Below are 144179 nucleotides of genomic sequence, written 5' to 3'. Positions count from 1 at the left end.
TCTTTGCAGCACCTCTCAAGCCCCATCAGTTTGGATGGGGAGAGTCTGTGCACAGCCATTTTCAGATCCCTCAAGAGATGTTCAGTGAGATTCAGGTCTGGGCTGTGTCTGGGCCACTCAAGGACATTCACAGAGTTGTCCTGAAAACACTCCTTTGATATCTTGGCTGTGTGCTTAGGGTCATTGTCCTGATGAAAGATGAACTGTTGCACCACTCTGCAGTTTGAACATAATGGTTTTGAGTTTGTAGCGTCAACAGCAGATGCTACTATTACTGTGAACACCCCCTTTTCTACTTTTTTTTTTTTTTTACTAATAGCCCAATTTCATAGCCTTTTGTTTCCCTTGGAACAATAAGAAATATACTCAAAACCTGGATTAATCTTTTTAGTCACATAGCACTACTATTATTCTGAACACTACTGTGTATATATATATATATATATATATATATATATATATATATATATATATATATATATATAGGGCCAAAAAAATAATTTGACTCTAATCCTGCAGCGGCTAATCTGAATTCTGTTTTTTTTTTTCTTTTTTCAGACGTCAAGATATATGTGAGGAATTTCTTCTGATGTAGTTTGAGACTGATCCAATGAGAATGCCGCTTACAATGGAGCAAAAATGGAAACTGGTGGAATTCGACTGAGACCAAATTGATCATTCAAATCCAACGACAATATCAGTGTCATTTTGCAGTTAGAAAAGCTTCAGACAGAAAGACAATATGGAGGATTGTAAAGAAGTTTCAAACTGATAGAACTCTTCACAAAATTAACAAAGGGAGATCTGACTGAACCAGAGGAGAGGAGCACATAATGAGCACATCTAGCGAATGCCAGAACTCTTACAAACTGAGGTGAAATTAATCAAAATGGGGAAGAAAGGGGATTTAAATGACTTTGAACATGGCATGTTTGTTGGTGCCAGACAGGCTGGACTGGGTATTTCAGAAACTGATGATCTACTGGGATTTTTATGTACAACCTTTGCTAGGGTTTACAGAGAATGGTTTGAAAAAGAGAAGATATCCAGTGAGCGGCAGTTGTATAGACAAAAATGCCTGATTAATGTCAGAGGATAATGGGCAGACTGGTTGAATGGGTGATGCCATCATGTCAATATGGACCAACATCTCTGAGGAATGTTTCCAACACCTTGTTAAATCTATGTATGCCATGAAGAAATGAGGCAGGTCTGAAGGCAAAGGGGGTCCAACCAACACGAGCAAGGTGTACCTAATAAAGTGGCCAGTGAGTGAGTATGTGTGTGTCTACAAAAAACCCTACAAGAATTTTGTACTTCCTGATGGCTTGAACCAGTTCTTTGCAAATCAAGTCCATCATTCTCACTGATCTAGAGCTACTAGTCATCTTAACAAGGTGCTTGCTATTGTTTAAATGCTGTATCCATCCATCCATACATTTTCTTCCACTTTATCCGGAGTCGGGTCGCGGGGGCAGCAGCTCAAGCAAAGCCGCCCAGACCTCCCGATCCACACACACCTCCCCCAGCTCCTCCGGGGGAACCCCGAGCCATTCCCAATCCAGCCGAGAAACGTAGTCCCTCCAGCGTGTCCTGGGTCTTCCCCGGGGCCTCCTCCCAATGGAACGTGCCCGGAACACCTCTCCAGCGAGGCATCCAGGGAGCATCTGGAAAAGATGCCCAAGCCACTTCAGCTGGCTCCTTTCGACTTGGAGGAGCAGCGGCTCGACTCCGAGCTCCTCCCGAGTGACAGAGTTCCTCACCCTATCTCTAAGGGAGCGCCCAGCCACCCTGCGGAGGAAACTCATCTCGGCCGCTTGTACTCGTGATCTCGTTCTTTCGGTCATGAGCCAAATCTCATGACCATAGGTAAGGGTTGTAACATAGATTGATCAGTAAATCGAGAGCTTTGCCCCCTGCTAGGCTCTCTCTTCACCACGACGGTCCGATACAGCGACCGCATCACTGCAGATGCTGCACCGATCCGTCTGTCAATCTCATGCTCCATCCGTCCCTCACTCGTGAACAAGACCCCGAGATACTTAAACTTCTCCATTTGAGGCAAGGACGCTCCACCGACCTGAAGAGGGCAAAGCACCTTTTTCTGGTCGAGAACTATGGCCTCGGATTTGGAGGTGCTGATTTTCATCCCGGACGCTTCACACTTGGCTGCAAACCACCCCAGTGCACGCTGAAGGTCCTGATTTGACGAAGCCAACAGAACCACATCATCCGCAAACAGCAGAGACGAGATTCTGTGGTTCCCAAACCGGACCCCTCTACACCCTGGCTGAGCCTAGAAATTCTGTCCATAAAGATAATGAACAGAACCAGTGACAAATGGCAGCCCTGGCGGAGGCCAGTGTGCACAGGAAACAGGTTTGACTTACTACCGGCAATGCGAACCAAGCTCCTGCTGTGGTCGGTAAATGCTGTATATAAATATATATCTCTACTGGTTATATTACTCTACATACTCCACATCAAATGTTCCTGCATCATAAAACCAGTTTGTCCCTTCCTGAATCCCACAACTATGTTTGCACACATGCATGCACATTAATTCACTAATCTGTACAAGTTTGTTGTCACAGTCACAAACTTTTCCTGATGCATGACAATGCTTGAAAGTTTGTAGATGAAATTCATTCTGTTGGACTGATTTTCCACTGACTTATGGCCACGAAAGAAAGTGATGTTTCTCCAAATGAAGATATTGTGTTTTGGAACATCAAGTGGCTTGTGTTTTTTATTATTATTATTATTATTATTATTATTACTACTACTACTACTATCATTACTGGAGGCAAATGATACAAATCTTCTCAAGGGAGGACATACACAATCACAAAGTATTTTAACAAGTAAACTGCCAGTTGAGTGCATTATCAAATTTTCAAAACTTAAACCATTATATTTGGTGATTATATGATGGTGATAGATTGAGAATTATTATTATTTTTTTTTTTTTGTCATGGAACTTCAGGGCACTTTTTACTAAGACCCCAGATAATGAGGGTTAAATTGGGAGCAAATTTTGATTTACTGAGACTGACTGCACAGTTGATAGCAGGCAAGGAAGTGATGCAAACAGCAGTATGTAAATGAGGGTTTTGCACTGAGTGGTCATAATTAAAAGGAGCCATTTGCAGGTATGTGCATTGTTCATCATTACACACAAACATGTTCAAGCCCTGGTAATAATAATAATAATAAAAAAATCTCCTGTTTCAGACATTTAATTAATCCATTCATCCAGTGGTGTTTAAGCAAACTGGGGAGTAATTATGCTGCATTCTGCTGGCACTCAGACAGATGTGCACAAAAAAAGAGTAAAAAAAAAAAAATCACCAAAAATCTCCCGTTTATCCAGCAAAGCTGACACATTTTCAACAACTCATCTGAGTCACCATAAAACTGACTAATTGGCACCAACAGCCAATTCTGCCAATATTTGTCAAAACATGAAAAATCAGATTAAATTTCAAAAATTCGCCAAAAATCTCCCATTCATTCTGCTGAACTGAATTATTTTATGTAGATTCACTTAATTGTGCCAAATTGTTCCTCGAACACAGCCTTTGTGGTCTATTCTGAAGTCCATCAATCTGCTTTTTTTCCCCCCACGTTTAAAAAATAATTTCTCTCCAAATCTGTAACCAAATGCCACCCAAATTCACAGAAACATTTTTGTTGAAGGTTTTATATGTTAATTTTTTCAACCTAATCTTTTAAAATTTGACATTTTCTTGATATGCTTATAGGACGTGAGATCAACAGAGAAACTGGAAATTTGGACCATTTAAGGAAACATCCTGTGGATGAAAACCTGGGCACATCCTCCAATGACTCATCTGTCATTGATCACTGACTCACCACTTGCTGTCCATTTACTCAGACTCTGCTATTCACCCTTTTGGATATGCTTTGAGCCTTCAGCCGTTGTGACTTATACCCTAATACAGTGGTTTGCAAAAGTATTCAGCCCCTTGGTATTTCATGCATTTTAATTTGTTTATGGCATTTCCAATACAAAGAGTAAATTAGGCTTCTCAATATAAAAAATTCTAAAATTATCTTCCTTAAGCTGTGTTTACACATAACGACGGCAAGTCACGAATGCCACGAAGTACACATTCTTGGCCGCTGATCATGAATGTGATGATTTGGGGCAGAGGCGTCAAGTGTCCTCAGGAACTGGTGCAAACCTGTTACCACGTGTTACGATTAATGGGACGTGCTGCTGGAGAATTATCAGGAACCATTACGCACGGTCAAGAATAATGACAATATAACAATATAAGGTGTGAAATGATAGCAAGTTGGGGCATCTTGTGCTATCCTGACCCACTTCATTGAGTTAAAATCTTAGCATTATTATCATTAAGCATTATTTTGTTCATGAAGGTTGAATGGTGGATACACGCTGTTTCCAGTTATATACAGTGTAGTATTATGGAGAAATAAGTTGATCTTTTGTTATGAGAGCTCTTGCAACACAGCACATTTATGTTTTTTCAGAAATAATGTGGAATCTCAAACGTATTTCAGTTTAGCAACTTTTTACTGACCATATATGGACCAAATCATGCAGGTTTGAATGTATTTAAAAACACTTCATTTTTTGCTTGTAAAAACGTATAACAGCGCCTTTTGAAACTAAGTAAATTCTCATTTAATAAGTATAATTTCTATCATTTTGTATTCAAAACACATTCTCGGGCACAGTGTGTATCATTCTGCATTAGAAGGGCTCCAGCCAGATGCCAGGAATGCCCCAAAGTAACACAGAGTGTTGTGATCCAAAACCGGGCAAAGTGATCCATTTCCGGCAAATATTTGCACCACACATAGTGTGGCTTCACACTTTAAGTAGAAGCGCTACCCCATCCAGACTTTTTCAGCGAGATAACATCCAAATGCCCAATACAACAATACACAATTAAAGGACATTCAGTTGCATTATGCTCCGTATAGCTGGATTAAAAAAAAAAATGATCCAGAACTGGGCAAATGACTGTACAAATTAACTGCCATTAATGTAGAAACTTATTTCTACTCAGATCATGTTGCTTCAGTATATTTTCCCTCACAAACAGTAAATCCAAATGAAACAGCTGTGTATTTTTTATTAAAAAATATCCATATTTGCACACCTTATCCTGCTCGGTTGTCTTAACGGCTAACAGTTATGAGTAATTTGTCGTGTATTTATTATTTCATTAAAATCATCTCAGTTTACCTTCATTTATAATCCCACAAAAAGAAGCTTAAGAACTTTTTGCTGGTGACTAGTGTCAACAGTCACATTCATTCCCTTATGGAGTCAAGGTGTCACTGCACAGATGCTGAGATATTTGCAAGTGAACATCTGCGTCTTTGGACTCCTGCTACACAGTAAATTTTGCAGAGTAAAATATACTCTGTCAGGATAACATTTGGTCCCAGTCTAAATATACTCTATTACAGAGTGAAATCAGCTCTACCGTCTTGTCAAATGAAGTTTTTCTACTCAAATGAGATTATTCACAGCCTGATGGAGGTGATTTGACACTGTGATAGAGTATATTTAACTTTATTTGGACTGGGATCAAATGTTGATTTTTAAATATTTTACTCTGCAAAAATTTACTGTGTACTGACTGTGTGACTGTGTAATCTGGATGTGAACCCAATGGAACATGATTTTGAGGTAGATGCAGACTCTGGTGTCTGGGCAGACTTTGGAGGATGGTAGCATTCTTCTTTGTGTTTTTGCTGGTCTGTATTTTCTGTCAAGTACAGTCATATTCATGCTCAATTCATGAGATGCTGACAAACAGCTCTTCCATCTCCACTTGGTTCCATCTCTTCCAGATCAGGATCCGACCTGAGCAATGATGGATATGACAGCGGTAAGTATTGCATCCAAGCAATGTCAAGCATTCTACAGTTTAAAACAAAAATATAAAGAATGTTTTCACAGAATACAGGGATGAACTGGGGGTGTGAGAATCACTAGGTGTTCACAGGAAACCGTTATTGATGATTTATTTCTATATTTATTCTATGGATTTATTTATGTTCATTGTTAGTTTGGTCTATCTTTTCTGTTGTGTTTTGTTTTGTCGGGTTCTTTTTGCCTTTTTCTAAAATTGTGTTGTATCATTGTATCGTTATTATTGTTACTATTATTATTATTATTATCATGATTGTTAACAGTAGTATTTTTAAGGAAACAGGGATGTGGACCTCTGCTGTGGAACAGCAGAGGTCAGAGGTCACGGCTCTGCAGAGTCAGCTGAAGCAGGAGAGAGTGTCCTGCAGGCTGCTGCAGAAACAGCCTGCTGACACCCAGAGGTTTCTGGAAGCTGAACGGCAACATTCAGCCCGACAAAAGGCTCTGATGTTTCAAAAGACGTGTCGTCTGGAGCGTCTCGTCACTGAAGCTGAATGTCACATTGATGGAATTCAGTCCAAGTTTTGTGATGCTCAGAGAAGACTGGGTGAAGACAGAGACCGTTTCTTCAGGCAACTGGATGAACTCAGATGCAGGTATGAAGCTGATGCTGCCAGGGACAGAAAGTTCATCTCTGACCTGAGGGCCCTGTTGGATCAGGAGCGAAGGCAGCGGGAGGAGCTGATATGCAGAGGAGAAGGGAAGAAAAGAGAATGAGGAGAGGAGAAGAACAGGGCGCAGGAGATGGTGTCCCAGCAGAAAGGGGTTGTCAGCTGTGCTCTGGAGTAGGAGAGATGACACTCCAAGCACCGATACGGAGCACTGTTATGGCTGATGGAGACAGTCGAGCTGCTGGAGGACAAAGGAGCTCCAGGAGCATCTCGATAGGAACTAAGTGGATCTGCATATTAAAAGTCACCTGGTAAGCTGTCCACATTTTCAGCAGGATTTTTAGGAACAAAACAATGACCAGTTCTGCTTTTGGTTTGTAGAAGCAGCATTTGTCTCAGTGCTACCTCCGCGAGGAGACCCGCAGGAAAGCTCTGATGAAGTAGAAGAGCTTCCTTCAAAAAACACCAGGCGTGTGACCATCTCCTGCCTGAAATGGGGTCACGACCTTCACCCCGCTGTTCCTCCAGGCTCAGCCCCCTCAGTCGATTTTGGGCTGCTGTGGTTGCTGTCGCTGCAGTGTCACGGTCACTAAAACCAACACATTTCAATTCAACCTTGTTGATGAATAAAACTGAAGTCAAATTTCATTTTTTCTCCCCCCAGAATGAAACTCATGAACAGAAAATGACACACAGCATTCAACAGCTTTTTCTAGCTTGGGACAAGCTGCAGGTCAGTTTATGTAACATTTTTAATTCTTGAATAACTTTTTGATGAAGGACTTCGCCAAGAACGTGAGTGATTTTTTTCTTCCAGTGTCTGATTGGAGTATTATTAATATCTCCATTCATGTAGACACGATTAATTGGAAAAGCTGTAGCACTGACTGTTAAATGACATTTTGATGAAATGTACATCTGAAATGTTATGTGATATAAAAAAAAATAAAAAAAACCTGCACCAGACTTCACTTTCTGTGATTCTAAACTTCTTGTTTGTGTTTTTTCCCATCAGATTCATCTGACTAAAATACATTCAGCCTCTGGACAAATGGCAAACATATTATTTTTGTGAAGCCAAAACAAATAAATAGTTGCACAAATGTCTTTTTTTATTTGTAGAAATAAAATAAATGAACCTTGACTCTGAACTTGATGTCATGATCTCTCTATTATTTTGTTTTCTAAACCAGATTAGGTTAAAGGGCAAGTTGACCATCTGAGACCAGTAACTGTATTGAATGTGGATCCAGTGTAAAACTTGTGCCAAATCTCAATGTGGCCCTTCACTGTGGTGACACTGAACAAAACAGCAGCATAAAGACAAACAGCATGACCAACTGGTTGAAAAAACACTGAGGGAAAATAATTAGTGAACCTTTTCAGGAGTTCCACACCCAGCAGGGCTTTTTTCAGCCTGCAGAGAGTAGCAACATGACGAGCCGAAAAACAACAACAACAACAACAACAACAAAAAACTGACTCATGGTGCCATCTCTGGGCCAAAATAGCATTCACTGTTAATCTATGTGGAACAAAAGTGAAAAAAAGAACAATATTATTCATAGATATACAAGTACAAAGATCACGTCTTATTCTGTGTTTCTTGTCCTGTCTCTTCATTAAGTGATTGTCCATTTTCCACCCGCACCTGAAGTAAACACTCCAGCAATTAACGTACTGACCTCAGGTGTATTGCTAAAAAAAGTAAGGCCCTTCAGCTGCTTCCTGGTTTTTCACTTGGGGTCACCACAGTAAATCCGAGGTGGATCTGCATGTTGAATTGGCACAGGTTTTATGCCGGATGCCCTTCTTCATGCAACTCCACATTACATGCAGAAATGTTGCAGGGGTTGGGTTTGAACCGGTGCCACAGACCGAATGGTCCCCCCCCTAAAAATGGGTCTGCCATGCCTCCACTGTGCATGCAGTATTTGGGACCACAGCAGCTTGTCTAAGACAGATTCTCTTCACCCAAAGTGATCAAAGGAAAAAATGGGATTATTAACTATCAGATGACACGGTAAAACCTCTTCAATCATTCTAAAGTCAGTTTTAAGCAGAAAACTAGGCCGTTTTAAGCAGAAACAAGGCTGTTTTAAGCAGAAACGAGGCGATAATCGGTGATGCTTTAAAATGACGGAGGTGCAGTGAACGCAGCAGGAGCAGCTCGTCATGGCTGCTGCGCTCTGATCGCTTCCCCCGTCTTTTATGATGAAATAATGCTGAATTTATATGGAAATGATTGCTTTACAAAAGCTTCAGCTATCTGTCGCTGAGATAGATGATGACTGGAGTGAAGTTTTAAGCAGAAACAAGACGATAATTGGTGAAATAATGCAGACGCTCAGAAATGATGCATGCAGTGAAGGCAGAGCGGAGCGATTTTTAGGGGAGATCGTTTGGTCTGCGGAAACTTTCCGCACTGAAACCAAGTGGCCACCACCCCTACCTCAGGTTTATTCCGACATTCAAAGATGTATTTAGTCACTTTTGCTATTTGGTCTACTACATAATGATATGGTATAATTAATTTTATTCATAAGGCAACAATGCAGAGGCTCACGTTCGTTATTAATTTGAATGCTTCATTTCCAGTGGATTTGTCTTGCACTGATCCATGCATATGTAAGCCGATAACTAATCTTTAGTCTGTGCTTCCCTCCATTTACCAAGACAATACTGCCCTCTTGTGGCAATTCAGTGCAATTATGCCTGTCTTTAAACAGGTAATGAATTATTATATCATTATTATATTATATATATTATTATATGCAAACATTTTGCAAATATCTTGTATTTGATTTGACTTCATTTATTCTACAAGAAATGTAAAATACACAATGCCAGTAAAATAACATATTATAAAACATGATACACAGAAAGTGCAAGCACGTGTCCATTGTTGTCCTTAATAATTAGAACCAAGCACAGAGAACTGAATAGTGAGCAGTAAGAATAAAACAACAATATAATAATAACACAGAAAGAAAATTTGGTAAGCACAAAATTATGCTGACTAGTAAAGTTATACTGTGCACAATTTCTCCATTCACAGCCAAAGAAGCCTATCACTTCTTCAGTGTTGTCTTGGTGGCTTTCCTCACAAGTCTCTTCTTGCATGGTCACTCAGCTTTTGAGAACTGCCTCCTCCAGACAGATTTATCATACAGTACCATACTGTTTGTATTTCTTAAAGATGGACTTAATCGAAGTCCATGACATACGAGGTCTGTCCATAAAGTATAGGTCCTTTTTATTTTTTTCAAAAACTATATGGATTTCATTCATATGTTTTTACGTCAGACATGCTTGAACCCTCGTGCGCATGCGTGAGTTTTTCCACGCCTGTCGGTGACGTCATTCGCCTGTGAGCACTCCTTGTGGGAGGAGTCGTCCAGCCCCTCGTCGGAATTCCTTTGTCTGAGAAGTTGCTGAGAGACTGGCGCTTTGTTTGATCAAAATTTTTTCTAAACCTGTGAGACACATCGAAGTGGAGACGGTTAGAAAAATTAAGCTGGTTTTCAGTGAAAATTTTAACGGCTGATGAGAGATTTTGAGGTGATACTGTCGCTTTAAGGACTTCCCACGGTGCGAGACGTCGCGCAGCGCTCTCAGGCGCCGTCATCAGCCTGTTCAAGCTGAAAACCTCCACATTTCAGGCTCTATTGATCCAGGACGTCGTGAGAGAACAGAGAAGTTTCAGAAGAAGTCGGTTCAGCATTTTATCCGGATATTCCACTGTTTAAAGGAGATTTTTTTAATGAAAGACGTGCGGATGGATTGCAGCGTCGGCTCGCAGCCGCTGCGACGCTCCGCCACAGGAAAAACACCTCTGTTGGAAGCCTTAAGGACAAGTTGGAACATGTCCAGCTGTTAAACAATTTCTCATATACTCACTCCACTGAAAGCCATCAAAAGCCGCCTGGATTTTACAAATGGTTATCAACACGGAGGTGTTTTCCTGTGCCACCGCGCCGGCTGCGTCCCGAGGCGCGGACCCGTCCGCACGTCTTTCATTAAAAAAATCTCCTTTAACAGTGAATATCCAGATAAAATGCTGAAACCGACTTCTTCTGAAACTTCTCTGTTCTCTCACGACGTCCTGGATCAATAGAGCCTGAAATGTGGAGGTTTTCAGCTTGAAACAGGCTGACGACGGCGCCTGAGAGCGCTGCGCGACGTCTCGCACCGTGAAAAGTCCTTAAAGCGACAGTATCACCTCAAAATCTCTCATCAGCCGTTAAAATTTTCACTGAAAACCAGCTTAATTTTTCGAACTGTGTCCACTTCGATGTGCCTCACAGGTTTAGAAAAAATTTTGATCAAACAAAGCGCCAGTCTCTCAGCAACTTCTCAGACAAAGGAATTCCGACGAGGGGCTGGACGACTCCTCCCACAAGGAGTGCTCACAGGCGAATGACGTCACTGACAGGCGTGGAAAAACTCATGCATGCGCACGAGGGTTCAAGCATGTCTGACGTAAAAACATGAATGAAATCCATATAGTTTTGAAAAAAATAAAAAGGACCTATACTTTATTGACAGCCCTCGTATTTAGTGTAACATAGCGCGTCTCACAATTGTCTTGTAGACTTTCCCCTTCACTCTTCCAGATATTCTTCGGTCACAAATCACTCCTGCCACCTTTCTCCACCCACTCGACCCTGCCTGCACTCTCTTCTTCACCTCGCTACCACACTTTCCGTTACTTTGGACAGTTGAACCCAGTTATTTAAACTCATCTCTCTATTGTACTCCTTGTAACTGCACTATTCCACTGGGCTCCCTCCCATTCACACATGTACTCAGTCTTCCTCCTACTGACCTTCATTCCCCTGCTCTCCAGAGCATATCTCCATATTTCCAGACTAGACTCAACCTGCTCTCTGCTCTCACTACAGATCACAATGTCATCTGCAGAGATCATAGTCCTTGGAGACTCCTGTTTGATCTCATCTGTCAACCTGCCCATCACCAGTGCAAACAAGAAAGGATTTACAGCTGATCCTTGGTGTAATCCCACCTCCACCTTGAATGAGTCTGTCTTCCTACTGCACATCTCACCTCTGTCACACTGTCCTTGTACATGCCCTGCACTACCCTCACATACTCCTCTGCTAGTCCAGATGTCCTTATACAATACCACAACTCTTCTCTTGGCACCCTATCTTAAGCTTTCTCTAAATCCACAAAGACATAATGCAACTCCTTCTGGCCTTCTCTATACTTCTCCATCAGAACTCTCAGAGCAAACAGTGCATCGTAGTGCCCTTTCTTGGCATGAAAACATTTTTCTACTCACAGACCTTCACCAATTTTCTAAGCCTAGCTTCCACTACTCTTTCCCATAACTTCATGCTGCGTTTGACCAGCTTAATGCCTTTGTAGTTACTGCAGCTCTGCGCATCACCCTTGTTGTTAAACATAGGAACAGCACACTTTATTGGAGCTCCTCAGGCATCCTATTACTTTCCAATATTTTATTAATCTATCCGGTTAGAAACTCCACTGCCGTCTCTCCAAGACATTTCCTTGCCTCCACTGGAATGTCATCTGGACCAGCTGCCTTTCCACTCTGTCCTCTTCATAGCTGCCCTCACTTGATCTTTACTAATCTTTTGCACTTCCTCATTTACTCTCTTCACATCATCCAGCCTTTTCTCTCTCTCATTTTCTTCTTTCATCAGCTCCTTAAAATATTCCCTCCATTTTCTCAACACACTGTTCTCACTTGTCAGCACATTACCATCTGCATCTTTTACTGCCTAACCTACTGCACATCCTTTCCAGCTCTGTCCCTTTGTCTGGCCAATCGGTACAAGTCCTTTTCTCCTTCTTTCCTGTTCATGTACAGCTCGCTATATGCCTTTTCCTTACTTTTTGCCACTTATCTTTTCACCTTACACTGCATCTCCTTGTACTCCTGTCTACTTTCTTCATCTCTCCAACTATCCCAGTTCTTTTTTGCCACCATCTTTCCTGGACATCTTTATTCCACCACCAAGTCTCTTTGACTTCCTTCCACTGTCCAGATGTCACACCTAGTATTGTCCTAGCTGTCTCCCTCAGCACATCTGCAGTACTTTTCCAGTTGTCCAAAATTGCTTCCCCTCCATCTTGTGCCTCTCTCACTTGCTCACTGAATTTCACACAACAGTCTTCCTCCTTCAGTTTCCACCATCTGATCCTTTGTTGAGAGAACATTTGTCCTTGATTGAGACCCTGATTCATGCATTTACTTGTGTGACGCGCCTTGAGGCAACTTTGTTGTGATTTGGCACTACAGTTGTGCTCAAAAGTTTACATACCCTGGCAGAATTTTTACTTTTTTGGCAATTTTTAAGAGAATATAAATAACAACACAAAAACTTTTTTTTCATTCATGGTTAGTGGCTGGGTGAAGCCATTTATTGTCAAACAACTGTGTTTCCTCTTTTTAAATCAAAATGACAAGAGAACTACCCAAATGACCCTGATCAAAAGTTTACATATCCCTGTTCTTAATACTGTGTATTGCCCCTTTTGTATTACAAAATGCAAAGCTTGCACTGTGCATAATTTCTCCAATCACAGCCACGTAAGCCTATAACTTCTCCTGGGTTGTCTGGGTGTCTTGGTGGCTTTCCTCACTCTTCTACATCTTGCCCAGTCACTCAGTTTTTGAGAACTGTCTACTCCATGCCGATTTACCATAAAGTGCCATATTGTTTGTATTTCTTTGTAATTAATGTAAATAAAGTCCGAAACATATTCAGTGGCAGCTTTACCATCAGAGAGCCTCGTCCACAAACTACCACAAAAGACTCCAAGCTGTCATTGATGTTAAAAGGGGAAATACACAGTATTAAGAACAGGAGTATGTAAACATTTTAGCACAACTGTATATAAATGAAATAAATCAAATTGAATTGTGATGCTGAATCACAACATGCTGTGAGATGTGGTAGGACAAGACTAATAGTTTTGGAGAAGCTACGAATATTAGCTAACATAGCTAATTACATTTTGGATTCACACTCCTTTCCAGCAGGGGGCAGTAAATGATCTTTATATTCAAAGCGTGAGTGTAAGTGCATATAATTGTAAATACATTACAAATACATGGATGACACACGAAACTGAAAACACTTATTTCCATTGTGGTCCATTTAAAAATTAAATGACAAAATAGAAGTAATGAAATAATAATAATAATAGTAATAATAATAATAGTGTGTATATGATAACAGCAACCTAAGCAATTTATAAATACATTAAGACAGTAAATTAACATTAAAAATTACATAATTAACAGGAAATAAAAAACGGTTGAGTTCCTCTTCTAAAAATTGTTGAGGTCTAAGGTTCTAAAAACATTCTGGACTCTCACGCCATTCCAATTCATTGCTTAATTTATTACAACCCTTAATTTTGTACCACCCTTGAAAAATGTCAGCTACCTATTTTACAAACAATACCCAATCTGTCTTCCAGTTAGGGCAGGTGGCAACCGATGATGTTCTGGGCTGCTTTAATCACTTGCTGCAGTGCTCTCCTGTCCCCAGAGGTGCAACTTGCAAACCACACTGCGATGCAACATGACAAGATGGTTTCCACTGTGGTTTGGTAGAAGGTCCTCAGCAGGCCGGCCTGCAGGCGACACTTCCTCAGCAGTCTTAAAAAGTGCAGCTACTGCTGGGCTTTTTTGACCACTGCCGATGTGTTGGTGGACCATGTCAGAAAGGTGCATCCTCAGGAACCTGAAGAAGGAGACCCTCTCCACGCAGGAGTCACTGATCTGATGTTGGGCGTGGTTTCCTCCCTCCCTCCTGAAGTCTATGACCATATCCTTGGTTTTGATTGTGTTCAGCATGAGATTATTTGTGGAAGACCATGCCTCGAGCCTCCGGACTGCCCGCATGTATGCCGTTTCATCTCCTCCTGTGATCAGGCCCACCACTGTTGTGTTGTCAGCAAATTTGATGATGTTTGAGTGGTGGGAGGGGACGTAGTCATATATAGGGCATACAGGAAGGGGCTCAGCAGACAGCCCTGGAAGGAACCTGTGCTGAGTGTCAGTGTGGAGGAACTGAGGGGTCCCACCTTTACTGTTTGTGGACACTCGGTCAGGAAGTCCTTTGTCCAGTCACCAGTAAAGGGTGGAAAGTCCAGGTCAGTCACCATTTTGACTAACAAATCCAGCAGGATGGTATTAAAAGCTGAGCTGTAATCCACAAAAAGCATCCTGACATAGGTTCCAGGTTTCACTAGGTGGCTCAGGGTGGTGTGCAGAGCATTGTCTCATTTCTCTCATCTCCAGACAGATCGAACTCAGCCTTTTTGCAGATGATAATGTCGTCTATTTCACTGACATCCTGATCTGACACACCTCCCTGTGCCATCTGCTCATTGTTTTCATTTCTCTTTTTGGTCAAGTCTGCACAGGCCTCAGTTATGTCACAGTTCTCCACTGTCTCCGTGCTGATGTTATGTTTTGTCAGCAGAAAGTTCTCTGACTCCAGCACAGCAAAGTTTTCATCTACACTGTTTATATTGTGCTCAATCAGCATCACTGAGCTGCTCTCTGTTTCAGTGCATTCTTCTTGCTCTTTGACATGCTCCCATGTCTGAAAAATTCTACCCTTCATCCAGGGAATGTCTGTGCTTTCCTGAGCTGGAGTCAGATCCATTATGGTGGACTTTTTTTGCAAGTCTGATTTGTTCTGGTTGCCATTAGTGTTCACCTCCTTCAATGTATGCTTTCTTAACGTGGTCATTGGTTCCTCTTGGATGGGCATCTCTTTCAGCTCTCCTAGTTTTGCTTTGTTGTCTACTGTGGTTCTGTCTTTCTTTCTTTCCAAATTTGGTGTCAGCTCAGATTTTGTAAAGGGTGCCACATCAAACCAGGTTCTAAAGTTTGACTTTTCTGCTGGCACCAATGTAGTCATGGCTTTATTCTTCCCTTTCACCCCAGGTGATATTTCTGCTTCTGTCTGTAATTGAACTCCCACTTGGCTCAGTCTTTCACGATCTTCCCAAAAATCCAGAATCATCTCTGAGCTTGTTTGCGTATTTGCTTCGGCACTCATTACGCTCTCCTCAGCCTCATCTTCCAGGAATTCTGTTTGTGTCTCTACTTCTGCCTGGGGCTCTGTCTGTACCCCCATCCCAATCTGGGTCTCATCTTCTGTCTGTGTCTCAGCCTCAAAATATCTTCCTCTGTCACTCCTCTCTCGTCCTATTCTCAGGCTATCACCACGTGCCTGCTCCTCCTCCTCCTCTGAGACCAGGAGACACACCATTGGATCCACCAGAGTCACGTCTCCTGCAAAGTGGCTGCTCAGGATGATATCAGGAAACAGTAGGTGTTCTTGTTCCATGGCAGTGTTTGTCACTCCTGCAGAGATGTTGAACAGTTCATCGTCCAGGTTGTCTAACAGAGTCAGTGAGTCATATTCACTCCCTTCACTGGACAGAAGAGGAGAGCTCTCTTCTCCACCCTGGGCGGGTGTTTCAATGCATTTTAAGTAATTTGACAGGGAGTAGCAGCACTGGACTACATTTCCCATAGTGCCTTTGTGCAGATGACCTGAGTGGGGAGAAATCACAAGAATTATACAGGTCCAGTGGGGGAAAAAGATATTAAATCTAGATCACATGATTAGACTGAGCTGCACTAAAGATCAAATCAGATCAAATCAAATCAGTTTTATTTATATAGCGCCAAATCACAACAAACAGTTGCCCCAAGGCGCTTTATATTGTAAGGCAAAGCCATACAATAATTACGGAAAAACCCCAACGGTCAAAACGACCCCCTGTGAGCAAGCATTTGGCGACAGTGGGAAGGAAAAACTCCCTTGTAACAGGAAGAAACCTCCAGCAGAACCAGGCTCAGGGAGGGGCAGTCTTCTGCTGGAACTGGTTGGGGCTGAGGGAGAGAACCAGGAAAAAGACATGCTGTGGAGGGGAGCAGAGATCAATCACTAATGATTAAATGCAGAGTGGTGCATACAGAGCAAAAAGAGAAAGAAACACTCAGTGCATCATGGGAACCCCCCAGCAGTCTAAGTCTATAGCAGCATAACTAAGGGATAGTTCAGGGTCACCTGATCCAGCCCTAACTATAAGCTTTAGCAAAAAGGAAAGTTTTAAGCCTAATCTTAAAAGTAGAGAGGGTGTCTGTTTCCCTGATCAGAATTGGGAGCTGGTTCCAGAGGAGAGGAGCCTGAAAGCTGAAGGCTCTGCCTCCCATTCTACTCTTACAAACCCTAGGAACTACAAGTAAGCCTGCAGTCTGAGAGCGAAGCGCTCTATTGGGGTGATATGGTACTATGAGGTCCCTAAGATAAGATGGGACCTGATTATTCAAAACCTTATAAGTAAGAATAAGAATTTTAAATTCTATTCTAGAATTAACAGGAAGCCAATGAAGAGAGGCCAATATGGGTGAGATATGCTCTCTCCTTCTAGTCCCTGTCAGTACTCTAGCTGCAGCATTTTGAATTAACTGAAGGCTTTTCAGGGAACTTTTAGGACAACCTGATAATAATGAATTACAATAGTCCAGCCTAGAGGAAATAAATGCATGAATTAGTTTTTCAGCATCACTCTGAGACAAGACCTTTCTAATTTTAGAGATATTGCGCAAATGCAAAAAATCAGTCCTACATATTTGTTTAATATGCGCATTGAATGACATATCCTGATCAAAAATGACTCCAAGGTTTCTCACAGTATTACTAGAGGTCAGGGTAATGCCATCCAGAGTAAGGATCTGGTTAGACACATTGTTTCTAAGATTTGTGGGGCCAAGTACAATAACTTCAGTTTTATCTGAGTTTAAAAGCAGGAAATTAGAGGTCATCCATGTTTTTATGTCTGTAAGACAATCCTACAGTTTAGCTAATTGGTGTGTGTACTCTGGCTTCATGGATAGATAAAGCTGAGTATCATCTGCGTAACAATGAAAATTTAAGCAATGCTGTCTAATAATACTGCCTAAGGGAAGCATGTATAAAATGAATAAAATTGGTCCTAGCACAGAACCTTGTGGAACTCCATAATTAACCTTAGTCTGTGAAGAAGATTCCCCATTTACATAAACAAATTGTAATCTATTAGATAAATATATGATATGATAAATATGATAAATATGATTTGCCTTTAATACCTATGGCATGCTCTAATCTCTGTAATAAAAGTTTATGGTCAACAGTATCAAAAGCAGCACTGACATCTATCAGAACAAGCACAGAGATGAGTCCACTGTCTGAGGCCATAAGAAGATCATTTGTAACCTTCACTAATGCTGTTTCTGTACTATGATGAATTCTAAAACCTGACTAAAACTCTTCAAATAGACCATTCCTCTGCAGATGATCAGTTAGCTGTTTTACAACTACCCTTTCAAGAATTTTTGAGAGAAAAGGAAGGTTGGAGATTGGCCTATAATTAGCTAAGATAGCTGGGTCAAGTGATGGCTTTTTAAGTAATGGTTTAATTACTGCCACCTTAAAAGCCTGTGGTACATAGCCAACTAATAAAGACAGATTGATCATATTTAAGATTGAAGCATTAATTAATGGTAGGGCTTCCTTGAGCAGCCTGGTAGGAATGGGGTCTAATAGACATGTTGATGGTTTGGAGGAAGTAACTAATGAAAATAACTCAGACAGAACAATCGGAGAGAAAGAGTCTAACCAAATACCGGCATCACTGAAAGCAGCCAAAGAGAATGATATGTCTTTGGGATGGTTATGAGTAATTTTTTCTCTAATAGTTAAAATTTTATTAGCAAAGAAAGTCATGAAGTCATTACTAGTTAAAGTTAAAGGAATACTCAGCTCAATAGAGCTCTGACTCTTTGTCAGCCTGGCTACAGTGCTGAAAAGAAACCTGGGGTTCTTATTTTCTTCAATTAGTGATGAGTAGTAAGATGTCCTAGCTTTACGGAGGGCTTTTTTATAGAGCAACAGACTCTTTTTCCAGGCTAAGTGAAGATCTTCTAAATTAGTGAGACACCATTTTCTCTCCAACTTACGGGTTATCTGCTTTAAGCTGCGAGTTTGTGAGTTATACCACGGAGTCAGGCACTTCTGATTTAAGGCTCTCTTTTTCAGAGGAGCTACAGCATCCAAAGTTGTCCTCAATGAGGATATAAAACTATTGACGAGATACTCTATCTCACTCACAGAGTTTAGGTAGCTACTCTGCCCTGTGTTGGTATATGGCATTGGAGAACATAAAGAAGGAATCATATCCTTAAACCTAGTTACAGCGCTTTCTGAAAGACCTCTGCTGTAATGAAACTTATTCCCCACTGCTGGGTAGTCCATCAGAGTAAATGTAAATGTTATTAAGAAATGATCAGACAGAAGGGGGTTTTCAGGGAATACTGTTAAGTCTTCAATTTCCATACCATAAGTCAGAACAAGATCTAAGGTATGATTAAAGTGGTGGGTGGACTCATTTACATTTTGAGCAAAGCCAATCGAGTCTAACAATAGATTAAATGCAGTGTTGAGGCTGTCATTCTCAGCATCTGTAAGTAAGTCCCTTCGGCTGCTCCCTTGTTTGCACTCGGGGTCGCCACAGCAAATCCAAGGTGGATCTGCATGTTGAATTGGCACAAGTTTTACGCCGGATGCCCTTCCTGACGCAACTCCACATTACATGGAGCAATGTGGCAGGGGTGGGATTTGAACCCGGAACCTTCTGAACTGAAACCAAGCGCATTAACCACTTGGCCACCACCCCTGCTCATTCTCAGCATCTGTGTGGATGTTAAAATCGCCCACTATAATTATCTTATCTGAGCTAAGCACTAAGTCAGACAAAAGGTCCGAAAATTCACAGAGAAACTCACAGTAACAACCAGGTGGACGATAGACGGGAATTACAATCTTACCAAATTTACGCTTAGCCTTAGCCAGCGGTTTCAAATTTCCTTCAATGTTGCCTGCTCTGGCCCCCGGAAGACAAGTGACTATGGTTGCTGGTGTCGCTAACTTCACATTTCTCAAAACAGAGTCGCCAATAACCAGAGTTTGTTCCTCGGCGGGTGTGTCGCCGAGTGGGGAAAAACGGTTAGAGAAGTGAACGGGTTGGCGTGTACACGGGGCTTCTGTTTAGGACTACGCTTCCTCCTCACAGTCACCCAGTCGGCCTGCTTTCCCGGCTGCTCGGGATCTGCCGGAGGGGAACTAACGGCAGCTAAGCTACCTTGGTCCGCACCGACTACAGGGGCCTGGCTAGCTGTAGGATTTTCCAAGGTGCGGAGCCGAGTCTCCAATTCGCCCAGCCTGGCCTCCAAAGCTACGAATAAGCTACACTTATTACAAGTACCGTTACTGCTAAAGGAGGCCGAGGAATAACTAAACATTTCACACCCAGAGCAGAAAAGTGCGGGAGAGACAGGAGAAGCCGCCATGCTAAACCGGCTAAGAGCTAGTAGCTGCGCTAAGCTAGCGGATTCCTAAAATCACACAAAGTGAATAATGTGTAAATAATTTAGAGGTGATTCAGCAGAGGGAGTGCTTTAGTTAAGGCACATGAAGATTACACTGTGAAACAAATCATTATCTATTTAACTAGATCACTCTAACTGTGCAGATTAAACAGCTAACAGATACAGCAAAACACCGCTGTGCTCCGGAACAGGAAGTGATACAATACCGCAGTGAGAGCCAACCACCAGTAGAGCACTAAAGATGAGTGCTGCTTTGCATGAAAATTTTGTCTGTTGCGTAAATTCTAGTATTGTCATACATGTGAAAGATCCTACATAAGAAGCATCTTTTGTGTGTGTGCAGCACAGGTGTAACTCTCGTAGTGGCGTCGGCCACTCACTCGACGGAAAAACTGCAGCCCATGCTTAATAATAATAATAATAATATAGCAACAAGCTATATTATTACAAATATTTAAATAAATTGATGACAAAGGTTCCATTCAGTCTTGCTAATGTTAGCCGTTGGTATTGTGCTATTTGATGCTAGCGACTTCTAAAAGATGACATTTTCAAGACACGTGAACGAGTAAATCCATGCCTCCCTGTTTTAAAGTGTTCACCTTGGTTACATCATCTGCCAGTGTCTGAAAATAAAATTAGCACTTATAAATAAAAAAAAAAATAAAACTTTCTTCTTTGTGTTTATTGGTGGACTGTAAACCTAGAGCTGCATACTGCCACCTACTATATTGGAGTGTGACACAAGTTTATATAAACCTTGGCTAAAAACATTCAAACTCCATTTCCCTCTACTTCATATTTTCCATTTTATTAAACAAAATGTGTGTTAAAGGAGCGACATGCAAATTATGTACTGTACCAAATCATAAAAGGACCATGATATACTATTATCACAGTAAAACATGCACCAAGTTGAAATACTAGCTTCTTTGACTCCAGCCTTTACATGATCATTTTCAGTATTCCATTCCCTAACAGAAAATCTATTGATGTTTTGGCTTGTTTGAACCCAGCCGCTGCCCATTTCCCAGTAGCAGTCTGAAGGATTTTGACACCTTGACTTCCCACATAAGACACACAAACACAATCCTGCAGCCATGGAACCAAGAATCCAAATCAGATCATTGATAGCTTAGTTCTACCTGACCTAAAAAGTCTCTGCATCCTTCAGAAATCCTCTATGACCAGAAGCGTACTAGTACACAGGTTAATATTGAGGTATTTGAAAGATGGAGACAGTTTTAAGCCAAGAATGATTTCAAGATAGATACCTAGTTGGCTAATTTTCTCTTGAACAAATCATCACTGACTTTCAGCCAAGGTTAGCTAATCTTAAATAATTTACCGTAGCTACTTTCATGGATGGCCATTCTCAGTAACTATAACAGTTGAGTACATGCTTTCATACGCTGCTTACTTTCAGACTGATCTGTGTGCAGTTGAGTTAGCAAGGCAGTGAGTATTTAAGGAACAGCTAAGTAGTCCTGGCTAACACACTATCATGCTAACACATGCTAACCTTAACTGCTATCAGAAGATAGACCATGGCTGTTTAAAGCCAACATGACATGGGACATCCCAACAGGAAATTAAGCAGTTTCTATTAGAGATCTGGTCGGGACTGGACTGTTCGCTATGTGTCAGGATGTTTCTACAACCCTCAATAATCCAACATCAGGGTTTTCAGGTTCTATTGTCGAGTTCTGGACATGTTGAAAACCCCAGACTTGTGTCATGTTGGCTCAGCTCACCTAAGAGAGAAGACGTTCGGGTACACTTGCTATGAAGTTGCTCAGTTCTTTTGCTTTGTGCCACTTGATGCCGGATTAATACCTCAACAACAACCACTATGGCAGAAATATGTGATAGAAAGTGCAAGTTTGACTCTAAATTGATTCAATTTATGAAGATGATTATTTTATACCTTAAAGGAATACTAATGTCCAAATTGTAGGTTTGTATGGTTTCTGTGTCCACGTCCTACCAACCTAAGTGTGCTTCGATGGGAAGATTCAGTATCTATGTTCTCATTATTGTTTTGGTTTTCTCTCTTTTTTTTTTTTTAGTCTATTTTAAGTCAATTAAAATGTGTACTTTATATACTTCTGTAACAGAGGCCAGCAGGAATCGCTATGCATGTCGTTAGTAAACCTCACTCCCAACAGCTAAAAAGGATTCTCTGGTCACAAGGCCAGAGCCCTGGGTTTGACCCTTCCGGTTAGAGAGTCCGACTCCCATGCCGAGGATTGTGAGTTCATGTCTCGAGGGGAGCAAATGGATGGAGTCATAACACAACGCAGAGTGCAGCTGCGACACTTCTACCATTGGAGGTATCAGATAGAAGTATGACATCATCCTTCTTTAAGCGAGCACTCCATCACTGTAATCTGAAAGGCTGCTGACCAATGAGAAAGCCATTAACACAAATATTATGTAAAAAAGCTAAACAAAAAGTTTACACCTGATCACAGGATAAAAACCAAGCACTCTTATGTAATACTTGGATGAATTAAATGAATAATATGATTGATTAATATTAAAATCCAAAAGTGGAGCTGCCCGTTATAGGCCCTCTGCTGAAGCTGCCTATGATCCTACAGTGATGTTACCAGACTAAATCTCATCAGATGTACTCTGGAAATGTGGGGATTCTGGAAGACAGAATAAAAGAAATCCTGATGACATTTTTAGGGTAAAAGTTCAGCTATGAAACTACAGCAGTATTATAAACACATTTCAAATGTCTTGAACCATAATTACAGTTTATACAAAGATAAAAGACATAAATAAAACTGAAACAGCATCATCACATGAGACAAAACTATCTGCACGCCCTACCAGTCAGTCTACGTCATCTTCACAGAGTCCTCCACTGTTCATCCTGCTGAAATCAGATCATCCCAGGGTCTCCTCCAACATTCCTTCTCCACGGGTAAACCATGTTACAACAACAGAGTGTACGTTTGTCCTTCAGTCCCGTCGGCCCTCTTCACCACCACATAATTCCCCCTGCTCCTACAACCATAGTACCCTTCCAAGGCCAGAAGAGGGCATCCTCTATGCTGTCCATGATGTAACTTCCTGCAGACTGAACCATCCATGAACTCTTTACCCACCCTCAATACTGGCATGAGCAGGCTGGTTAAAAACTAGCACCTCTTCATATTACCCCACATGAACATGAACACATTATACCAAACCCAGAGAAACCCCTCTCGTGCTTCGCCTCCATTATCATTTCAGGAACATGGATGAGGCGGCGCGTGGCTCGCCGGTTGCTATGGCAGCACTGCAGAGAGACATTAACATTCACATCACAGTGTCTGAAATAACTGAGGGAACATTTTAGCATGGGATGTTTACTAGTTCTATTCATACCACTATGCAGTAGTAACCTAGTAGTTCGTACCATTTGGTAGTTTTGTCTGTGCCAACCAAAAACAATTTGCCATTATTAAATTTGAGATTTAATAGTGGGGATAGATAAAGGCATACATGCTTAAACTTGTTTCCTCCTAAAGTTCTCTGAGGACTTCTTCAATAGATGCATCAGTCAGGACAGTGTGGATGAGGTCTGATGGAGAGTGTTGTGACATCTTGAAACAGGTAAGGTCGGGTCTTGGAGCTGTCAGGTCGGGTCGCTGTGATCTAATTGGTTCCCCCCCCGTCTGACCGCAACACCAGCATCCTCAGGCTGAGAAACGCACTTGGAGCAGAAAAAACACAGCAGGACTTGCTTTATTTTCAGAGCATGCAGTGGTGCCAGGCGTTGCCACATCTACCACATTGCGAAACAGCCTTGAGTATTGGATGGCAACCACCCAGGCAGACAACTGGTCCATCCCCACCTCTTGAAAGTAATCAGCTATATGACACACCCAGGTGACACTTGTCTCACTGGACTGCAACAAAATGCAAACGCAATTCACCAGAGAGTTCCCAAAATTTTCTGAAACGTTTGTGGGGGTTTACATTCTCCTTGCCTGATTCACAGGGCTGCACTTGTGTGTCACAGCGCTTCACATTTTCCACATTTTATGTTACAGCCTTATTCCAAAATGGAGTAAATTCATTTTTATAACAACATGAAATTTTTTATTTTTTTGCAAATTAATTAAAAATAAAAAAGTAAGAAATTGCATGTACATAAATATTCACACGCTTTGCTCCAAAGTTTGTTGATACACCTTTGGCAGCAATTACAGCCTCATGTCTTCTTGAATATGATGCCACAAGCTTGGTGCACCTATATTTGAGCAGTTTTGCCCATTCCTCTTTGCAGAACCTCTCAAGCTCCATCAGGTTGGATGGGGAGCGTCGGTGCACAGCCATTTTGAGATCTCTCCAGAGATGTTCAATCAGATTCAGGTCTGGACTCTGACTGGGCCACTCAAGGACATTCACAGAGTTGTCCTGAAGTCACTCCTTTGATATCTTTGCTGTGTGCTTAGGGTCATTGTCCTGCTGAAAGATGAACCGTTGCCCCAGTCTGAGGTCAAGAGCGCTCTGAAACAGGTTTTTCTCCAGGATGTCTCTCTACTTTGCTGCATTCATCTTTCCCTCAATCCTGACTAGTCTCCCAGTTCCTGTTGCTGAAAAACATCCCCACAGCATGATGCTGCCACCACCATGCTTCACTTTAGGGATAGTGCCTAGTTTCTACCAAACATGACACCTGGCTTTCATGCCAAAGAGTTTAATCTTTGTCTCATCAGACCAGAGAATTTTGTTTCTCATGGTCTGAGAGTCCTTCAGGTGCCTTTGGGGAAACTCCAGGCAGGTTGCCATGTGCCTTTTACTAAGGAGTGACTTCCATCTGGCCACTCTACCATACAGGCCTGATTGGTGGATTGCTGCAGAGATGGTTGTCCTTCTGGAAGGTTCTCCTCTCTCCACAGAGGAATACTGGAGTTCTGACAGAGTGACCATTGGGTTCTTGGTCACCTCCCTGACTGAGGTCCTTCTGCCCTGATCGCTCAGTTTAGATGGGCGGCCAGCTCTAGGAAGAGCCCTGGTGGATCTGAACTTCTTTCATTTACAGATGATGGAGGCCACTGTGCTCAGTTGGGACCTTCAAAGCAGCAGAAATGTTTCTGTACCCTTCCCTAGATTTGTGCCTTGAGACAATCCTGCCTTGGAGATCTACAGACAATTCTTTTGACTTCATGCTTGGTTTGTGCTCTGACATGCACTGTCAACTGTGGGACCTTATATGTAGACAGGTGTGTGCCTTTCCAAATCAATGTCCAATCAACTGAATTTACCCCAGGTGGACTCCAATTAAGCTGACAATTTAGCTAGTGTATGCCGACTATATTAGAAATACTGGCATATGCTGGTGTAATTATGCAGCTGTTACACTTTGACGATTTATCCAGCGTATGCTGACAGTCCCATTTCCACCAAGTGGTTTGGGTCGGTACTGCATGGTGTAGTGTGGGTCAGAACAGTTACGTCTGGCTTGGTTTGCATTTCTACCTCTGGTAGAACCCTTTTGTTTGGCAGGTGGAACACTTAAATATTGACAAGCACGTCATCGAGCAGGCGTGCGCTGTCGTGCGACGTTTCTGCTCCACACAGGGCAAAACAGAGCAATTTAACATTATTTTATTTCATTTCTGTCTTGGTGGATCATGGGATTTATTTTCATTGCATGCAGAATGCTGATGAGTCGAGTGATGGCTGTGGTAAACACTGTTGTGAATGAATGAATCGCTGTGATGTGATTGGTTCCCCTGTCCGACTGCAACACCGGCATCCTCAGGCTGAGAAACACACCTGGAGCAGAAAAGCACAGCGGGACTTGCTTTAAAAAGCTATGTTTCCAGCCACGACAAGGAATTAAAGTATTTTCGGAATCATTTTCCAAAATCAGGATGTTTTATGTGGATAAGTTTTTGTCAGGCTGTGATGATGAATCCAACTGATACGATGTAACAGGTAAGATTAAGACTTTATATTTACTCCATGTGTGAATGGTTTTAATATTTGAAACAGTGCGTTTGCATGAGGACTGCAGCTTTCAGCCAATGGACACCATTAATGGACACATTTCGATTTATGAGTAAATTACAAGAAATGTGTCAACAGTAGCATTACTTACCTACAACTTATGTCCTGCATGTGAGAGTTATCTTGAAAAATTTGGGGCATGCACAATATTTTCGATGTATGCCAGCATATGACTCATACATCGAAAATATTGTGCACGCCCCAAATTTTTCAAGGTACTCACGTATTATGACGCATATCAGCATGCTTCATTGAGCTCTTAAATTATCTTAACTCCCTAGGTGCTGGACTGTGGCAGCCCACTGCTCCTAGTGGATGGATTGTGTCTAACTAATTATGATGGGTTAAATGCAAAGGACAAATTTCATTATAAAAAGAAGTTATCATCTAAGACTATAACTAAGTTAAGCCTGGTTCACACGGCAAGATTTTCAGATTATCTGTAGGTTTCCAATACCTGAGAGACCACACACATGTAGATAAAAAAAAAAAAAAATCATAGATCTAACAGTTTTGGTCGTACAGTGTGTGATGTGCAGCCACACGGTAAACACAAAACACCACACACAAACAAATTTCACACAGGAACATTCCCAGGTCAGACAGGAAATCTCGCGAAATCTCTTGAGATTAAACGTGACGTCAGAGTAAACAAACATGGTGGACGAGGAAGTTGCAATGGAGATAAGTTTGTGGACTATTTCTAATGGAGAAAAAAATGATACAAAAAGAAAAAGGCTTTGGTTTAAAGGAGTGGAGACAGCGCAACCACCAGACTTTCTGGTGCACGATAGCCGTTTTGATTTTGGATTCCGCTCCATGCATCTATCACCTTGCTTTCTGATTGGCACATTACATTCAGCAGGCTGCGTGCTTGTTTGTGGTTGGGGGACACCACACACGCTGCAATATCGGGCCAAGACAATCCAACATGTTGAATATCCATGATTTGCGGTCTGAGCTCTCCTGACGTCCTTCCGAGCAGACACGAGCACTCTTAACACACCACACACAGCAGGAATATTTGATAAGAATATCTTTAATGTCATCACGATAATCGAGGCATCCTTAAGATTGTCGGAAAAGGAAGATCGGGTCCGATATCGGCCTAATTATCTTGCCGTGTGAACCAGGCATTAGCAGACCAAGTGAAAAATGTGAGTTATAAATAAGTGAAGACATGTACATGCTATTTAAAATAATAAATACACATATAATTATGGGGTATTACAACCCCTGGCAAAAATTATGGAATCACCAGCCTCGGAGGATGTTCATTCAGTTGTTTAATTTTGGGCGGCAACAGGCTTCGACATCTTCTTCAAAGGGAGACCTGCTGGATTGTGAAACTAAAAGCCATCACCTTCCCAGGTCTAAATAATGATGCGGACTTTTCACTATTTTTAATCAGGTTTAATATGTCATAGTCTGCTCAAGTGCTCCTTTGGTTTTGTACTTTGTGCATAATCATTTTATGCTTACCGTGTCTATGTATTATACTGTGTATATGGTATTGTAGATGTAGAACTGTTGAAGTATGAGAAAAAAGATTTGTGTAAGCACTTCTGTCTGTAAGTTGTGTTGATGGTTTTCCTGGCTTCTTCTGTTCTTTGGACAGCTTTGTATGTGTTTGGCTATGTGATGAAATGTCTAGTTTTTTTTTATTTATTAGTCTATGTTGTGAAGGTTTGGGGGTAGGATTTAGGTCATGGCCCATTTTGAAGAGCACCCTGTGTTTTCACTGCAATAGATATTTCCTAAACCAGAGAAGTGTTCCTTCATCCTTTCTTTTTAGAGTTTGAAATTTATTGCCTTAATTTCTCCAGCACGGAAAGCAGCAGAGTTAAGGGGCAGAGTTTATTGATACTCCAATCTTTAAGAATTTAGCCCTTGGGCTTGTTTAACACTGGATTTCAGTACCTATCCATAGTAGGGAGTCTTGCCAAGCTACTACTTATTACATTTTTGCCTGTTCTGTGGCAAAAAGAAGTGGTTTACAGTGTTAGACTGCCCTGTGTCATTACAATGTATCATATGTTAGCCTGTGACAGCATGTGCTTTCTAAACCGATACTTCACTGATAACTTTCATTTTTTGTCTCAAGTGACAAAATAACTCCAAAATGTGTAAAAAATATACAACCTGGTATTTTTTTAAATGTCAAACATCACCTTTAAAACTTCTTCCAACAGATGACTGTGACAACACCAGCACCAGCACTGTTTTTGCCATTGCCAGGCACATTGCAGGGATTTAATAAAGTGCAAATCATACAAAATGTCTCTAAGACTTTCAGTGACTCTCCAAACCTGGAATACAACTATCACAGTGTAAATGCAAGTTGTTGCCTTCAACAGTGTTTGCAAGTCGAGGCTACTTAAAGGCAAAAGCCGTGATCAACAGTGTTCAAATAAAAAAGGCATATAATAAACTCTACCGTACTCATTCTTTCCTTCACATTTTTAAAGTATCCACTGTACCAAAAATGTGACAAATTATTTCACTATGTCAATGTGAAGTTTTAAGTTAACATCCCACCGCTTTGTGCAGCTAACATGCACTCTGAAATGTACAATCACATGATTACATCACACTCTACTTCAACTTTGTGTTGAATAATTCTGGATAAATGCATCACTCGATCAGGCTGGAAGACAACTTCTCCTCTCCACCTTCATCACAGAGCGGTTTCACCTTCTCCTGCTCCCATGTCCACCCTCCTGTGCACCCCGATGTCCTCTATGTCCTCCCACTCGTCTTCCAGCTCCTCCCCATCCTGCGCTGTGATCGGTTTATTCAAACGAACCAGTCTGTATCTAAGCGGAACCAAGAAGAGGGCTGGGTCGGGCATGGGGTGTGGCCTTTGTGGTGATGTCACTCGCTCCTGTGGAACACAAGCTCGGACCCTCTCCTCCCTCGTGCTTGCACACCTCCGGTGTCTCCTCTCATATTGTTTGGGTATGGGTGGGGGAGGCGGAGACAGGAGCCAGTCAGAATTCTCCCCTTCATCCTCTTCATCCTGTCCATCATCATCTCCATCCTCCTCCTCCTTTCCCACTTCTCCGACCTTTCCACCACTTTCCTCTTTCCTTTGTCCTGCACACTTTGCGCTCTGTCGTTGCCGGAACAGTTTTAACCGAGCCGCGTGCAGCTTGTGGCAGAGCGTCGTCGTGGTGACGTTCTGACGATGCAGTTCACGATTAAGCAGCGTGATCTTATGGCTACGACGTTTCAGTTCCTCCAGAAAACGTTGCTCCTCCTCCCTAAGGCTTCTTCCGAGTGATGATACTCGTGCCCGACCGGACCGCAACTCGCCACAAACGGCGACCATCATGCACTGCTGGTTTTCTATCAGATGCTCTGCAGCCTCGCAGCGTGCAGCCAGCTCCTCTTCCTCCTCTGAGACAAACACAAAGTGTAGACACATAATTACACACATTTGTGCAGAAACTAATATTACTGCATAAAAAACCCTGCAAATGCTGACAGGTCTGTGTATCAATTACTCTATTTACACTGGTACTTTTTCACATTCTACTTTGTCCTTGTACTGCTCCTTTGCTTTTTTTAAATTTCTCGGCACAAACTGACAATGAAAAAGGATATCAGCTGTATTTTCTGCTGAGTCAGAGCTCAAACAGCACATTTTTATAACCGTGCCTGGAAGATACTTCAGAAGATAAATGTAACAGATACTGCATTTTTACGCCCGCGCACGGCAGCATGCACAGGTTTGGTTTTCACTCCTGTGCCTCCAGCGGTCTCTGTGTGTGAACTATGTATCTCAGTCTGATTTGGATCAAACTTAGTGGAATAACTGAGGGTCAACCGAGGTCAAAATAGTTTGATTTTAAGGGATGGGGGCAAAATAAATAAATAAATAAATAAAAACCCCAACAAAAATCTGTTAAAAATGAACATCACAGAACAAGGTCAAATTTCAGGCCTCCTGCTTAAATATAGGTGATATTTACTTGGGCTATTGCAGGGAATTAGACACAGACGGGATGTGTACTGGACAAACCCTCCATGATGTCACCTGTAAGTTTTCTGAAGAGCTATGCTTTGAAGCTCAAGTGGCGCAGTTCCAAATATCGCAATCTTGGCAGTGCCCGACTCCTGGCAAACCCATAAATAGGTAAAGAGGTGGGGGGGGGGGGGGGACTGGAATGATGTGGGTGGGAAGAATGAACCCCGAACACAACCCCATCTTGGAAGCTAAAGCTAACAGGCTAATCTAAGTTAAGTGTTTTAATAAAGAGCATGTTGTGCAGATTAGGTGATGGTTTTCATAATGGGTGGCATGTGTGTGGGTAATAAAATTTATGACCAGCATATTGCCTCAGTAACTGTGCAATAATAGTTACTTAGCAATGCGTTAATCTAATCTGACTGTTTTTTCAATAACAAGTAATCGCGTTAATATTTCCAAATCATCAGATTAAAGTTACTTCTTCAAGTAACTGTGCGTTACTATTATTTTTGTATTTTTATCTAATATATAAAGCTGACCACGTGTGCGTGTGTTCGCTATGCACAGCCACAGTAATTAAGCAATCAACACCAAACTTGCTATGGTGACTGGGGGCGCCAAGGGGGAGTCCACTGGGGCCCTTAGGCTGAAAGTGTACGTGCACAAACACACACACTAGACTAGCTGAGTTACCCGGGTCCGCCAATCCGGATCCAAAATTCAGCTGAGTCTTCCATGCCTTAATATCTATCTGTTGAATTCTCTTATTTATCAGTTTTTTGTTATTGTTGAGTCTGTGTGCCAAATAAATTCAATTCACTCATTCATTCTATCTGCAGTGCAAATTTGATGAGAATCTGTGAAGTAGTTTTGAAGTAATCCTTCAAAATGTATATAAAGTGACATTTTGATCCAGAATCTAGATTCAGATCCGGATCACCTCCAAAATTTATTGGAGTTTTAAGTGGCCTAATATCTATCTGTGCTGAAAATTTGGTGAGAATCTGTGAAATTGTGTTGCTGTAATCCTTCAAAGCCTATATAAAGTGAATCTTGATCCAGAATTCATATTCGGATCACCTCCAAAATTCAGGGGAGTCTTCCGTGTCCTAATATCTATGTGTTGTGCAAATTTGGTGAGAATCCGTGAAGTAGTTTTGACGTAATCCTTCAAAGCCTATACAACGTGAAATCTTAATCCAGAATCTGGATTCTGATCCAGATCCGGGGTAACAGTATGTCTTTGGGGGGGGGATGACATATACGAGGTCTATTAGAAAAGTATCCAACCTTATTTTTTTTTTAAAAAACCATATGGATTTGAATCACGTGTGATTGCGTCAGACAAGCTTGAACCCTCGTGCGCATGCATGAGTTTTTTTCATGCCTGTCGGTTGCGTCATTCGCCTGTGAGCAGGCTTTGAGTGAGGTGTGGTCCACCCTCTCGGTGGATTTTTATTGTGAATAAATGTCTGAACGATTTGGAGCTTTGCTGCATGAATTTTTTTCCAGAAACTGAGAGACCTCCAGGTGGACACCGTTCAAAAAATTAATATGGCTTTCAGGGACGATTTTATGGGGATTAAACAGATTAAGGAGTGTTACTGCTGCTTTAAGGACTGCCCACAACTGCTGAGAGCGCGGCACGCTCCCAGCCCCCATCGACAGGCTGATACCCCGCTGAAACAACCAGATCATTTCCAACGTGAAGGCTTTGTCCGGGACCTCGTCTGACTTTCACAAAAAGGCAGAAGATGTGGACATCGGCACTTTTTCGGTACATTCCACCATTACAGGAGTTTTTTTCATGGAAAGAAAAGCGGAGGGACGCACCACGGAGCCGTTCATTACGCAGGACAAAACCACCTCGGTGCTGGTCTCACAGGACGGCTTTCAGGTGGATTTCAGACGGATTCCGGTTGCTTTCCAGTCGTGTGAATATCCGATTGTGATTGTGCATGAGCTGGACATGCCAGAACATGTCCCGTGAGGCTTCATCACGGCGTTGCTTTGCGCTGAGCGGCTGAACGATCCAGCCCCGGCGCAATTTCAACTTTGTCACTGATTCATGAACATTGTTCTCAAGAATCTGCTGCTATTGACTGGAATCCAGGAACCCTCAACTTTAACAAGGTTCCCAGTACCTGCACTGGCCACACAGCCACACAGCATGATGGAACCACCTCCAAATTTTACTGTAGGTAGCAAGTGTTTTTCTTGGAATGCTGTGTGCTTTTTCATCCATGCATACCGCCCCTTGTTATGTCCAAATAACTCAATTTTAGTTTCATCAGTCCATAGCACCTTATTCCAAAATAAAGCTAGTTTGTCCAAATGTGCTTTAGCATAACCCAGGTGGCTCTGTTTGTGGCATGTATGTATCATACAGCAAGTCTTTGTGCAAAGTGCGCTTTATAGTTGAACAATGCACAGAGACACTATCTGCAGTAAGATCATGTTGTAGGTGTTTGGAGCAGGTCTGCAGGTTGACTATGACTGTTCTCACCATCCTTCGCTTCAGCTTATCTGAGATTTTTCTTGGCCTGCCACTTCGGCCTTAACTAGTACTGCGCCTGTGGTCTTCCATTTCCTCACTATGTTCCTCACAGTGGAAACTGATAGCTGAAATCTCTGAGATAGCTTTTTGTATCCTTCCTCTAAACCATGATTAACAATCTTTGTTTTCAGGTCGTTTGAGAGTTGTTTAGAGGCTCCCATGTTGCCACTCATTAGAAGAGATGCAAAGAGGGGAAACATTTGCAAATGGCCACCTTAAATACCCTTTCTCATGATTGGATTCATCTGTGTAAGGAGGTCAACGGTCAATGAGCTTACCAAACCAATTTTGTGTTCCAATAATTAGTGCTAAATGTATTCAAATCAATAAAATTACAAGGGTGCCAAAATTTATGCACCTGACTAATTTTGTTTAAATAATTATTGCACACTTTCTGTAAATACCAGATACTTCATTTCACTTCTCAAATATCACTGTGTTTGTCTGCTATATGATATATGTAACTGAAATTTCTGATCCAGACAATCAATGATTTATAAAGGAAAATCATGAAAATTATCAGGGGCGCCCAAACGTTTGCATACAACTGTATATAGATATCGACCCGCTCATTGGAGCCGTTATTTTCGCAGTTCACATGGTACTCAGGTCAGGTACCAAGCATCACACTTTACTTACTACATAGTAGTTGCTGGCGAGGGTGCACTTTAATTACAATCCGAATGGGCCAGTGTGCACCGTGTGCTCATTAAAGCGCGTGGTTTTTTCAATTAAAATGTACCTGCTGTGTACGGCATGCTATCACCTTGTTATCATCATTCACGCGAGTCTCATGAATGTGACAAATTGTTCTATGAAAATTAATGATGACAACATACATACAATGTAAATTACTACACCTTAAATAAAGTGACATGAAATATACGACATGGATAAAATTCATTTCTATTATCTGTGCATAGAACGGGTAACTCAAATTTTTTTTTTTTTTAGAAAAAAGTATTTATGTTTTTTGAAGTCAAGAAAGACTGACTTTATTTCATGTTTTACAAATGTTTTTTCAGGAAATAGTATTTAAGTTTCACTTAAAATGTCAGGACATACATTGTTTACATTACTGTTAAAAATGCACTTCCAGTAAAGTAAGTATTGGCAAAACTGGTTGTCATTTTCAAGCTGAGATGGCGGTGGGGGGAGGAGGTCGGCAGCTGCTGAAAGTAACTAATAAAGTAACTAGTAATCTAACTTAGTTACTTTACTGATTACTCAATTTTAAAACTAACTAAGTTACATTTTCAAGGAGTAATCAGTAATTGGATTACTTTTTCAAAGTAACTGTGGCAACACTGGTTACCAGTGCGTCACAGAAATAATTTTCATAACTCTGTCGAACATGCATGGTTTGCTGCACTCGTTTTACAAGTCTGGAATTAATCAATTTCACAATATGATGCACCACTTATGCCTGTCCTGTCACATCTGGTCTTGCACATGGAGAAACACAGGTGAAGCCTGTGGTGTGCCTCAGCTTTGTCCAAGCCAAGGAAGAAATGGAAAACATGCAACGTGTGTGGTGCAGATGCACAGAAGCAGTTACTGTTCCATTATCACCAGCAAGCGGGATATGTATTCCCAAAGTCTCACCTGCTGTACCCCTGTCAGGAAACCTGGAGTCCAGCTCACAGCTCAGCTCTGCAGACATGAGGAGCAGAAGCACATCAGACAGATGAACAAAGAGTGATTAGAGGTGCAGAGGAGCACACTGACCGTGGCAGCGCCTCCTGAGGTTTGTGATCTCCAGCTGTAACCCGGTCAGCATGGCCAGGTGTTCCTGCCTCAGGAAGGCCATGCTTCTTTCCACAGTGGCAACCTGCTGCTCCAACCTGCCAGCATCCATGATTCGATCCCCAGACACCCTGCAGAAAACAAACAAACAAACAAACAGGGATGCTGCCTATGACTGGAGAGAGGACCTGCAGCTATGCAGTGTGGGAGCAGCACTCCGTGATTTAGTGATTGGATGGTGGCACAATATTGTGATTATTATTACCAGTTGTCAATCAAATTAAAAAAACAGCATCCGAGCGCAGCAGCTCTGCAACATTCCTGTTATAAAGCTTATGAATCCATAAATTCTATAACCGTTTGCCGGTTTATGCATGTTTTCTGTACCTGTTCGGGCCTGCCGTGAAGCTGCAGCGGTGTCCCGTGCACGCCGTTTCTCATGGATTCTCCTGTCGGCCTGATGTTTCTGTCCTTGATTGTGCGCGGCAGCAGAAAACAAAAGCGTTGTGCAGATTAGACCGTGCAGTCTGCACAGAGACCCGCCTCTCGATCCCGTCAGCAGAAAACCCTTTCAGTCTTGACTGCTTTTCTTTTGTCAATCCAGCTGCAGCCAGAGTGGAAATAACCTCCTCATAACCTTCTGTGCGTGCGTGCGTGACGGTGCCGCGGCTGCAGTCACAACGAGGCACCGTGTATGAGGGGTGATTCACGCCACCACTGAAACACAGGAGGAGGAGGGGCCTCAGCAACGAGAGTGCCTTTATCCGGTTAAGTGTGATGTAACGCATCATGTGATTTTTCAACTTCCGGGTCCAAACAAAAAAAAAGGCGCGCTGTCATTAACACTGAGATGCTCTGATCAGGCTGCACTTAAACCGTTGCACACAGACAATAGCATTAACATCGCAACATAAAACTCTTTGTACGAGGTCTGTCCATAAAGTATAGGTCCTTTTTATTTTTTCCAAAAACTATATGGATTTCATTCATATGTTTGTATGTCAGACATGCTTGAACCCTCGTGCGCATGTGTACGTTTTTCCACGCCTGTTGGTGACGTCATTCGCCTGTGAGCACGCCTTGGGAAGGACTGGTCCCGCCCCCTCGTCGGTATTCCTTTGTCTAACAACTTGCTGAGAGACTGGCGCTTTGTTTGATCAAAATTTTTTCAAAACCTGTGAGGTACATTGAAGTGGACACAGTTTGAAAAATTCAGCTGGTTTTCGGTGAAAATTTTAACGGCTGATGAGAGATTTTGAGGTGATACTGTCGCTTTAAGGACTTCCCACAGTGCGAGACGTTGTGCAGCGCTCTCAGGCGCCGTCGTCAGCCTGTTTCAAGCTTAAAACCTCCACATTTCAGGCTCTATTGATCCAGGACGTCGTGAGAGAACAGAGAAGTTTCAGAAGAAGTCAGTTTCAGCATTTTATCCGGATATTCCACTCTTAAAGGAGATTTTTTTTTAAATGAAAGATGTGCGGGCGGATTTGCATGTCGGCTTGCAGCCGCCGCGATGTGCCGCCACAGGAAAAACACCTCCGTGTTGATAACCATTTGTAAAATCCAGGCAGCTTTTGATGGCTTTCAGTGGAGTGAGTATCTGAGAAATTGTTTAACAGTTGGGCATGTTCCAACTTGTCCTTAAGGCTTCCAACGGAGGTGTTTTTCTTGTTGCGCTGCGCTGCGCCGGCTGCAAGCCGACGTGTGAATCCGCCCGCACGTCTTTCATTAAAAAAATCTCCTTTAACAGTGGAATATCCGGATAAAATGCTGAAACTGACTTCTTCTGAAACTTTCACGACGTCCTGGGTCAACAGAGGCTTAAATGTGGAGGTTTTCAGCTTGAAACAGGCTGACGATGGCGCCTGGGAGCGCTGCGCGACGTCCCGCTCCGTGGGAAGTCCTTAAAGCGACAGAATCACTTCAAAATCTCTCATCAGCCATTCAAATTTTCACCGAAAACCAGCTGAATTTTTCGAACTGTGTCCACTTCGATGTGCCTCACAGGTTTTGAAAAAATTTTGATCAAACAAAGCACCAGTCTCTCAGCAACTTCTCAGACAAAGGAATTCCAACGAGGGGTCGGGACCACACCTCCCACAAGGCGTGCTCACAGGCGAATGACATCACAGACAGGCGTGGAAAAATTCACGCATGCGCACGAGGGTTCAAGCATGTCTGACGTACAAACATATGAATGAAATCCATATAGTTTTTGAAAAAAATAAAAAGGACCTATACTTTATGGACAGACCTCGTATATTGTGCCTAAAACTCTCCTGGATATACTAACTGAGTTTTTAAGATGTTGTTATTGCCTTTGTTTTATGAAAAATGGCAGAAGCTCAGGTTGTTTCTCCGTTATTTTCAATGGGAGTTGCTGCGAGCTGCGATAGTTTCCTGTTCATGTCATTCGGGGGGAAAGTGAAGTTTGCACTTTAACGCACTGTTTATTGTAATACATATTTTTTATGAACAAACAGACATGTATATTTTACCTGTGCATAATAAAATATATAAATTAAAAGGAAAAAAGTTTTATTAAAGCTTTAATTAATTGAGACGATTGTTAGAATTTTGATGGGGACCAAAGTAATTTTATTCGTTAGTGTGAATATAAAGGATTCCCAAAATATTAGTCTGAACACGATTAAAATTTATCCGTATCAAAACAAATTCTGAATTATTGGCACGTGCCAAAAATTCGAAAGCCAGGACGCCATCGGGGTGACACCACAGGTCACGTGGGGGGGTTTCACCGCTAGCTGCAGTGACAGAAGACTGGCGATCATACTCACAAGGATTTTGCAGCGCTGCTTTTGGACAGGTGAGTTGCCTGGTGACTGGTGTCTGACGGTGTACAGTTATGGTTATTATCCAAGTCTATTATCTGATTATCTGAGTTATTAAGTGCATCTGCGCAAGCACAGATGCACTTCCGGCTTGAAATCGTCTGCAGGTTTTGACGTTTGCTGGGGCAAAATAAGCTATGGATTTCCCTCAAATTACGTATCTTCCCACGAATTAAAAATTCCCCCCAAATTTTAATGGGTTCTAAATATGATGTAGTTTATATACGAGATCTGTTAGAAAACTATCCGACCTTTTTATTTTTTGCAAAAACCATATGGATTTGAATCACATGTGATTGCATCAGCCAAGCTTGAACCTTCATGTGCATACGTGAGTTTTTTCACGCCTGTCGGTTGCGTCATTCGCCTGTGAGCAGGCTTTGTGGGAGGAGTGGTCCAGCCCCCTCGGTGGATTTTCATTGTCAGGAAAATGGCTGAGCGACTGCCACTTTGCTGCATCAAAATTTTTTCAGAAACTGTGAGAGACAGCCAGGTGGAAACCATTCGGAAAATTCAGATAGCTTTCGGTGAAGATCTTATGGGCATCACACAGTTTAAGGAGCATTACAACCGGATTAAAGACGGCTCACAGCAGATCATTTTCAAAGTGAAGGCTGTGTTGATCCGGGACGTCATCTGACTACCAGAGAAATGGCAAGAGAGGTGGACATAGCACTTTTTCGGCTCATTACACTGTTACAGGAGATTTTGTAATGAAAGACGTGCGGCGGAATTCACGCGTCAGGACGGAGCCGCGTAATGGCTCACAACAAAAAACACCTCCGTGTTGGAAGTCTCACGGGACATGCCCAGCTCTTCCACCATTTGGAAGATTCAAACGGCTTTGGGTGGCTTTTCAGTCGAGTGAGTACCCGAGAAATTGTCGAAGATCTGGGCATGTCACATGTCCTGTGAGACCAACACGGAGGTGCTTTCGTTCCACGCCATTAGTGGCTCCGTGGCGAATTCCTCCGCTCCTGTTTTCATGACAAAATCTCCTTTAACAGTGGAATGTGCCGGGAAAGTGCTTTGTCCACCTTTTCTGCAATTTCTCTGGTAGTCAGATGACGTCCCGGATCAACACAGCATTCAGTTTGGAAATGATCTGGTTGTTTCAGCCTGTCGATTGCCGCTCGGAGTGCGGCGCGCCCTCCGCTATTGTGCACTGTCTTTAAGCCGGCTGTAACACTCCTTAATCTGTGTGATGCCCATAAATTCGTCCCTGAAAGCCATCTGAATTTTCCGAATGGTGTCCACCTGGCTGTCTCTCACAGTTTCTGGAAAAATTTTATGCAGTGCTGCTCCAGCCGTTCAGACATTTTCCTCACAATGAAAATCCGACGAGGGGGGAGGACCAGTGCTCACTCAAAGTCTGCTCACAGGCGAATGACGCAACCGACAGGCGTGAACAAAACTCACGCATGCGCACGAAGGTTCAAGCTTGGCTGATGCAAGCGCACGATTCAAATTGATATAGTCTTTGCAAAAAATAAAAAGGTTGGATACTTTTCTAACAGACCTCATATATTAAACTTCAGACTATATTTAATCGACATTCTAGCTTTAAGTGTTCTTACCTTAGAAACAGACGAATGCGTTTAACGGAGGTGGAGGCAGAGAACGGAGGGAGGGAGGTTTGCGCACACTGTAAACATAAACTAAACTTAAACTGTAGGTCCTTGAAAGGATCATACAGACGTAACTTTAATTGTAAACTTGCAGGTCTTTGGACCTGGAAACAGTTTTTTCATGTGATGCGTTACCTCAGAGTTTAATAACCAGATTAGACAGAGTGACAACATGAGTCGAAAAAAATCGGTCACGTGACTCATGGTGCCATCATGGGTTCAAAATAGCATTCGCTGTTAATGTGTCTGGATGTACAACAAAAATATAAATGCAACACTTTTGGTTTTGCTCCCATTTTGTATGAGATGAACTCAAAGATCTAAAACTTTTTCCACATACACAATATCACCATTTCCCTCAAATATTGTTCACAAACCAGTCTAAATCTCTGATAGTGAGCACTTCTCCTTTGTTGAGATAATCCATCCCACCTCACAGGTGTGCCATATCAAGATGCTGATTAGACACCATGATTAGTGCACAGGTGTGCCTTAGACTGCCCACAATAAAAGGCCACTCTGAAAGGTGCAGTTTTATCACACAGCACAATGCCACAGATGTCGCAAGATTTGAGGGAGCGTGCATTTGGCATGCTGACAGCAGGAATGTCAACCAGAACTGTTGCTCGTGTATTGAATGTTCATTTCTCTACCATAATCCGTCTCCAAAGGCGTTTCAGAGAATTTGGCAGTACATCCAACCAGCCTCACAACCGCAGACCACGTGTAACCACACCAGCCCAGGACCTCCACATCCAGCATGTTCACCTCCAAGATTGTCTGAGACCAGCCACTCGGACAGCTGCTGAAACAATCGGTTTGCATAACCAAAGAATTTCTGCACAAACTGTCAGAAACCGTCTCAGGGAAGCTCATCTGCATGCTTGTCGTCCTCATCGGGGTCTCGACCTGACTCCAGTTCGTCGTCGCAACCGACTTGAGTGGGAAAATGCTCACATTCGCTGGCGTTTGGCACGTTGGAGAGGTGTTCTCTTCATGGATGATGAGAAGGAGATGTGTTGCACTGCATGAGGCAAATGGTGGTCACACCAGATACTGACTGGTATCCCCCCCCAGTAAAACAAAACTGCACCTTTTATTGTGGGCAGTCTAAGGCACATCTGTGCACTAATCATGGTGTCTAATCAGCATCTTGATATGGCACACCTGTGAGGTGGGATGGATTATCTCAGCAAAGGAGAAGTGCTCACTATCACAGATTTAGACTGGTTTGTGAACAATATTTGAGGGAAATGGTGATATTGTGTATGTGGAAAAAGTTTTAGATCTTTGAGTTCATCTCATACAAAATGGGAGCAAAACCAAAAGTGTTGCGTTTATATTTTTGTTGAGTATAAAACTTTGCTTTTTCATCCCAAACATGAACGATTCATTAGCGATGCAAGGCTGTTTTGTTCATTCAGATATTGTTGCATTCGTTCAATACGTCGCACTTGGGAGGTTGAATGAAGTTGGACGAAAGTCAAACAAAACTCTGACATTACGAAAACTAAGCAAAGGATAAGAAACCATCAAGAACGAAAGCAAAACAAAATATGGACTACTGTATTTGAGGTTGTTGGCGGTATTCGTTCAAATTTTTCAGCCGTTTTAAAATTCTGTATCTCTTTCACGATATCTCTTTACCTTGTTAAACTCGGGAAAGAGATATCGTGTTCCTTTGTGCAAATGTAATTGGTACAAACACTCATTTGTTCCGTTGTCTATTAAGCTTATTAATGAACAAGCTTAAATTGTACTTATGTCATAGGATAAATTTTGCACATTTTTCAGTTGAATGGCGAGTAGTAAATGGCTGTGTGGTTTTAGTAGTATATAGTGGGTTGATTACAGCGATTTTTAAGGTTATTTTGGTTATTTATGTTATTTTATTGTCGGTGATATTTATTTCTGTGGCTTTTATTGTGTAAAGGCTGGTCCTGTTTTTAATTGTCTGTGCAGGTGAGCCCCCTCACGCACCAAACTAAGTTTCTCCTAAAGGAGACGATTAATAAAGAACTTTGACTAACTAAGTGCCAGCTGCAGGAAGGAAGTTGAACGAAGGTTAGATGCCTCTGAAAGTCAATGCAAGTTCAGATTTCTTGTTTCGTATGGGCTTCGTTGTCCTTCATCAGTGCCATGTGATTGGGACTTGAACAAGACAATTCATCTGCATCGTATCAGACCACCCAGCTGTAAATGGATTGGAACCTGAGTCAAGCTGGTGCCCTGTTTTGGGGAGGCGTCGGCACCGTAATCTAAAGATAAGCATGGGTTCTAATGGACCTCAGGGGATCTATAGGACTTTGTTCTGGTTTGGATTTGGCCAAAATTTCTTTAGATCACTTTCAAGTCATGTCCAGTAATGCCATGCAAAGGACAAATGATACGGCACAAGTTCAGCTTTACTACATTAGCTTTTATTGGTGTGGTGTTTCTGAACATGCAAATGTGCTCTTAGTGCATCATGTGGCATCAGTGTGAACTGTAGACAAAAGTGGGAACATCAGAGATCTGGATATTTTGTTGTTAATCTTTCAGTCTGTTTCCTTTGAACTGGGCGACCAAGCTCGGTTTCTCCTCTCTGCACACCTGCTGCTTTCTTATGTCGGAGAGGTGAAAGGGCTCATGGCGCAGAGATGTCTCATAGTAAGGACAGACTTTTAGATGAGCAGAGATAGGAGGCGTGTCTGCAATATGCCATGAGTCCACAGAGGAAAAAAGGTGACTGAACTCCCAAATCTAGACAGAAATGGGACAGACCAAAAGAATAACATAAGGACTGTTTTATAGTAAAAAAAAAAAAAAAAAAAAAAGCAGAATAATGTTGAGTGTTTGATGAAATATGTGTCTTACTGTTTTGGCCCTCCACGTGGTTCCATCGTGTGAGTGGGTCTTCCTCTCCCAGCGGAGGGTGACCATCCCTCTGTCCTGCAGCAGAGACGAGCAAACCTGCCTCATGAGCCGAGACACCAGAGACAGCTGGGACAGGGACAGGCTGTCCAGAAAACTGGCCATGTGGCACAGCACCTCGTAGGGCAGCGAACTCAGAGAGTCCTCCCCTCCTTGTGTCTTCCTCTGGCTGGTGGAGGAGTCCACTGACCTCCTAGATGGCTGGTAGGTTGTACTTTGAGTATCAGATATAGTCGGTCGTAAGTTGAAACTCCTCAGTTCCTTGCTGAATGGAAGATGAAAAAGGAAAAAGAAAATAATAAGACGAACTTGTAGCGACACGATTAGTTTTGTTATAAGTGAGTGTGAGGAACATTTCCTGATTAGTGCAGCAGATAACTGAAACAATCATGCAAATGGTGATAAAAGCATCAAATTCGGCAGAAATACTCCTTAGACACTCCTCTTCTGAAAAAAGCGATTGGCCACTTGACTTTCAATCGGTGTTCAGGTAGGGGTCAATTAAAGAATTACACAGAGGTGAAAATTAAAAGATGCTCCATGTTGTGAAAGTGAGCCGCCAAGTCCTGGGTCCCAGGTGGCCACCGTCTCCGTACTCAGTTCCTCCGGGAGGGAGAACCTCCACCTCCAGAAACAGAATCACCCATGCAGCTCCTGTCAGTCACTTCCCTGGAAGGAGTGAGAGGCGAAGACGTCGCAACTCACACTATCCGCCAATCCAGCTACAGACTGTATCCACAGGATGAACGGCTGCACACAGAACAATATTCAGTCTTTATAAGTTACAGCAGAGAAGGTTACCTGATTGGTAGCTGATTTCTCGGCGGGGAGGTGGAGTTGCAGTCCGGCTTTTATGGTGATGGTAGAATGAGTGCCAGCTGGTGCTGTTGACGAGTGACAGCTGTCACTCTCTGTTGCTCCGACGTCCTCTCGTGCTTGAAGCCCGCACTTCAAGCAGGGCACCCTCTGGTGGTGGTGGGCCAGCAGTACCTCCTCTTCAGCGGCCCACACAACAGGACCCCCCCCCCTCAACGGGCGCCTCCTGGTGCCCGACCAGGCTTATCAGGGTGTCGGGTGTAGAAATCGGCCAGGAGGGCCGGGTCCAGGATGAAGCTCCTCTTCACCCAGGAGCGTTCCTCAGGTCCGTACCCCTCCCAGTCCACCAGGTACTGGAACCCCCGACCCTTCCGACGGACATCCAGGAGCTGACGCACGGTCCATGCCGGCTCCCTGTCGATGATCCGGGCAGGAGGCGGCGCAGGTCCGGGGGTGCAGAGTGGTGAAGTGTGGTAGGGCTTGAGGCGTGACACATGGAAAACAGGATGAATCCGCAGTGAAGCTGAAGCTGCCAGCTTCATTGCAGCCGGACTGAGGACTTTCAGGATAGGAAATGGTTCAATAAACCTGACCTTGAGTTTTTGGGACTCCACCTGAAGAGGGATGTCCTTGGTCGACAGCCAAACCTCCTGCCCAGGCTGGTATGCAGGGGCCGGGGAACGCCGGCAGTCTGCATGGGCCTTGGCCCTCGTCCGGGCTTTGAGCAGGGCAGAACGGGCGGTACGCCACACCCAACGGCACCTTCTGAGGTGGGCCTGGACCGAGGGCACCCCAAACACACCTCAAACGGGGAGAGGCCGGTGGCAGACGAGACTTGGCTATTGTGGGCGTACTCGATCCAGGCCAGATGGTGGCTCCAGGCCGTCGGGTGCGCGGAGGTCATGCAGCGGAGGGCCTGCTCCAAGTCCTGGTTCGTCCGCTCTGCCTGTCCGTTCGTCTGAGGATGGTACCCGGACGAGAGACTCACAGTGGCCCCCAGTTCCCTGCAGAAACTCCTCCAGACTTGAGAGGAGAACTGAGGACCATGATCAGAGGCGATGTCATTCGGGATCCCATGCAGACGCACGACGTGGTGGACTAGGAGGTCTGCAGTCTCCTGGGCCGTCGGGAACTTCGGGAGGGCCACGAAGTGGGCCGCCTTGGAGAACCGGTCCACTATCGTGAGGATGGTGGTCATGCCCTGGGACGGCAGGAGGCCCGTGATGAAGTCCAGGCCGATGTGGGACCAGGGGCAATGAGGCACCGGTAAAGGCTGGAGGAGACCTTGGGTCTTATGATGGTCCGCCTTGCCCCTGGCGCAGGTGGTACAGGCCTGGACGTAGTCCCGGACGTCGGCTTCCATAGACGCCCACCAGAAGCGCTGCCGGACCACTGCCACGGTTCTTCGCACCCCCGGGTGGCAGGAGAGCTTGGAACCGTGACAGAAGTCCAACACCACAGCTCTGACCTCTGGTTGGACGTACAATCTGTCCTTCGGGCCGGTCCCCGGGTCCGGGTTCCGTGCCAGGGCCTCCCAGACGATCTTCTCCACGTCCCAGGTGAGGGTGGCCACGACAGTGGACTCGGGGATGATGGTTTCCGTTGGGTCTGACAACTCGGCCTTGGCTTCCTCTTCGTGCACCCGGGACAGGGCGTCAGATCGTTGATTCTTAGTCGCGGGTCGGTATGTGATCTGGAAGTCAAAACGCCTGAAGAACAGTGACCAGCGGGCTTGCCTGGGGTTCAGACGCTTGGAGGCCCGGATGTACTCCAGGTTCCGATGGTCCGTGAAAACCGTGAATGGTACCGTCGCTCCCTCCAACAGGTGTCTCCACTCCTCCAGAGCCTTTTTCACCGCCAGAAGTTCCCGATTGCCGACGTCATAGTTCCTTTCAGCCGGGGTCAACCTGCGGGAAAAGTAGGCACAAGGATGGAGAACCTTATCGGACTCCCTGCTCTGGGACAGCACGGCTCCTATCCCTGAGTCAGAGGCATCCACTTCAACTATGAACTGGCGATTTGGATCAGGCTGCACCAGGACTGGTGCAGTCGAGAACCGGCGTTTCAACACCCTAAACGCGGCTTTGCACCGATCCGACCAGGTGAAGGGAACTTTAGTGGAGGTCAGGGCTGTCAGGGGGCTAACTACCTGACTGTAGCCCTTAATGAACCTCCTGTAGAAGTTTGCAAAGCCGAGGAACTGTTGCAGTTTCCTACGGCTTGTTGGTTGGGGCCAATCTCTCACCGCCGCAACCTTGGCTGGATCAGGGGCGACGGAGTTGGAGGAGATTATGAACCCCAGGAAGGACAAAGAAGAGCGGTGGAACTCGCACTTCTCGCCCTTCATGAACAGCCGGTTCTCCAACAACCGCTGCAGGACCTGACGTACATGCTTGACATGGGTCTCAGGATCCGGAGAAAAGATGAGTATATCGTCCAGATATACGAAGACAAACCGATGCAGGAAGTCCCGCAAGACGTCATTAACCAACGCTTGGAACGTCGCGGGCGCATTGGTGAGGCCGAACGGCATGACCAGGTACTCAAAGTGACCTAACGGGGTGTTACATGCCGTCTTCCACTCGTCTCCCTCCCGGATCCGAACCAGGTGATAAGATCCAATTTCGTGAAAATTTGGGCTCCATGCAAGGGCGTGAACACTGAATCCAACAGAGGTAACGGGTATCGGTTGCGAACCGTGATCTCGTTCAGCCCTCTGTAGTCAATGCATGGACAGAGTCCGCCGTCTTTTTTGCCCACAAAAAAGAAACCAGCATCCATCGGGGAGGTGGAGTTCCGGATCAACCCGGCAGCTAACGAGTCCCGGATGTAGGTCTCCATTGATTCGCGTTCCGGACATGAGAGGTTGTACAGCCTGCTGGACGGGTACTCAGCGCCCAGTATCAAATCAATGGCACAATCATACGGATGGTGCGGGGGCAGCGTGAGTGCCAGATCTTTGCTGAAGACGTCAGCAAGGTCATGGTACTCGGCTGGCACCGCCGCCAGATTGGGGGGGACTAAAACCTCCTTCTTAGCTGTCACACCGGGTGGAACCGAGGATCCTAAACACTCCCGGTGGCAGGTTTCGCTCCACTGCGTCACAACCCCAGACGGCCAATCAATCCGGGGATTGTGTTTTAACACCCATGGAAAATCCAAAATCACTCGGGAGGTAGAAGATGTTACATAAAACACAATCTCCTCCCTGTCACTGGCTGTGTCTGATGTGTGATTAGTGGAAGAAGGGTGCCATCTAGTGCCTGTACCGACAATGGTGACAGTAAGGCCACTAGAGGGAGCCCAACCTCCTTTGCCCATCTGCTATCAAGCAGATTCCCCTCCGACCCCGTGTCCACCAGTGCTGGGGCATGAAGGGTTAGATCCCCACTCAGGATCGTAACTGGGATGTGTGCAGATCGTCGGGGTTTCCCCGTGTGAGTATTATGACCCACCCTTAGCCCAGTCTCTAAGGATGAGTGCTGCTGTTTTGACCGTTTGGGGCAGTTTTTCTGCGTGTGCTCGGTTGAGCTGCAGAGAAAACACTCCCCACGAACCAGCCTCCTTTGTCTCTGATCTGATCTCATTTTGGCCCTGCTCGTTTCCCTAACAATGGCAGCAGGAGGAGCTGTCGTCACGTGGAGTACCCTGGCTGTGGAGCGTGGGGAAGACGGCTCCCTTTCGCACCCGGGAGGAAGAGGGACGGCTTGTACCTGACCACGCCCTTCGTCTCGCTCCCGTCGGTGTTCTGTTAATCGGTTGTATAACCATATTACCAGGTCAATAAGCCCGTCTAAATCCCGCGGCTCGTACTTCGCCACCAGGTGCTCCTTAAGGACCAGAGACAGTCCGTTTACGAAGGCGGCGCGGAGCGCAACAGTATTCCAGCCGGCTCGCGCTGCCGCGATGCGGAAGTCGTCTGCATACTTGGCTGTGCTCCGGCGCCCCTGTCTTATCGACAGCAGCACACTTGAAGCGGTCTCGCCTCTATGAGGGCGGTCGAACACCTGTCTGAACTCCCTCACAAACCCAGTATATGTCGTTAGGAGCCGTGAATTCTGCTCCCAGAGCGCCGTAGCCCAGGTGCGTGCCTCTCCTCGAAGCAGATTTATAACATAAGCCACCCGGCTAGCGTCTGACGCGTACATGACGGGACACTGTGAAAAGACGAGCGAACACTGCATTAAGAAGTCTGCGCACGTCTCAACACAACCTCCGTACGGCTCCGGAGGGCTTATGTATGCTTCAGGGGAAGGTGGGGGGGTTCGTTGAACGACCACTGGAATGTCTGTGTCTAGCATTCGGTCAGCAGGAGGAGGTGCTGCAGCGGCGCCCTGTGCGCGCGCTTCCACCTGGGCGGTGAGAGCCTCCATCCTCCGATTGAGAATAACATTCTGCTCGGTTACCAAGTCCAACCGAGCAGTGAAAGCAGTTAAGATGTGCTGCAGCTCACCTAACACGCCTCCTGCTGGTGCCTGTGCACCTCGCTCTTCCATTGGCTGTTCAAGTGATGGTTGATGCCCCTCGGGATCCATGATGCTGGCCGAGAAATCCTGTTGTGAAAGTGTACTGACACGGACCCACAACAGGGGGCGGTAATCAATGGACAATGGATTAAGCCAAAAAGTAACAATTTAATGTTGTGAATTGCACAACGGAATACAGACAATTGCAGTTGAGGAGTACAGTCAATCATACACAAGGTGATGTGTGGGCAGGCTCGAGGATAGAAGACGTCTGTCCAGAGAAGAGCCGGATCCCACACGGCTTCCACCGTCAACGGATCTGAAGAACACTGGAGCCGCCAAGTCCTGGGTCCCAGGTGGCCACCGTCTCCAGCTGTCAGACCTGGTACTGCTGGCAGAAACAGAAACAGTTAATGGTGGGTGTGTGGATACACACCCAGTAATCTCTCTGTACTCAGTTCGTCCGGGAGGGAGAACCTCCACCTCCAGAAACAGAATCACCCATGCAGCTCCTGTCAGTCACTTCCCTGGAAGGAGTGAGAGGCGAAGACGTCGCAACTCACACTATCCGCCAATCCAGCTACAGACTGTATCCACAGGATGAACGGCTGCACACAAAACAATATTCAGTCTTGATAAGTTACAGCAGAGAAGGTTACCTGAGTGGTAGCTGATTTCTCGGCGGGGAGGTGGAGTTGCAGTCCGGCTTTTATGGTGATGGTAGAATGAGTGACAGCTGGTGCTGTTGACGAGTGACAGCTGTCACTCTCTGTTGCTCCGACGCCCTCTCGTGCTTGAAGCCCGCACTTCAAGCAGGGCGCCCTCTGGTGGTGGTGGGCCAGCAGTACCTCCTCTTCAGCGGCCCACACAACACTCCAATCATATTGAAAAATATTCCACATTATTTGCCTGATCATAAAGATTCCAAAAAGTTATAGTTTGGACTATCTGTGACTGAATTCTATGGAGTTACGGGATAAAAACAGCAAGAATGTGTTATGTGTCGGACGCAGCCCGGAGAACCGACCAGCGTTTGAAGGACCCAGTATGGAATAAGCAGAGCACGGTACAAAGGATAACTGAATTTAATACATAACAGTGACGTGATAAAAAACACAACAAAAGAGTGCGCTGTCTGGCGTGGTGGTGACACGGTGCGCTCCTAGCAGCACAAACGGTCCGGAGCCAGAAACTGTTCGGACCCAAGGACCCCGCCGACACCCCCCAGGTGGCCACGACAAACCGAGTCTGTGAAAGAAGAAATCATTATGTGAGTCCACACTCAACACACAGAGAGACTGCTCAAAGGTGTACAAACAGCAAACACTTCCTGGCTTAATTGCAAATCAGCTTCCCACCCTGCAGGCATGGAACACCCTGTTCACAAAACTCCACTGCAGTGGAAGCTGATTAAACGACCAACATACAGCTCAATATAATAAGGTGTGAGGGACACCACATTTACTGACTGTATAAAAGTTAGTCACAAAACCTAACGTACCTCAGAAAGTGTGCTGACGAGCGTGAGACCTCACCCCCTCCTCTTTCACATACCATGCATCAAACCTGGACATTCTCTGCATCCACTGATGGGAGATGGCTCTAGAGACGACGATCTCACCCGTCTGGTCACAAGGTCGAGTCTCTGGCAAATACACACTGTGTACTCCAGGCTTAAATGCTACCATGTTCCAATCCGTGTAGATGCACCACAGCTGTGAGTCCTGAACGAGCTGCACCTGATCAGCCTCAGGTGATCAGGGTGAGGTCCTAGTAACTCAGCCACACAGCCACTCAGTCCCAAATGCGCACCACCTGGAAGGAAAACCAAAAGACAGAAACAGAAGACAAACAAAAGCCAGCCAGGCACGCCAGCCACAACAGAATGGTGACAAAGCTCAGTTTCATTTTGTACAGGGGTCAAAAGTTAAAGTTGCTCCAATTTTGGTAAAAAGTGATGCAAATTATTGGTTGAGCTAATAGGATTAATAAATGGAATAGTTTTGACAGTGTTGAATGCTTGATCTCCAAAGTAAAGGTCAAACAAGGTCTACGTCTATTGGATTCTATGACATGTGACATATGTTACCCCGTAACGTGATAAGTAAGGATGATAAAATGGTCCAAACTATTCCTTTTTAAAACCGTGTTAACTCAACTAGTAATTTGCATCACATTTTACCAAAATTGGAGCAACTATAACCCCTTAACGCCCGAATTTATATAGCTGTATATAAAAAAATGTTTTGTGTGTGTTTTTGCCTTTAAGTAGATGGTAAATAATGTTGAGATTATTAATTTCACTTTTGCACAAAAGCTAGATAGTAATATTGGGTATTCTGGTAATGACTTTATGTTATAATAATAATGATGGTATGTTGCAAATTTGCAACAACGGGCATACAGGTCAATTTGGTAAGTTGCATATTTGAGTCAGAGATTGTAACATATATGCGACGATGGGCGTTAAGGGGTTAACTTTTGACCCCTGTACAAAGCGACATTGACCTTTGTCACCATTCTTGCTGTTTTTATCCCATAACTCCATAGAATTCAGTTACAGACCATCCAAACCATACCTTTTGGGAATCTTTATGATCAGGCAAATAACGTGGCATAGGTTTCAATATGGTAGAGAAGCTTGAATCTTCGACTGGACTGGGTTGCTTGACATGAGGACGTTTCGCTTCAAATCACAGAAGCTTCCTCAGCTAAAATTCTTGCTCTGGTAGTCTGACTTCTGTCTCGACTCTTGTAGACTCTTGACTCTCTACAAGAGTCAAGACAGAAGTCAGACTACCAGAGCAAGAATTTTAGCAGAGGAAGCTTCTGTGATTTGAAGCGAAACGTCCTCACGTCAAGCAACCCAGTCCAGTCGAAGATTCAAGCTTCTCTACTATGGAAACTACCTGGACAACTGAGAGCCTACACAAAAAAAGGTTTCAATATGATTGGAGCATCTTTTAATTTTGACTCCTGTGTAATTCTTCAATTGACCTCTACCTGAACGCCAACTGAAAATTCAAGTGGCCAATCGGACTTTTCAAAAGAGGATTATCTGAGGTCTATTTCTGCCGAATTTGATGATTTTATCCCCATTTGCAGGATTCTGCTCTAAATATTCTCTTATCTGCTGCGCTAGATGCTCTTTGCTGCATCTATCATTGTACATAGTGGCAGAAACAATGAAAGAGTCTTTTAAATGATGATGCCAGCTTGAAAACTGGCACAGACATTCACAAAATATAAAAAAGGTTCTATTTTCATTTTAATGTAACATTTTATTCTTCATTCATTGCTACATTATAAAATACAATGAATTAAATGGCTGGAAACAGCATACACATTATGCCTTTTTTTAATATACAAAAAACAACAATGCTAAAATACCCTTGGCCCTATGTATTCAATGAAAGAGTGTGTAGAAAGAATGTGATCTTTAGACCCCTTAGAATAGGTTACCCATTTTTGAAATTGTCCTAGGTCTGTGTCCCAAGAATGTTCCCTGTAAATTTGAAGACCCTGACAGTAATAGGACTGGACCTATGCTGAGCACAGACAGACAGACAGACAGACAGACGCAAAGTCTTGGCAATGCCCAATGCCATATTTTGGCTTTGGGTAATAACTATTTCAGAATGCTAAAAACATAAATAGAAACTGTAATTAATTCAAATGTGGTTTTATTCTTGAGCTATGTCAAACATCCCAGCTAACAATTTCGCATTCCTAGGACTTGACATTTTAGCACTGCAAATGTGTAGAGTTGTGGGAAAGTTACTACAATGTTGTGCAGAAACATTGTGAGGCAACATGCTTTCAACATTTATGCAACATTGTTGCATAAAGCTGTAATCCAACCTTTATAGTCCAGTAATATTAGGCAGTTTTTGGCCAAAGTCAGAAAAAATGAGCAGAAAGTTGAAAATTGCTGGATGTAAGCCTTTAACCATCCTAAACAACATACTAAAAGTCCCCATGTATGCACCTTGAGCTTTTCCTGGTATGATGTCATGAGTGTTATGGATGTCGAAAATAGTGTTTCACATGTTCATCATTTAATTTTTTGCAGTGGAATATGTATCTTCATTGTTTGATAGACAAGATTGCTTCAAAATGAAACAGATATTAAATTATGATTGATGATATATTTGATTTCCTACAATTGCAAAAGTGGTTGTGAGTGATCGTGTGGCTGCAAGAAGTCAGGTCTGTTCTGTACAATTCTATGTAGCCATTGCCATGGAAATGGCTGCAGCAATTCTGAAAAAAAAAACCCAGACATTTGTGTATCAGACACTGATGAAGAACATGACTTTGATGGAAAAGAGAGCAAAGATGAGTTCAGTTCCGATTCACTGGTACTCAAATGAAACATTTGATTTCTAAATGGATGAGGAGGATCATTTTGATGAATGTGACATTATCCATGACTTTTTATCTACGAAAATCCCCTTTAATAACCTTTCATGTAGGCACAGTCTGATTCGAACCGTAATACTGTATTACAGTCCCCAAGATTGAAAAATTGCATAGATCACCTATCCTAGATTGTATAACGTCTTCTTTTAAGAGTATTTTGTGGTTCTTCAACATTCCAGTGAAAATCCCTATAATTACCAACTATGAGGTAATTCAACATGATGACATCATATTATGATGTCATAAATGAGGGCATGCATGATCATCTCAACCTCTGTTTATTTACCCTTACGTCAATGTTCCAAAGCATTGTATGGCTGTTTAATAAAAAAGTAATTAAAAAAATACCTTCACAGTGAGGAAAATAAGTATTTGAACACCCTGCGATTTTGCAAGTTCTCCCACTTACAAATCATAGAGGGGTCTGAAATTTTCATCTTAGGTGCATGTCCACTGTGAGAGACATAATCTTTAAAAAAAAAAAATCAGGAAAGCACAATGTATGATTTTTTTAATAATTTGTTTGTATGTTACTGCTGCAAATAAGTATTTGAACACCTGTGAAAATCAATGTTAATATTTGGTACAGTAGCCTTTGTTTGCAATTACAGAGGTCAAATGTTTCCTGTACTTTTTCACCAGGTTTGCACACACTGCAGCAGGGATTTTGGTCCACTCCTCCATACAGATCTTCTCCAAATCTTTCAGGTTTGGAGTTTCAGCTCCCTCCAAAGATTTTCTATTGAGTTCAGGTCTGGAGACTGGCCAGGCCACTCCAGGACCTTGAAATGCTTCTTACAGAGCCCCTCCTTAGTTGCCCTGGCTATGTGTTTGGGGTCATTGTCATGCTGGAAGACCCAGCCATGACCCATCTTCAATGCTCTTACTGAGGGCAGGAGGTTGTTTGCCAAACCCCCATCCATCCTCCCTTCAATACAGCGCAGTCGTCCTGTTGCCTTTGCAGAAGAGCACCCCCAGAGTATGATGTTTCCACCCTCATGCTTCACGGTTGGGAAGGTTTTCTTGGGGTTGTTCTCATCCTCTAAACATGGTAAGTGGAGTTGATTCCAAAAAGCTCTATTCTGGTCTCATTTGACCACATGACCTTCTCCCATGCCTCCTCTGGATCATCCAGATGGTCACTGGTGAACTTCAAATGGGCCTGGACATGTGCTGGCTTGAGCAGGGAGACCTTGCAGCCCTGCAGGATTTTAAACCATGACAGCATCATGTTTTACTAATGTAATCTTTGTGACTGTGGTCCCAGCTCTCTTCAGGTCATTGACCAGGTCCTCCTGTGTAGTTCTGAGCTTTCTCAGAATCATCTTTACCCCACAAAGTGAGATCTTGCATGGAATCCCAGACCGAGGGAGATTGACAGTCATCTTGTGTTTCTTCCACTTTCGAATAAATAATCATAACAGTTGTTGTCTTCTACCAAGCTGCTTGCCTGTTGTCCTGTAGTCCATCCCAGCCTTGTGCAAGTCTACAGTTTTGTCCCTGGTGTCCTTAGACAGCTCTTTGGTCTTGGCTATGGTGGACAGGTTGGAGTGTGATTGATTGAGTGTGTGAACAGGTGTCTTTTATACAGGTAACATTAATACAGGTAAAGAGTGCAGAATAAGAGGGCTTCTTAAAGAAAAATTAACAGGTCTGTGAATTCTTGCTTGTTGGTAGGTGTTCAAATACTTAATTGCAGCAGTAACATACAAATAAATTATTAAAAAATCATACATTGTGATTTCCAGATTTTTTTTTTTAGTGTAGTACTCCTCATCTATCTCACTAAGTAACCATTTGTGTGACACAAAGTCATTCCTGTGTCACTCAAGAATCCTTTTGAGGGTCATCATACAAGCAGCTTCATGAGAACAAGTTGCATAAATGTAGATTGGGCAACTGAAATTACACTGTTCTACTGTTAGTGATTATAACATTTTCAGATTATTTAACATCAGGATAGCCAGTTTGCCTATCACTGTCAAGCTTTTACAGATGTTCACTGATGTCTGCAAAGCTGAAGTTATTGGACTGAGAAAAATCACACATGGTTAGAACAGGTCAGATTACGAGATGTGCCAACTTGCCACCCTTCAGTATAAATCCTTTTATAGGTAACACACCTGGACTAAATTGGTCAAGAAATTCACTTAGATTCCACTAATCCTAATCTAATGTCTGTATTTCATAATGTATTATATACACATACGATAAAGCTGAATGAGTCACTGTTCTTGGCTGCATAAACCTGGCTGGCTTCAATGTACAGAGAAAAATCACTCAGGAATGCACATAAATGTGTAGCCTACTTCAACATCTGGGTTTTTCAGAGTGATCTGACCCACATTCTTTTTTGAGAACATAATTACAGCATATTGGATGTGTTACAACCTGAAACCTTACATTCCACTTAAACCTAAAGAAGTCCTAATTGATTTATTTGTGATTTGAATGGATCCTCATATCAAAAACGTGCCTGTATGTCCCCAACCCAAAAATAAAAAGATTTGGTAGAATCTAAAATCTTGCTTACTTGTAGGTGACCACAGCTTCATGTGTGGATGGCCGGAACCTCTTTTGACTGTAGGTACATCCAAGGTATGCCAAGGGGCACCTCTGCTCAAACCAACCACTTAGACATGTTTGGATCTCGCTGTGTACGTTTCTGAATCACAGGAAGCATATCAGTAACAAGATATAACTGATGAAACACCTCTCATCGTTCACAGTTAAAACACAGAAGCACATACAGTAGTGTTCAGAATAATAGTAGTGCTATGTGAGTAAAAAGATTAATCCAAGTTTTGAGTATATTTCTTATTGTCACATGGGAAACAAGGTACCAGTAGATTCAGCAGATTCTCACAAATCCAACAAGACCAAGCATTCATGATATGCACACTCTTAAGGCTATGAAATTGAGCTATTAGTAAAACAAAAGTAGAAAAGGGGATGTTCACGATAATAGTAGTGCAGCATTCAGTCAGTGAGTTCGTCAATTTTGTGGAACAAACAGGTGTGACTCAGGTGTCCCCTATTTAAGGATGAAGCCAGCACCTGTTGAACATGCTTTTCTCTTTGAAAGCCTGAGGGAAATGGGACGTTCAAGACATCGTTCAGAAGAACAGTGTAGTTTGATTAAAAAGTTGATTGGAGAGGGGAAAACTTATACGCAGGTGCAAAAAATTATAGGCTGTTCATCTACAATGATCTCTATGTTATGTGTCGGACGCAGCCCGGAGAACCGACCAGCGTTTGAAGGACCCAGTATAAAATAAGCAGAGCACGGTACAAAGGATAACAGAGTTTAATGAACATAACAGTGCTGTGAAAAAATACAAACAAATAAGTGCGCGGTCAGGCGTGGCGGATTTGCGGTGTGCTCCCAGCAGCACAAAACGGTCCGGAGCCAGAACCAGTTCGGACCCAAGGACCCCGCCGACACCCCCCAGGTGGCCGCAACAAACCGAGTCTGTGAAAGAAGGAATCCTTATCTGAGTCCACACTCAACACACAGAGAGACCACTCAAAGGTGTACAAACAGCAAACACTTCCTGGCTTAATTACAAATCAGCTTCCCACCCTGCAGGCATAGAACACCCTGTTCACAAAACTCCACTGCAGTGGAAGCTGATTTAAACGACCAACATACAGCTCAATATAATAAAGGTGTGAGGGACACCACATTTACTGACTGTATAAATGTTAGTCACAAAATCTAACGTACCTCAGGAAGTGTGCTGACGAGCATGAGACCTCACCCCCTCCTCTTTCACAGACCATGCATCAAACCTGGACGTTCTCTGCATCCACTGATGATGAGATGGCTCTTGAGACGACGATCTCACCCGTCTGGTCACAAGGTCGAGTCTCTGGCAAATACACACTGTGTACTCCAGTCTTAAATGCCACCATGTTCCAATCCATGTAGATGCATCACAGCTGTGAGTCCTGACGAGCCGCAGGTGATCAGCCTCAGGTGATCAGGGTGAGGTCCTGATAAACTCAGCTACACAGCCACTCAGTCCCAAATGCAAGCCACCTGGAAGGAAAAACAAAAGACAGAAACAAAAAGGCAGCCAGGCCCCCCCAGCCATACAACACTCTAATGCTTTAAAATGGACAAAAAAAACAGAGACGTGTGGAAGAAAACAGAAAACAACCATCAAAATGGATATAAGAATAACCAGAATGGCAAAGGCTCACCCACTGATCAGCTCCAGGATGATCAAAGACAGTCTGGAGTTACCTGTAAGTGCTGTGACAGTTAGAAGACGCCTGTGTGAAGCTAATTTATTTGCAAGAATCCCCCGCAAAGTCCCTCTGTTAAATAAAAGACATGTGCAGAAGAGGTTACAATTTGCCAAAGAACACATCAACTGGCCTAAAGAGAAATGGAGGAATATTTTGTGGACTGATGAGAGTAAAATTGTTCTTTTTGAGTCCAAGGGCCGCAGACAGTTTGTGAGACGATCCCCAAACTCTGAATTCAAGCCACAGTTCACAGTGAAGACAGTGAAGCATGATGGTGCAAGCATCATGATATGGGCATGTTTCTCCTACTATGGTGTTGGGTCTATATATTGCATACCAGGTATCATGGATCAGTTTGGATATGTCAAAATACTTGAGGTCATGTTGCCTTGTGCTGAAGAGGACATGCCCTTGAAATGGGTGTTTCAACAAGACAGTGACCCCAAGCACACTAGTAAACGAGCACAATCTTGGTTCCAAACCAGCAAAATTAATGCCTCGCAGATGTGAATAAATCATGAAAAACTGTGGTTATACAACTAAATACTAGTTTAGTGATTCACAGGATTGCTAAAAAAACAGTTTGAACATAATAGTTTTGAGTTTGTAGTGTCAACAGCAGATGCTACTGTTATTGTGAACACCCCCTTTTCTACTTTTTTTTTTACTAATAGCCCAATTTCATAGCGTTAAGAGTGTGCATATCATGAATGCTTGGTCTTGTTGAATTTGTGAGAATCTACTGATTCTTATTCTTATTTGTTTCCCATGTAACAAATAAGAAATGTACTCAAAACCTGGATTCATCTTTTTAGTCACATAGCACTACTATTATTCTGAACACTACTGTACATGTCAAAGTGATTCTGAGGCTCAGCTAACATATAAAAGGGGATGAAATGTACAGTTGTGCTCAAACATTTACATACCCTGGCAGAATTTTTGGTCTATTGGCCATTTTTGAGAGAATGGTCACGGTTAGTGGTTGGGTGAACAAAAGTTTACTCTTTTTAAATCATAATAACAACAAAAACTACCCAAATGACCCTGATCAAAAGTTTACATACCCCTGGTCTTAATACCATGTGTTGCCCCCTTTAACATCAATGACAGCTTGAGTCTTTTGTGGTAGTTGTGGACAAGGCTCTCTGATGGTGAAGCTGCCACTGAATATATCTTGAACTTTATTTATTTATTGTAAATCTGCATGGAGTAGACAGTTCTCAAAAACTGAGTGACTGTGCAACAAGGAGAAGAGTGAGGGAAGCCACCAAGACAACCCAGAAGACTATAGACTTATGTGGCTGTGAATGGAGAAATTGTGCACAGTGCAAGCTTTGCATTTTGCATCACTACTCTTAGCTTCATAGCAGAGTAGAGGGGAGAAGGATTTTCTTTCACCAAAACAGATCAAATCCAGGCTTGCATCTCAGATGTACCTTCTGGCAATTTGTAGCTAAACGTTCACATCTTCTTTTTAAGAAAATCCTCCTCTATACCACTTCATCAGGAAGCTGTATGACTGGGGGGGGGCAAGTAAATAATGCACCTGCTCTTGAAAATAACCATCTATTTGTTGCAGCCAAGTGAAATGTGGGCATTTCCTTGGTCTTCTCCAGCCACTTGGGTCGTGAGCACTGAGGTGCCTGTGTGCTGGATCATGCACACAGAAACACCCAGCATGGCCAAAATGTTGTAGCTGACTTTCCATTACAATGCGAGTGATACTCATCGTCTTAGAAGTATCACTTGCATTGCTGAGTAGCAGTCAGTTGGCACAAAAGCATTCCAGCGGTACTTGAAGATCCTCTGAAGACATGTACTGTAGTACTAAAGACATCTTATCATTGCCTTAGGTCACTGGTTAGTATTCAAGTCTCATAACCATACTGTAAGACAAGAAGCACCAGGACCCTAAAGACCAGGGTCTCCATTCTCCTGCAAAGATGTTGGCATCACCAAACACCTCTGTCCAGTGACTTCATGAGTCCATAAGCTCTTCCCAGGCATCTCTTGATCTCAAATGCTGAGGGCCCAGAGACACGACTGTCACTGCAGAGATAAGTGAATGTCTCTACAAGTTCAAACTTTGAACACTGAAAGCCTGAGCCTTAATCTTCTTCCACAACAACTGCAAATCCAGAAACTCATTTCCTAACTCAGCTTCTCAAGTGCTGCAATCAGGGTATCAATCCATTGACTCTGCACCTTCATGGCATCATCCATGAAGTCAAGGTCAGTAAACCTTTTGTTGCCAACAAAGGCACCTTAGCCGCTCATTTCTACGATACCCAAACACCCAGTACATATATTAAACAGTGGAAGAGCCAGAACACATCCTGATGTTTCCAACCAGAGGAGGTACATATTGTGCTATGTAGCTTAAAAATGTTTATCTTAGACATCAACTCCATCTGTGTTTGATGGACAGGATAGCATGCAAAGAAATAATGTTGGAAATAGGAGTGTGCATAATACTGGTCGGCATCTATATCCATATATCTATATCCGGCATCTACACTCAACAAAAATATAAATGCAACACTTTTGGTTTTGCTCCCATTTTGTATGAGATGAACTCAAAGATCTAAAACTTTTTCCACATACACAATATCACCATTTCCCTCAAATATTGTTCACAAACCAGTCGAAATCTGTGATAGTGAGCACTTCTCCTTTGCTGTGATAATCCATCCCACCTCACAGGTGTGCCATATCAAGATACTGATTAGACACCATGATTAGTGCACATGTGTGCCTTAGACTGCCCACAATAAAAGGCCACTCTGAAAGGTGCAGTTTTATCACACAGCACAATGCCACAGATGTCGCAAGATTTGAGGGAGCGTGCAATTGGCATGCTGACAGCAGGAATGTCTCCCAGAGCTGTTGCTCGTGTATTGAATGTTCATTTCTCTACCATAAGCCGTCTCCAAAGGCGTTTCAGAGAATTTGGCAGTACATCCAACCAGCCTCACAACCGCAGACCACGTGTAACCACACCAGCCCAGGACCTCCACATCCAGCATGTTCACCTCCAAGATTGTCTGAGACCAGCCACTCGGACAGCTGCTGGAACAATCAGTTTGCATAACCAAAGAATTTCTGCACAAACTGTCAGAAACCGTCTCAGGGAAGCTCATCTGCATGCTCGTCATCCTCATCGGGGTCTCGACCTGACTCCAGTTCATCGTCATAACCGACTTGAGTGGGCAAATGCTCACATTCACTGGCGTTTGGCACATTGGAGAGGTGTTCTCTTCACGGATGATGCAAAGGAGATGTGTTGCACTGCATGAGGCAAATGGTGGTCCCACCAGATACTGACTGGTATCCCCCCCCAGTAAAACAAAACTGCACCTTTCAGAGTGGCCTTTTATTGTGGACAGTCTAAGGCACACCTGTGCACTAATCATGGTGTCTAATCAGTATCTTGATATGGCACACCTGTGAGGTGGGATGGATTATCACAGCAAAGGAGAAGTGCTCACTATCACAGATTTCGACTGGTTTGTGAACAATATTTGAGGGAAATGGTGATATTGTGTATGTGGAAAAAGTTTTAGATCTTTGAGTTCATCTCATACAAAATGGGAGCAAAACCAAAAGTGTTGCGTTTATATTTTTGTTGAGTATATATCTATATATATGAGCTCCAATAACACCTTCAGGTGACAAAACCATCACTTTTGAACTTATGGGTGGGATCAAATAAGCTATTTGACTGAGATCAGAGTACCTACGTTGCCTTAACTTAGGTCATGTGATAAGTCCGAGCTTTGGCACGATAATGAAATGTATCACGGGATGTGGGTGGGTCCCCACTGAATCATTACATATAGGTAACTCTGACCAAACCTGCTAGTTACCCACCTGAAATGTGTGGAGAACTCCCTGCGGTGGAAGGTGTGACCACACATGAAAGTGAAGACACTGTTGGTGCTGTTGTGTCTGCTGTTCACACTTTCTGCCTGCAGCTTCAGAGAAAGCTTCAGCGGCCTGTTCACCATCACCTCTGCCAGTGTCGTCTTTCCTTTAAACGGTGCAGAGTGGAATGAGTGCGTTTGTGTTCCCACATCAAAAAACAAGCCGTCAGTTGCTTTGGGCTCACTGATCTGCATGGAAAATAATTAGAAAAGAACTAAATTCAAAGGCAATGTCAGTATAATTATTTAACCCATTTAAAGTGAACAGTGATTATATAGTAGGTTGGAATGCATTGGTTCACTAAACATTATTCACCTGTCAGGTACTTAGTACAAGCGCTGCAAACATGCTGTTGCATAGCAAATTAAAATTAAAGGCTAATTTTTAGATGAGCATGAGCAACACAGCTATTCCTGGGAACTACAACTGGGCATGCACCAGGCTCTGCATTTGTGAAGCAATGCAGAGATGCCAGTGTAGCTCAGTGACTACTGATAAGAACAGGACAGTGTCATCAATCAAAAGATGATCACCACAGATGAGGTTTGCAACGTAGCTCAATGTGGTTGAGCTCAGTCCAAAATGTTACAAGGAGCTGGCATTGTGTAGATGTACTACACAAAAGGTTGGATGTAAGTATCAAGTGAAAAGAAATCCAAGTGGCAAGGCAGGGGTTTAGCTTGCTCATCCTTGAATGCAAAATCCTGCTCCTTTGAGTTCTCAAGGCTTACTTTGTGACCCATGACCTCCTTCTCTGCATAACCTAGCAGGGTTGCTTCTGCTTCATCACTCATCCAGTCTTCATCATTGACTCTGAGGTCAGATGTGTCAACACTGCGAGTCTCAGTCTGAACCCGCTTTGCCGTGTCATACAGATGAACCCGCTGCCTGTAGTGATAGCTGTCAGGGACCTTATGGGAAACATCACATGAGAATACAAAAGGATGACAGTGTAAATGGTAAATCTTTCACCTGTCACTTATGGTTATAATATGCTATGGCTCAGTTTGTCAGGTTGGACAGACATGATGCTTATTTCAAAGCACAATTGTCTTTCTTAGTCCCTGAAGATTTAGGACCTACAAGTCATTTAATGTGCTGATATGGAGAGTGTCAGTCTAGGAACACAGCTAGAGTCTTTTACCAAGAACTTCAGATGTTTTTCTTGGGAGAAAAAAATGAGTGAATGTCTGGTATGTGGAATGTCTGATCAATCATGTTCTTGCTGCAGCCCCACTGGAGGATTCAGATTGATTAAAAAAAAAAAAAAAAAAAGCTGCAGCTATGGTGATAGGCTCGTTGCTATCGTCAGAAGGCTACAGCGATGGAATTGATGTCACTACAACCTCCACATCCGGTGAATATGTCGTAGAATGGTTATGATGACAGAGTATAGGCCAGATGTTCTCCAGCTACTGTGATCCTCAACACTGAGGTAGTTATCTGCTGGATCATGGCCAGAGAAATGTACCATATGGCCAAAATGTCATTGCTGGCATTCCCCCAGAAAGTAGCTTTTATTTGACACAAAGTCATTCCAATGGTAGCCAAGGATTCTCCAAAATAGCCTAGCACCAAAGACATTTAGTCATTGCCACTGGTTATTATCCAAGTCACACAACTACAATAAGAATAACCACTACATGCAGCCACTACTACTAAACAAAACAAACAAACAACCCCCCCCCCCCCCCCCCCTGTTTTATAATGAAATGTTGCTTATTGTTTGCAGGAGAATAAAAGTCTAACTCCTGGTGTCCTTCCTGTCTTACTGTATGTTGTGAAACTTAGACATTAACCAGTGACCCAAGGAGACAACTGGATGTCTTTGATACCAGCTCTCTTTGGAGGATCATCGGGTACTGCTAGAATTACTTTGTGTTAAACAAACATTACGTAGGGAGACTCAAATGAGGATTATCACTTATATTGTGAAGAAATGCCAGCTGTAACAATTTGGCCATGTGGTGCATCATCAAAATGGGCATGATTCAGAATGCAGGCCTCTCAGTGTTGAGCACCACGACACCTGTAGAAAGACAATGTGACACCCACATTTCATCTGTCTGAGGGAGACAAATGGCTACTTTTGAGGGGTGGGGGTGGACCAACTGTTTGCTTGGATGGTTGCCGTTAAGTGTGTAAACCTGTTACATAGTGTAGTGAATGTGGTGATGCATGACACCAGTTCATGCACCCAAACATGACCTGACCAGTTGCTTAATACTTGAAATAATCACCTTGAAAGAGCGCAGGGTCTGGACTGGGATTGGTTCCAGGCTCCCATAAACAAAATCTTTATCTCTTGGTGTACAGGCCTGAATGTGCCCAAAGGCAAGCAGCATGCGTCCATGATGCACCACATACATGTTGTACTCATGAGGGCTGAGCTCCTTGAGACGATCCAAAACCCCCTCTTGCCAAGGGGCCAATCCTGACATACCCATGTCTGGTGGGTGACAGTTATTGGTGGCAGCATCCCCAGGCCTCTCAGTCTCACTGTGATTTGTATCCGCTCTCGGCCGGCTCGCATCCTCTTTTTGATCTGACTCACACTGAGATGTCTTCTTCTCACTGAGGCTTGCTTTCTCTTTGGGATTGTTTAGGTTTGCCTGAGCAACAGCACAGCCACCTCTCTCCATGCCAAACATCATCTCAGTCATTTTGTATTTCTCTATGTTGATGCCTTTGTCCCCAGTGTTCTGTACAGGCTCTTCAGTGCTGTTTTCACAACGGTTTGCTTCAAAGATGGATGTGAGGACACCTATGGGACAGACAAACAAAAACAGCAAACAAGACAATAAAATCAAAATGGGTTTAAAAATTATATATTTAGCCAGACTAGCAATTTAATCCTCAACACATTCTTATGTAATGTGTGCATATTATTATTATTATAATACAAATCAAGGGACAACCGAGATAAAACAACTTAATGTTTTATATTAACACAAAACTGATTGTCATTAAACACGATAAAAGGGTGTAGTTATTCCACAGTATGGCCTTTCAATTTAAAGACCACAATGTAATAATCATGATAATAATTAATTAATGAACATAATAAATTAATTAAATTATTTTAAAAACTGTAATATTTATGTACATGCAGGAAATAATGTTTGGCACTAAAACGTATGACGCGGCACATCATAAACTTAAGCCCCTACAAGGGGAGGTTGGGAGTGACGAGTCCAAAGCGTTTTGAGTTCAGGAGTCTACGCCTGGAGTTATTCAAAGCTTTCATCATAATACAGCAATCACATGACTATGGACAGGAATGTGCTCTAGCTCGATTTTGTAAAGAACACATTATTGCATTTAAATGTAACCACGTTTACCACTGATGCTGTGTTAGGATGTACCTCCATTTGTGTCTTTACTTGTCAGGACACACTGATCAAGCTCTTCCATTTCATTGTTATAATCACGTTTTTCTTCTTCTTCCTCCTCTTCTATCTCTGTCAGCTCTGGGTAGAGCAGCTTCATTTTCAGTCGTGCATAGAGATCTGACTGATCGACCAGTGTCATAGCAACATCCAGAGCCTCGCCCTCGCTCTCCTTCAGCACGTTCTCCTCCAGGGCTCTGTTACTGTGAGGATTTGTGTTGTCCGTCGGCCAGCGGAGCCACTCCATGGAGCAACAGACCACGCTGGCTGGACACACCTGCAGGTGGGCTGCTTGTGAGCAGCGAGTCAGGTGGACCGGGCAACCGTATGCTGCATTGAGGCAGGGTACCCTCACATTGGGGCAGAGGAGCAGGTGCTCCTCTTCTTTGCACAGGTGGAAAAGAGCTCCACAGAGTAGGCGACAGGATGCGACTGCACAGCAGACCGAGGGCTCCACTCGGGCCCTGCAGCGCCGGCTGTAGCAGGAGTCACAGTGGGCATGCTGTTGCAGCCGCTGGGAGGCCCGAGAACGATGACTCTATCAGAGAAAGAACAAGGAAGTAAAACGATGGATGGGAAATAACACGACGACTGAACATGGTACCAAAAGCTGTGCAATGGTTTGACTCACCATATGTTATTAACTCCTGGAAGAAAAACAGGAAATTGTGTATCATTTCTTTTGTAATGTCACTAAAACAATAGAGTGACGATATGCTGCACAACAAATGAATGCATTTTCTTCTTCATGTTTTAACTTATCAGCTGGTGGCAGGTGAAGGCACGACAACAGCTGTTTTCTAATTTATTACCCAGTCCCAGATGAAGTCCCTTAGGCCAAGAATGAATTATTTTATGAAAATGTTTGTTTGGTTTCTAATTTTGGAGAGAATAGGTTAAAGCCATGAGGCAAGGTGCAAACAGACACACACACACACACACACACACACACACACACACACACACACACACACACACACACACACACACACACACTGACCGTGGAAGTCAGATGATGCACCTTGGGATTTACATTCTCAACTCTGGTGGATTGTATCGGACTGGAGCAACCAGTTTCCTAATTAAACATAATCTGTCAATCTTTGGAGCCAAGTGAGGGATCTGTGTCTTTATTGGTTGACTGAGCACACCCGCAGAGTTTTACACATCTTAATTTTGTTTTTTCCCTGAAATGGCCATTTCGCAGAAAAAACATAACTCAAGCTTTTCTACATTAAAATTTCTAAAATTAATATTAAACTCAAACTGAAAACAAACCTCTATATTATGATATAAATGTAATTAAAATATCAAAGCCAAAATATTGGGTTGCATAAGTAATGGCACATTCTAGTGTAACTGTAGTAAATTATAACTCGCTGGATTTGACGACTGTATAATTTCTGAAACGGGTGTGAACCGTGGAATGGACTCTGCTATGGGAACAGGCCCGCTGAATGGCATGATGGATAACCCCTGCCTGTGGACTGGGCACCTGCATGGACCTATCACCAAATTAATCTTTTGTTGTATTATGTTCCGTTGTAGAATGGCCTAAGCAGTGGGTCACCCCTCTGAGTCTGGTCTGCTTGAGGTTTCTTCCTCAAATCATCAGAGGGAGCTTTTTCTTACCACTGTCACCTGTGTGCTTTCTCTAGGGGTTGGTAAAGTTAGACCTTACTTGAAGTGCCTTGAGGCAACTTTGTTGTGATCAGTGTTGCCAAAGTAACTTTTTAACTTTATACAGTTATATTTTACAGTTATTTCATTAGCAGCTGCGGACAACTTGACAGCAGCTGCTGAATGTAACTAATAAAGTAATTAGTAATCTAACTTGGTCATTTTTAAGATTGAGTATTCAGATAAGTAACTATTAGTTACTTTGCTGATCAATTACTTTGCTGATTGCTTAATCTTAAGAGTAACCAAGTTGCATTACTAGTTACCTTATTAGTTACATTACTTATTGCAAGTTGTTGGCAGCTTCTAATAAAGTAATTGCATAAAGCTGCTGATGAAGCAACTGTAAGCAACTAAAAACATAACTTTTCTAGGTTACTTTGGCAACAGTAGTTGTGATTTGGCGCTATATAAACTAAATAAATTAAACTTAAACTTATTCAGTAACTTATGTTCATGTATCCATCAGGTGACTTGTTCAAAGAATATATGGTCATTTGCTGGTATGACAGTACTAAAACCCTTAGAGCAACTTTATAAAAAAAAACATCAAAGTGTTTGCTAAAAAGCCATATTCCACCCATTACTGTGAAATTCTGGAGAAATACCATCTTTTAAGTTATAACAACTTTATAATGTTTAAGAATACTTGTCTCATCTACAAAACTATCCATGGCCTAGCCCCACCTCCTCTGGAGGAATTTATTAGACATAGAGATCCTAACCTCAGGACTCGGTCTGCTTCTAGAGGGGATTGTGAGGTACCCCTCAGACGAACTGCCACAGGACAAAACACCATCTCTGTGAAGGGTTGTACAAACTGGAACAGTCTTCCAACAATTATACGAGACAGTCCCACCCTGAGTGCTTTAAAAATGATCTTAAAAAAATGGCTCAAAAACAATCAAACCTGTCAACACAAGTGAGATGCATTGTACATAATCTCATGATTTATTTTAATTTTTTATTTATTCTAATTATTGTTTGTTGTGTGTCTGAGGACTACAGATGGAAAGTAGCTTTTAGCTAAATCTGGCATATTTACACTAAGGCATGAAAATGTACAGAGTGTTCATTAATGTGCATTGTCCTCATCAAATAAGCAAAGAAAGAAAAAGAAAGAATCAGGCTGTAAAAGTGATGATTAGTTATTATACAAAAGTGTGCCTGTAGCAACACTTAAGTCACAGCTTTGTGTTTTAAAATAGAGAAGCTTGAATTATTATTGAATGGCATAAAGAAATGAAAACTTGTAAAGGCCAAAGGGTGTACTGTATGTATAAAGGTTTCCTGTCTTATGATCAAATTCATATGCATTCAGATTTCTTTTCCATTTTCCTTCTGTGGAATGAAGAATTGACCTTGAGCATAAATAAACTGGTCCTGTTGACGGCGGTGGACACTGTTCTGTTAATCTACTCAGTACCGAAGCTAACTTGTGGTACTCAATCAATCAATCAACTTTTTTTTTATATAGCGCCAAATCACAACAAACAGTTGCCCCAAGGTGCTTTATATTGTAAGGCAAGGCCATACAATAATTATGAAAAACCCCAACGGTCAAAACGACCCCCTGTGAGCAAGCACTTGGCAACAGTGGGAAGGAAAAACTCCCTCTTAACAGGAAGAAACCTCCAGCAGAACCAGGCTCAGGGAGGGGCAGTCTTCTGCTGAGACTGGTTGGGGCCGAGGGAAAGAACCAGGAAAAAGACATGCTGTGGAGGGGGGCAGAGATCGATCACCAATGATTAAATGCGGAGTGATGCATACAGAGCAAAAAGAGAAAGAAACAGTGCATCATGGGAACCCCCCCACAGTCTACGTCTAAAGCAGCATAACCAGCATAACCAGCCCTAACTATAAGCCTTAGCGAAAAGGAAAGTTTTAAGCCTAATCTTAAAAGTAGAGAGGGTATCTGTCTCCCTGATCTGAATTGGGAGCTGGTTCCACAGGAGAGGAGCCTGAAAGCTGAAGGCTCTGCCTCCCATTCTACTCTTACAAACCCTAGGAACTACAAGTAAGCCTGCAGTCTGAGAGCGAAGCGCTCTATTAGGGTGATATGGTACTACGAGGTCCCTAAGATAAGATGGGACCTGATTATTCAAAACCTTATAAGTAAGAAGAAGAATTTTAAATTCTATTCTAGAATTAACAGGAAGCCAATGAAGAGAGGCCAACACGGGTGAGATATGCTCTCTCCTGCTAGTCCCCGTCAGTACTCTAGCTGCAGCATTTTGAATTAACTGAAGGCTTTTTAGGGAACTTTTAGGACAACCTGATAATAAAGAATTACAATAGTCCAGCCTAGAGGAAATAAATGCATGAATTAGTTTTTCAGCATCACTCTGAGACAAGACCTTTCTGATTTTAGAGATATTGCGTAAATGCAAAAAGGCAGTCCTACATATTTGTTTAATATGCGCTTTGAATGACATATCCTGATCAAAAATGACTCCAAGATTTCTCACAGTATTACTAGAGGTCAGGGAAATGCCATCCAGAGTAAAGATCTGGTTAGACACCATGCTTCTAAGATTTGTGGGGCCAAGTACAATAACTTCAGTTTTATCTGAGTTTAAAAGCAGGAAATTAGAGGTCATCCATGTCTTTATGTCTGTAAGACAATCCTGCAGTTTAGCTAATTGGTGTGTGTCCTCTGGCTTCATGGATAGATAAAGCTGGGTATCATCTGCGTAACAATGAAAATTTAAGCAATACCGTCTAATAATACTGCCTAAGGGAAGCATGTATAAAGTGAATAAAATTGGTCCTAGCACAGAACCTTGTGGAACTCCATAATTAACTTTAGTCTGTGAAGAAGATTCCCCATTTACATGAACAAACTGTAATCTATTAGACAAATATGATTCAAACCACCGCAGCGCAGTGCCTTTAATACCTATGACATGCTCTAATCTCTGTAATAAAATTTTATGGTCAACAGTATCAAAAGCAGCACTGAGGTCCAACAGAACAAGCACAGAGATAAGTCCACTGTCCGAAGCCATAAGAAGATCATTTGTAACCTTCACTAATGCTGTTTCTGTACTATGATATGTATGTACTATGTACTGGCTTAGATTTTCTGATAACTTCATAATCTGCTTCTGTGAAAGTTAGTCCTGTTCACATTATTTTTTAATAACGTTTAAGCATTCTTGAAGTCTAAAAATCATACATTTCCTCCCTGTTGGAGCTTATGCACAAATTCAGTTAGCAAAATCAACACGTCCTGTGGAGCATATGCAGCGAGACAGGAAGCTAAATTCATATAATAAGTTAGTTGTTAGCTTTTAGCAGCCGCTTCAGTTCTTATTATTGTTAATATTATTTTCATGCTTTATTGGTTTAGTGTTATCACCGTTAATGTTTCAGTTAGAAGATTAGCAGTTATTGAAGCTAACTTTTTGGTTAGCTTTGCTCACCACGGCCTATTGACCACCGAAAAGCTAACAACTCAGAACAGTCAGGCACAGCTTCTTTTTTCTTTATTACTTCGAGTTTAACTCATTTTAAAAACAAATTATGTCAATAAACCTGCAATAAACTGAATCAAAACAAGAACCTTACCAAGGTGACAGTGCTGGCGTGATGATGTATCTGTGCAGTTTGATGAGGTCGCTGTCAGTCCCTGACCCTGTATTAGCAAACTCGCAAGTTAAAATTAGCCAGCCAGGTCTCTGGTTGTGGCGGGGGGGGGAATATCCTCTCATGTGAAACATTTTTAACATGTTAACTGCAGTGAAATAGTTACAGAAAAATCTCCTCTTGGATCACCAGACGAGAAATGTGACCCAGCGTCATTTTACTCGCAGCAGGTTGAAATCTGTGGTGGCGGGAAGAAAGTGTGAGATTTCCTGAAGTGAACCGCTGAGACGACTGGTAACCCAAACCGTGTTTCTGACCACCTGCATGACATTTCTTGTTCAGTGTTCATGTCTATTTTTAACACTCTTGGTCTTTAAAGCAGAAGACGGCGCTGAAGGAGCGGGTTTTTCTCCCGTCTCACTCGTGCGGTGGTAGGCTAATTCACTCATCCCCCTCAGCAACATTATGTGTAAAATTACAGTGTTCCACGTGTATTTAAGGCTCATAATTTCCTTTGGATTGCAGGAGAAATCCACTTCTTCAGAAAAACAATTGTTCCAGAAGACCTGAAACATGGTATGGTTTGAATTTTAACTGTGACACGTCATTACAACAAACTTATGTCTGTGTATTTATATAATCATGTTTAAAGCTTAAGACAGCACTGTGGCTTAGTGGTTAGCACTGTTGCCTCATAGCGAGAAGGTCATGGGATCGATTCCCCCCTGTGGTCTTTCTGTGTGGATTTTGTGTGTTTGCGTGGGTTCTCTCCAGGCGCTTCGGCTTCTTCCCACATCCAAAGACATGCAAGTTAAGTGGATGGGAAACTTTAAATTGAGCGTAGGTGGGAGTGGGGGTGTGAATACGTTTGTCTGTATGTGGCCCTGCGACAGACTGGTGTCCTGTTCAGGGTGAACCCTGCCTCACGCCGTATGACTGCTGGGATAGGCTCCAGCCCGCCACGACTTGATCTTGGATAAGCGGTTGAAGATGGGTGTGTGTTACAGATGAAAACCTGATGCTCCAATGTGAAGATAATTTATTATACAGAGAGATTTATAGAAAAATTAAACGAGAAAAAAGTAGAATTTATACCTGAGAAGTTTTTGTTCCGTTATCCACTTATAAGTGAATAACTATGTATGTATTTATTTATCCAGTGCTTTCAAAACTAATTGTACAATGTGTTTCAAAACTTTAGACAAATGGTTTTAATATATTATTGCTTTTACAACATAAAAGCATTTAGATACAATTTCAAAACAATGTAAAAAGATTCCCAAAACAGACAAGGAAGGCTCCAGAAATGAGAGAATAAATCTTGCATACAAAACGAATACACTTTAAACTTAAGAAAAAAACTGGCTTAACCCTTTGTGCAAAAGAAAGCTTTTAAAGCTGTTCACTATTCTGTTATAGACTTGATATTTTAGGTCATTCAAAACAGAAAATAGCAGCTTTTTGAAATAAATGCCCCATATCAGTGGCAGTCATCCTGGATTTTTACAACAGCGGCTCTTTGATGTTCCTCAAGGATTCATTGCATAAATCCTGCCACATATGAGATAAATGGTTGCAATTGGCCCAGACTGTTTTTGGACGTGAATGGGAGGGGAAGGAGACCTTTTTGCAAAGTGAATTATGGACCTGGCTTACCAGGTTATCTTGAAGCTCCATTAAAGCCTGCACTTTGATACAAAACACATAACAAACATGAGTCACACACTCAAGCCTGTAACAGACAAGAAAACACACTCCAGCTGCATCACATTGCACAGATAGAGTTCACAAAAGTGCACATGGTCATGGTGAATTCTTGCATTATGTCTCTGTTGCTGAGTGTTCACGCTCGCCATGTCCTGTTTCCTGACTATAAAACCTCTCCATGCATTCTATACCACTGAGCTGTGTGCCTTACAAACTCTTGTTTAAAGTGATAACAGGTGACACTCTGGATGATGTTATGACAAGACTACAACATGTCCTTGAATAATGTGGCCCATTAATCTAGTTCGGCTGCACCCAAACTTTTGCTTTTGTATTCGGTGCGTTAGACTGTGTGCCATAGATTGTCAAGATAGGGCCCCACTCTGACCATCTTTCTTCTTTGTCTTTAAATCCAATCAGAGTCATTGTTCCCGTGCCTCCAAACTGCAACACCATGCCCACTGTGACTCCTGCTACAGCCGGCGCTGCAGGACTCGAGTGGAGCCCTCTGTGTGCTGCGCGGTCATTTCCTGTCGCCTCCTCTGTGGAGCTCTCTTCCACCTGTGTAAAGAAGAGGAACATCTGCTCCTCTGTCCTAATGTGAGGATACCCTGCCTCAACGTCGAGTATGGCTGTCCAGTCCACCTGACCCGCTCCTCGCAGGCGGCCCACCTGCAGGTGTGTCCTGCCAGCGTGGTCTGTTGCTCCATGGAGTGGAACCGCTGGCCAGCTAATGACGCTTATTCTCATCCAAACACAGACCTCTACGAGAATCTCCTCAGGGAAAGAGAGAAGGGAGGGGAAGGAAGTCTGGATGTGGCCATGGCTCTGAAAGACCAGGACCACCTCTTCCACTCCATGAAGATGAAGAAACTTTTTCCAGAGCTAACTGAGAGTGTGGAAGAGGAAGAAGAGAAGAGGGAGGAGAAGAAGAAGAAGAAGTCTGCTGTGGAGAAGGAGGGAGCAGAAAGACCAGATGATAGTCGCACCTGGGAGTCTTTTAACATTTTTAACATCCAACCCAGCTATGAAAAGGAGTATGAGGTGGAACCTGAACATGAGCTAACCCAAGAGGAGAGGGAGGCTCTTGCCAGGGCCTCCATTGTGAAGATGGAGCTGCTGGAGAACTATAACGCCTGGGAGCAAATGTTCAGTATGGAGATGGGTGGCTGCAGGGAGGCCGGAAGAACAACTTCAGCAGGAGGGCAGAGAGGGCGTAAAGACAAAGTGCTGTCCGCTGTGGTGGAGGAGGACACATCAGACATCTGCATGGGGGCTGCAGCATCGAACACCTTTATGTATCCCTGCAAACAGGAGGAACCTCCTCCCTCCATGTTGTCCTCCACCCGTCTGGACACTCTGAGGAAGAAGTACTTTGAGTATGGACATGTGGAGCCCATGAAGATTATCACTGTGCGCACTTTTAAAGCCCCAACCAGCTTTGCCGCCAAGCAGAGTCGCATCCGCAACCCTGGTTTCTACAAGAGAGAGAGCCTTGCGGTGGACACCAATGACCTTGGGGCGGCGCTGGAGGAGATGCCAGTCTGGGATGAAGTTCAGGTGAGAGAAAGAAATGTAGCTTCATCCCCATAATATACTGAAGCTACTGTACCGATGTATGTTTTAAACTTTAATGTTACGATCCTGCGCATTGAAGTAGAGATGGGGTATCGTTTTCACTGCCGTGTGTGTTTATATCAGACCCCAGAATGACTTGACAGATTGTACTCAAACTTGGTGGGAATATCTCGAGGTGATTCAGTTTTGGTGTAGTTTGGTGTGAGAAAAATACATGTTTTTTTTTTAATCATTATTGGGTTATGAGAAACTCAAAGATGTGTGTGTCTTTCATTTTTGATGTGATTATAAGTTCTTTGCATATAATGTGTTTTATGCTTGCATTTGAACAACACTGTTATTACCAAAAGCTTGTGTGAGAATGTAAATTTTACCATCTTAGAAGGACGAGGCCAACCTTGAGTTAGATAAGACTGGCAGCTGTGTTGGAAATGGTGGGGTGAGTTATGACTGGAAAGTGATGCTAGGTAACCCCTTCCCCATCATGTGATCCAGGCTGGATATATTCTGAGGTTTGGTTAATGTGCGCCAGTGATGACACTCCCGCGGTAATAAAGACTTCAAATTGAAGCAAGACGTCTGTCTTCGTCTTCCTCCGCCGCGATTCAGGGCGGTTGTTATTAGTATTATTATTATTTTTCTGACATTTGTGTGAGCGCGCGGACCCTCACACTAGCAGGACGGCGCTGGTGGTGGTGGGAGTGTGCTCTTTTCTTCTTAGTCTTTTGGCTGCTCCCGTTTGGGATTGCCACAACAGAAGCGTGCAATGGTACCAAACGTATGGAACCAAACTGCACTCTAAATGCAACAATGGGACGAATAATCCATGTCACGTGACATACAACCCACCAATCAAATGACAAGGATCCACTCGGCTGTTATTGTTGTGTGGGCCGCCAGAAGAGGAGGTACTGCTGGCCCACCACCAGAGGGCGTCCTGCCTGCAGTGCGGGCTTCAGGCACTAGAGGGCGCTGCCGCCTCACAGGAACAGCTGAGGTGACAGCTGTCACTCATCAACTGTGACAGCTGTCACCAATCATCTGCACTTCATCCCGGATAAAAGCAGGATGACACCTCCACCACGTCGCTGAGATATCGTTCTTCTAAGGAGGTAATATTCTCAGCCGTAAACTAAACTGTCTTAGTCTGAACTCTTTTTGCAGCCGCTTTCCTGTGGTGTTCCTTATCTGTGAGATTGGCGTTTGGTGTGATCAGCGATGGCTTTGCTTCACACCCCAACCAGATAAGTGGTTAAACAGGAGCTGCACGAGTGTGTGATTTGAGGTGGAGGTGGAATTCCCACCGTTGTTGTTTCTGGGTGTACACACACCCACACTTGACTGTCTTTGCTCTTCGCCAGCAGTACCAGATCCGACATGCGGAGATGGTGGCCACCTGAGGGACTCGGGACCTGGCGGCTCCAGTATCCTTCGGTTCGGTGGCGGAGGAAATCGTGTGGTTCCGGTTCTTCTCTAGACGGACGTCTCCTATCGTCGAGCCTGCCCACACAACACTTTTATCCATTGACTTTGTATCATTCTATAATCTGCTGTGTATGGTTGTGGCATTCACAACAGTAAAGTGTTCAAATTTGACTCCTTGTATTGTCCGTTCATTTGCGCCCCCTGTTGTGGGTCCGTGTCACTACACTTTCACAACAGTTATAATCCCTGATGACTGTCCACAAACTGATGGCAGTGAGTTGGGTTTAATGTGTCTGTAGGCCTCCCTGCTGTGCTCCCTGGAGAAGGAGCAAAGAGGTCACCTTATTGCTGAGAGCGTATGCACAGATGGCCTGCTACAAGACGAGGGCACTCAGACCTACAGCTTCCTGTCGGCGCCATTCCAGAGAAACACGTCGCTGGCGGACATAACAGCTGCAAAGCCACTGGAGCTTCACCTGCAGCTGCAGGTAGAGAGCGTCACCAGTCGACATCACAAGGCCAGCTCCGCCTTTACCTTCCTCTGTGGGCACAGCTTCCAGCGCAGAGAGTATGCCAAACATTATAAGTGAGTGGTCTCTATTTTTATAGCATTATTTTTTTATCCAAAGGTTCTTATCCATAAGGTTTAAAATTCCTGATTGTGCCACATTTTAAGCAGAGATACAGTTGTGATAAAACATTATAATCACTAAGGTTTTCTGCAATGTTACGGGAAACTGTCAAGATAACATTCCAAATTACATTAACATGAGCAGCATTACGTCAAATCAAATCAATTTTATTTATATAGCGCCAAATCACAACAAACAGTTGCCCCAAGGCGCTTTATATTGTATGGCTTTTGCCTTACAGAATTACAGAAAAACCCCAACGGTCAAAATGACCCCCTGTGAGCAAGCACTTGGCGACAGTGGGAAGGAAAAACTCCCTTTTAACAGGAAGAAACCTCCAGCAGAACCAGGCTCAGGGAGGGGCAGTCTTCTGCTGGGACTGGTTGGGGCTGAGGGAGAGAACCAGGAAAAAGACATGCTGTGGAGGGGAGCAGAGATCAATCACTAATGATTAAATGCAGAGTGGTGCATACAGAGCAAAAAGAGAAAGAAACACTCAGTGCATCATGGGAACCCCCCAGCAGTCTACGTCTATAGCAGCATAACTAAGGGATGGTTCAGGGTCACCTGATCCAGCCCTAACTATAAGCTTTAGCAAAAAGGAAAGTTTTAAGCCTAATCTTAAAGTAGACCTGTATTGAAATAAATGTGGTCAGATTTCAGAAAGAAATAGCTGATATGTATTTATAAGACCCTTGTGAATGCAGTAAAGTAAATCTGTAAGCCCAAATTTGTAATTCAGGGGAGAAATCTTCATTTAAAAATGACAAATTGCAGCTAAAATTTAGCCCTCTGTGAAAACAGTTTGTACAGCCGTATCATTTCCATGACGTCAGGGACAAGACGACGCGCTCCTGCCTTCAGTTCGATCCCGCATTGAAATTGATTTTATCTGTTACTAATGTTACTTATACACGTCCTGGTTTCAACATCCAAAAGTAAGCTGCAATGAATGTGAGATACAGATCTGTGTGCTCAGATCAGCAACGACATCGACAGCGGGCGCCGTTCTTCTTCTCCTGCTCTCTGCCTCCGCTGCGCTTATTAAGTCTGTGGGCTCGTTACCGAGCTTGTTAACCGCAGACGTGGGCCACTCACACCGTCCGTGTCTGCTTTGCAGCCGGTGTTGTGTCAGATTCAGCGCACAACACTTGGCACAAGTCCTGAGATTACGCTCGCTGTTTTAATGCAAAGCGGCCGGTACACCTGTTGCTGCAAGGACAGACTTCTTGCGGCAAAATCCACAGCACCGCAGGTCTCGGCAATCGGAGCCCCAGAGCTCCATGGACGCTGAGAGAGGTTTATATATTTTAATGACTGGGATTCTTTGCGGGTCTCGCCTCCATATCCCGCGATGGTATCGGAGGTGAAAGACAGTAGATTTTCATTGCGACACCACTCAATCAAACGGGCGTATGAAAAAGTCCCCCAAAATAATTTTCAAGCACAAATAAAAGAAATGTGTACTCACCAAACGTGCCGCAAGACTATGAAGTTTTAAAAAAGTAGATCCTTCCGTATAAGACAAGAAAAAGGTGCAGATGCAAACTGACATAAATCCACAAATTACAATTGGTGCAATGCATGCTGGGAGAGGGTCTTGTCCATGATGTCTCGGCAGCGTCCATGATGAGAGGGACAATTTGCGGAGGGCTAAATGTTAGCTGTAAATTTGTTATTTTCAAATGAAGATTTCTCCGTTGAATGACAGATCTGGGCTTGCAGATTTACTTTAGTACATTCAGAAGGATCTCATGTGTAAATGTAAGTCATTTTTTGTTCAGAAAATCTGACTGCATTTTTTTCAATGCAGGTCTCCTTTAAAAGTAGAGAGGGTGTCTGTCTCCCTGATCCGAATTGGGAGCTGGTTCCACAGGAGAGGAGCCTGAAAGTTGAAGGCTCTGCCTCCCATTCTACTCTTAAAAACCCTAGGAACTACAAGTAAGCCTGCAGTCAGAGCGATGCGCTCTATTGGGGTGATATGGTACTATGAGGTCCCTAAGATAAGATGGGACCTGATTATTCAAAACCTTATAAGTAAGAAGAAGAATTTTAAATTCTATTCTAGAATTAACAGGCAGCCAATGAAGAGAGGCCAATATGGGTGAAATATGCTCTCTCCTTCTAGTCCCTGTCAGTACTCTAGCTGCAGCATTTTGAATTAACTGAAGGCTTTTCAGGGAACTTTTAGGACAACCTGATAATAATGAATTACAATAGTCCAGCCTAGAGGAAATAAATGCATGAATTAGCTTTTCAGCATCACTCTGAGACAAGACCTTTCTAATTTTAGAGATACTGCGCAAATGTAAAAAAGCAGTCCTACATATTTGAAAATTTAAGCAATGCTTTCTAATAATACTGCCTAAGGGAAGCATGTATAAAGTGAATAAAATTGGTCCTAGCACAGAACCTTGTGGAACCCCATGAACAAATTGTAATCTATTAGATAAATATGATTCAAACCACCGCAGCACAGTGCCTTTAATACCTATGGCATGCTGCAGCACTGAGGTCTAACAGGACAAGCACAGAGATGAGTCCACTGTCTGAGGCCATAAGAAGATCATTTGTAACCTTCACTAATGCTGTTTCTGTACTATGATGAATTCTAAAACCTGACTGAAACTCTTCAAATAGACCATTCCTCTGCAGATGATCAGTTAGCTGTTTTACAACTACCCTTTCAGAATTTTTGAGAGAAAAATTATGTAAAACTTATAAAATGAAAACGAGAAGAAGAAGAAAAAAAAGAAAATCTTCTGTGGAAAATATTTCAACAAAAATAGACACACCGCTGAATGTTGCTTATAGTAACCAGAATTAAATGGAAACTATTGTATTTGTATAAAAAATAAAATTCACCAGGGAACATACTTAATCATGCTTTTCTTGAACTTCAACTTGGGGGCAGCACGGTGGCTTAGTGGTTTGCACTGTTGCCTCACAGCAAGAAGGTCATGATTCCCACCTGTGGCCTTTCTGTGTGGAGTTTGCGTGTTCTCCTCGTGTTTGTGTGGGATCCTTCCGGGTGCTCTGGCTTCCTCCCACATCCAAAGACATGCAGGTTAGGTGAATTAGAAACTTTAATATTGACTGAGATGTGTGTGCGCAGGTGTGAATGTATTTGTGTGTCTATATGTGACCCTGTGACAGACTGGTGTCCTGTCCAGGGTGTACCCTGCCTCACGCCCTATGACTGCTGGGATAGGCTCCAACCCCCCACCACCCTTAATTGGAGTAAGCGGAGTAAACTGACGACTCCACCCTTGTACTTTCTTCATCATGCACTGTGCATCTCCAGCCACTCATCATGCAAGCATACAGGATCACCCTCTGCAGTGATGCAATGCTAACGTTCCCAGCTCTCATTACATTTATTCCGCTTAATGATGACTCACCCAGGAGAAGAAGGTCAAAGGTTATGTGATCAAAACAAAGTCAGTGTATGACTTCAAATTAATGTTTAATATCCAAGGGGGTATCTGTAACTATTCATTCATTAATTTTCTTTTCCCCTCATTCCAATGAAGGGTCACAGAGAAGCTGGACCCTATCCCAGCAGTCACTGGGCGAGAGGCGAGGTACACCCTGGACAGGCCTCCTGTCTATCAAAAGGCCACTAACAGACGAACACATTCACACTCCCATACACCTACGATCAATTTAAAGCCATCCCCTCATTACCCCATCCCCGTAGAGACGGTGCCTGCTCCCAGACCACCAATAACCAGTAAAAATCTATTTAAGCATAAAAATTCAAAAAGAAAAAAATAATATAGCACCTTCAACTGCACCACAGACTAAAACAGTTAAATGTGGTCTATTAAACATTAGGTCTCTCTCTTCTACGTCCCTGTTAGTAAATGATATAATAATTGATCAACATATTGATTTATTCTGCCTTACAGAAACCTGCTTACAGCAGGATGAAAATGTTAGTTTAAATGAGTCAATACCCCCGAGTCACACTAACTGTCAGAATGCTCGTAGCACGGGCCGAGGGGGAGGATTAGCAGCAATCTTCCACTTCAGCTTATTAATTAATCAAAAACCCAGACAGAGCTTTAATTAATTTGAAAGCTTGACTCTTAGTCTTGTCCATCCAATTGGAGTCTCAAAAACCAGTTTTATTTGTTATTATCTATCGTCCACCTGGTCGTTACTGTGAGTTTCTTTGTGATTTTCAGACCTTTTGTCTGACTTAGTGCTTAGCTCAGATAAGATAATTATAGTGGGTGATTTTAACATCCACATAGATGCGGAGAATGACAGCGTCAACACTGCATTTAATCTATTATTAGACTCAGTTGGCATCGCTCAAAATGTAAATGAGCCCACCCACCACTTTAATCATATCATAGATCTTGTTCTGACATATGGCATAGAAATTGAAGACTTAACAGTATTCCCTGAAAACCCCTTTTTGTCTGATGATTTCTTAATAACATTTACATTTACTTTAATGGACTACCCAGCAGTGGGGAATAAGTTTCATTACAGTAGAAGTCTTTCTGAAAGCGCTGTAACTAGGTTTAAGGATATGATTCCTTCTTTGTTATATTCTTCAATGCCATATACCAACACAGTGCAGAGTAGCTACCTAAACTCTGTGAGTGAGATAGATTATCTCGTCAATAGCTTTACATCCTCACTGAGCACAACTTTGGATGCTGTAGCTCCTCTGAAAAAGAGAGCCTTAAATCAGAAGTGCTTGACTCAGTGGTATAACCCACAAACTCGCAGCTTAAAGCAGATAACCCGTAAACTGGAGAGGAAATGGCATCTCACTAATTTAGAAGATCTTCATTTAGCCTGGAAAGAGTCTGTTGCTCTATAAAAAAGCCCTCCGTAAAGCTAGGACATCTTACTACTCATCACTAATTGAAGAAAATAAGAACAACCCCAGGTTTCTTTTCAGCACTGTAGCCAGGCTGACAAAGAGTCAGAGCTCTATTGAGCCGAGTATTCCTTTAACTTTAACTAGTAATGACTTCATGACTTTCTTTGCAAATAAAATTTTAACTGTTAGAGAAAAAATTATTCATAACCATCCCAAAGACATATCTTTATGTTCGGCTGCTTTCAGTAATGCTGGTATTTGGTTAGACTCTTTCTCTTCGATTGTTCTGTTTGAGTTACTTTCATTAGTCACGTCCTCCAAACCATCAACATGTCTATTAGACCCCATTCCTACCAGGCTGCTCAAGGAAGCCCTACCATTAATTAATGCTTTGATCTTAAATATGATCAATCTATCTTTATTAGTTGGCTATGTACCACAGGCTTTTAAGGTGGCAGTAATTAAACCATTACTTAAAAAGCCATCACTTGACCCAGCTATCTTAGCTAATTATAGGCCAATCTCCAACCTTCCTTTTCTCTCAAAAATTCTTGAAAGGGTAGTTGTAAAACAACTAACTGATCATCTGCAGAGGAATGGTCTATTTGAAGAGTTTCAGTCAGGTTTCAGAATTCATCATAGTACAGAAACAGCATTGGTGAAGGCTACAAATGATCTTCTTATGGCCTCGGACAGTGGACTCATCTCTGTGCTCGTCCTGTTAGACCTCAGTGCAGCTTTTGATACTGTTGACCATAAAATTTTATTACAGAGATTAGAGCATGCCATAGGTATTAAAGGCACTGTGCTGCGGTGGTTTGAATCATATTTATCTAATAGATTATAATTTGTTCATGTAAATGGGGAGTCTTCTTCACGGACTAAGGTTAATTATGGAGTTCCACAAGGTTCTGTGCTAGGACCAATTTTATTCACTTTATACATGCTTCCCTTAGGCAGTATTATTAGAAAGCATTGCTTAAATTTCATTGTTACGCAGATGATACCCAGCTTTATCTATCCATGAAGCCAGAGGACACACACCAATTAGTTAAACTGCAGGAATGTCTTTCAGACATAAAGACATTGATGACCTCTAATTTCCTGCTTTTAAATTCAGATAAAACTGAAGTTATTGTACTTGGCCCCACAAATCTTAGAAACATGGTGTCTAACCAGATCCTTACTCTGGATGGCATTACCCTGACCTCCAGTAATACTGTGAGAAATCTTGGAGTCATTTTTGATCAGGATATGTCCTTCAATGCGCATATTAAGCAAATACGTAGAACTGCTTTTTTGCATTTGCGCAATATCTCTAAAATTAGAAAGGTCTTATCTCAGAGTGATGCTGAAAAGCTAATTCATGCATTTATTTCTTCTAGGCTGGACTATTGTAATTCATTATTATCAGGTTGTCCTAAAAGTTCCCTGAAAAGCCTTCATTTAATTCAAAATGCTGCAGCTAGAGTACTGACAGGGACTAGAAGGAGAGAGCATATTTCACCCATATTGGCTTCTCTTCATTGGCTCCCTGTTAATTCCAGAATAGAATTTAAAATTCTTCTTCTTACTTATAAGGTTTTGAATAATCAGGTCCCATCTTATCTTAGGGACCTCATAGTACCATATCACCCCAATAGAGCGCTTCGCTCTCAGACTGCAGGCTTACTTGTAGTTCCTAGGGTTTTTAAGAGTAGAATGGGAGGCAGAGCCTTCAGCTTTCAGGCTCCTCTCCTGTGGAACCAGCTCCCAATTCGGATTAGGGAGACAGACACCCTCTCTGCTTTTAAGATTAAGCTTAAAACTTTCCTTTTTGCTAAAGCTTATAGTTAGGGTTGGTAAATAATACTCACAGCCATATGCTCTTTAGGGTTTTAGCGGGGGAAAATTAAGATAAAGCGAAAGAAAACGAAGCAATGATCGAAGCACTGCTTCGATTGGTTCAAGGTTCAAAGCAAAGCCGCACTGCAGAAAAGTTGATTACAGACCCTTTGGAGGGTCTGTAATCAGTGTAGAGAAATTATAATTTTCCTGACAAACACCCCCAAAAACAACGGCCACTCTGAAGGACTGATAAGGGAATTGTTAAGTAAAAAGGTTATTGATGTCGGTGGATCGAATCATTTCTTAACAATACCTGAAAGGAACCGGTTCTCGATACCCATCCCTAATCCTGACTAGTCTCCCAGTTCCTGCTGCTGAAAACATCCCCACAGCATGATGCTGCCACCACCATGCTTCACTGTAGGTATGGTGCCTGGTTTTCTCTAAACATGATGCCTGGCATTAATGTCAAAGAGTTTAATTTTTGTCTCATCAGACCAGAGAATTTTGTTTCTCATTGTCTGAGAGTCCTTCGGGTGCCTTTTGACAAACTCCAGGCGGGCTGTCATGTGCTTTATACTAAGAAGTGCCTTCCGTCTGGCCACTCTACCATATAGGCCTGATTGGTGGATTGCTGCAAAGATGGTTGTCCTTCTGGAAGGTTCTCCTCTCTCCATGGAGGAATGCTGGAACTCTGACAGAGTGATCGCTGGGTTCTTGGTCCCCTCCCTGACTAAGATCCTTCTCCCTGCTCAGTTTAGATGGATGTCCAGCTCTAGAAAACGTCCTGGTGGAAAAACTAAAACGCTGTAAATACTTTCTGGATGCACTGTAGGTTAGGGTTAGTAAGAGTTGATTTCCGGATTTCCCAATTTTCATTCAGCTTTTACTTATTTGTCAATTCCAGTATGTTGTGGTAGACAACAAAAATAAGAAAATGTGGACCACACCGTTGTGTGTGTGTGTGTGTGTATATATTATATATAAAATTCCATACTGGGAAATATGGGATTATTCAGCCCATATGTCTTAAACCACATGAATTTAAACCACATACCACATGACCCTTGTGGGGCTCTGTGCATATATGTAGGATGGCTGAGTGTGGTGATTGAAACCGTGGATCTGAGTCTTGATCCAGAACAATCGCAAACCCAGACGCTCAAATTTCTCACTCAGCCTCTCAAGTGCTGCATTCAAGGCATCCTTTGGTTCTGCAAAGATCACAGCATCATCTAAAATGTTGAGGTCAGTCTATGTTTCCTCACCAAAAAAGGAACCGATGCCACTGGGCTTTTGAGGGAAAAAATGAATTTCATCCATTTTAGAATAAGGCTGTAACGTAACAAAATGCGGAAAAACTGGAGCACTGTAATACTTTCCAGATACACTGTATATACAAATAAATGAAAAAGCTCAGAAAAATGTTTGTTACGAATCTGTTTTGGTCATCCAGAAACATTCACAGTGACATCCAGATGTGTGTGAACGGATGGTTCGAGCAGAGGTGCCCGCTGGCATATCTGGGCTGCACCTACAACCAAAAGAGGTTCCAGCCCTCCACCCATGAAGCCACCATCACTTATGAGTGAGTTAAAACATCTTTGCTCCTTCAATCAACTGATCTGTTTAGTTGAATAAATTAAATGTATTCAACTGAACATTCAAAACTCTGAATAAATTTCCAGAGTAAATGCTTCATTGAGCATTTGAGTGTTTTCAAATGGAATAATTTTCAGAGTTTTTTTTGTTGTTGTTCAGCATTTTGATATTTTTGAAAACAGTGAAACAATTGTTACATTTAATGTTTTGAACAGTGAATCATTTCCTTATGCACTTGCTTCATTTAGATTTGTGAATATTTTAAAACTATCAATTTCTGACGCAACATGTTTATTCCTTTTAATACTTTGATACAGAGCCATTTTCCAAAATAATTGTTCCATTTGGTGATTTTTTTTTTATCATTTCCAAACACTGAATAATTTTCCAATGCATTTGCTTCGTTTAGTGTTTTAGGTATTTTCAAACCAAATCATTGTCTGAAGCAAAAGATTTATTTAGTGTTTCAAACCTTTTGATACAATATGTTTCATCTTTGAGTATTTCAAATAATCAAATCAATTTTATTTATATAGCGCCAAATCACAACAAACAGTTGCCCCAAGGCGCTTTATATTGTAAGGCAAGGCCATACAATAATTACGTAAAAACCCCAACGGTCAAAACGACCCCCCTGTGAGCAAGCACTTGGCGACAGTGGGAAGGAAAAACTCCCTTTTAACAGGAAGAAACCTCCAGAAGAACCAGGCTCAGGGAGGGGCGGTCTTCTGCTGGGACTGGTTGGGGCTGAGGGAGAGAACCAGGAAAAAGACATGCTGTGGAGGGGAGCAGAGATCAATCACTAATGATTAAATGCAGAGTGGTGCATACAGAGCAAAAAGAGAAAGAAACACTCAGTGCATCATGGGAACCCCCCAGCAGTCTAAGTCTATAGCAGCATAACTAAGGGATGGTTCAGGGTCACCCGATCCAGCCCTAACTATAAGCTTTAGCAAAAAGGAACGTTTTAAGCCTAATCTTAAAAGTAGAGAGGGTGTCTGTCTCCCTGATCTGAATTGGGAGCTGGTTCCACAGGAGAGGAGCCTGAAAGCTGAAGGCTCTGCCTCCCATTCTACTCTTACAAACCCTAGGAACTACAAGTAAGCCTGCAGTCTAAGAGCGAAGCGCTCTATTGGGGTGATATGGTACTATGAGGTCCCTAAGATCAATCAATCAATCAATTTTTTTTTATATAGCGCCAAATCACAACAAACAGTTGCCCCAAGGCGCTTTATATTGTAAGGCAAGGCCATACAATAATTATGTAAAACCCCAACGGTCAAAACGACCCCCTGTGAGCAAGCACTTGGCTACAGTGGGAAGGAAAAACTCCCTTTTAACAGGAAGAAACCTCCAGCAGAACCAGGCTCAGGGAGGGGCAGTCTTCTGCTGGGACTGGTTGGGGCTGAGGGAGAGAACCAGGAAAAAGACATGCTGTGGAGGGGAGCAGAGATCGATCACTAATGATTAAATGCAGAGTGGTGCATACAGAGCAAAAAGAAAAAGAAACAGTGCATCATGGGAACCCCCCAGCAGTCTACGTCTATAGCAGCATAACTAAGGGATGGTTCAGGGTCACCTGATCCAGCCCTAACTATAAGCTTTAGCAAAAAGGAAAGTTTTAAGCCTAATCTTAAAAGTAGAGAGGGTGTCTGTCTCCCTGATCTGAATTGGGAGCTGGTTCCACAGGAGAGGAGCCTGAAAGCTGAAGGCTCTGCCTCCCATTCTACTCTTACAAACCCTAGGAACTACAAGTAAGCCTGCAGTCTGAGAGCGAAGCGCTCTATTGGGGTAATATGGTACTACGAGGTCCCTAAGATAAGATGGGACCTGATTATTCAAAACCTTATAAGTAAGAAGAAGAATTTTAAATTCTATTCTAGAATTAACAGGAAGCCAATGAAGAGAGGCCAATATGGGTGAGATATGCTCTCTCCTTCTAGTCCCCGTCAGTACTCTAGCTGCAGCATTTTGAATTAACTGAAGGCTTTTTAGGGAACTTTTAGGACAACCTGATAATAATGAATTACAATAGTCCAGCCTAGAGGAAATAAATGCATGAATTAGTTTTTCAGCATCACTCTGAGACAAGACCTTTCTGATTTTAGAGATATTGCGTAAATGCAAAAAAGCAGTCCTACATATTTGTTTAATATGCACTTTGAATGACATATCCTGATCAAAAATGACTCCAAGATTTCTCACAGTATTACTAGAGGTCAGGGTAATGCCATCCAGAGTAAGGATCTGGTTAGACACCATGTTTCTAAGATTTGTGGGGCCAAGTACAATAACTTCAGTTTTATCTGAGTTTAAAAGCAGGAAATTAGAGGTCATCCATGTCTTTATGTCTGTAAGACAATCCTGCAGTTTAGCTAATTGGTGTGTGTCCTCTGGCTTCATGGATAGATAAAGCTGGGTATCATCTGCGTAACAATGAAAATTTAAGCAATACCGTCTAATAATACTGCCTAAGGGAAGCATGTATAAAGTGAATAAAATTGGTCCTAGCACAGAACCTTGTGGAACTCCATAATTAACTTTAGTCTGTGAAGAAGATTCCCCATTTACATGAACAAATTGTAATCTATTAGACAAATATGATTCAAACCACCGCAGCGCAGTGCCTTTAATACCTATGGCATGCTCTAATCTCTGTAATAAAATTTTATGGTCAACAGTATCAAAAGCAGCACTGAGATCTAACAGAACAAGCACAGAGATGAGTCCACTGTCCGAGGCCATAAGAAGATCATTTGTAACCTTCACTAATGCTGTTTCTGTACTATGATGAATTCTAAAACCTGACTGAAACTCTTCAAATAGACCATTCCTCTGCAGATGATCAGTTAGCTGTTTTACAACTACCCTTTCAAGAATTTTTGAGAGAAAAGGAAGGTTGGAGATTGGCCTATAATTAGCTAAGATAGCTGGGTCAAGTGATGGCTTTTTAAGTAATGGTTTAATTACTGCCACCTTAAAAGCCTGTGGTACATAGCCAACTAACAAAGATAGATTGATCATATTTAAGATCGAAGCATTAAATAATGGTAGGGCTTCCTTGAGCAGCCTGGTAGGAATGGGGTCTAATAAACATGTTGATGGTTTGGATGAAGTAACTAATGAGAATAACTCAGACAGAACAATCGGAGAGAAAGAGTCTAACCAAATACCGGCATCACTGAAAGCAGCCAAAGATAACGATACGTCTTTGGGATGGTTATGAGTAATTTTTTCTCTAATAGTTAAAATTTTGTTAGCAAAGAAAGTCATGAAGTCATTACTAGTTAAAGTTAATGGAATACTCAGCTCAATAGAGCTCTGACTCTTTGTCAGCCTGGCTACAGTGCTGAAAAGAAACCTGGGGTTGTTCTTATTTTCTTCAATTAGTGATGAGTAGAAAGATGTCCTAGCTTTACGAAGGGCTTTTTTATAGAGCAACAGACTCTTTTTCCAGGCTAAGTGAAGATCTTCTAAATTAGTGAGACGCCATTTCCTCTCCAACTTACGGGTTATCTGCTTTAAGCTACGAGTTTGTGAGTTATACCACGGAGTCAGACACTTCTGATTTAAAGCTCTCTTTTTCAGAGGAGCTACAGCATCCAAAGTTGTCTTCAATGAGGATGTAAAACTATTGACGAGATACTCTATCTCCCTTACAGAGTTTAGGTAGCTACTCTGCACTGTGTTGGTATATGGCATTAGAGAACATAAAGAAGGAATCATATCCTTAAACCTAGTTACAGCGCTTTCTGAAAGACTTCTAGTGTAATGAAACTTATTCCCCACTGCTGGGTAGTCCATCAGAGTAAATGTAAATGTTATTAAGAAATGATCAGACAGAAGGGAGTTATCAGGGAATACTGTTAAGTCTTCTATTTCCATACCATAAGTCAGAACAAGATCTAAGATATGATTAAAGTGGTGGGTGGACTCATTTACTTTTTGAGCAAAGCCAATAGAGTCTAATAATAGATTAAATGCAGTGTTGAGGCTGTCATTCTCAGCATCTGTGTGGATGTTAAGATAAGATGGGACCTGATTATTAGGCTTAAAACTTTCCTTTTTGCTAAAGCTTATAGTTAGGGCTGGATGAGGTGACCCTGAACCATCCCTTAGTTATGCTGCTATAGACTTAGACTGCTGGGGGGTTCCCATGATGCACTGAGTGTTTCTTTCTCTTTTTGCTCTGTATGCACCACTCTGCATTTAATCATTAGTGATCGATCTCTGCTCCCCTCCACAGCATGTCTTTTTCCTGGTTCTCTCCCTCAGCCCCAACCAGTCCCAGCAGAATACTGCTCCTCCCTGAGCCTGGTTCTGCTGGAGGTTTCTTCCTGTTAAAAGGGAGTTTTTCCTTCCCACTGTCGCCAAGTGCTTGCTCACAGGGGGTCGTTTTGACCATTGGGGTTTTACATAATTATTGTATGGCCTTGCCTTACAATATAAAGCGCCTTGGGGCAACTGTTTGTTGTGATTTGGCGCTATATAAATAAAATTGATTGATTGATAAAACCTGACTGAAACTCTTCAAATAGACCATTCCTCTGCAGATGATCAGTTAGCTGTTTTACAACTACCCTTTCAAGAATTTTTGAGAGAAAAGGAAGGTTGGAGATTGGCCTATAATTAGCTAAGATAGCTGGGTCAAGTGATGGCTTTTTAAGTAATGGTTTAATTACTGCCACCTTAAAAATAATAGTAACAACAACAACCTGTCTGCTGCAGCCAGATGGCTTTCTGCCAGCACTGTGTGTGGAATATTTAGGGCTGTTACACCTGAACTCCTCTGCCTTAGTGGTACCTTTGGGCATCATATTTATCACCAGTCCAATCAGCCACCCTCATATGAAGTTTGATCCTGCATGAGAGTAAAAATCAAACCTCTGACTCCAGTTTTAACTTTGCTTTCAGTGAGGATCTGGGCTGCTTCAGTCTGCATCCAACCATCACTACCTCTGTAGGTCACACTGCCCAGCCCTCCAGGAGCTCAGTGGACTCCACAAGGAGGAAGACACGAAGAGGAGATGACTCTTTGAGCTCGCTGCCCTATGAGGTGCTGTGCCACATGGCCAGTTTTCTAGACAGCCTGTCCCTGTCCCAGCTGTCTCTGGTGTCTCGGCTCATGAGGCAGGTTTGCTCGTCTCTGCTGCAGGACAGAGGGATGGTCACCCTCTGCTGGGAGAGGAAGACCTACTCACATGGTGGAGCCAAGTGGAGGGTAAAACACAAGGTGGGTTTAAGCAAACAGCCTGACACTAGAATTTATAAGTAGTTCCTCTTCACGTGGAAGATGAGATGTTTCTACAGTAGGATTTGAGTGCTCCTTTCATCGTCTTCTTCCAGGTATGGCAGTTCAGCACCCTGTTTTCCCCCGTGGACAGTTGGTGCTTCCAGAATGCACCATCCATGTCGGAGCATCTGAAGGTGTGTCCGTACTACCAGAAACAGGCAACAACAGAGAAGATTCTCCTGCCACTTATCCGGGAAGAAGTTCCAACCAGTGCACAGTGCAAAGGCCAAACTCTGGTTAGCTTGTTCCAGAGGAACAGGATTATAATGTAAAGCACTGAGCTGCAATTTAATACTTCAATAAAGCACCTTCATGTAATCTTATCTAAACAATGAAGCAAAACAATCAAATAAAATAAACCGACTCCACAACAGATGAAGACAAAGAAGATTCAAACTGCAGTTAGAAAATTGGTTTTCAGCATTCTTTTTGTTTGGATTTTGTTGTTGTGATTGCAGTAATAAAGTCAGTTATATTTATCAATGCTAATGTTAATATATTACTACTTCTTCTGCCACTGTAATAACTCAAATTGTCTTAAAAAATTGGAAATATGGGGGTTTGTTGTTTGTAAACTAACATGAATGCATTTTCAAATTAATGGCTCATTTTTTTCCACATTTCTCCATAATGACAGGAAAAGATTCAACTTACATTTCCCCCTCAAATTTTTATATTTACTACTCAGTTATAAACGGTTGGGACTGCATGGACTCCTTTTAATGTGCTCTGCATCAAGAGAGCAAAAATGTAATTACTACTCAACATGCAATGAAAAACATGAAAAAGAGCTGACAGTTGAAATGATTAATCAAGCAATTGAAAATTTATTGGTAAATAGTGAGGGTTGTTGATTTTGTTGCAATCCTAAATAAGAAAAAGTTGGGATGAATTGTAAAATAATAATTAAAAAAAAACAATTCTTACATTTATTTTGACCTATTTCATTGCAAATAGTATGAATCCAAGACATTTCATGTTTTGTGTGGTCAACTTCAGTTCATTATACGTCTATTCCTGAAAGGCCTGCAAATAAATACATAAATAATTGGGACACTAAAGCTCCACTCCATTTCATCCCAAAAAGATTTGGAGTACCGATTTGTCTGATCACAATGCATGCTTCCACAGTGTGATGGTCCAAGCCCAGATGCCTCCAAGCCCAGAGAAATGAACACAGTTTTGTGAGAAGTTTTTCTTTTTAGCACAGCAAAATTCTAAGCTGCATTTGTGAATGTAACTCCATATTATTGTGCTTGACAAAAGGTTTCCCAAAATAATCCCTTGCCCATGTTGTTATATCAACTATTGATGAATGACTTCTTGATGCAGGGCTAAAGCCCTTTTCCTTTATGTACTAAAATTCCTTCCGATTTCTTGAAACTTTTAATTATATTATGGGGTTTTCTTTCACCAAAGCATTAAATCTCAGATGTACCTTCTGGCAAATTGTAGCTGAACTTTCAGGTCTTCTTTTTAATAAAACCTTCCTCTGTACCACTTCATAACAAAGCTGTATAACTGGGGATACAAAATGCAAAACATGCACTATGCACAATTTGTCCAATCACAGCCACAGAAGCCTGTAACTTCTGGGTTGTCTGGGTGTCTTGGTGGCTTTCCTCACCCTTCTCCTTCTTGCACAGTCACTCATTGAGAACTGTCTACTCCACACAGATTTATCAGAGTGCCATACTGTTTGTATTTCTTCATAACTGACATAATTAAAGTTCAAGAAATATTCAGTGACTTTGAAATGTTCATGTATCCATCCCCTGACTTGTCTGAAGAAAACTGGCAATTAAACTGATTATTTAGAGGTATTATACCAAAGGAGCTGATTACTTATGCAACCCATCATCTTGGCTTTTATATTTTTAATTAATTTATATCAAGTTGTAGAGATTTACTTTCAGTTTGAGTCTAAGGAAGATCATTTTAGAAATTTTTATATTGAGAAGCCCAATTTATTTTTTGTATTTGAAATGCCATAAACAAATTAAAATGCGTTAAATACCAAAGGGCTGAATACTTTTGCAAGCCACTGTATATTGCCCCAACTAAAAAAAAACACTTCCATGCAAGATAATTTAATTTAATTGGGACTACATATATTCATTAGATAAAAATTCAAAAACAGTGAGCCAGTGTTTTGAGTGTAGGTGACTGGAGGATTATCACTTGAGACAGAAAAGGTCCAAAAACTTGTGATGAGTCATACTGTGCCAAGGCCTCGGTGCATGTGTTGAGAAATCCAGGAAGTCTTCTATGAAGCATGTATTGAGGCTTGCTTCTTTAAAGGGCAAGTGGTGTCACTGATGACATCGGAAGCCTCGCTGGTTCACGAAGTGGTTTGAGTGTTGGTGTGATTTATCAACAATATAAAGTGCAATGGATCCCCACATCATGTGAAAGGGTTTTCTCCAAAGGTGGAGAGGTTATTTTCAAAAAGAGAAACCAGCCGAGTCAAAGCACAGTGGAGAAAATATTTCTTAATAAAAATAATAAAGTCACCGTCAGGCCATGATTGATAACAAATCACAGTCCCATCTTAGGAAAACACTGCAACAGTTTTAACAAACATCTCATGTCCTATTGAATTTATTGAAACATTGGCATTATAGACTTTTTTTTTTTTTACATTGGTAGACCTCTATTTCCATTACCCACACAATCAAAAACAGATTAGATGAATGAACCACACAAAATGTATTCTTGGCAGATTATTTCCATGCTGACACTGCTGCAAGACAGCCAAAGGGCCATCACTAATAGTTGAAATGACAAAGGTTTTGACAAGCAGGGGGTTTGTGTGCACATGAAGCCTCAAGAAATTAACCTTTTTTGAACCAACTGGATGGAAAGCTTTAAGGCTTCATCTGGCCATCACTACCAAAAACACAAGAAGCAAACTACTAAGTGTTCAAATAAAGCAGGCAAAAATCTAAACACACACTGGTAAATAAAGGTCAGCAACAAGAAATCAGACACAAGAAAACACTACTAGCAGAAACAGCTAAAACAAGACAACAAAGCACTAACATTCAATCAAGGGACTGAGAGACACACAGGGGTTTAAATACGCTGGGAGTTGTTTACAAATTAGAGACAGGTGAGGGTAATTGCAATAGGAAACAGCTGGGGAAGAGATACAGGAAGAAAGCTAACAAAATGCACAAGGAAACACGGTGTCAAAATAAAACAGGAAGCGGGTCAAAGACACTGGGAGTTAATACAAAGCAAACAAGTGGGCACGAGGAAATCATTTATAAATTACACAGGAGGGAACAAAACTGCAATAAATAAAATCAAACCCAAGATAGAAGGTAGCAGAGGACAAGGACAGACACGGACATGAAAACACAAAGGGACCCTCAATTAATACCAGCAACAGGAACAGTCACTAGGGGGAGACAGAAAGGATTGTTACAGATACATGATTGCAATCACTAAAAAAAGACGTGAACAGTTCAAACTTTTGGAGAGCTGTGAAAGGTCTGTCTAAACAGGAAAGTCTTAAGGCATTTTTTAAACGATACATTTAAATGCATTTCACTTCAATTAGTGAGAGTAAAGCCCATTTCCCACTTTTTTGAAGGTGGTGCTCTCTTCTGTCTGTATAACCACACCAGATTGTGATTGGCAGCACTTTAGTGCTGCAAGAATTATTCTCACTTGAAGTCTCACAAAACCCAAAAGTGTGCAGTATTTGTTTTATCTCTGTGTGCTGCTGCTGTTATTGGCTCCTGTGACCCTTAGTTGGAATAAGTGAAAACGAAATCAGAAAATGGATGGATCCATTTCTTTGGATCCATTTCTTTCTTTAAGAATCCAAAGTGGGCCATGTTGTTCTGATATTTGTGAATGGCTTGAATGAATAATGCACCATTATTCATTTTTAATTTTATTTATTTTTTAAAATAAATTTCTGCCTTCTAACATACAGCAGGGGTCCATTTCACATCTGGGGTCTGCTGCCTCGACAGCCTTTCTGCTGTTGTGAAGCACAAAAACCATTGTTGTTCTGTGTTGAACAAAAGCTAGGGCTGTACACGACCACAGACATGACATAAACTGTTCATTTACTCCAAGCCTTTGAATTTTGAGCCAGATCAGACCCAGATCTTTCTGCTCATAGTCTATGCCAGTAGGTACCACTGAAGGTGACGAAACGACGCTTAGAATCCAGCCTCAGTGTATCAAAAATGTATGATAATCATCCCAGGGTGCTAGCTGTAGCCAGCTAGGGGTCAGTGAAAATTACATAGAGGTCAAAATGCAAAAATGCGTCAAGCATGTTGAAAAATATACTACATTATTTGTCTGATCATAATGATCCCAAAAAGGTATAGTTTGGACTATCTATGACTGAATGTTTTGGAGTTATGGGGTAAAAACAGCAAGAATGGTGACAAAGGTCAGTTTCAGTTTGTACAGGGGTCAAAGTTAAAGTTCCTCCAACTTCAGTAAAAAATGACTGCTCTCTAACAGAAGGCAGCTGCAGGAATACTGTCATGTTTCATGTGTTTAATTCTGGCCGCGGAGATTTTGCTGTTTCTCGTCTTATTGTCCCCAAATTATATTTATTGTGCTCTGGTGTTTCTCTTATGTGTTATTCCTTCCTTGCTTACTTGTCAATATGGACCATCATCTCTGAGGAATGGTTCTAAAACCTTGTTTGGTCTATGCTCCCAAAATTAAAGTAGTTCTGAAGGCAAAAGGGGGTGCAACTCCGTACTAGCAATGTGTACCTAATAAAGTGCCTGGTGAGCGTATAAAACCCATTGTAACACACAATAAAACAAAAAAAATGCATGTGCATAATTTAAAATATATCGCAAAACACTTAATGAACACCTCAAATGGTTTAGAAATGCCAGCATCTAAGAGTAACATACAAAGACAACAAAAAATTCTATGTATTTCAAGCTGGAATCTGAAAACACATATGAATATGGGACATATCAGTACATCTAGTGTTTTGACTTATGCTCTCTCAATGATGATGTGGCCTTAAAAAGTCTTTGGTTGTTTAATAATCCAAACATTTCGTGGGACATCACCCTGTTTATGCCCACTGCTGAGCTCTCAGGGTTTTTACTTCTGCCATTCTCAAGGTGATGATCCCACCAAGTGGTGATTCTGTGTAATTACACTTAGGATCCCAAAAGGCTGGTTTGTGCTGATGGTCTGGTTTGTGATCACTGGCAGAGGTGAGACAAAGTCACCCTCAAGTGACTCTCAAGTCATGAATCAGCAAGTTCTAAGTCAAGTCTCAAGTATTAATGACCACCAATTGTTTGCAAGCTGACTTGAGACTTGACTTGGGACTTGCTGATTCATGACTTGAGAATGATTTGATGATGACTTCATCCCACCTCTGATCACTAGCATTCATTATTTTTAACATTTTATTTAAAAAATAATGTCAGGTGTTAATCATCCTAAAGGGTGTTTGGTAATTAATAATATTGTTAGACAGCCAAACTCTGTTGTGCTGGAGAAATGATAGCTACAAATTACATTGTATTCATTTGGGTTCTTTTTTTGTTTTGTTTTTCTATCCTCTTATTTCATCTTTCTGTCTTTTCCTTGCCAAGCATCCTTCCTAACTCAGCGTTCTTTCAGAGCAGTAAAATACAGATGAGTTACAAAAAAAGCCCCATTCTCAGAGCAGTAACATACAGTCTCACACTGAAAACGGCAACAGGAAAGATCTCCGTCTGAACTCCCCTCAAAGTTCTCAACACGCACAAAACTTTGACAAACTTTGCAGACATCAGCTGACAAGGAACTCATTTTGCTGGATCGAAAAAGGACTTTTGTCTGACTAAAAGGAACACAAACTGCAACAGCAGCCTGTCAAGCACAATATACGAGTATTAATGCCAAGGTTTTAAAGTTGCAAATACAGATGCAATCAGCCACTGCTAAATTTCCTAAATTGCATATTCATGAAGGCAAACGCACTAAATGGACAATTTGTGCTATTATGCGCATTATGCGCACTGTTAGAAAATCAGCAAGCAGGTGTACGTGCGAGTGCTGTGGTGTTTGGCACCTTTTTACACATGCAAATTAGTAAATCAGACCTTTAGACTCATGTCATTTGAAGTGTGTTAACCTCCTCATTTTGCAAGATGTGTTTTTAGGCCCCCAAATCTCCTTGATTTCGTAAATAAAGGGGGTCTATTTCAGGAATACCTGTTTGAAAACTTATTTACTGGAACCAGCAAGCGCTGCCACATGTCATTCCACTGACGTGACTGTCATCATGTGAACACAGAGGTGTGATGGTGGTGACAGTCTTGGGAGTACAGACACATATCTGTCCACAGTAAATTTCTAAAGGTGTTCTACTGTTAGCAACCGTTGTTTACAAGTCTGTCATAAGTACTAGTATCACATAGTTGCTGATTAGATTTAGCACTGACACACACTCCTCATAGTGTGGGTCAGACAACCATTCATGTCTTTGTCCTCTTCAGGAAAGTTTGACAGCCCGGGCTTCAGCTTCTCTGTGTGCGATGTAACGCTGTCGTCTCTTGGCCCTGTACAGCTCCAGCCTCTTTTCCTCAGCATGACGGTCTGCTAGCACTCCCTCCCACCTCAGGCTCTCCCTGGCCTCAGCCCCGAGCTCTTCCTCCACATGCTCCCATGCAGCCAGCTCTCCACTGTTGTTGGCTTTGTTTCTCATTGTCAGCAGGAGAAGTGGATCCTGTGGATGTCCTGTGTTCCTTATTCCACCTCCACCAGGCCATTCGCTGTCTTTTCTACTTTTACCTTGGAGTTGGTCTGGGGAGTCTTCAGGTTGATATTTTGACGAAAGTGAAGCTGCCTGTGAGGTCTCAGGAAGCTTCAGTTTCTCTGTAGGTGAAAAGGAAGGAAAATAAACATGGGGGTAGATGCAGCTCATGCTTTAGGTTAATAATGACTCCCTGTGGTGTTATAGATAACGTAATGTTTGCAGTAATGAGCTCTAATGCACACGGGGTGACACTTGGGGCATGCTCTCTAATGACCAATTCAAACCTGCAAGGAATCCTGAAGAGCCAGCACACAATCCATATAATTGTGGTTATGTTGTTTACATTGCCTTCATTTGAAGATTAAAATCAATAATTCATGAATTATTTTTGCGAGACATGTGGCCGTGACTCCACTGCAGTTGGTGAGTACTTTTTCTTCAGGCAACATTTAACATATCAAAAATAAATAAATAAAATAATATAAAGGTTGTTGGTGTGTGTCTACAGTTTCTAATGATATCTATGCTTGATGAAGGTGGGAGGTGATGGTCTAGTGGTTAAGGCATTGGGCTTGAGACCAGAAGATCCTCGGTTGAAAGGCCAGCTTGACTGGAAAATCACTAACGGCCCTTGGGCAAGGTCTTTAATCCCCTATTGCTCCCAGTGTGTAGTGAGCGCCTTGTATGGCAGCACCCTCACACTGGGGTGAATGTGAGGCATTATTTTAAAGCGCTTTGAGTGTCTGATTCAGATGGAAAAGCGCTATATAAATGCAGTCCATTTATCATGAAGTGAGTGATCACAAACCAATTTTTAGTGAAGCTATTTTATTCTAACTCAAATTTAACTTTTTAATTTTGGGTCTCAAAATTTAACAAGTATTTTAGCTGATTCCTTTTGAATGTGAAACATTGAGTATTTCAAAGTTAGGAAGCTTTTATTAATATTTTTAACATTTTTGTATGTAGTAGAACATGTGTGCAAATACCAGAAATCAGTGGAACAGCCATGAAGAAGTAAAACATACAAAATATCAAAGACTATCATATTATGCAGCCTTTTATTTTAATAATTTTTCTACAAACAAAGCATTAAAAAGATGAATAGCCTTTGATATATTTGTAAGACAACAGAGGAGGTGATGGTCTAGTGGTTAAGGTGTTGGGCTTGAGACCAGTTGATCCACGGTTCATATCCAGCCTGACTGGAAAATCACTAAGGGCCCTTGAGCAAGGTCTTTAATCCCCTATTGAGAGCCTTGTATGGCAGCACCCTCACATCGGGGTGAATGTGAGGCATTATTTGAGCGTCTGATGCAGATGGAAAAGTGCTATCTAAATGTAGTCCATTTATTTTACAGAGTACAAACATACTTCCTGAGCTAATTTTTAACTTTATTATTAGCTAATAAGCTATCATGGAATACATTATAGTGGCATATATTAAACAAATAATGAATGCTTATGAGTTCAATGGTACAAATATTTCATGAGGTAAAAGATGAAACGTACCATTCAATGAGGCAAAGCCAAGTTGAATGGTATGTTCCAGCTTTCACTGAATTAAATATATGTTCCATTAAAAGAATGTAAATACATTCATTATTTGTTTTATATAACGGCTAAAATAGATGCTTGTCATTTGATATTTTAATATGCATATGTCGTGGACATGAATGAGCGAAGCTCGTCAGCATCTCACCATGTCATTTAGGTCCTTCAGACTTTTTTCAGTAAAATGGTTCTTGGGAGCATTAGCATGACTAAAACCTTTCAGCTTCTGGGGGGTCTCTGCCCCCATACTCCCACCTTTTTAAGCATTTTTGCTTTTCAGCTGATCCCCCAATTACAGCCCTCTTAACCCCCTGCCACTTTAAGCATTTTTTTTTTAATGTAGATGTAAATTAATATTTAAAGTTTTCAGCTAGTTGACAGTAGGGCTGCACAATATGGCTAAATTATCGTATCTCAATATTGTTATATTGTCATGTAAATGTCACTTATGCTGTCCATATTCTTGAGCCACTTAGGTGGGTAGGGAGAGTTCCCATGGGATAAAAAAAGATTTTCAACCTACCATCCCTGGTTCTCCTAAGTGGCTCTACTCTCTCTCTTTTTAAAAAAAAAAAAGATATTTAGGTGTACCTTAGTAAACACTAGTAGAGTTCCACCTTAGATTTGAAATGCATAATAAAAGATATACCTTACTGAATTATCATATCAATATGATATACAATATGACTATGATTTGACACAAAGTGCAGCAACAGTGAACATTAAATATTCTTAAACAAAACAGTAATAATACCACACTCATTTTGCACTCATCATAAGGTTAGGATACTGCGCCCTCCAAAAGTATTGGAACACTTGGAATTTCACACATTTAATTTGTTTATACCATTTTAAAAACAAGAAATACAAAAATAAATAAATAAAGAATAAAAATTTCTAAAATTATCTTCCTCAAACCCAAACTGAAAGCAAATGTCTAAAACTTGATAAAACCTGTAAATAATAATCGGTTTTATTGCCAGCTTTCTTTAGACAAGTCAGGGGATAGAAACATGAACATGTCCAAGTCCCTGAATATGTCTTGGACTTTATTTACATCAATTATGAAGAAATACAAAAGTTTCTTTCACCAAAACATCAAATCTAGACTTTCATCTCAAATGTTCTTTCTGTCAAATTGTAGTTGAACTTTCAGGTCTTCTTTATAAGAAAATCCTCCTCTACACCACTTCACCAGGAAGCTGGGTTTATATTTTTAACGAATTTATATCAAGTTGTAGAGATTTGCTTTCAGTTTGAGTTAAGGAAGATAAATTTATTATAAAATGTATATGAAATGGAATAAACAAATTAAAAGTGTTGCAATACTTTTGAGGACAATTGAGAGTGGAATCCTGCAAATGGTGATACAAGCATCACATTCAGCACAAATAATCCATAGACATGAACTCTTTTTTTAAATTGATTGGCCACTTGATTTTCAATAGGCAGCCAAGTAGGGGTCAATTGAAGAATTAGACAGAGGTCAAAATTAAAAGTTGCTCCAATCATATAGAAAATTACACCACATATTTTGCCTGATCATAAAGATTCCAAAAGGGTATAGTTTGGACAATCTGTGACTGAATTTTATGGAGTTATGAGGTAAAAGCAGCAAGAATGTTGACAAAGGTCATTTTCAGTTTGTACAGGGGCCAAAAGTTAAAGTTGCTCCATTAATTTTGCCCCAGCTGTATTTGTGCTGAATTTAATGATTGTATCACCATTTGAAGGATTGTTTCAGTTATCTGCTGCACTAACAAGCCAACAGAGCATGAACCAGCTGTTGTCTGTTAGCTTAAACGTGTATATAGGCAACCCGAATTAAAGGTTTAATATGGTTGTTTACTCACCAATATAAGTTTGGTGTGATCAGAAGTCCATAGTTCAAACGACGTGCTCAGTTAAAATCTGAAGAAAACATCTTTCTTCTTCTACTAAGGTGGATTAGAACTTTTTGTGGTACACAGCACAAACTACTGGACAAGAGGAACCTAGCAGTCAATGTGACTCACTGATTTGAAAATGCAGGTCTTTCAACGAGATGTGTGGTGCTGTGACATGTCAATCATCTGTGTCCAATCAGATTTCAGGGGAGTCCAGTGAAACCCCAGCCTCCGCTCTAGCTCCACCCATGCCAGAAAGTGTTTAACATTTCCTGTTTCACTGTGACTGATAAATTGGCACTTCCTGTTTGAGTGTGAGCTTGCCACTGAGTTCCCGCGAGATTCCATGGGATCTTGTCTGTCAATCCAGGAAGTGTTTGACATTTGAACATTTCCTGTTTTACTGTGGATTTTAAAAATGGCACTTCCTGTTTAGGACATCCTGTACCATGAGTGAGCTTTGCGCCATTGCGTGACACTTCACTCATATTAATTTATAAGCAACAGAGAAGGGACTTACATTTTGGTGTGGTGGCTTTGACATCAAGAGCCCAACACAAACTTAAATTAGTTGTCCAAAATTGTTCTGTCAGCTTGGAAAAACAGTCTGTAATTCAAAAAAAGAGACCCCATGTTCTTCCTCAGTCCAGCAAAAAATTGCGTCAAGCTAACAGCTCTTCATGCCTCCAAACAGTTTATGGAGTAGTGGATTTGGGTTTGTGTGTGTGTATGTGTGTGTTCCAAGAATTAGCACAGTCAATTAGCTCGTTCAAATCGTTGTGTGTCAGCAAAACAAAACTCTGCCATGTTTAGCTAAACGTTGCCCCCACTAGTGTGTGCATGGGCGGGGTTCACAGTTTGCAATGGTACAAAACGTATGGAACAAATTTTTGTGATGGGGGCATGAAATGCGGGGTGATGGGGGGTCTAGGGTGGCTATGTTTGGGTTAGGGAAAGGGAGACACTTCCATTATGGTTAGAGTTAGTGACAGCATTTATTTTATGCTGCTCTGTGTTTATTTTCCTCGTGTGTGATGAATAATGAGGCCATTTTTGTTATTTACAACCAGCCTGTCGAACCCACTGATCTGTCGAACCCAGGTCAACACTGGCACCTACTGGGCAGTTAAGGAATGTGCATCCATGTTGCCTCACGAATTTGCTCATTAATTAAAAATAAATTAGCTGCAAATGTACCGAAATAAATAAGTAAAGGATTCCTACGAGAGACTGTGTAGCGGGATGAAAGTCCCGGGTCCCAATTGAAAAGACGTCCCCGCTAGCTTTAATAAGGAAGAGTTTCCCTTTGGCTGACCTGGTAAAGAAACGGTCTTTTTTTGTGAGCCGCGTGGGTTCGATCCCCACCGTCGTCCCAGCCACGAAGGTCCTGCTGCTTCAATATCATAATTATACTGTGCAGTCTACGGTAAAAACTTGCTTTACTTATTCTGTGTAGAAGTGGCCAGAAACGCTGTCAGAAACACATTCAGCTTCTGTATTTTATGACGAAGCGTGAATACTTCACCTTGTGTTTTTTGGGGAGCGGCGGAAGCAGCGGTTTTCTTTCTTTTTCTCTTTTTCTTCTTGTTTGTTGGTGGTAAGAGCTGCTTTTTGTCGTCGGCCATCAGCACTTACAACAACACAAACACACAGCAGGACGTGCGTCTCACACGAAGCTTCCTCCTGATGTTATTTTGGGTTTAATAAAGATCAGACAGGCTCGTGTTTTCCACGGAAGTGGGCCGCTTCTCTCTCCACGGCCACGCCACGCTTCTGTCACGCGTCACCATGGTAACGAGACAGCGCTGAGGACACACGAGCTTAATCACGCATTTGCCATTTCCTGAATGAACTCAAATAACACCATCATGTTATTTACACAAGGAAAAGACGAACAAACAAGATGCAGCAAACTGAGTTTTTATTGTCATATGTATATTTTGTCTTTCCTATCTGGCATGGACACTTCTTCTTTTAGTATTAATAACTCGAATTAAAACCTGAATATTCAGTTGCCCAAATTTATGATTTTACTGTTAATTTTAATCGACGTCAAAAAAACAAACTCTAAAGTATGAGCAGGCTACACTGCAACTGTTAATTCTGGTTTGAAAGTGAAAAGAATTGCAGTTCTATTCTGTAAAAATCGTTATTTAATTCGTATTGTTTAAAGTGTCCAGACAATGTTTATGAAATTACAGGCACTTCGGGAAGAAAAGATGAAAACTGACCCCGACGTGATTTGAACACGCAACCTTCTGATCTGGAGTCAGACGCGCTACCGTTGCGCCACGAGGTCTACATGTTGTTAAGGCGCACAAAACATTAAAATATGGAAGAAGAAATACTGCACAAATGCTTATATATATATTATTTTGTGTTTTTATATGGCCAACACCGTACCAAATAGAAAGCTGTTTCGCAAAGTGGCCCGACTCCGGTTTCCATTCGTTCTCTACAGGCTCTACCGAACCTCTCTTTATTGTAATATTTAGACACAAATTATTACTACGTGACAACAAGCAAACAATCCGCAGGAATGCATTAATAATGCGAAGGTACGTCATACCGACGTTATGAGCACAAAGGCAGTCGTTTCTGACATCACGTGATTCATGATGCGTTCAAGGACTCCGTCTAGACTCTGGAAGTGCGATATCGTCTCAAACAAAACGTTTTCATCAGTGATCTTTCATTTCAACATTTTTAAAAACTAGCAAATAATTTTTCTAAAATCAGCGCAATGTCCCGTTCAGTTCTATGTAACAGATTTTGAATATTAACCATTTTGTGGGATATTCAATATCTAATTGTATAAGTCTGAATGGGATACTGACAGTGGCGTAGCAACCTCAGCACATGCTGCAGTGCAAGATATACAGGGCACCACAGTCTCTTTTGACCCTCTCTTTTGACTTGGGATTTGACCACTTATGGGGACAGCCGGTCCCATCGTGCAATTTGCCCTATTGACGTTTCAAATCCCACAAAACCTCAGAGAGGTCGCCGCGCTGTGAGATCTCAGTAACATTGATAACTGCAGTGAGACGCTCTGATCGAGCTGCACTTTAACCGCTGCACACGACAACACCATGAACATCGCAACATAAAACTATTTTTATATTGTGCCTAAAACTCTCATGAATATATTCTCTGGGTTTATAGACGTTGTTATTGCGTTTGTTTTATGTAAACATGTGAGACTCACAGTCTGTCTCTCAGTTATTTTCAATGGTAGCTGCTGTGAGCTACAATCGCTTCCTGATCATGTCGTTCTTGGGGAAAGTGAAGTTTGCTCTTTAACATCTTGATTATTGTTCTTTACAACACTGTTTGTCCTCTTTGTTCCAGACTAATATATATGTCTGAAATTCAGTTTGCGTTTATTAAATTCCACGCAGATTAATTGTAACAGACACAGATTATTTGTTATAATTGTTTTAGCAGGTTTTCAGGGTATCATGCAGCAGTCTCTTATTAACGTGATGAAAAGCATAAAAAATACATTTCTGTAATATAATATTAATATACAACTGTCATTGTGTTGATTCTTTATATGTTGTTGACTGCAGCGACTCTGGCACGCAAGGGATTATGGGATACGTCAATAGGGGAAATATAAACACAGCATAACTTCACATGGAAAAATGGTGTACTGTTTTGTTTTCGACTGCAGTCACTGAAGCAGTTGCGAAAAGTGTTTTTTTTTGTTTGTTTGTTTGTTTCGGTTCCCAGTGGAGAAGGGAAGACGAGGCAAATGGGAGATGTCATGTTGGTGTTAGCTTACACAGCTAACCAGAGTAGCCACGGTCTTTCGCCTGCAAAACTGCCTCGACATGTTTGTGCTCCGGGTCATAAACAAACCGCAACACATGTCCACTTTTGCACCGCAACGTCACTTTTTCTTTGCATTTTCACTTTGTTTGCATGTAATTTGCCCAAAAACACACAGAAAATGCTGTGTTTTTTCCCCCTGAAGTAGAGAAATTACATCACATGCATCATATTTTACCCCTTTAGCGTCCGCCCTCAAACGAGACTGGGGTGCCCAGTTGACGGGCCTCACATGCATTAGGCATATGCGTACAATCACTTACAAGCATGGGCCCACCCACACTATGAGGTCTACATAGATTTTTACCAACAGTGTGTTGGATTTTACAATCAAATAAATCACTTGTGTTATTGTATTTGAAATTTTTTAATAGGTCAAGAAACTATACTCAACAAAAATATAAACGCAACACTTTTGGTTTTGCTCCCATTTTGTATGAGATGAACTCAAAGATCTAAAACTTTTTCCACATACACAATATCACCATTTCCCTCAAATATTGTTCAGAAACCAGTCTAAATCTGTGATAGTGAGCACTTCTCCTTTGCTGAGATAATCCATCCCACCTCACAGGTGTGCCATATCAAGATGCTGATTAGACACCATGATTAGTGCACAGGTGTGCCTTAGACTGTCCACAATAAAAGGCCAATCTGAAAGGTGCAGTTTTATCACACAGCACAATGCCACAGATGTCGCAAGATTTGAGGGAGCGTGCAATTGGCATGCTGACAGTAGGAATGTTAACCAGAGCTGTTGCTCGTGTATTGAATGTTCATTTCTCTACCATAAGCCGTCTCCAAAGGCGTTTCAGAGAATTTGGCAGTACATCCAACCAGCCTCACAACCGCAGACCACGTGTAACCACACCAGCCCAGGACCTCCACATCCAGCATGTTCACCTCCAAGATTGTCTGAGACCAGCCACTCGGACAGCTGCTGAAACAATCGGTTTGCATAACCAAAGAATTTTTGCACGAACTGTCAGAAACCGTCTCAGGGAAGCTCATCTGCATGCTCGTCATCCTTATCGGGGTCTCGACCTCACTCCAGTTCGTCATCGCAACTTCGCACAGCCATTGAAGAGGAGTGGACCAACATTCCACAGGCCACAATTGACAACCTGATCAACTCTATGCGAAGGAGATGTGTTGCACTGCATGAGGCAAATGGTGGTCACACCAGATACTGACTGGTATCCCCCCCCCCCAATAAAACAAAACTGCACCTTTCAGAGTGGCCTTTTATTGTGGACAGTCTAAGGCACACCTGTGCACTAATCATGGTGTCTAATCAGCATCTTGATAAGGCACACCTGTGAGGTGGGATGGATTATCTCAGCAAAGGAGAAGTGCTCACTATCACAGATTTAGACTGGTTTGTGAACAATATTTGAGGGAAATGGTGATATTGTGTATGTGGAAAAAGTTTTAGATCTTTGAGTTCATCTCATACAAAATGGGAGCAAAACCAAAAGTGTTGCATTTATATTTTTGTTGAGTATAGATTTAACACCTCAGCTCTGAAACACGTGCTCAGTCTGCAGACAACATACCTCATCATCACATCAGACAGCAGGGGAGGAGCTGTCTAATTCATGGCGGTGTTGAAATGACAATCATTTTTCTTGCAAAGTCAAAGCACCCCTACATGATAAACCTTAAGGCAAGAAGAGATGATAATAAAATAAAGCCTACAGCATGACAAGACAGAAGAGAAATATTAGTGTTTTTTGTTTGTTTGATTTTTTTCTTTTTTTATATACTTTATTTAAAGATCTTCTGACCATACAGCAAGTGCCAAGGTGCCTGCCACAAATTTAATCCCCGCACTGGCAGGCAATCTGGCGTGCCAATGAGTAAACCCATCGTAAACTGTGCGTAAACTGTGCGTAAACTGTGCGCGACATGCATGCCAGTGCGCAAAGAAAAATCTTCAAATCTTCTGGCACGCATTAACTTTGTGAACTAATCGTGAACATTGCACAACCTATTCAAAAACACTGGGTGTCACTGCATCTGAACCTGAAATTACATTATGACAAGATGTTACATCTATAATACACATAACTTTACAGATACATTATCTAACTCATGAGAAGGAATGAAGATGTAACCGTTTTACCAGTCCATTACAATATATATTAGAATTACCTTTGAGACAAGATTCCAAATGCATTTTCCACCACAAGGCGTGCACGAGACAACTTGCAGCTGTAAATAATTTTGTGATTCTGGGAGCGATTAGAGATGGTTTCATCAGCCAGGTTTTGAGAGCAAACGTGTCATCGGCTACAAAATTATTATTTTATGTAGCATGGCATTAAGTGGGACAATGTGTGGCATCCAGCAGGACCAAGTGGGATGCATTGGAATGACAAATTGCGCGGCAGTGCAGTGTCAAGGTGCCTGAAAAGCACAGACATCCAGTGAAACTGGCGCACAGCGGTGATCAAACAGGGAAGGGGCATGGCAACCCACCACAGTCATATTATTATAAGATACCCCAAGTTCCTTGAAAAATATTTGGCTCAGGGGTAGGGCATCTTGCGAGCCTTGAGCTGGGCAAAATCCTCTATAACATCCCCAATGTCCAATTCCCTGGCTCTTGCGTTTTCAGCGGAGAGGATAGCTAAGCCACTCAGCCACTCCTGCCCCATGGAGCTTCTCAGGTATGTCTTGATCATTTTTAACTTGGAAAATGATCTCTCAGCTGATGCCACAGTCACCAGCAACATCAGAAACAAGAAGGGCGGCCAGGGCCTGGACTCGTCAGTGGGCTGCTGGCACTGGCGACTGGCCATGCTAGAAAATCCCCCCAAAAAACTGTCTAATTTAGTCAGTTTTGCTCTCTTCTATTCTCTTTCTTTTCTGTCCTTTCTGTTTTTACTTCCAGATTTATGTTTGTCGGAAGATATTTTTCTGCAAGGTCTCTGATGTCACTAGTTGTCATAAATCTAGCCTGTGTCAGTGGTTGACATGGAGGCAGCATATAGTTTACCCAGCATTCATCACTGCATAGCATCTTATGAAATACCCCAACAGATATTACCTTACTCTTTTAACTGAGTATTGTTGTGTGGGCCGCTGAAGAGGAGGTACTGCTGGCCCACCACCACCAGAGGGCGCCCTGCTTGGAGTGCGGGCTCCAAGTACGAGAGGGCGCTAGACCCAGAAGAAGTGACAGCTGTCACTCATCCTCTGCACCAGCTGTCACTCGTTCATCATCACCACCATAAAAGCCGGACTGCAACTCCACCTCCCCCGCCGAGAAATCGACTACCATTACCAAGGTAATTTCTCTGTGAACTTAAGACTGTATATCTGTCCTAAACTCTTCTTTGCAGCCGTTTTCCTGTCGGTGAGACTCGTCTGTGGAGGTGGCGTTTGAGCTGTTCAGCGACGGCTTCGCAACACCTCCCACCCAGATAAGTGCTCAAACAGGAGCTGCACGAGTGTGTGCTTGGAGGTGGAGGCGCTTCCTCCCTCGTTAACTGTGGATTTACTGAGTGTGCGGACTCACACTCACTCATCATATTTCTGCTTTCTGCCAGCAGTACCAGGGTCGACAGCCGAAGACAGAGGCCACCTGGGGACTCGGGACTTGGCGGCTCCGGTGTTCTTCAGACCGTTGGTGGTGGAAGCCATGTGGGACGCGGCTTCTCTCTCGTCAGGGGTCTTCTATCTTCGAGCCTGCCCACACGTCACCTGGTGTTAAATTGACTGTGCAGATTACAGTACGTTTCGTTGTGTATTATCGCAACATTAAATTGTTACCTTTTTGGCTTATTCATTGTCCGTTCATTTGCGCCCCCTGTTGTGGGTCCGTGCTACGACACCTTCCCAACAGGATTTCTCGGCCATCGTCATGGATTCCGAGGGGCGTCAACCCGAGCTTGAACGGCCAATGGAAGAGCCAGGAGCGCAGGCGTCAGCGGGAGGCGTGTTGAGTGAGCTGCAGCAGATCTTAACCGCCTTCACGGCTCGGTTAGATTTAGTGGCCGAGCAGAATGTCCTCCTTAATCGGAGGGTGGAGGCTCTCACCGCCAGGGTGGAAGCACGCGATCAGGGCGCTGCTGCAGCCACTCCTCTGGCTGGTCCTGGGCCTGTATCAGACGTTCCACTGGTCGTTCAATGAACCCCCCCCACCGTCCCCTGAAGCATACATAAGCCCTCCGGAACCGTACGGGGGCTGTGTCGAGACGTGCGCGGACTTCCTCATGCAGTGTTCGCCCGTCTTTTCACAGCGCCCTGTCATGTACGCATCAGACGCTAGCCGGGTGGCTTATGTTATTAATTTGCTTCGAGGAGAGGCACGCGCATGGGCTACGGCGCTTTGGGAGCAGAATTCACGGCTCCTAACGTCTTATACTGGGTTTGTACGGGAGTTCAAACAAGTGTTTGATCATCCCAACAGAGGCGAGACCGCTTCGAACGTGCTGCTGTCGATGAGACAGCAGCGCAGCCGAGTATGCAGTCGACTTCCGCATCGCGGCAGCGAGGTCCGGCTGGAATAACGTTGCGCTCCGCGCCGCCTTTGTAAACGGACTGTCCCCGGTCCTTAAGGAGCACCTACTGGCTAAGGAGGAACCGCGGGATTTTGACGGGCTTGTCGATTTAGTTATACGCTTAGACAACCATTTAAACGAGCATCGTCGGGAGCAGGCCGGGGGGCGTGACCGGGCACGAGCCGTCCCTCCCCCTTCCGGTTCCGATAAGGTGACGTCGTCCCCACGCTTCACTGCCAGAGAGCTCCGTGTGGCTACAGCTCCCCCTGCTGAGGAGGCTATGGACACGAGCAGGGCCACATTAAGATCAAATATCAGACAAAGGAGGCTGGCCCGCGGGGAGTGTTTTGTCTGCGGCTCTTGCGAGCACATGCAGAAGGACTGCCCCAAACGGTCAAACTACAATGCCCGTCCTTAGAAACTGGGCTAAGGGTGGGCCATAACACGCACGCAGGAAAACCCGCAAATCTGCACGAATCCCAGTAACAATCCTTTGTGGGGATTTAGCCCTTCATGCCCCAGCACTGGTAGACACGGGGTCTGAAGGGAATCTGCTGGACAGCAGATGGGTAAAGGAAGTAGGGCTCCCTCTGGTGGCTCTGCTGACACCATTGCGGGTGCGAGCACTAGATGGCACCCTGCTTCCATTAATCACGCATCAGACACAACCAGTGACTTTGGTTGTGTCTGGGAATCACAGGGAGGAGATAGTGTTCCATGTAACACCTTCTACCTCCCGAGTGATTTTGGGCTTTCCATGGATGGTGAAGCACAATCCCCGGATAGATTGGCCGTCCGGGGTTGTCACGCAGTGGAGCGAAACCTGCCACCGGGAGTGTTTAGGATCCTCGGTCCCTCCCGGCACTACGGCTAATGAGGAGGTCAAGTCCCCCCCAATCTATCGGCGGTGCCAAAGGAGTACCATGATCTTGCTGACGTTTTCAGCAAAGATCTGGCGCTCACTCTTCCCCCCGCACCGACCGTATGATTGTGCCATCGATTTGGTCCCGGGCGCTGAGTACCCGTCCAGTAGGTTGTACAACCTCTCACGTCCGGAACGCGAATCAATGGAGACCTACATCCGGGACTCCTTAGCTGCCGGGCTGATCCGGAACTCCACCTCCCCGATCGGTGCTGGTTTCTTTTTTGTGGGTAAAAAAGACGGCGGACTCCGTCCATGCATTGATTACAGAGGGCTGAACGAGATCACGGTTCGCAACCGATACCCGTTACCTCTGTTGGATTCAGTGTTCACGCCCCTGCATGGAGCCGAAATTTTCACTAAATTGGATCTTAGAAACGCGTACCACCTGGTTCGGATCCGGAAGGGAGACGAATGGAAGACGGCATTCAACACCCCGTTAGGTCATTTTGAGTACCTGGTCATGCCGTTCGGCCTCACTAACGCCCCCGCGACGTTCCAAGCTTTGGTAAATGACGTCTTGCGGGACTTCCTGCATCGGTTCGTCTTCGTATATCTGGACGATATACTCATCTTTTCCCCGGACCCTGAGACCCATGTCCAGCATGTACGTCAGGTCCTACAGCGGTTGTTGGAGAACCGGCTGTTTGTGAAGGGCGAGAAGTGCGAGTTCCACCGCACTTCTTTGTCCTTCCTGGGGTTCATCATCTCCTCCAACTCCGTCGCCCCTGATCCGGCTAAGGTTGCGGCGGTGAGAGATTGGCCCCAACCAACAAGCCGCAGGAAACTACAGCAGTTCCTAGGCTTTGCAAATTTCTACAGGAGGTTCATTAAAGGTTACAGTCAGGTAGTTAGCCCCCTGACTGCCCTGACCTCCACCAAGGTCCCCTTCGCCTGGTCGGATCGGTGCGAAGCCGCGTTCCAGGAGTTGAAACGCCGGTTCTCGACTGCACCAGTTCTGGTGCAGCCTGATCCTGATCGCCAGTACATAGTAGAAGTGGACGCCTCTGACTCAGGGATAGGAGCCGTGCTGTCCCAGAGCATGGAGGCTGATAAGGTTCTCCATCCTTGTGCCTTTTATTCCCGGAGGTTGACCCCCGCTGAACGGAACTATGACGTCGGCAATCGGGAACTTCTTGCGGTGAAGGAGGCTCTTGAAGAGTGGAGACACCTGCTGGAGGGGGCATCGTTGCCCTTCACGGTTTTCACGGACCATCGGAACCTGGAGTACATCCGGACCGCCAAGCGGCTGAACCCCAGGCAAGCCCGCTGGTCTCTGTTCTTCGGGCGCTTTGACTTCCAGATCACGTATCTCCCCGGGACCAAGAACCAAAAACCAGATGCATTGTCCCGGGTGCACGAAGAAGAAGCCAAAGCGGGGCTGTCGAACCCCACTGAGACCATCATCCCCGAGTCCACTGTCGTGGCCACCCTCACCTGGGACGTGGAGAAGACCGTCCGGGAGGCCCTGACAAGGAGCCCGGACCCGGGGACTGGCCCCAAGAACCGACTGTACGTCCCACCAGAGGCAAGAGCTGCCGTATTGGACTTCTGTCACGGGTCCAAGCTGTCCTGTCATCCCGGAGTGCGTAGGACCGTGGCAGTAGTCCAGCAGCGCTTCTGGTGGGCGTCCCTGGAAACCGACGTCCGGGACTACATCCAGGCCTGTACCATCTGCGCCAGGGGCAAGGCAGACCATCGGAGGATGACGGGCCTCCTCCAACCCCTGCCAGTGCCTCATCGCCCCTGGTCTCACATCGGCCTGGATTTCATCACGGGCCTCCCGCCGTCCCAGGGCAACACCGTGATTCTCACGATAGTGGACCGGTTCTCCAAGGCGGCCCACTTCGTGGCCCTCCCGAAGCTCCCGACGGCCCAGGAGACGGCAGACCTCCTGGTCCACCACGTCATGCGGCTGCATGGGATACCATCGGACATTGTATCAGATCGTGGTCCCCAGTTCTCTTCACAGGTGTGGAAGAGTTTCTGCAAGGAGCTGGGGGCCACCGTGAGTCTCTCGTCCGGGTACCACCCCCAGACCAACGGCCAGGCAGAGCGGGCCAACCAGGAGTTGGAGCAGGCCCTTCGGTGTGTCACCTCCGCACATCCGGCGGCCTGGAGTCACCATCTGGCCTGGATCGAGTATGCCCACAACAGCCAAGTTTCGTCTGCTACCGGCCTCTCCCCTTTTGAGGCATGTTTGGGGTACCAGCCCCCATTGTTCTCACTGGTGGAGGGAGAGGTCGGTGTGCCCTCGGTCCAGGCCCACCTCAGGAGGTGCCGCCGGGTGTGGCGGACCGCCCGCTCTGCCCTATTACAGGCCCGGACGAGGGCTAAGACCCATGCGGACCGCCGACGTTCCCCGGCCCCCACATACTGGCCCGGGCAGGAGGTGTGGCTTTCAACAAAGGACATCCCCCTTTGTGTGGACTCCCCTAAGTTAAAGGACAGGTACATTGGACCGTTTCATATCCTCAAGATCATCAACCCGGCCGCAGTGAAGCTCCGACTCCCGGCTTCACTGCGGATCCACCCTGTATTCCACGTGTCCCGCATCAAGCCATACCGCACCTCGCCCCTCTGTGCACCTGGACCTACGCCGCCTCCTGCCCGGCTCATCGACGGGGAGCCTGCTTGGACGGTCCGCAGGCTCCTGGACGTCCGTCGTAAGGGCCGGGGGTTCCAATACCTGGTGGACTGGGAGGGGTATGGACCTGAAGAACACTCCTGGGTTAAGAGGAGCTTCATCCTGGACCCGGCCCTCCTGGCCGAGTTCTACGCACAACACCCGGACAAGCCTGGTCGGGCGCCAGGAGGCGCCCGTTGAGGGGGGGGGGTCCTGTTGTGTGGGCCGCTGAAGAGGAGGTACTGCTGGCCCACCACCACCAGAGGGCGCCCTGCTTGGAGTGCGGGCTCCAAGCACGAGAGGGCGCTAGACCCAGAAGAAGTGACAGCTGTCACTCATCCTCTGCACCAGCTGTCACTCGTTCATCATCACCACCATAAAAGCCGGACTGCAACTCCACCTCCCTGCCGAGAAATCGACTACCATTACCAAGGTAATTTCTCTGTGAACTTAAGACTGTATATCTGTCTAAACTCTTCTTTGCAGCCGTTTTCCTGTCGGTGAGACTCGTCTGTGGAGGTGGCGTTTGAGGTGTTCAGCGACGGCTTCGCAACACCTCCCACCCAGATAAGTGCTCAAACAGGAGCTGCACGAGTGTGTGCTTGGAGGTGGAGGCGCTTCCTCCCTCGTTAACTGTGGATTTACTGAGTGTGTGGACTCACACTCACTCATCATATTTCTGCTTTCTGCCAGCAGTACCAGGGTCGACAGCCGAAGACAGAGGCCACCTGGGGACTCGGGACTTGGCGGCTCCGGTGTTCTTCAGACCGTTGGTGGTGGAAGCCGTGTGGGACGCGGCTTCTCTCTTGTCGGGGGTCTTCTATCTTCGAGCCTGCCCACACGTCACCTGGTGTTAAATTGACTGTGCAGATTACAGTACGTTTCGTTGTGTATTATCGCAACATTAAATTGTTACCTTTTGGCTTATTCATTGTCCGTTCATTTGCGCCCCCTGTTGTGGGTCCGTGCTACGACACCTTCCCAACAAGTATTCTTTATTGTAAATTTAGCCTATTATTCATTTAAAACACAACCTTTTGGAATATATTGCACTTAACTATTTCACCAATTGGGAAACCATGACAGAGAGAGGTTTTGCTCAGCGCTATAAGGTAATGAATCAGCTGTGTAATGTGCATGATGTGTACATTTACGCACACTTTTACATACACTGTGTGCAGTGCGTGTCACTGTGATAATGTATATTAGTTCAGACAAATTCATGGTCCTGTATGTCCTGGACGCCAGTGCGATGGCACGTGTTGCCCTGTCTATCCATTTGCCACTGGATATTGATATGGTTTTGGCATTAAATTATTTTTTAAAAAGCTGCAGTAAAACCACTTAAAACAACTTGACAATTGTCACCAATGTAGTAATTGGTGCGATGTTGTACAAAATGTAGGAGAATAACTGTCTTGTGTAATTTTCATTTCTTACTGTATAGAACCAAATGGTATATTACTATGATTTGAGCATCGAATTATTAAAAAATGCTGCAGAAAAACAAGTTGAAAATCATCATGGAGTTTGGGGATATGCTGTTCAAGATCTGGCTGTAATAGCTAAGAATTTCATTAGATTAAAAAATATTCTGCCTGTTTTGAACTGAATGGTTGTTGTAATGATTTATCATTGAATTCTTAATTTTAAAAACATGAATGTCAGGGTTTATGAGGTGAACCTGTGTCCATCATGAAGTCCCAGAGGTGCTACATGTTGTTTGGGTTTCATCCTGTGTATTGTACACAGTTGAATTTTATTATTTTAGTTTCACTGTGCTTAACCAACATATTCTAGGATATAATTATAATTTATCCCAAAATGAAACTAAAATGATAAATACAAAGTCATCCATCCTTCGTGCAAGCTCATCGATGAAGACTGTCATCCAGTCATTGGCAAAGAAGAAAACAGATTAAATGTAGGCCATCCAGGTGACATTACATCTTCTTTACAAGAAAATCTTCCTCTGCTCCACTCCAATATGAAACTGTATAACTGGTGATGTAACATTCAAAAGGCACACTATGCACCGTTTCTCCAATCACAGCCACAGACACCTCACTCTAAGAAATGAGATACTATGTTTACTTGATCTAGTTATGTCAACTGGTCCCACATAACTTGGTGCTTAAATGGGAAACAGCATTATACAATTAATTTTAACAGCTGTTTAATTCATTCTTTGAGTGTATAACTCCCTTCAGCGATACCTGGTGCTTCCTTACTATTCTCCTTCTTGCACAGTCACCACTACTCATACAGCACCAATACTGCTTGCGCTGCTTCAGTTGGTGTAGTCGTATGTAATATCCCTAAACAAAGGTACTTTAAACATTGATGTATACATCAGAGTTCACCAGATTTTTATCAGTTTGTCCTTATTATAAGCCCATATAAGATGGGATGTACAAGATGATAATGGTTTAACGTTTTTTAGTTACTGTCTACACTGGCTGGGTGGACTAACCCACTCATTCGCCAATATTTTTGCTGTACAAACCCCACTCTGATACCAGTGTAGGGCTTGCGCAGCAGTTTTTTGCTGCACACTCTGTCAACACACTGAAATGACATCTGATCACTAGTGAGCATACGTGATGATCAGATGAAACTAGAGGTGTGAAACCTGTTGGTCTAAACTATTTTAAACCCTTGGATAAATTTGGCCAGTGAACCTTGAGTCATTGATGAGCTGCTGCAGGTCTTCAGCTGAAACCACCAAAGCTCTTTATGAACCAAAGCAAACACAAATTTTTTTTTTTTTGGTAGAATTTGTTGTGACAGATGTGTACAGAGACTGACTCACTTTTTTATTTGTGTTTCCTGTGTAACCCCAAATTTTAGTTATATCTACTTTTGAGAGTGTTTTTACAGAGGTCAAAGGTCACATATCCCACCTGGATTTTGTAAAATCATTTAAATGAAACTGAGAAAAATACTGATTTTCAATATCTGATGAAAAACACTGATTGTCACTCTATCTGATGTGTCATGTTCAAAGAACTGTGCAAACGTTTCCCAACACACTGCGTGATACGTATTTCCCAGGGAGTTTCCGTCCTATTTCTGTCTCACATAATGTGTCCCCCATTGTTAATGAGACACACACACACACACACACACACACCACATTTAGCTTATGCATGTAGGCACAAATGTCTGCAAACTGCCACATGCACACTCCATTACCTCTCTAATTGTAGGTGTCCTCATATGGATGTTACATTCTGCTGCTGTAAAAAAAAAAAAAAAAAAAAAAAAAACATGGTGCCAAGACCTAATCTCAATTTTTAGGTCAAACAAGTTTTTCCCTGCTTCAGCATTTCCTTCACATAACTCAGCAATTCCAGTCAGAATGCCATAAAAACAGAAGAAAGATTATCATTTTTCGAAACTATCAGTTCAAGGCAGTGGATGGCAAGTCTGAGCTTGGTCCTGTGTGCTTTGCAAATACAAGTGACGTATTATCAGGCAAATTAACCATCAGATGTCAGAAACATGAAGTCTAACCTCGAACAGGACACCATGGGATTGCTGCTGATGATCTGATCTCTGATGATGGAGCTGGGTATTTTTCTGGGTCTTCCCCATCCCACCCTGCCAACTCTTGATCACAGAAAATAGGATTTGTTTTGAAGTGAAAGCGCTCTGGAGTACAAGAATTTGGTTGCAAAACTACTTTAAGCAGTGGTGTGACAACATTTACAAACTCAAAACCGTGGATATTAGATTATGTTTAAAGTGTATTCATGTTTGACTTCGGGGGGGGGGGGGGGACTGGGGCTCGGACACCCCTGAATTAAGACTTGGACTCCCACAGATGAGGTTAAAACAACAATTTAGGGGGAGGGACAGGGTTTCAAAATGTTTATACCTTCTTACCTGTAATTCAATTCAATTCAATTAATTTATTTATATAGTGCCAAATCAGAACAATGCTGTCTCAAGGCACTTCACACAGGTAAGGTGTAACCTTACCAACACACTTGCAATTCTCGAGGTCATCATCCGGGCATTAACTTCGAGGGGTGGGTTTTGTCGGTGAAAACATCGTCAAGCTCAATACATACGAGGTCTGTGATGAAAAAAGCGGTCCTTTTTATTTTTTTCAAAAAATAAATGGATTTGATTCATATGTTTTTACGTCAGACAAGCTTGCGTGAGTTTTTTCATGCGCGTCGGTGACGTCATTCGCCTGTGGGGAGGCCTTGATTGAGGAGTGCTCCACCCCGCCCGTCGGAATCTCTTTGTCTGAATATCCGCTGTGGACGGCGCGCGTTGCTTTATCAACATTTTTTCTGGACCTGTGAGGAATATCCGAGTGGACACTATTCGAGAAATTAAGCTGGTTTTCGGTGAAAAGTTTAATGGCTGATGAGAAATTATGGGGTGTTTCTGTCGCTGTAAGGACTTCCCACGGAGCGGGACGTCGCGCAGCGCTCCCAGGCGCCGTCGTCGGCCTGTTTCGACCTGAAAACATTCTAATTTAAGGCTTAATTCACCCAGGACGTCGTGAGAGAACAGAGAAGATTCAGAAGAGGCCGGCATGAGGACTTTATGCGGACATTCCACCGTTTAAGGACATTTTGTAATGAAAGACGTGCGCGTAAATTCGCCGAGTTGTTTCCGTGACGACTCGGCGAATCTGTGTGCGCCGCGACAGGAATAACACCTCCGTGTTGAAAACCATTTGTAAAATTCAGGCAGCTTTTGATGGCTTTCAACAAGTGAGTAACTGAGAAATTATTTAACAGCTTGGGCATGTTCCAACTTGCCCGTTAAGGTTTCCAACGGAGGTGTTTTTCCTGTCGCGACCCCCCGCGGTCGAGTCCGGCCCGACATGCGACTCTGCCCGCACGTTCTTTCATTACAAATGTCCGTTAACAATGGAATGTCCGGATAAACTCCTCATGCTGACTTCTTCTGAAAGTTCTCTGTTCTCTGACGACTTACTGGGTCAACAGAGCCTGAAATGTGGAAGTTTTCAACTTGAAACGGCGAGACGCTGCCGCCTCGAAGCGCAGGTCGCCGTCAGGCGCCATGGGCCGTCATTAAAGCGACACTACCAGACCAAAATCTCTCATCAGCCGTTAAAATTTTACCGAAAACCAGCTGAATTTATCGAATGGTGTCCACTCAGTTGTGCCTTACAGGTGTTGGGAAGGTGTCGTAGCACGGACCCACAACAGGGGGCGCAAATGAACGGACAATGAGTAAGCCAAAAAGTAACAATTTAATGTTGTGATAATACACAACTAAATGTACAGAAATTTGCACAGTCAATAAACACCAGGTGACGTGTGGGCAGGCTCGAAGATAGAAGACCCCTGACGAGAGAGAAGCTGCGTCCCACACGGCTTCCATCACCAACGGTCTGAAGAACACCGGAGCTGCCAAGTCCCGAGTCCCCAGGTGGCCTCTGTCTTCGGCTGTCGACCCTGGTACTGCTGGCAGAAAGCAGAGATAAGATGAATGAGTGTGAGTCGCACACTCAGTAATTCACAGTCCATACACAGTTAGGAGGGAGTCCTCCACCTCCAATCACACACTCGTACAGCTCCTGGTTTAACCACTTATCTGGGTTGGGATGTGAGGCGAAGCCGTCGCTGGTCACACCAAACGCCAATCCCTCAGACAAGGAAACACTCAGGAAAACGGCTGTAACAGAAGTCAGGTTAAACACACAAAGTGTCTGTCAGCAGAGAAATTACCTTGTTAATGGTAGTCGATTTCTCGGCGGGGAGGTGGAGTTGCAGTCGGCTTATAAAGTGGTGTAGATGAGTGACAGCTGGTGTGATGAGTGACAGCTGTCACTTCCTCTGGGTCTGGCGCCCTCTCGTGCTTGGAGCCCGCACTCCAAGCAGGGCGCCCTCTGGTGGTAGTGGGCCAGCAGTACCTCCTCTTCAGCGGCCCACATAACAATAGGTTTTGAAAAATTTTTTATCAAACAACGCAGCAGTCTCTGAACCTATTCCTAACCAATGAAAAAACGACGAGAGGGTGGGCGACTCCTCACTCAAAGACTTGCCCCACAGGCGAATGACGTAACCGACTGGCGTGAAAAAAACTCTCGCATGCCCACGAGGGTTCAAGCATGTCAATCAATCAATCAATTTTATTATTATAGCGCCAAATCACAACAAAACAGTTGCCCCAAGGCGCTTTATATTGTAAGGCAAGGCCATACAATAATACGTAAAACCCCAATGGTCAAAACGAGCCCTGTGAGCAAGCACTTGGCGACAGTGGGAAGGAAAAAACTCCCTTTTAACAAGAAGAAACCTCCAGCAGAACCAGGCTCAGGGAGGGGCAGTCTTCTGCTGGGACTGGTTGGGGCTGAGGGAGAGAACCAGGGAAAAAGACATGCTGTGGAGGGGAGCAAAGATCAATCACTAATGATTAAATGCAGAGTGGTGCATACAGGACAAAAGAGAAAGAAACCACTCAGGCATCATGGGAACCCCCCAGCAGTCTAAGTCTATAGCAGCATAACTAAGGGATGGTTCAGGGTCACCTGATCCAGCCCTAACTATAAGCTTTGCAAAAAGGAAAGTTTTAAGCCTAATCTTAAAAGTAGAGAGGGTGTCTGTCTCCCTGAGCCGAATTGGGAGCTGGTTCCACAGGAGAGGAGCCTGAAAGCTGAAGGCTCTGCCTCCCATTCTACTCTTACAAAACCCTAGGAACTACAAGTAAGCCTGCAGTCCGAGAGCGAAGCACTCTATTGGGGTGATATGGTACTATGAGGTCCCTAAGATAAGATGGACCTGATTATTCAAAACCTTATAAGTAAGAAGAAGGAATTTTAATTTTTATTCTAGAATTAACAGGAAGCAATGAAGAGAGGCCAATATGGGTGAGATATGCTCTCTCTTTCTAGTCCCCGTTAGTACTCTAGCTGCAGCATTTTGAATAACTGAAGGCTTTTCAGGGAACTTTTAGGACAACCTGATAATAATGAATTACAATAGTCCAGCCTAGAGGAAATAAATGCATTAATTAGTCTTCAGCATCACTCTGAGACAAGACCTTTCTAATTTTAGAGATATTGCACTAAATGCAAAAAAGCAGTCTTACATATATGTTTAATATGCGCTTTGAATGACATATCCTGATCAAAAATGACTCCAAGATTTCTCACAGTATTACTAGAGGTCAGGGTATGCCATCCAGAGTAAGGATCTGCTTAGACACCATGTTTCTAAGATTTGTGGGGCCAAGTACAATAACTTCAGTTTTATCTGAGTTTAAAAGCAGGAAATTAGAGGTCATCCATGTCCTTATGTCTGTAAGACAATCCTGCAGTTTAGCTAATTGGTGTGTGTCCTCTGGCTTCATGGATAGATAAAGCTGGATATCATCTGCGTAACAATGAAAATTTAAGCAATGCCGTCTAATAATATGCCTAAGGGAAGCATGTATAAAGTGAATAAAACTGGTCCTAGCACAGACCCTTGTGGAACTCCATAATTAACCTTAGTCTGTGAAAGAAGATTCCCCATTTACATGAACAAATTGTAATCTATTAGATAAATATGATTCAAACCACCGCAGCGCAGTGCCTTTAATACCTATGGCATGCTCTAATCTCTGTAATAAAATTTTATGGTCAACCAGTATCAAAGCAGCACTGAGGTCTAACAGAACAAGCACGAGATGAGTCCACTGTCCGAGGCCATAAGAAGATCATTTGTAACCTTCACTAATGCTGTTTCTGTACTATGATGAATTCTAAAAACCTGACTGAAACTCTTCAAATAGACCATTCCTCTGCAGATGATCAGTTAGCTGTTTTACAACTACCCTTTCAAGAATTTTGAGAGAAAGGAAGGTTGGAGATTGGCCTATAATTAGCTAAGATAGCTGGGTCAAGTGACTGGTTTTTTTAAGTAATGGTTTAATTACTGCACCTTAAAAGCCTGTGGTACATAGCCAACTAATAAAGATAGATTGATCATATTTAAGATCGAAGCATAAATAATGGTAGGGCTTCCTTGAGCAGCCTGGTAGGAATGGGGTCTAATAACATGTTGATGGTTTGGCTGAAGCAACTAATGAAAATAACTCAGACAGAACAATCTGAGCGCAAGAGTCTAACCAAATACCGCATCACTGAAAGCAGCCAAGATAACGATACGTGTTTGGATGGTTATGAGTATTTTTTTCTCTAATAGTTAAATTTTATTAGCAAAGAAGTCATGAAGTCATTACTAGTTAAAGTTAAGGAATACTCGGCTCAATAGAGCTCTGACTCTTTGGTCAGCCTGGCTACCAGTGCTGAAAAGAAACCTGGGGTTGTTCTTATTTTCTTTAATTAGTGATGAGTAGTAAGATGTCCTAGCTTTACAGAGGGCTTTTTTATAGAGCAACAGCTCTTTTTCCAGGCTAAGTGAAGATCTTCTAACTTAGTGGAGACGCCATTTCCTCTCCAACGTACGGGTTATCTGCTTTAAGCTGCGAGTTTGTGAGTTATACCACGGAGTCAGGCACTTCTGATTTAAAGCTCTCTTTTTCAGAGGAGCTACAGCATCCAAAGTTGTCTTCAATGAGGATGTAAAACTATTGACGAGCTACTCTATCTCACTTACAGAGTTTACGTAGCTACCCTGCACTGTGTTGGTATATGGCATTAGAGAACATAAAGAAGGACTCATATCCTTAAACCTAGGTTACAGCGCTTTCTGAAGACTTCTAGTGTAATGAAACTTATTCCCCACTGCTGGTGTAGTCCATCAGAGTAAATGTAAATGTTATTAAGAAATGATCAGACAGAAGGGAGTTTTCAGGGAATACTGTTAAGTCTTCAATTTCCATACCATAAGTCAGAACAAGATCGAAGATATGATTAAAGTGGTGGGTGGACTCATTTACATTTTGAGCAAAGCCAATTGAGTCTAATAATAGATTAAATGCAGTGTGAGGCTGTCATTCTCAGCATCTGTGTGGATGTTAAAATCGCCCACTATAATATCTTATCTGAGCTAAGCACTAAGTCAGACAAAAGTTCTGAAAATCACAGAGAAACTCACAGTAACGACCAGGAGGACGATAGATAACAACAAATAAAACTGGTTTTTGGGACTTCCAATTTGGATGGACAAGCTAAGAGTCAAGCTTTCAAATGAATTAAAGCTCTGTCTGGGTTTTTGATTAATAATAAGCTGGAATGGAAGATTGCTGCTAATCCTCCGCCTCGGCCCGTGCTACGAGTGTCACTCCCGGTCCGATTGGGGAGGGGCCCAGAGAAAACTACAGGAGTCTGACATTGTTTTTGCAAAGTTACACACCGATTCAATGTTAATTTAGTGACATCCGATGGTGTAACCGGGGTGTCATTACTGCCGACGTGAATTGCAATCTTACCAAATTTACGCTTAGCCTTAGCCAGCAGTTTCAAATTTCCTTCAATGTCGCCTGCTCTGGCCCTGGAAGACAATTGACTATGGTTGCTGGTGTCGCTAACTTCACATTTCTCAAAACAGAGTCGCCAATAACCAGAGTTTGTTCCTCGGCGGGTGTGTCGCCGAGTGGGGAAAAACGGTTAGAAATGTGAACGGGTTGGCGGTGTACACGGGGCTTCTGTTTAGGGCTACGCTTCCTCCTCACAGTCACCCAGTCGGCCTGCTTTCCCGGCTGCTCGGGATCTGCCAGAGGGAAATTAACGGTGGCTAAGCTACCTTGGTCCGCACCGACTACAGGGGCCTGGTTAGCTGTAGAATTTTCCACGGTGCGGAGCCGAGTCTCCAATTCGCCCAGCCTGGCCTCCAAAGCTACGAATAAGCTACACTTATTACAAGTACCATTACTGCTAAAGGAGGCCGAGGAATAACTAAACATTTCACACCCAGAGCAGAAAGTGCGGGAGAGACAGGAGAAGCCGCCATGCTAAACTGGCTAAGAGCTAGTAGCTGCGCTAAGCTAGTGGATTCCTAAAAACACACAAAGTGAATAATGTGTAAATAATTTAGAGGTGATTCAGCAGAGGAAGTGCTTTAGTTAAGGCACGTGAAGATTACACTGTGAAACAAATCGTTATCTAGGTAACTAGATCAATCTAACTGCGCAGATTAAACAGTTAACAGATACAGCAAAACACCGCTGTGCTCCGGAACAGGAAGTGATACAATACGCAGTGAGAGCCAACCACCAGTAGAGGGGTCTCTGTCTGATGTAATCACACATGATTCAAATCCATATGGTTTTTGAAAAAAATAATAAGGCCCGTTACTTTTATCACAGACCTCGTATATAGTACATATGCATGCAATTTGGTCACTTTTCATAGGGGTCAGACTCTCAATAAAGTCAAGTTAATGTACAATGGTTCATTTCAGGTCAGCTTGGTGTATAAATCTCACCGTTCCAGGCAGTGAGAGCCATCACCCGGCTGATAAGAGCAAGTTATACACAAAAACAAATCAGCTGATTTCCATAGACAAGCATACAGCTCCAGTGAGTTTTCACTGAGCGGCCAGTCACAGAAGTAGGCTACAAATTCTTGCCTTTGGATTGGACACTTTGCTGAAATGACATAGCACTGACCTCAAGAATTGTAAATATTGCAATATATTTTCCATATTCATGCCTGGAAGGATCTTGTGCTACAATTTCCCCCTAAAGTGAACCATATAATTTCTTAATGTTTATCATTTATGCCTCTGGTCCAACGTGTGGTGCAAACCAAAGGATACTATCGTAGGCTAATGTTAATAGCTAACTAGCTTGTTTAATTTACTGTATACGATCTTACCTTCAGATGTTCTGAATGAGACTGTGTCAAGTGTCTACTGATAAATGCTAACATTAAGTACTTTGTAACTTAATGCCTTAAATTACAGTTTAACTAACTGCCATTAGTGAGCTAAAGCTAACATCTGCCTTATGCTATGGCCACATTAGCTACAAATAATGACGACATACTGTTGGTTTTGTTACTTAATGGGCGTTCCTGGGATGTGTCTGCTACATCTCTGTAAGATGTCTTGTAAATCTCATTGGAGATGGTATCTGGTTCCAAAAACAACACTTTTAGATTTGGAAGTGTTTATTTCTTGCTAACTTTTACAAAATATACTTCCCAAAAAAATTAAAGGAACACTTTGAAAACACATCAGATCTCAGAGGTAAAACAAACAAACAAAAAGTAACATGATGGATATCTTTCCTGACATGGAATGGGTAATGTGTTAGGAATAAATGGCTGTCACATCATCTGATGGAAATGAAAACTGTCAACTTACAGAGGGCTGAATTTAATGACACAACGAAAATAAAAGCAAAAAAATGATGTGGCAGGCTTGTCCATTTTGCCAATATTTCACTGCAGCAACTCAAAATGCTACTCAGTATTTGAATGGCCACCACATGCTTGTATGCATGCCTGACCACATCAGGACATGCTTCTAATGAGATGATGAATGGTGTCCTGGGGATCTTCTCCCAGATCTGGATCAAGGTATCTGAAACTTTTAATTATATTATGGGGTTTTCTTTCACCAAAGCATTAAATCTCAGATGTACCTTCTGGCAAATTGTAGCTGAACTTTCAGGTCTTCTTTTTAATAAAACCTTCCTCTGTACCACTTCATAACAAAGCTGTATAACTGGGGATACAAAATGCAAAACATGCACTATGCACAATTTGTCCAATCACAGCCACAGAAGCCTGTAACTTCTGGGTTGTCTGGGTGTCTTGGTGGCTTTCCTCACCCTTCTCCTTCTTGCACAGTCACTCATTGAGAACTGTCTACTCCACACAGATTTATCAGAGTGCCATACTGTTTGTATTTCTTCATAACTGACATAATTAAAGTTCAAGAAATATTCAGTGACTTTGAAATGTTCATGTATCCATCCCCTGACTTGTCTGAAGAAAACTGGCAATTAAACTGATTATTTAGAGGTATTATACCAAAGGAGCTGATTACTTATGCAACCCATCATCTGGCTTTTATATTTTTAATTAATTTATATCAAGTTGTAGAGATTTACTTTCAGTTTGAGTCTAAGGAAGATCATTTTAGAAATTTTTATATTGAGAAGCCCAATTTATTTTTTGTATTTGAAATGCCATAAACAAATTAAAATGCGTTAAATACCAAAGGGCTGAATACTTTTGCAAGCCACTGTATATTGCCCCAACTAAAAAAAACACTTCCATGCAAGATAATTTAATTTAATTGGGACTACATATATTCATTAGATAAAAATTCAAAAACAGTGAGCCAGTGTTTTGAGTGTAGGTGACTGGAGGATTATCACTTGAGACAGAAAAGGTCCAAAAACTTGTGATGAGTCATACTGTGCCAAGGCCTCGGTGCATGTGTTGAGAAATCCAGGAAGTCTTCTATGAAGCATGTATTGAGGCTTGCTTCTTTAAAGGGCAAGTGGTGTCACTGATGACATCGGAAGCCTCGCTGGTTCACGAAGTGGTTTGAGTGTTGGTGTGATTTATCAACAATATAAAGTGCAATGGATCCCCACATCATGTGAAAGGGTTTTCTCCAAAGGTGGAGAGGTTATTTTCAAAAGAGAAACCAGCCGAGTCAAAGCACAGTGGAGAAAATATTTCTTAATAAAAATAATAAAGTCACCGTCAGGCCATGATTGATAACAAATCACAGTCCCATCTTAGGAAAACACTGCAACAGTTTTAACAAACATCTCATGTCCTATTGAATTTATTGAAACATTGGCATTATAGACTTTTTTTTTTTTACATTGGTAGACCTCTATTTCCATTACCCACACAATCAAAAACAGATTAGATGAATGAACCACACAAAATGTATTCTTGGCAGATTATTTCCATGCTGACACTGCTGAAGACAGCCAAAGGGCCATCACTAATAGTTGAAATGACAAAGGTTTTGACAAGCAGGGGGTTTGTGTGCACATGAAGCCTCAAGAAATTAACCTTTTTTGAACCAACTGGATGGAAAGCTTTAAGGCTTCATCTGGCCATCACTACCAAAAACACAAGAAGCAAACTACTAAGTGTTCAAATAAAGCAGGCAAAAATCTAAACACACACTGGTAAATAAAGGTCAGCAACAAGAAATCAGACACAAGAAAACACTACTAGCAGAAACAGCTAAAACAAGACAACAAAGCACTAACATTCAATCAAGGGACTGAGAGACACACAGGGGTTTAAATACGCTGGGAGTTGTTTACAAATTAGAGACAGGTGAGGGTAATTGCAATAGGAAACAGCTGGGGAAGAGATACAGGAAGAAAGCTAACAAAATGCACAAGGAAACACGGTGTCAAAATAAAACAGGAAGCGGGTCAAAGACACTGGGAGTTAATACAAAGCAAACAAGTGGGCACGAGGAAATCATTTATAAATTACACAGGAGGGAACAAAACTGCAATAAATAAAATCAAACCCAAGATAGAAGGTAGCAGAGGACAAGGACAGACACGGACATGAAAACACAAAGGGACCCTCAATTAATACCAGCAACAGGAACAGTCACTAGGGGGAGACAGAAAGGATTGTTACAGATACATGATTGCAATCACTAAAAAAAGACGTGAACAGTTCAAACTTTTGGAGAGCTGTGAAAGGTCTGTCTAAACAGGAAAGTCTTAAGGCATTTTTTAAACGATACATTTAAATGCATTTCACTTCAATTAGTGAGAGTAAAGCCCATTTCCCACTTTTTTGAAGGTGGTGCTTCTTCTGTCTGTATAACCACACCAGATTGTGATTGGCAGCACTTTAGTGCTGCAAGAATTATTCTCACTTGAAGTCTCACAAAACCCAAAAGTGTGCAGTATTTGTTTTATCTCGTGTGCTGCTGCTGTTATTGGCTCCTGTGACCCTTAGTTGGAATAAGTGAAAACGAAATCAGAAAATGGATGGATCCATTTCTTTGGATCCATTTCTTTCTTTAAGAATCCAAAGTGGGCCATGTTGTTCTGATATTTGTGAATGGCTTGAATGAATAATGCACCATTATTCATTTTTAATTTTATTTATTTTTTAAAATAAATTTCTGCCTTCTAACATACAGCAGGGGTCCATTTCACATCTGGGGTCTGCTGCCTCGACAGCCTTTCTGCTGTTGTGAAGCACAAAAACCATTGTTGTTCTGTGTTGAACAAAAGCTAGGGCTGTACACGACCACAGACACAAACTGTTCATTTACTCCAAGCCTTTGAATTTTGAGCCAGATCAGACCCAGATCTTTCTGCTCATAGTCTATGCCAGTAGGTACCACTGAAGGTGACGAAACGACGCTTAGAATCCAGCCTCAGTGTATCAAAAATGTATGATAATCATCCCAGGGTGCTAGCTGTAGCCAGCTAGGGGTCAGTGAAAATTACAGAGGTCAAAATGCAAAAATGCGTCAAGCATGTTGAAAAATATACTACATTATTTGTCTGATCATAATGATCCCAAAAAGGTATAGTTTGGACTATCTATGACTGAATGTTTTGGAGTTATGGGGTAAAAACAGCAAGAATGGTGACAAAGGTCAGTTTCAGTTTGTACAGGGGTCAAAGTTAAAGTTCCTCCAACTTCAGTAAAAAATGACTGCTCTCTAACAGAAGGCAGCTGCAGGAATACTGTCATGTTTCATGTGTTTAATTCTGGCCGCGGAGATTTTGCTGTTTCTCGTCTTATTGTCCCCAAATTATATTTATTGTGCTCTGGTGTTTCTCTTATGTGTTATTCCTTCCTTGCTTACTTGTCAATATGGACCATCATCTCTGAGGAATGGTTCTAAAACCTTGTTTGGTCTATGCTCCCAAAAATTAAAGTAGTTCTGAAGGCAAAAGGGGGTGCAACTCCGTACTAGCAATGTGTACCTAATAAAGTGCCTGGTGAGCGTATAAAACCCATTGTAACCACAAATAAAACAAAAAAATGCATGTGCATAATTTAAAATATATCGCAAAACACTTAATGAACACCTCAAATGGTTTAGAAATGCCAGCATCTAAGAGTAACATACAAAGACAACAAAAATTCTATGTATTTCAAGCTGGAATCTGAAAACACATATGAATATGGGACATATCAGTACATCTAGTGTTTTGACTTATGCTCTCTCAATGATGATGTGGCCTTAAAAAGTCTTTGGTTGTTTAATAATCCAAACATTTCGTGGGACATCACCCTGTTTATGCCCACTGCTGAGCTCTCAGGGTTTTTACTTCTGCCATTCTCAAGGTGATGATCCCACCAAGTGGTGATTCTGTGTAATTACACTTAGGATCCCAAAAGGCTGGTTTGTGCTGATGGTCTGGTTTGTGATCACTGGCAGAGGTGAGACAAAGTCACCCTCAAGTGACTCTCAAGTCATGAATCAGCAAGTTCTAAGTCAAGTCTCAAGTATTAATGACCACCAATTGTTTGCAAGCTGACTTGAGACTTGACTTGGGACTTGCTGATTCATGACTTGAGAATGATTTGATGATGACTTCATCCCACCTCTGATCACTAGCATTCATTATTTTTAACATTTTATTTAAAAAATAATGTCAGGTGTTAATCATCCTAAAGGGTGTTTGGTAATTAATAATATTGTTAGACAGCCAAACTCTGTTGTGCTGGAGAAATGATAGCTACAAATTACATTGTATTCATTTGGGTTCTTTTTTTTGTTTTTGTTTTTCTATCCTCTTATTTCATCTTTCTGTCTTTTCCTTGCCAAGCATCCTTCCTAACTCAGCGTTCTTTCAGAGCAGTAAAATACAGATGAGTTACAAAAAAAGCCCCATTCTCAGAGCAGTAACATACAGTCTCACACTGAAAACGGCAACAGGAAAGATCTCCGTCTGAACTCCCCTCAAAGTTCTCAACACGCACAAAACTTTGACAAACTTTGCAGACATCAGCTGACAAGGAACTCATTTTGCTGGATCGAAAAAGGACTTTTGTCTGACTAAAAGGAACACAAACTGCAACAGCAGCCTGTCAAGCACAATATACGAGTATTAATGCCAAGGTTTTAAAGTTGCAAAATACAGATGCAATCAGCCACTGCTAAATTTCCTAAATTGCATATTCATGAAGGCAAACGCACTAAATGGACAATTTGTGCTATTATGCGCATTATGCGCACTGTTAGAAAATCAGCAAGCAGGTGTACGTGCGAGTGCTGTGGTGTTTGGCACCTTTTTACACATGCAAATTAGTAAATCAGACCTTTAGACTCATGTCATTTGAAGTGTGTTAACCTCCTCATTTTGCAAGATGTTTTTAGGCCCCCAAATCTCCTTGATTTCGTAAATAAAGGGGGTCTATTTCAGGAATACCTGTTTGAAAACTTATTTACTGGAACCAGCAAGCGCTGCCACATGTCATTCCACTGACGTGACTGTCATCATGTGAACACAGAGGTGTGATGGTGGTGACAGTCTTGGGAGTACAGACACATATCTGTCCACAGTAAATTTCTAAAGGTGTTCTACTGTTAGCAACCGTTGTTTACAAGTCTGTCATAAGTACTAGTATCACATAGTTGCTGATTAGATTTAGCACTGACACACACTCCTCATAGTGTGGGTCAGACAACCATTCATGTCTTTGTCCTCTTCAGGAAAGTTTGACAGCCCGGGCTTCAGCTTCTCTGTGTGCGATGTAACGCTGTCGTCTCTTGGCCCTGTACAGCTCCAGCCTCTTTTCCTCAGCATGACGGTCTGCTAGCACTCCCTCCCACCTCAGGCTCTCCCTGGCCTCAGCCCCGAGCTCTTCCTCCACATGCTCCCATGCAGCCAGCTCTCCACTGTTGTTGGCTTTGTTTCTCATTGTCAGCAGGAGAAGTGGATCCTGTGGATGTCCTGTGTTCCTTATTCCACCTCCACCAGGCCATTCGCTGTCTTTTCTACTTTTACCTTGGAGTTGGTCTGGGGAGTCTTCAGGTTGATATTTTGACGAAAGTGAAGCTGCCTGTGAGGTCTCAGGAAGCTTCAGTTTCTCTGTAGGTGAAAAGGAAGGAAAATAAACATGGGGGTAGATGCAGCTCATGCTTTAGGTTAATAATGACTCCCTGTGGTGTTAAGATAACGTAATGTTTGCAGTAATGAGCTCTAATGCACACGGGGTGACACTTGGGGCATGCTCTCTAATGACCAATTCAAACCTGCAAGGAATCCTGAAGAGCCAGCACACAATCCATATAATTGTGGTTATGTTGTTTACATTGCCTTCATTTGAAGATTAAAATCAATAATTCATGAATTATTTTTGCGAGACATGTGGCCGTGACTCCACTGCAGTTGGTGAGTACTTTTTCTTCAGGCAACATTTAACATATCAAAAATAATAAATAAAATAATATAAAGGTTGTTGGTGTGTGTCTACAGTTTCTAATGATATCTATGCTTGATGAAGGTGGGAGGTGATGGTCTAGTGGTTAAGGCATTGGGCTTGAGACCAGAAGATCCTCGGTTGAAAGGCCAGCTTGACTGGAAAATCACTAACGGCCCTTGGGCAAGGTCTTTAATCCCCTATTGCTCCCAGTGTGTAGTGAGCGCCTTGTATGGCAGCACCCTCACACTGGGGTGAATGTGAGGCATTATTTTAAAGCGCTTTGAGTGTCTGATTCAGATGGAAAAGCGCTATATAAATGCAGTCCATTTATCATGAAGTGAGTGATCACAAACCAATTTTTAGTGAAGCTATTTTATTCTAACTCAAATTTAACTTTTTAATTTTGGGTCTCAAAATTTAACAAGTATTTTAGCTGATTCCTTTTGAATGTGAAACATTGAGTATTTCAAAGTTAGGAAGCTTTTATTAATATTTTTAACATTTTTGTATGTAGTAGAACATGTGTGCAAATACCAGAAATCAGTGGAACAGCCATGAAGAAGTAAAACATACAAAATATCAAAGACTATCATATTATGCAGCCTTTTATTTTAATAATTTTTTCTACAAACAAAGCATTAAAAAGATGAATAGCCTTTGATATATTTGTAAGACAACAGAGGAGGTGATGGTCTAGTGGTTAAGGTGTTGGGCTTGAGACCAGTTGATCCACGGTTCATATCCCAGCCTGACTGGAAAATCACTAAGGGCCCTTGAGCAAGGTCTTTAATCCCCTATTGAGAGCCTTGTATGGCAGCACCCTCACATCGGGGTGAATGTGAGGCATTATTTGAGCGTCTGATGCAGATGGAAAAGTGCTATCTAAATGTAGTCCATTTATTTTACAGAGTACAAACATACTTCCTGAGCTAATTTTTAACTTTATTATTAGCTAATAAGCTATCATGGAATACATTATAGTGGCATATATTAAACAAATAATGAATGCTTATGAGTTCAATGGTACAAATATTTCATGAGGTAAAAGATGAAACGTACCATTCAATGAGGCAAAGCCAAGTTGAATGGTATGTTCCAGCTTTCACTGAATTAAATATATGTTCCATTAAAAGAATGTAAATACATTCATTATTTGTTTTATATAACGGCTAAAATAGATGCTTGTCATTTGATATTTTAATATGCATATGTCGTGGACATGAATGAGCGAAGCTCGTCAGCATCTCACCATGTCATTTAGGTCCTTCAGACTTTTTTCAGTAAAATGGTTCTTGGGAGCATTAGCATGACTAAAACCTTTCAGCTTCTGGGGGGTCTCTGCCCCCATACTCCCACCTTTTTAAGCATTTTGCTTTTCAGCTGATCCCCCAATTACAGCCCTCTTAACCCCCTGCCACTTTAAGCATTTTTTTTTTAATGTAGATGTAAATTAATATTTAAAGTTTTCAGCTAGTTGACAGTAGGGCTGCACAATATGGCTAAATTATCGTATCTCAATATTGTTATATTGTCATGTAAATGTCACTTATGCTGTCCATATTCTTGAGCCACTTAGGTGGGTAGGGAGAGTTCCCATGGGATAAAAAAAGATTTTCAACCTACCATCCCTGGTTCTCCTAAGTGGCTCTCTCTCTCTCTTTTTAAAAAAAAAAGATATTTAGGTGTACCTTAGTAAACACTAGTAGAGTTCCACCTTAGATTTGAAATGCATAATAAAGATATACCTTACTGAATTTCATATCAATATGATATACATATGACTATGATTTGACACAAAGTGCAGCAACAGTGAACATTAAATATTCTTAAACAAAACAGTAATAATACCACACTCATTTTGCACTCATCATAAGGTTAGGATACTGCGCCCTCCAAAAGTATTGGAACACTTGGAATTTCACACATTTTAATTTGTTTATACCATTTTAAAAACAAGAAATACAAAAATAAATAAATAAAGAATAAAAATTTCTAAAATTATCTTCCTCAAACCCAAACTGAAAGCAAATGTCTAAAACTTGATAAAACCTGTAAATAATAATCGGTTTTATTGCCAGCTTTCTTTAGACAAGTCAGGGGATAGAAACATGAACATGTCCAAGTCCCTGAATATGTCTTGGACTTTATTTACATCAATTATGAAGAAATACAAAAGTTTCTTTCACCAAAACATCAAATCTAGACTTTCATCTCAAATGTTCTTTCTGTCAAATTGTAGTTGAACTTTCAGGTCTTCTTTATAAGAAAATCCTCCTCTACACCACTTCACCAGGAAGCTGGGTTTATATTTTTAACGAATTTATATCAAGTTGTAGAGATTTGCTTTCAGTTTGAGTTAAGGAAGATAAATTTATTATAAAATGTATATGAAATGGAATAAACAAATTAAAAGTGTTGCAATACTTTTGAGGACAATTGAGAGTGGAATCCTGCAAATGGTGATACAAGCATCACATTCAGCACAAATAATCCATAGACATGAACTCTTTTTTTAAATTGATTGGCCACTTGATTTTTCAATAGGCAGCCAAGTAGGGGTCAATTGAAGAATTAGACAGAGGTCAAAATTAAAAGTTGCTCCAATCATATAGAAAACTACACCACATATTTTGCCTGATCATAAAGATTCCAAAAGGGTATAGTTTGGACAATCTGTGACTGAATTTTATGGAGTTATGAGGTAAAAGCAGCAAGAATGTTGACAAAGGTCATTTCAGTTTGTACAGGGGCCAAAAGTTAAAGTTGCTCCATTAATTTTGCCCCAGCTGTATTTGTGCTGAATTTAATGATTGTATCACCATTTGAAGGATTGTTTCAGTTATCTGCTGCACTAACAAGCCAACAGAGCATGAACCAGCTGTTGTCTGTTAGCTTAAACGTGTATATAGGCAACCCGAATTAAAGGTTTAATATGGTTGTTTACTCACCAAATAAGTTGGTGTGATCAGAAGTCCATAGTTCAAACGACGTGCTCAGTTAAAATCTGAAGAAAACATCTTTCTTCTTCTACTAAGGTGGATTAGAACTTTTTGTGGTACACAGCACAAACTACTGGACAAGAGGAACCTAGCAGTCAATGTGACTCACTGATTTGAAAATGCAGGTCTTTCAACGAGATGTGTGGTGCTGTGACATGTCAATCATCTGTGTCCAATCAGATTTCAGGGGAGTCCAGTGAAACCCCAGCCTCCGCTCTAGCTCCACCCATGCCAGAAAGTGTTTAACATTTCCTGTTTCACTGTGACTGATAAATTGGCACTTCCTGTTTGAGTGTGAGCTTGCCACTGAGTTCCCGCGAGATTCCATGGGATCTTGTCTGTCAATCCAGGAAGTGTTTGACATTTGAACATTTCCTGTTTTACTGTGGATTTTAAAAATGGCACTTCCTGTTTAGGACATCCTGTACCATGAGTGAGCTTTGCGCCATTGCGTGACACTTCACTCATATTAATTTATAAGCAACAGAGAAGGGACTTACATTTTGGTGTGGTGGCTTTGACATCAAGAGCCCAACACAAACTTAAATTAGTTGTCCAAAATTGTTCTGTCAGCTTGGAAAAACAGTCTGTAATTCAAAAAAAGGACCCCATGTTCTTCCTCAGTCCAGCAAAAAATTGCGTCAAGCTAACAGCTCTTCATGCCTCCAAACAGTTTATGGAGTAGTGGATTTGGGTTTGTGTGTGTGTATGTGTGTGTTCCAAGAATTAGCACAGTCAATTAGCTCGTTCAAATCGTTGTGTGTCAGCAAAACAAAACTCTGCCATGTTTAGCTAAACGTTGCCCCCACTAGTGTGTGCATGGGGGGGTTCACAGTTTGCATGGTACAAAACGTATGGAACAAATTTTTGTGATGGGGGCATGAAATGCGGGGTGATGGGGGGTCTAGGGTGGCTATGTTTGGGTTAGGGAAAGGGAGACACTTCCATTATGGTTAGAGTTAGTGACAGCATTTATTTTATGCTGCTCTGTGTTTATTTTCCTCGGTGTGATGAATAATGAGGCCATTTTTGTTATTTACAACCAGCCTGTCGAACCCACTGATCTGTCGAACCCAGGTCAACACTGGCACCTACTGGGCAGTTAAGGAATGTGCATCCATGTTGCCTCACGAATTTGCTCATTAATTAAAAATAAATTAGCTGCAAATGTACCGAAATAAATAAGTAAAGGATTCCTACGAGAGACTGTGTAGCGGGATGAAAGTCCCGGGTCCCAATTGAAAAGACGTCCCCGCTAGCTTTAATAAGGAAGAGTTTCCCTTTGGCTGACCTGGTAAAGAAACGGTCTTTTTTGTGAGCCGCGTGGGTTCGATCCCCACCGTCGTCCCAGCCACGAAGGTCCTGCTGCTTCAATATCATAATTATACTGTGCAGTCTACGGTAAAAACTTGCTTTACTTATTCTGTGTAGAAGTGGCCAGAAACGCTGTCAGAAACACATTCAGCTTCTGTATTTTATGACGAAGCGTGAATACTTCACCTTGTGTTTTTTGGGGAGCGGCGGAAGCAGCGGTTTTCTTTCTTTTTCTCTTTTTCTTCTTGTTTGTTGGTGGTAAGAGCTGCTTTTTGTCGTCGGCCATCAGCACTTACAACAACACAAACACACAGCAGGACGTGCGTCTCACACGAAGCTTCCTCCTGATGTTATTTTGGGTTTAATAAAGATCAGACAGGCTCGTGTTTTCCACGGAAGTGGGCCGCTTCTCTCTCCACGGCCACGCCACGCTTCTGTCACGCGTCACCATGGTAACGAGACAGCGCTGAGGACACACGAGCTTAATCACGCATTTGCCATTTCCTGAATGAACTCAAATAACACCATCATGTTATTTACACAAGGAAAAGACGAACAAACAAGATGCAGCAAACTGAGTTTTATTGTCATATGTATATTTTGTCTTTTCCTATCTGGCATGGACACTTCTTCTTTTAGTATTAATAACTCGAATTAAAACCTGAATATTCAGTTGCCCAAATTTATGATTTTACTGTTAATTTTAATCGACGTCAAAAAAACAAACTCTAAAGTATGAGCAGGCTACACTGCAACTGTTAATTCTGGTTTGAAAGTGAAAAGAATTGCAGTTCTATTCTGTAAAAATCGTTATTTAATTCGTATTGTTTAAAGTGTCCAGACAATGTTTATGAAATTACAGGCACTTCGGGAAGAAAAGATGAAAACTGACCCCGACGTGATTTGAACACGCAACCTTCTGATCTGGAGTCAGACGCGCTACCGTTGCGCCACGAGGTCTACATGTTGTTAAGGCGCACAAAACATTAAAATATGGAAGAAGAAATACTGCACAAATGCTTATATATATATTATTTTGTGTTTTTATATGGCCAACACCGTACCAAATAGAAAGCTGTTTCGCAAAGTGGCCCGACTCCGGTTTCCATTCGTTCTCTACAGGCTCTACCGAACCTCTCTTTATTGTAATATTTAGACACAAATTATTACTACGTGACAACAAGCAAACAATCCGCAGGAATGCATTAATAATGCGAAGGTACGTCATACCGACGTTATGAGCACAAAGGCAGTCGTTTCTGACATCACGTGATTCATGATGCGTTCAAGGACTCCGTCTAGACTCTGGAAGTGCGATATCGTCTCAAACAAAACGTTTTCATCAGTGATCTTTCATTTCAACATTTTTAAAAACTAGCAATAATTTTTCTAAAATCAGCGCAATGTCCCGTTCAGTTCTATGTAACAGATTTTGAATATTAACCATTTTGTGGGATATTCAATATCTAATTGTATAAGTCTGAATGGGATACTGACAGTGGCGTAGCAACCTCAGCACATGCTGCAGTGCAAGATATACAGGGCACCACAGTCTCTTTTGACCCTCTCTTTTGACTTGGGATTTGACCACTTATGGGGACAGCCGGTCCCATCGTGCAATTTGCCCTATTGACGTTTCAAATCCCACAAAACCTCAGAGAGGTCGCCGCGCGCTGTGAGATCTCAGTAACATTGATAACTGCAGTGAGACGCTCTGATCGAGCTGCACTTTAACCGCTGCACACGACAACACCATGAACATCGCAACATAAAACTATTTTTATATTGTGCCTAAAACTCTCATGAATATATTCTCTGGGTTTATAGACGTTGTTATTGCGTTTGTTTTATGTAAACATGTGAGACTCACAGTCTGTCTCTCAGTTATTTTCAATGGTAGCTGCTGTGAGCTACAATCGCTTCCTGATCATGTCGTTCTTGGGGAAAGTGAAGTTTGCTCTTTAACATCTTGATTATTGTTCTTTACAACACTGTTTGTCCTCTTTGTTCCAGACTAATATATGTCTGAAATTCAGTTTGCGTTTATTAAATTCCACGCAGATTAATTGTAACAGACACAGATTATTTGTTCTAATTGTTTTAGCAGGTTTTCAGGGTATCATGCAGCAGTCTCTTATTAACGTGATGAAAAGCATAAAAAATACATTTCTGTAATATAATATTAATATACAACTGTCATTGTGTTGATTCTTTATATGTTGTTGACTGCAGCGACTCTGGCACGCAAGGGATTATGGGATACGTCAATAGGGGAAATATAAACACAGCATAACTTCACATGGAAAAATGGTGTACTGTTTTGTTTTCGACTGCAGTCACTGAAGCAGTTGCGAAAAGTGTTTTTTTTTGTTTGTTTGTTTGTTTCGGTTCCCAGTGGAGAAGGGAAGACGAGGCAAATGGGAGATGTCATGTTGGTGTTAGCTTACACAGCTAACCAGAGTAGCCACGGTCTTTCGCCTGCAAAACTGCCTCGACATGTTTGTGCTCCGGTCATAAACAACCGCAACACATGTCCACTTTTGCACCGCAACGTCACTTTTTCTTTGCATTTTCACTTTGTTTGCATGTAATTTGCCCAAAAACACACAGAAAATGCTGTGTTTTTTCCCCCTGAAGTAGAAATTACATCACATGCATCATTTTACCCCTTTAGCGTCCGCCCTCAAACGAGACTGGGGTGCCCAGTTGACGGGCCTCACATGCATTAGGCATATGCGTACAATCACTTACAAGCATGGGCCCACCCACACTATGAGGTCTACATAGATTTTTACCAACAGTGTGTTGGATTTTACAATCAAATAAATCACTTGTGTTATTGTATTTGAAATTTTTTAATAGGTCAAGAAACTATACTCAACAAAAATATAAACGCAACACTTTTGGTTTTGCTCCCATTTTGTATGAGATGAACTCAAAGATCTAAAACTTTTTCCACATACACAATATCACCATTTCCCTCAAATATTGTTCAGAAACCAGTCTAAATCTGTGATAGTGAGCACTTCTCCTTTGCTGAGATAATCCATCCCACCTCACAGGTGTGCCATATCAAGATGCTGATTAGACACCATGATTAGTGCACAGGTGTGCCTTAGACTGTCCACAATAAAAGGCCAATCTGAAAGGTGCAGTTTTATCACACAGCACAATGCCACAGATGTCGCAAGATTTGAGGGAGCGTGCAATTGGCATGCTGACAGTAGGAATGTTAACCAGAGCTGTTGCTCGTGTATTGAATGTTCATTTCTCTACCATAAGCCGTCTCCAAAGGCGTTTCAGAGAATTTGGCAGTACATCCAACCAGCCTCACAACCGCAGACCGCGTGTAACCACACCAGCCCAGGACCTCCACATCCAGCATGTTCACCTCCAAGATTGTCTGAGACCAGCCACTCGGACAGCTGCTGAAACAATCGGTTTGCATAACCAAAGAATTTTTGCACGAACTGTCAGAAACCGTCTCAGGGAAGCTCATCTGCATGCTCGTCATCCTTATCGGGGTCTCGACCTCACTCCAGTTCGTCATCGCAACTTCGCACAGCCATTGAAGAGGAGTGGACCAACATTCCACAGGCCACAATTGACAACCTGATCAACTCTATGCGAAGGAGATGTGTTGCACTGCATGAGGCAAATGGTGGTCACACCAGATACTGACTGGTATCCCCCCCCCCCAATAAAACAAAACTGCACCTTTCAGAGTGGCCTTTTATTGTGGGACAGTCTAAGGCACACCTGTGCACTAATCATGGTGTCTAATCAGCAATCTTGATAAGCAACACCTGTGAGGTGGATGGATTATCTCAGCAAAGGAGAAGTGCTCACTATCACAGATTTAGGACTGGTTTGTGAACAATATTTGAGGGAAATGGTGATATTGTGTATGTGGAAAAAGTTTTAGAATCTTTGAGTTCATCTCATACAAAATGGGAGCAAAACCAAAAGTGTTGCATTTATATTTTTGTTGAGTATAGATTTAACACCTCAGCTCTGAAACATGTGCTCAGTCTGCAGACACATACCTCATCATCACATCAGACGCAGGGGAGGAGCTGTCTAATTCATGGCGGTGTTGAAATGACAATCATTTTTTCTTGCAAAGTCAAAGCACCCCTACATGATAAACCTTAAGGCAAGAAGAGATGATAATAAAATAAAGCCTACAGCATGACAAGACAGAAGAGAAATATTAGTGGTTTTTTGTTTGTTTGATTTTTTTCTTTTTTATATACTTTATTTAAAGATCTTCTGACCATACAGCAAGTGCCAAGGTGCCTGCCACAAATTTAATCCCCGCACTGGCAGGGCAATCTGGCGTGCCAATGAGTAAACCCATCGTAAACTGTGCGTAAACTGTGCGTAAACTGTGCGCGACATGCATGCCAGTGCGCAAAGAAAAATCTTCAAATCTTCTGGCACGCATTAACTTTGTGAACTAATCGTGAACATTGCACAACCTATTCAAAAACACTGGGTGTCACTGCATCTTGAACCTGAAATTACATATGACAAGATGTTACATCTATAATACACATAACTTTACAGATACATTATCTAAACTCATGAGAAGGAATGAAGATGTAACCGTTTTACCAGTCCATTACAATATATATTAGAATTACCTTTGAGACAAGATTCCAAATGCATTTTCCACCACAAGGCGTGCACGAGACAACTTGCAGCTGTAAATAATTTTGTGATTCTGGGAGCGATTAGAGATGGTTTCATCAGCCAGGTTTTGAGAGCAAACGTGTCATCGCTACAAAATTATTATTTTATGTAGCATGGCATTAAAGTGGGACAATGTGTGGCATCCAGCAGGACCAAGTGGGATGCATTGGAATGACAAATTGCGCGGCAGTGCAGTGTCAAGGTGCCTGAAAAGCACAGACCATCCAGTGAAACTGGCGCACAGCGGTGAATCAAACAGGGAAGGGGCATGGCAACCCACCACAGTCATATTATTATAAGATACCCCAAGTTCCTTGAAAAATATTTGGCTCAGGGGTAGGGCATCTTGCGAGCCTTGAGCTGGGCAAAATCCTCTATAACATCCCCAATGTCCAATTCCCTGGCTCTTGCGTTTTCAGCGGAGAGGATAGCTAAGCCACTCAGCCACTCCTGCCCCATGGAGCTTCTCAGGTATGTCTTGATCATTTTTACTTGGAAATGATCTCTCAGCTGATGCCACAGTCACCAGCAACATCAGAAACAAGAAGGGCGGCCAGGGCCTGGACTTCGTCAGTGGGCTGCTGGCACTGGCGACTGGCCATGCTAGAAAATCCCCCCAAAAAACTGTCTAATTTAGTCAGTTTTGCTCTCTTCTATTCTCTTTCTTTTCTGTCCTTTCTGTTTTACTTCCAGATTTATGTTTGTCGGAAGATATTTTTCTGCAAGGTCTCTGATGTCACTAGTTGTCATAAATCTAGCCTGTGTCAGTGGTTGACATGGAGGCAGCATATAGTTTACCCAGCATTCATCACTGCATAGCATCTTATGAAATACCCCAACAGATATTACCTTACTCTTTTAACTGAGTATTGTTGTGTGGGCCGCTGAAGAGGAGGTACTGCTGGCCCACCACCACCAGAGGGCGCCCTGCTTGGAGTGCGGGCTCCAAGTACGAGAGGGCGCTAGACCCAGAAGAAGTGACAGCTGTCACTCATCCTCTGCACCAGCTGTCACTCGTTCATCATCACCACCATAAAAGCCGGACTGCAACTCCACCTCCCCGCCGAGAAATCGACTACCATTACCAAGGTAATTTCTCTGTGAACTTAAGACTGTATATCTGTCTAAACTCTTCTTTGCAGCCGTTTTCCTGTCGGTGAGACTCGTCTGTGGAGGTGGCGTTTGAGCTGTTCAGCGACGGCTTCGCAACACCTCCCACCCAGATAAGTGCTCAAACAGGAGCTGCACGAGTGTGTGCTTGGAGGTGGAGGCGCTTCCTCCCTCGTTAACTGTGGATTTACTGAGTGTGCGGACTCACACTCACTCATCATATTTCTGCTTTCTGCCAGCAGTACCAGGGTCGACAGCCGAAGACAGAGGCCACCTGGGGACTCGGGACTTGGCGGCTCCGGTGTTCTCAGACCGTTGGTGGTGGAAGCCATGTGGGACGCGGCTTCCTCTCTCGTCAGGGGTCTTCTATCTTCGAGCCTGCCCACACGTCACCTGGTGTTAAATTGACTGTGCAGATTACAGTACGTTTCGTTGTGTATTATCGCAACATTAAATTGTTACCTTTTTGGCTTATTCATTGTCCGTTCATTTGCGCCCCCTGTTGTGGGTCCGTGCTACGACACCTTCCCAACAGGATTTCTCGGCCATCGTCATGGATTCCGAGGGGCGTCAACCCGAGCTTGAACGGCCAATGGAAGAGCCAGGAGCGCAGGCGTCAGCGGGAGGCGTGTTGAGTGAGCTGCAGCAGATCTTAACCGCCTTCACGGCTCGGTTAGATTTAGTGGCCGAGCAGAATGTCCTCCTTAATCGGAGGGTGGAGGCTCTCACCGCCAGGGTGGAAGCACGCGATCAGGGCGCTGCTGCAGCCACTCCTCTGGCTGGTCCTGGGCCTGTATCAGACGTTCCACTGGTCGTTCAATGAACCCCCCCACCGTCCCCTGAAGCATACATAGCCCTCCGGAACCGTACGGGGGCTGTGTCGAGACGTGCGCGGACTTCCTCATGCAGTGTTCGCTCGTCTTTTCACAGCGCCCTGTCATGTACGCATCAGACGCTAGCCGGGTGGCTTATGTTATTAATTTGCTTCGAGGAGAGGCACGCGCATGGGCTACGGCGCTTTGGGAGCAGAATTCACGGCTCCTAACGTCTTATACTGGGTTTGTACGGGAGTTCAAACAAGTGTTTGATCATCCCAACAGAGGCGAGACCGCTTCGAACGTGCTGCTGTCGATGAGACAGCAGCGCAGCCGAGTATGCAGTCGACTTCCGCATCGCGGGCAGCGAGGTCCGGCTGGAATAACGTTGCGCTCCGCGCCGCCTTTGTAAACGGACTGTCCCCGGTCCTTAAGGAGCACCTACTGGCTAAGGAGGAACCGCGGGATTTGACGGGCTTGTCGATTTAGTTATACGCTTAGACAACCATTTAAAACGGAGCATCGTCGGGAGCAGGCCGGGGGGCGTGGACCGGGCACGAGCCGTCCCTCCCCCTTCCTGGTTCCGATAAGGTGACGGTCGTCCCCCCGCTTCACTGCCAGAGAGCTCCGTGTGGCTACAGCTCCCCCTGCTGAGGAGGCTATGGACACGAGCAGGGCCACATTAAGATCAAATATCAGACAAAGGAGGCTGGCCCGCGGGGAGTGTTTTGTCTGCGGCTCTTGCGAGCACATGCAGAAGGACTTGCCCCCAAACGGTCAAACTACAATGCCCGTCCTTAGAAACTGGGCTAAGGGTGGGCCATAACCACGCACGCAGGAAAACCCGCAAATCTGCACGAATCCCAGTAACAATCCTTTGTGGGGATTTAGCCCTTCATGCCCCAGCACTGGTAGACACGGGGTCTGAAGGGAATCTGCTGGACAGCAGATGGGTAAAGGAAGTAGGGCTCCCTCTGGTGGCTCTGCTGACACCATTGCGGGTGCGAGCACTAGATGGCACCCTGCTTCCATTAATCACGCACCAGACACAACCAAAGTCACTGGTTGTGTCTGGGAATCACAGGGAGGAGATAGTGTTCCATGTAACACCTTCTACCTCCCGAGTGATTTTGGGCTTTCCATGGATGGTGAAGCACAATCCCCGGATAGATTGGCCGTCCGGGGTTGTCACGCAGTGGAGCGAAACCTGCCACCGGGAGTGTTTAGATCCTCGGTCCCTCCCGGCACTACGGCTAATGAGGAGGTCAAGTCCCCCCCAATCTATCGGCGGTGCCAAAGGAGTACCATGATCTTGCTGACGTTTTCAGCAAAGATCTGGCGCTCACTCTTCCCCCGCACCGACCGTATGATTGTGCCATCGATTTGGTCCCGGGCGCTGAGTACCCGTCCAGTAGGTTGTACAACCTCTCACGTCCGGACGCGAATCAATGGAGACCTACATCCGGGACTCCTTTAGCTGCCGGGCTGATCCGGAACTCCACCTCCCCGATCGGTGCTGGTTTCTTTTTTGTGGGTAAAAAAGACGGCGGACTCCGTCCATGCATTGATTACAGAGGGCTGAACGAGATACACGGTTCGCAACCGATACCCGTTACCTCTGTTGGATTCAGTGTTCACGCCCCTGCATGGAGCCGAAATTTTCACTAAATTGGATCTTAGAAACGCGTACCACCTGGTTCGGATCCGGAAGGGAGACGAATGGAAGACGGCATTTCAACACCCCGTTAGGTCATTTTGAGTACCTGGTCATGCCGTTCGGCCTCACTAACGCCCCCGCGACGTTCCAAGCTTTGGTAAATGACGTCTTGCGGGACTTCCCTGCATCGGTTCGTCTTCGTATATCTGGACGATATACTCATCTTTTCCCCGGACCCTGAGACCCATGTCCAGCATGTACGTCAGGTCCTACAGCGGTTGTTGGAGAACCGGCTGTTTGTGAAGGGCGAGAAGTGCGAGTTCCACCGCACTTCTTGTCCTTCCTGGGGTTCATCATCTCCTCCAACTCCGTCGCCCCTGATCCGGCTAAGGTTGCGGCGGTGAGAGATTGGCCCCAACCAACAAGCCGCAGGAAACTACAGCAGTTCCTAGGCTTTGCAAATTTCTACAGGAGGTTCATTAAAGGTTACAGTCAGGTAGTTAGCCCCCTGACTGCCCTGACCTCCACCAAGGTCCCCTTCGCCTGGTCGGATCGGTGCGAAGCCGCGTTCCAGGAGTTGAAACGCCGGTTCTCGACTGCACCAGTTCTGGTGCAGCCTGATCCTGATCGCCAGTACATAGTAGAAGTGGACGCCTCTGACTCAGGGATAGGAGCCGTGCTGTCCCAGAGGCATGGAGGCTGATAAGGTTCTCCATCCTTGTGCCTTTTATTCCCGGAGGGTTGACCCCCGCTGAACGGAACTATGACGTCGGCAATCGGGAACTTTCTTGCGGTGAAGGAGGCTCTTGAAGAGTGGAGGACACCTGCTGGAGGGGGCATCGTTGCCCTTCACGGTTTTTCACAGGACCATCGGAACCTGGAGTACATCCGGACCGCCAAGCGGCTGAACCCCAGGCAAGCCCGTGGTCTCTGTTCTTCGGGCGCTTTGACTTCCAGATCACGTATCGCCCCGGGACCAAGAACCAAAAACCAGATGCATTGTCCCGGGTGCACGAAGAAGAAGCCAAAGCGGGGCTGTCGAACCCCACTGAGACCATCATCCCCGAGTCCACTGTCGTGGCCACCCTCACCTGGGACGTGGAGAAGACCGTCCGGGAGGCCCTGACAAGGAGCCCGGACCCGGGGACTGGCCCCAAGAACCGACTGTACGTCCCACCAGAGGCAAGAGCTGCCGTATTGGACTTCTGTCACGGGTCCAAGCTGTCCTGTCATCCCGGAGTGCGTAGGACCGTGGCAGTAGTCCAGCAGCGCTTCTGGTGGGCGTCCCTGGAAACCGACGTCCGGGACTACATCCAGGCCTGTACCATCTGCGCCAGGGGCAAGGCAGACCATCGGAGGATGACGGGCCTCCTCCAACCCCTGCCAGTGCCTCATCGCCCCTGGTCTCACATCGGCCTGGATTTCATCACGGCCCCCCCGCCGTCCCAGGGCAACACCGTGATTCTCACGATAGTGGACCGGTTCTCCAAGGCGGCCCACTTCGTGGCCCTCCCGAAGCTCCCGACGGCCCAGGAGACGGCAGACCTCCTGGTCCACCACGTCATGCGGCTGCATGGGATACCATCGGACATTGTATCAGATCGTGGTCCCCAGTTCTCTTCACAGGTGTGGAAGAGTTTCTGCAAGGAGCTGGGGGCCACCGTGAGTCTCTCGTCCGGGTACCACCCCCAGACCAACGGCCAGGCAGAGCGGGCCAACCAGGAGTTGGAGCAGGCCCTTCGGTGTGTCACCTCCGCACATCCGGCGGCCTGGAGTCACCATCTGGCCTGGATCGAGTATGCCCACAACAGCCAAGTTTCGTCTGCTACCGGCCTCTCCCCTTTTGAGGCATGTTTGGGGTACCAGCCCCCATTGTTCTCACTGGTGGAGGGAGAGGTCGGTGTGCCCTCGGTCCAGGCCCACCTCAGGAGGTGCCGCCGGGTGTGGCGGACCGCCCGCTTTGCCCTATTACAGGCCCGGACGAGGGCTAAGACCCATGCGGACCGCCGACGTTCCCCGGCCCCCACATACTGGCCCGGGCAGGAGGTGTGGCTTTCAACAAGGACATCCCCCTTTGTGTGGACTCCCCTAAGTTAAGGACAGGTACATTGGACCGTTTCATATCCTCAAGATCATCAACCCGGCCGCAGTGAAGCTCCGACTCCCGGCTTCACTGCGGATCCACCCTGTATTCCACGTGTCCCGCATCAAGCCATACCGCACCTCGCCCCTCTGTGCACCTGGACCTACGCCGCCTCCTGCCCGGCTCATCGACGGGGAGCCTGCTTGGACGGTCCGCAGGCTCCTGGACATCCGTCGTAAGGGCCGGGGGTTCCAATACCTGGTGGACTGGGAGGGGTATGGACCTGAAGAACACTCCTGGGTTAAGAGGAGCTTCATCCTGGACCCGGCCCTCCTGGCCGAGTTCTACGCACACCCCCCGGACAAGCCTGGTCGGGCGCCAGGAGGCGCCCGTTGAGGGGGGGGGGTCCTGTTGTGTGGGCCGCTGAAGAGGAGGTACTGCTGGCCCACCACCACCAGAGGGCGCCCTGCTTGGAGTGCGGGCTCCAAGCACGAGAGGGCGCTAGACCCAGAAGAAGTGACAGCTGTCACTCATCCTCTGCACCAGCTGTCACTCGTTCATCATCACCACCATAAAAGCCGGACTGCAACTCCACCCTCCCTGCCGAGAAATCGACTACCATTACCAAGGTAATTTCTCTGTGAACTTAAGACTGTATATCTGTCTAAACTCTTCTTTGCAGCCGTTTTCCTGTCGGTGAGACTCGTCTGTGGAGGTGGCGTTTGAGGTGTTCAGCGACGGCTTCGCAACACCTCCCACCCAGATAAGTGCTCAAACAGGAGCTGCACGAGTGTGTGCTTGGAGGTGGAGGCGCTTCCTCCCTCGTTAACTGTGGATTTACTGAGTGTGTGGACTCACACTCACTCATCATATTTCTGCTTTCTGCCAGCAGTACCAGGGTCGACAGCCGAAGACAGAGGCCACCTTGGGACTCGGGACTTGGCGGCTCCGGTGTTCTTCAGACCGTTGGTGGTGGAAGCCGTGTGGGACGCGGCTTCTCTCTTGTCGGGGGTCTTCTATCTTCGAGCCTGCCCACACGTCACCTGGTGTTAAATTGACTGTGCAGATTACAGTACGTTTCGTTGTGTATTATCGCAACATTAAATTGTTACCTTTTTGGCTTATTCATTGTCCGTTCATTTGCGCCCCCTGTTGTGGGTCCGTGCTACGACACCTTCCCAACAAGTATTCTTTATTGTAAATTTAGCCTATTATTCATTTAAAAACACAACCCTTTTGGAATATATTGCACTTAACTATTTCACCAATTGGGAAACCATGACAGAGAGAGGTTTGCTTCAGCGCTATAAGGTAATGAATCAGCTGTGTAATGTGCATGATGTGTACATTTACGCACACTTTTACATACACTGTGTGCAGTGCGTGTCACTGTGATAATGTATATTAGTTCAGACAAATTCATGGTCCCTGTATGTCCTGGACGCCAGTGCGATGGCACGTGTTGCCCTGTCTATCCATTTGCCACTGGATATTGATATGGTTTTGGCATTAAATTATTTTTTAAAAAGCTGCAGTAAAACCACTTAAAACAACTTGACAATTGTCACCAATGTAGTAATTGGTGCGATGTTGTACAAAAATGTAGGAGAATAACTGTCTTGTGTAATTTTCAATTTCTTACTGTATAGAACCAAATGGTATATTACTATGATTTGAGCATCGAATTATTAAAAAAAATGCTGCAGAAAAACAAGTTGAAAATCATCATGGAGTTTGGGGATATGCTGTTCAAGAATCTGGCTGTAATAGCTAAGAATTTCATTAGATTAAAAAATATTCTGCCTGTTTTGAACTGAATTGGTTGTTGTAATGATTTTATCATTGAATTCTTAATTTTAAAAACATGAATGTCAGGGTTTATGAGGTGAACCTGTGTCCATCATGAAGTCCCAGAGGTGCTACATGTTGTTTGGGTTTCATCCTGTGTATTGTACACAGTTGAATTTTATTATTTTAGTTTCACTGTGCTTAACCAACATATTCTAGGATATAATTATAATTTATCCCAAAATGAAACTAAAATGATAAATACAAAGTCATCCATCCTTCGTGCAAGCTCATCGATGAAGACTGTCATCCAGTCATTGGCAAAGAAGAAAACAGATTAAATGTAGGCCATCCAGGTGACATTACATCTTCTTTACAAGAAAATCTTCCTCTGCTCCACTCCAATATGAAACTGTATAACTGGTGATGTAACATTCAAAAGGCACACTATGCACCGTTTCTCCAATCACAGCCACAGACACCTCACTCTAAGAAATGAGATACTATGTTTACTTGATCTAGTTATGTCAACTGGTCCCACATAACTTGGTTGCTTAAATGGGAAACAGCATATACAATTAATTTTAACAGCTTGTTTTAATTCATTTCTTTGAGTGTATAACTCCTTCAGCGATACCTTGGTAGCTTCCCTTACTATTCTCCTTCTTGCACAGTCACTCACTACTCATACAGCACAATACTGCTTGCGCTGCTTCAGTTGGTGTAGTCGATGTAATATCCTAAACAAAGGTACTTTTAAAATTGATGTATTACATCAGAGTTCACCAGATTTTTATCAGTTTGTCCTTATTATAAGCCCATATAAGATGGAGATGTACAAGATGATAATGTTTAACGTTTTTTAGTTACTGTCTACACTGGCTGGTGTGGACTAACCCACTCATTCGCCAATATTTTTGCTGTACAAACCCCACTCTGATACCAGTGTAGGGCTTGCGCAGCAGTTTTTTGCTGCACACTCTGTCAACACACTGAAATGACATCTGATCACTAGTGAGCATACGTGATGATCAGATGAAACTAGAGAGGTGTGAAACCTGTTGGTCTAAACTATTTTAAACCCTTGGATAAATTTGGCCAGTGAACCTTGAGTCATTGATGAGCTGCTGCAGGTCTTCAGCTGAAACCACCAAAGCTCTTTATGAACCAAAGCAAACACAAATTTTTTTTTTTTGGTAGAATTTGTTGTGACAGATGTGTACAGAGACTGAC

General features: G+C 43.1%; 6 protein-coding genes and 2 non-coding genes across 9 annotated transcripts; 1 reads left to right on the top strand and 7 right to left on the bottom strand.

The window, feature by feature from the left end:
- Positions 1-14500: 14500 nt before the first annotated feature.
- Positions 14501-23201, bottom strand: LOC117517213. Its single transcript, XM_034178155.1, has 2 exons — positions 22844-23201; positions 14501-16120 (listed from the first exon to the last, which is right to left on the bottom strand). Exon 2 carries the CDS (start codon positions 16098-16100, stop codon positions 14808-14810), a length of 1293 nt encoding a protein of 430 aa, XP_034034046.1. The 5' UTR covers positions 16101-16120; positions 22844-23201; the 3' UTR covers positions 14501-14807.
- Positions 23202-28237: 5036 nt separating this feature from the next.
- On the bottom strand, positions 28238-34818 carry LOC117517211 (coiled-coil domain-containing protein 92-like). Its single transcript, XM_034178151.1, has 4 exons — positions 34681-34818; positions 34276-34424; positions 34153-34200; positions 28238-29416 (listed from the first exon to the last, which is right to left on the bottom strand). Exons 2-4 carry the CDS (start codon positions 34403-34405, stop codon positions 28695-28697), a joined length of 900 nt encoding a protein of 299 aa, XP_034034042.1. The 5' UTR covers positions 34406-34424; positions 34681-34818; the 3' UTR covers positions 28238-28694.
- A 6229-nt stretch (positions 34819-41047) lies between these two features.
- LOC117517209 (F-box only protein 40-like) lies at positions 41048-68361 on the bottom strand. Its single transcript, XM_034178149.1, has 9 exons — positions 68211-68361; positions 63592-63607; positions 62937-63498; positions 61812-62335; positions 60303-60482; positions 59518-59759; positions 53924-54055; positions 41630-41951; positions 41048-41515 (listed from the first exon to the last, which is right to left on the bottom strand). Exons 2-9 carry the CDS (start codon positions 63592-63594, stop codon positions 41303-41305), a joined length of 2178 nt encoding a protein of 725 aa, XP_034034040.1. The 5' UTR covers positions 63595-63607; positions 68211-68361; the 3' UTR covers positions 41048-41302.
- Positions 68362-68762: 401 nt separating this feature from the next.
- LOC117517210 (F-box only protein 40-like) lies at positions 68763-88085 on the top strand. The gene is made up of 6 exons (XM_034178150.1): positions 68763-68804; positions 70356-71495; positions 73238-73524; positions 81697-81828; positions 86757-87075; positions 87189-88085. Exons 1-6 carry the CDS (start codon positions 68802-68804, stop codon positions 87405-87407), a joined length of 2100 nt encoding a protein of 699 aa, XP_034034041.1. The 5' UTR covers positions 68763-68801; the 3' UTR covers positions 87408-88085.
- LOC117517212 (protein LIAT1-like) lies at positions 70924-99153 on the bottom strand. 2 transcript variants are annotated; one of them, XM_034178154.1, is made up of 3 exons: positions 98849-99153; positions 93576-94002; positions 70924-71479 (listed from the first exon to the last, which is right to left on the bottom strand). In XM_034178154.1, exons 1-2 carry the CDS (start codon positions 98946-98948, stop codon positions 93620-93622), a joined length of 483 nt encoding a protein of 160 aa, XP_034034045.1. In that variant the 5' UTR covers positions 98949-99153; the 3' UTR covers positions 70924-71479; positions 93576-93619. The 2 variants fall into 2 exon arrangements, with proteins under 2 accessions (XP_034034045.1, XP_034034044.1); XM_034178153.1 differs by lacking the exon at positions 70924-71479 and adding an exon at positions 86563-87314 and having other exon boundaries at positions 98849-99151.
- Positions 99154-99550: 397 nt separating this feature from the next.
- trnaw-cca lies at positions 99551-99622 on the bottom strand. The gene has a single exon. It is a non-coding gene; the product is annotated as a tRNA-Trp (tRNA).
- Positions 99623-125445: 25823 nt separating this feature from the next.
- On the bottom strand, positions 125446-131382 carry LOC117516546 (protein LIAT1-like). The gene is made up of 2 exons (XM_034177422.1): positions 130985-131382; positions 125446-126151 (listed from the first exon to the last, which is right to left on the bottom strand). The coding sequence occupies exons 1-2, from the start codon at positions 131082-131084 to the stop codon at positions 125769-125771; spliced, it is 483 nt and encodes a 160-aa protein (XP_034033313.1). The 5' UTR covers positions 131085-131382; the 3' UTR covers positions 125446-125768.
- A 304-nt stretch (positions 131383-131686) lies between these two features.
- Positions 131687-131758, bottom strand: trnaw-cca. Its single transcript has one exon. It is a non-coding gene; the product is annotated as a tRNA-Trp (tRNA).
- Positions 131759-144179: the final 12421 nt, after the last annotated feature.

Source organism: Thalassophryne amazonica, chromosome 9 (genome assembly GCF_902500255.1).
Source record: "Thalassophryne amazonica chromosome 9, fThaAma1.1, whole genome shotgun sequence".
Lineage (NCBI taxonomy): Eukaryota > Metazoa > Chordata > Actinopteri > Batrachoidiformes > Batrachoididae > Thalassophryne > Thalassophryne amazonica.
The sequence above is the reverse complement of the archived record's forward strand: the minus strand, read 5'-3'. Positions and strand labels throughout refer to the sequence as shown.

Excerpts from the sequence above, each read along its gene's own strand:
- LOC117517213 (XM_034178155.1), bottom strand. The coding sequence starts at position 16,100 with ATGGGAAATGTAGTCCAGTGCTGCTACTCCCTGTCAAATTACTTAAAA.
- LOC117517211 (XM_034178151.1), bottom strand. The coding sequence starts at position 34,405 with ATGGATGCTGGCAGGTTGGAGCAGCAGGTTGCCACTGTGGAAAGAAGC. Across the intron at positions 34,201-34,275 it reads CCTCAGGAGGCGCTGCCACG|AGCTGAGCTGTGAGCTGGAC; the intron begins GTCAGTGTGCTC and ends TCATGTCTGCAG. Across the intron at positions 29,417-34,152 it reads TCCTGACAGGGGTACAGCAG|AGGAGGAAGAGGAGCTGGCT; the intron begins GTGAGACTTTGG and ends TGTTTGTCTCAG.
- LOC117517209 (XM_034178149.1), bottom strand. Across the intron at positions 41,952-53,923 it reads GAAGCTGTGGTCACCTACAA|CAAGGAACTGAGGAGTTTCA; the intron begins GTAAGCAAGATT and ends TCTTCCATTCAG. Across the intron at positions 41,516-41,629 it reads CCACGTGGAGGGCCAAAACA|ATTTGGGAGTTCAGTCACCT; the intron begins GTAAGACACATA and ends ATTTCTGTCTAG.
- LOC117517210 (XM_034178150.1), top strand. Across the intron at positions 73,525-81,696 it reads GAGTATGCCAAACATTATAA|AAACATTCACAGTGACATCC; the intron begins GTGAGTGGTCTC and ends TTGGTCATCCAG. Across the intron at positions 81,829-86,756 it reads GAAGCCACCATCACTTATGA|TGAGGATCTGGGCTGCTTCA; the intron begins GTGAGTTAAAAC and ends CTTTGCTTTCAG.
- LOC117517212 (XM_034178154.1), bottom strand. The coding sequence starts at position 98,948 with ATGGCCGACGACAAAAAGCAGCTCTTACCACCAACAAACAAGAAGAAA. Across the intron at positions 94,003-98,848 it reads CGCTCCCCAAAAAACACAAG|AGAAACTGAAGCTTCCTGAG; the intron begins GTGAAGTATTCA and ends TTTCACCTACAG.
- LOC117516546 (XM_034177422.1), bottom strand. The coding sequence starts at position 131,084 with ATGGCCGACGACAAAAAGCAGCTCTTACCACCAACAAACAAGAAGAAA. Across the intron at positions 126,152-130,984 it reads CGCTCCCCAAAAAACACAAG|AGAAACTGAAGCTTCCTGAG; the intron begins GTGAAGTATTCA and ends TTTCACCTACAG.